General features: G+C 40.8%; 2 protein-coding genes across 3 annotated transcripts; both read left to right on the top strand.

The window, feature by feature from the left end:
- Positions 1-5,305: 5,305 nt before the first annotated feature.
- Positions 5,306-7,299, top strand: LOC121902339 (small integral membrane protein 32-like). Its single transcript, XM_042419602.1, has 2 exons — positions 5,306-5,748; positions 6,192-7,299. The coding sequence occupies exon 2, from the start codon at positions 6,226-6,228 to the stop codon at positions 6,562-6,564; it is 339 nt and encodes a 112-aa protein (XP_042275536.1). The 5' UTR covers positions 5,306-5,748; positions 6,192-6,225; the 3' UTR covers positions 6,565-7,299.
- Positions 7,300-9,022: 1,723 nt separating this feature from the next.
- LOC121901413 (protein diaphanous homolog 1-like) lies at positions 9,023-112,459 on the top strand. Of its 2 annotated transcripts, XM_042418186.1 has the most exons (28): positions 9,023-10,039; positions 35,654-35,680; positions 36,518-36,682; positions 37,333-37,434; positions 38,730-38,860; positions 39,026-39,109; positions 39,205-39,268; positions 39,762-39,901; positions 40,249-40,354; positions 40,586-40,696; positions 40,955-41,073; positions 43,656-43,772; positions 46,966-47,081; positions 49,307-49,371; positions 51,150-51,329; positions 53,214-53,756; positions 55,868-55,982; positions 56,138-56,146; positions 92,831-92,929; positions 93,107-93,201; positions 93,691-93,792; positions 94,185-94,424; positions 95,142-95,271; positions 95,522-95,646; positions 95,817-95,981; positions 96,483-96,615; positions 100,917-101,006; positions 111,575-112,459. In XM_042418186.1, exons 1-28 carry the CDS (start codon positions 9,941-9,943, stop codon positions 111,760-111,762), a joined length of 3,660 nt encoding a protein of 1,219 aa, XP_042274120.1. In that variant the 5' UTR covers positions 9,023-9,940; the 3' UTR covers positions 111,763-112,459. The 2 variants fall into 2 exon arrangements, with proteins under 2 accessions (XP_042274120.1, XP_042274121.1); XM_042418187.1 differs by lacking the exon at positions 35,654-35,680.
- Positions 112,460-115,100: the final 2,641 nt, after the last annotated feature.

The raw sequence follows: 115,100 nt of genomic DNA, 5'->3' as shown, positions 1-115,100 counted from the left end.
GCATTACAGCCATTGAGTCATAATTGTCATCTTCATCATCCTTAACATCATCTTCACTTCAGCAGTATTTGGCTCACTGCAAGTATCACTATCATCTTCCATCATTTTTACTTTTTAATCTTTATCTCTCTATCACTGGCAGCAGTGCAGTAACTACTACAATATTTCCTGGATAAAAAAAAAATCTCCCATTCACTCTCTGCAAGAGAAGTGAGTCTGAAAAGAGAATGAGTGAGACATAGAGAGGAAGTTATGTTTATAACAATCCCAGCGCTGCTGCTCGTAATATACAGCAACATTTCCCCTCAGTGTATTTATGTTCCTACAACATAGTTTCCCTTTTATGGGCTAGCCATAGCTGTTGCGGGACCATTCATCTTCTGACTCACTTTGCCTTTCTTTCTCTTTGTTCTGCTTCGTGTTGGGTTTGGTTTTTACCTTGACCCTCTCTCACTCACCCATCCTCCTATATTTTGTTTGTGTGTGTCTTCTTCTTTTTTTTAATCTTGGCATTAATTTTCTTCTCTGACACTTTCAGTGTGTCTCTGTCCCCTTTTGATATTAATCTCTCTTTTTTGGGGCATGTTTTATCTGTCTGTTTCCTCTTTCTGTCATTCTCTGGTATGTAACTGAGTAATTATCTGTTTCTGTCTGTTTGTCGCACCTTTCTCTCCTCATCCTGACTCATTTTACAGTAATGCAGCAGAACTTCACACTAAACACACACACATACACACACACACTAATGCTGGAGTCACAGATTCTGGCTTTTAGGGGACATTGCTTCTGTTATTTCCCACTTGATCTCTCTGGTTCCCTCCTCCTCCTCCTCCTCCTTTCCCTCCCTCACTACCCATCTCTTCTTCCACACACCTCCTCCTCCCCTCCCTCTTTCCACCTTCTCCATCCTTTCGCATGCCTACTGGACTGAAGACCCTCCCTGCACACAGACATTCACCTGGGGCACTCCGCTCCCCTCATTCCTAAAACCTTCTTCACTGATCCTGAACACAATCTCCCTGAAATTATTCACATTTGAAATGCAAATGAAGAAGGAAAGAAACAGATAATCTAGCAACAGAGAAGCTAGCTGAGGCTCAGTCTCTTAGCTCCTCTCCTGTTATTTGTTTACTGTCCTCAAGATCACACTTTGAAATGCCTCACGTGGTCTCTTACTGTCTGAATCTGCTTTGTTTGCTGCTTTTACCTGATAGATGATATCAATTTTATTGTGATTTCAGTGTAGACTTTGTAAAAATTGTTTCTTTTTATTTTCCTGTCAACATACTATTATATATACAATCTGCAAGTCGAAATACATTTTGTCCTCACAAAATATAATTTGAATGACTGCTATGTGCATATTTATTGTGTAGTTTGAAATGTATCTCAATATTTTACTATCTTACTGTGTAAAGGTGTGTTTTTTCTTTTGCTCTCATGCTAGTAGTTGCAATCATATGCGTTTGTTTTAGAAGTTACATGACAGCTCCTATCCTCATTCTGACGATCAATTAGTGATTTTTTACTGTGCAAGAAAGTGAATGCCTCCCTTTTTATCCCTCCCCAAGAGGAGAAACAGCATTTGGTGTTCTGGCGAGATAATCAAGTGACTAATTGTGGAACGTCTGATTTCTGCCAATGGGGGCGTTTGATGCGCTGGGAGGGAGAAATCCTATTTTGACGACTGATTTTTCCATGGAGGTTAAAGAGGAGATGGTTAGAAGAAAATGAGCACAATCACAGAAAATGAGAGAGAGAGAGGGGACATTTGCTTGTCACATTTTTTTTTGTTTGTTTAAGATTCTTGTTGGAAGTCAGTCAGACAGAGAATGGGATCGTATTGACATAAGAGATAATGCAGTCCTAGCTGCCTCTGTAGCCATTAGTGATCATATTGTGTGGTGTGTGTGTGTGTGTGTGTGTCTGACTCTGTGTGTGTGTGTGTGTGTGTGTGTGTGTGTGTGTATGTGTGTGACTCTGTGTGTGTGTGTGTTTTCTGAGGAGGTACTGATTGGGTCATGTGTTAGCTTGTGTAAGAATTGTTTGTGTTTTGTGTGTGTATGTGTGACTGTGTGTGTTCCCTCTCTTTCTGCCTTTATGTAAGTGTGTAGCAGCGTGTGGATATGTGTGATTTATATGTATTTATGTGTCAGATGTGTCTCCCTTGCGTGTGTGTGTGCGCGCGTGTGTGTCTGTGTGCACACACTGTACGTAACAGTGCTCGCATAATCTGGCTCTCTGTCTTTTGTGTGCTTTAGTCTTGAGAGTCTGTCTGGGAGTATCAGCGTTATCAGATGCAGCGCGCGTGTTTTGTATGTGTGCGTTTGTGTGTGTGTGTGTGTGTCTGTCTTAGTAGGCAAGAGGGGATGGTATTATTGTCTAGAAATGCTGATCATTACTGATTTTGGAGCTTTGGTAACATTGTTTTAACGAGCCAGCCTGCCAGTGGAAGCAGTGGAGGCAGTGAATAGCAGCGATAGATAGACTATACAGACTGTATTTTTGGGTGGCTGTTGGACTCCTGCCTGTGCGGCGAATGACTCCACTACATTGTGGATACAGTTCATGCTGAGGAAAGCAACAAACAATATCACTCTTTCATGAAACAAAAATAAACAAAACTCAGTAGACTCAAGCAATTTCGTCTCAAAGGCATTAGCTGTAACGGCTGAGGAAAACACTGCTCTGAGTGCAGATTACCACCGCTTAGTGTTGTTTACTTCACCCTCATTTGACATGGCATAATTTGAGGTGACTGAAAATGAATGATGTAAAACAGGGGCAGAAGGCTTTGAGGAGAGATTTTCTAAATGTTGATCATTTCCCTATTGGAAATAATGGAAAATAAGAGTAATAAAATAACAATCCCTGAGCAAGACCCAATTCTCCAGTTAGCTGACAGCGCAGAGGAGTGTGTATCATTGTGTTTCCCTCAGCGTGTGTGTGTGTGTGTGTGTATGTAAATGAAAGACAGAGTGAGTGGTGTGGCTGGTGTGTGTAGGCTACACATACATAATCCCTGTTGACTTTCATGGTTCGCCATTTGCTTTGGTTATGTCTCATCAGCAGGAGCATTAAGCTTCTTTTAAGCCCTTCTCTCTCTTTTTTCCCTCCCTGTAAAACAACATTATTAAACTTAGAAAAAGAATTTCAAAAACCTGTTCTTGTTTATCTTCATTTTGAGCTCTCAGTGCTTCATGGATGAGTTGTCTTTCTCCCCCTTTTTTTTATGGATTAGAAGGATTAAGAGACAGAAAGAGAGGGAGTAAGGGGAAGAGAAGGAGGGAGGGAAAATATATGAAGAGAAGTGAGAGAAACAGACCACACAACACAGAAATGGAAGAGAGACATGAGAGACTTAGAAAGGTAAAGATGACTCGAAAGTTGTGTTTCTGTCTATGTGTGTGTATGAAAAACATATGAACAAACATATAGAAGGAAAGAGGTCATTGTTTTGTGTGACATGATGCCTGACAGGGGTCTTTGATTGGTTGAGGCCCTTAACGAAGGCTGTAGTGGTGAAGAATTACAATTCACCGCTCCTAATCAAAATTCCATTGTCGTGGGTTACAGCTAATGAGCTAAGCCTGATAACTGGCACAATTAGTCACAGAGCAAAGGCATCACTCAACATATATGTCATGGTATATCACAATCTCTCTCACTCCCTTTCTTAACGACATCACCTGATTGTGACGGGCAAGTTAGGTCTGTTACTGACCTCAAAGTGGAGTTTTGCAAATATTGATAACACTGATTACTGCTTGAAGGCATCCACACAGATTCTGGCAAAATAGGTCAGGTTTCCTTTGTGTGCCTTTGGATTTGCCTTTGCATCCGTCTTGCATGTGTGTACTTGTGTTTATGTGTGTGAATGTATGATGGGGATGAGGATAGTAACGTGCCTGTAGCGATGCAGGGAGAGAGTTCCACATCCAAAAAGCAATAATGAACAGTAATCTCCTTAGCCGTCACAATTACTGCTGCCCCTCCACATAGGTAAACAATGCTTTGGGCTGTTTTTACATTTCCCATGCGACATGTTCATTCCACCAAACTCTGGTCCACTATAATCCTCTTTGTTGTTGAATACAGAGTTGATGCGGGACACCAGGACATTGCTATTTATATGTTATTTCTAGGCTAGTTTGCTTATTATTATAACTTATTATTGTCTGTGTTTGGCATCAAAATCCGTTTCCCAATTTGGGGAAGGTTTACAGTATTTTTAGCTGCAATGTGTGTATGTGTGTGTGTGTGTGTGTGTGCCCCTCTGTCCTTGCTCTATGCCTGCCAGCCATTCTGTTGTGACAGAACAGGTGCAGATGAATATGAAACAGATCGGCAGAGCTTTAAGGGTCTGGCCCTTTGTATGTATGCTCATGTATGAAGCATCATGTAAGAGCAGTCTGGCTTCCAAACTCCAACTTTAGCACCTTCTTTTTAGTGTCGAGCAGGGATGTCAAATCTATTTCACAGAGAGCAAACACGGTTATGTTCTAACCACACAGGCCAGGACATGTCATTTATATACAAGAGCAGTTTTGTTGCTCTTTAATCTGAAGTCTTAAGTAAATGGACAGAGAGTAGTGCTCTAATATCCAACACTTTATTAAGTCAGACATTTCGACTACCATGTAAACCTTTTCTAAAACTGAATCACCCGATCAAGATCTTACACACACTCACCAATCTCACACCCTTTCCTGTTCTCTCATCACCCCAGTGTGAGACATTCCCCACACTGGCCCAGAAATGGCTCTGATTCAACTTTCTCTCGTCATTTTATATTATATGATGAGATAGATAGATAGCTAGATAGACAGACAGACAGACAGACAGACAGACAGACAGATAGACAGACAGATAGATAGATAGATAGATAGATAGATAGATAGATAGATAGGACTTGCTCTTGTGACTTTCTCTCAGAGACATATCTCTGTCCGGTGACGTCCCTCCAGCGCCCTCCTTCCTCTCTCCTGATCTGCAACTCTCTCTCCCTCTTTTTCTCTCTCTCTCCTTCATTCGCTCTGTCATACACACGCAACCCAGGGCAAGGATGGGAAGCTGTTTGCGACCCAGTGTGCTGCTGTTTTTTGTCCTCTATTAATCCCACCTGTCATTTTATTTTAGTCATACTGGATTGATAATCCCGTGAGGGCAGGCCGTCGGCTGCATCTATTTGACACGTACCGACCTTTTACTGGATAAAAGCACCAGTAAAGAGCTGGAAAAACTGGGGATCCGGCGTGACCTTCCTCTGCGCCCTGTACGCACAAGTAAAGGCGATCCTGTTTTGCTGCGCACCACCACGCACACGAGGACGTGTGCGCAATGATCGCCGTTGAACTTCACCACCTATGCCAAACCCTAGAGTCATTTGGATATCGCTACAGTAGCCGACCATAACGCAGTATGTGCTTAACCACACGCGTGGCAGGATGATTTGGGATTAAACACCAACAAGTGGAAATTGGTTCTCTGTTCCTTCACTGGGGCTCTGATCAGTACTGACACATGGATTTGGTCAGATCGGCTTAATGTGGTGAGGGGCATTCGGTTGATATCCCACCCAGCGACATATGGACTGTGGGCGCAGAATTGAAGCTATCGACCCGCCGCTTCGCCACAGCGCGTCCTCGGTGGGGCTGGAGCGGACAGAGACGGGGACACTGAGGAATGCGGAGCCGGGATTTAGTCTTTGCCAGCTCACCTGCGGAACTCTTCGCAGCGCACACCAAAGTAAGAAATCCCCTTAACTACAACCATGTGTCTTGGGTTCGTTTAACATTGCTGTGAGATTCCACAAAGAGCAATATCACAAGGTCCCATGATATTTCTAGGAATCTGTTTGGACTTACAGTGACTCCAGCCTACTTTTTTCATTAACACATATGGCATAACTGTGACATGATACACTATGTGCATATATTGTAGATTTTCTGTGGAGTTTATCAGTGACCTTGTCAGACATAAAAGGCATAACTCAAATTTTAATAGTCTATTCCTATCCTAAAAGGCTGTTTCTAATGTCACACAGAAATAGCTGTTTCTTTTTTGTCAGTGTTGCTGAAGCAGAAATAGGACATCCATAATGATAAAGCTTGTAGCTATATCCTATCTTTAGTGTGGAACACATGTTAAGAAGGCTACATAACCCTCTCCGTCTCTTTTCATCCTTCCAGCCGACCCACGTAGCCGGTGAGCCCGCGGGGCGCCATGCTCAGACAGATCCTCCTCAACTCCACCGACACCCCGGACTTCGACTTGGTGCTCATGGCCCAGTCGTCCACGCACGCCCCCGCCTCCTTGAACGCCTCCCACGGCGGCTCGGTGAGCGTGGCCGCACTCCTGAGACCCACCACGGGGCGGGGGGGAGGGCTCCGCGATGGAGAGTTCCACAAACCGGACCTGATCACCTACATAGTCATGTGCCTGCTGCTGTTCCTGATGGTGCTGTTCATTGTATTCTTCATCAACTGTCAGCTCCGGAACTCTTTCTTCGCCTCCATGCCATATGACAGGTCGCTGAGAGAGGCCCGGACATCCTACAAGTAGGCGAGAACCCTGGGACTCTGGGTCTTTACTGAGACTCTGGTGGGGGTTAAGAACTCACTGACCCCTGAACTTCTGCTGCACGTACTGTACACATGAAGTTGTTGCCTTTATCATGTCTCTTGGACACATTGGCCTAAATAGGCCATCCAACAACAAGACCTTACATGGCTGGTCAGGGCCTAAATTATGCCAAAAGTTCTTTCACTTTCAGCCCCCATCCCAAAAAAAACAGCACTTCAGACCATGGGGTGCAATTTGAGAAGATGAGAGGTGTGTGGGGGGCCTACTGCGGATGGGAAGATAACAGTAGAGGATGTGAAACTCCTGATCAAATTAGTGACTCATACATTTTCTGGTAATTAAAGAACAAAATGTAAAACCATCCATCATTTCCCATCAATCCTGGCAGTGCACTTTGGAAAAAAAATCTTAATTCCTTACAGTGTACTCCCAAGCTTTATTAACGCAGCTAGTTGCTTACAAATTTGCCCTGGCACCTGGGGGTTTATGTCCAGATTCATAGTTTTCATTTCACACTGGCCTTGACAAGACGAATCTGTTTTTTTTCTTTTTCTGTGGAAACGTGACTTATGTCAACGTAGAAAGGGTCTACGGTGGTTTGTATATAAAATATTTTGTATAACTGTAACTTAACTGTATGTCTTGTGAAATGATGCAATCAACACACAAATTTCCACCCTTTTGTCCATTGTAAAATGATAATTAAATGGCAGACTGCAGGCCTCACATAAAGATATTCAAATACTCTGAAGTTGAAGTCTTTCCATCTATCCACCTGTTTATGAATGGCGATGCTGAAGATGGTGCTGATGCAGCTGCTGATGTGAGGGACCAACTGTTAATCACGTAATACGTCGGTATGGGGCGTTTTTACGAGTGCTATAGGGCTGCCAGCGTTATCGTGCACTTTCACTTTTAATTAACCTTTCCTCTGCAATTTATAGCACCAATATCCGGGAGAGTGAAGACTTGAGGCTGAAGTATATGACGAGTCGTGAGCGATAAACCAAACTGTTGTCGGTTTCAGTGCCACCGGTGATGCGCAAATCCTCTCCAATCTTGTTGTTGGAAAACATCTCTCACATACCACGACAGACAGATGAGCCTATCTCTGTAATCCTGCGCCTTTATGTGTGTGTGTGTGTGTGTGTGTGTGTGTGTGTGTGTGTGTGTGTGTGTGTGTGTGTGTGTGTGTGCGTGTGTGTGTGTGTGAGGTTTGAGGTTTGAGTATGTCTGAGAAGTAAGAGAAACACTACATCCGTGTTGGATAATCTCGAAATCACTCAAGCCACAGGTGGAGTCACTGAATTCCAGTGAACATTCATCCAGTGCTTCACTGACATGATCATAGCACAGTGATTGTTGTCTGTGGTGCGCAATTAAAATATGTGGGCCTACCGGATTTGAGAGACACTGAAATAAGACGTTGCAAGCTGAGGACAGAACACCACATCTGCCTGGGGTGTTGGACTTCTAATGACCGACCAGCTAAATGCTGTTATTTGGAAGACATTCAATAGGCTGTGGGCTTTCTCGATTCAATCATTTGCTGCCATTGACTTGTAGCCTATAATTTAATGTCATTTTTCTACAACTCTGTCAGCCAGTGCCAATTGCATTTTTCAATGCACAGACATAGAGATATAGAACAACATAAAGTACATCCCAGTTGCTCCCTATTAAACATCGGTACAATTATTTTGCTTGTTAGGCTGGATTAACTCTGGTGACACCGTCGCGCCTGCTGTTTATATTTTAATCGCTTGGTGGAGCCCTAAGTCTGATTGTTTGCACAGTATGATCACAGTACTAACTGACAAAGTGCCTGTGCGCCAAATATGTTGAAATATCACCTTTTAAAACCACAAAAACGACTGCACAGAACAGAGACGGAACTAAAGTAGGATCTTTGCATTGTAATAAGGAGAGGAGGGTTACTAGAGGCGACCTACAGCCTAATAGTCATTGCAACACACAGTCTCCGTTTCATTTATGTTAAAGTAGATTGCTTGTGCAGTATCTAGGTGTGTGCAACCTTATATTTCTCAGAAGGGGTTTCTAGTCAGACTTTAAACACGTCAAAGAGTCACTGAGACTCAAATGTTTGTTGGATTTTTGTAATATGGTTATAGGCTATTGTCAGCAGAAAAACAGCAGTGGTGAATAATAGGAGAGACCACACTACAGTAGTCTTTAGTAACAGCCTGTACATTCTCTCATAGGTCACTTGTAACGAACCCCCCCCTACCGACTGTCACACTTGAGTTAGTGAACAGCATTACCCGCTTGAAATCTGAATTGTGGTCTTTGGGTGGATTTTATAGTCTAGATCATGACACAATTATGACACACTGCGTTTTTACATCATTTGTGTAGTTCTAAACACACTGTGATGCCATGGAAACAGTCCATGGTAACAATCTTGGTCAAAACTTTCTTTCCTTTCCTGCATTTGGATAGTTCCCATAACATGAGTAAGCAGTTAAACTAGCCCTCATTTCACTAGGGACCTCTGACTCTCCGTCACGCTGCTCTGACCATGACTGCACCCTCAGCTCTGTGCAGTAAGGGTAGATTTCTCTGTTAAATCCTCTCAGGTGTAGCCGCAGAGCGCAGGCTCCTCCCCAGCCAGCTCTGACCAGACTGTCAGAAGAACAGGAAGACACCTCCTCTAGCTAAAGACGGTAGTCGCTCCCCCGGCTGTCAGTCAGGGGTTAAAAAGTTAACTAAACTTGTAGCAGATATGGAAACTAATTTGAAAGACACAGTCGAGTCAAGTTATCCGTAACACCAACTCGTCGTCCGTGTTGTAGTCGCCGAAACAACTTGTGGAAGTGGGGAGAGTTTTTTTTTTTGTCCCCAGTGAGACTCTACCTACTGTAGCCAGGCGAGCTAGCCTAGCTAACGCTAACGTTAGCTACCGTTTACTTTCGGGACTTAAAATTTCCTTTGGTTAAAGCTTCGGTTTGTGTTATATGTGGATACTCATCTACACTGGTGATTAAAGTCCTCGTTTGTATTTTATAGACGCATCACGTTGGTTTATCTACTTTTTGCCCCGAGGACTTGTGGCTCTGCTTTGAATTTCCCTCCTTCAGTAATACAGACATAGCGAGGGGCTCGTTCGGTGTGGTTGGCTTCCTACCAAATCATTAGCAACCTTGTGCTAATTGTGGCTAGTTAGCCAGGACATTAGCCTAGGCCCAAAGGGGAATTACAGTTGCCTTTTTCCTTAGTAAAGAAACAACGTCAGAGGAAACTCTTGCTTTGTGATTTACGCTTGAGTTCAGGGAGATTACCCGCCTCGCCGTTTTATGTTGACACTCAGTTCAAGGGAACGGATTAACTAATAAATATGGATCCACACACGGGAAATTCTGCCTCAGCTCCTGGCCCCAAGAAGGACAAGAAATCAAAGAAGAATTATGAGGAAGGAGATGGGAAAAAGAAATTTGTGAGTATCCAGCTGGTTCAACTTTCTGCATTGTCGAGATCTGTTTGGCAAACTTACAGTGGCCTCATAAAATGTTGCACCAAACTTCACTGATAGTTACATTTTCTTCTCATCTTTCAAGTGAAGTTACAAAGCAAGTAGACAGCATACCTATAATTCCTTTCACCCTTTAAAGCTGGTCACCAGCTGTCAGAAGAGCTGTTACCCTGTAGCATTCTTGATTCAGGTCAAGGGAAGTGTCAACATAAAAGGAAGTAGGTGTCTCTCCAACACTGATGACTTGTACTGTGCAATAAACCTTCAGTTGTTCAGTCCTGACAAATTGCAACACTTAAACACATGACTCAGAGATCTTATTCTTTTTAAACATTTTTAAACACCATTTGAAAAGCTATAAAGACAATTTAACACTTACGACTTAAACCAAGTCATGATTGTGTTATTCTTATTTAGGTGTGGCAGTTTTTGAATGTTCTCGAGCAGACTTAATTATGATGATATGATGAGGTGTCTAAATGGCTGTGTCAGCATGTGTCATTCAGTGTGGTTTCTAGATGAGAGCAGAGAAGTAGCCACCAATCACCAGTAGTGATGCTTGTCACCAGGCAAGGCATACTGTCGCGTAACTTTACCCCTCGGCCATGTCTAACAACAGGTGAAAACTGATATTGTACACACTGAGAAAAGGTAACCATAGAGGATACTACAGAAGACACATCTGGTCTCCGTGTTAATAATTCCACCACACACACATGCGCACACACACACATTCAATTTTAACTTTAAGAGCGTTTTCAGACTCTTTATGGTCTCACTCAGAAGCCCCCTTGTTTAAACCACAAGATGCTTTATATCCTGCTGGCAGCAATTAACAGTTTCATACGTCACATACAGAATGGTTTGTTCAGGCTTTTTGTTGAGAACTTTTTCATGTAAATAGTGCCACCTGGGCTTGAGCCCAACAGCAAGTTTGCCAAGCAGTAGGGATGGAAGCCTGAATTTGTTTTTGTTAGTGGTGTGGTGTTGATTTAGAAGAACTAGTGCACTGGTACAAACGGTTAGTCAATACTAGCATGTGTAATACTTTTTGAGTAGTTAAAAGCTGTCCTTACTGTACTTGAAATGTATACACTCTTTTTAGCCTTTGAAAACGATTTTTATTTTTAAAGACTAGATGGAGAAATAGGTGAAAATAAAGAACTTCTCGTGATGAATGGGGTAATGCTTCAGTGTTGTTAATGTGCACACAAGCACAAGATTTGGTAGTGGCATAAGTAAACATGAGTCATAGACAGAAACCAATTGTGCAATGTCCTGAGATAACTCTGCCTGTCTGTGTTTGAGTGTGAGTCTGCCTGATAGTGTGAGTGCATGTCTGTGTGTGTTAGGCTAGAGTGCCCACCTTTTTAGACTGAGGTGTATCCTTGACTTCAACACACGCTAACTCTGAAACGTCAACCCGTCCTGGCAGAATTTTTATTATGCAACACACACACACACACACACACATTAGCTATGCCACTGTCAGAGTTCAGACGGAGGCTAAAGGGTGTACGATCATGTGTGGTGTACTTGATCTACAGTGTAGAGTGTCAGTGACACAGCTTCACTTTATCTATGACTTCATCACTTTCCTCTCTGGCCTCTCCTCAGACACGCTAGTGATCATAACTTGATGCGATATGAATGACTTAGTGACGTGTGTGTGGTGTCTTCAGTCAGCTTGGTATTTGGTATTCCAAGCCAGAATCATCCATGTATGAATGCCTCTCCATTGTGTCGTCTACGACTGAATGAAGCAGTGTGGGTGGGTTATCCAGCGTTAGTCATTGTCACTTTTTCTAGACACTGGCACAGTTTTTGGATGAATCTATGATTGGATGGATTAATTCTTTTTATACAGTATGTTGATGGAATAATGCCACTGACTGACTTCAACTGGGTTTAGGGATTAAGACAAATATGTTTTATTTATGTTCTTTAATAATAATTTAATTACAATTTATTTATAATTACATTCTGCCCCATCATGTTTATTGCAGCTCTATCCCACAATAAAATGCTGTACTGGGCTGTGTTGTTTTTGTTTTACTGTATCAGTGCCCACACTGGCTGGTGTTTGGTGTATGTAACCTGTAGTTATGTCTCACAAGAATGCTTAACATGACTCACTGTGGTTTCAGGTACCCCTGTAGCTGAGCATGATCCAAGTATTTTGTTTGAAGCCAAAATCTGGTCATTTTCAGCTTTTCTCTCTGATGCAGGGTTCTTCAGGCCCGTAGAGACACAAAAGATCAGCATCTACGAGTGCTGTTGACATAAACAGGTTGGCTCAACCCAGCAGCCAGGCTCAGTGTGGATTAGCCAGGGATCACTGCCTTGGACAGTTGTTTGGGATACAAGGTGAATTTGTAGATCACAGATTCTGGCTGGGACATCTTGTTGAGTTTGGCAGGTTATCAATTTTTTTTTAGGTGGAACAGTTTTTTTGAATATCCTCAAGTAGAAGTTGACTTTTTCTGGCACTGATAAGGAATAGTAGTTATCAAGGAGACTGAACTTGAGCATGTTGTTCTGGGGCCCCTGGGACATCCCTGCATTTCTGTCAGAGCTTTATTGGTAATTCACTCGTTATTGGCATTTCATATTGTCAGTTCAATGAATTTGATATTACCTTGAGTTGGATTTTTAGCTGGAATTATAAAACTTTCTTTTCAGAGACTGAAAACTGTGTCAGTGGATGGCTTGCAATAACATAAAATTGCACTCTAAGTGGAGAGACTAGGCAATTCTGATAATTTAAAAAATGCTAATTATCATCACACAGTGTGTGACTTATAACTTCAAGCAATAAAACTAACATGCAGACACACTACACTTTTTCCAGGAATTTGAACAAGACCAACCTGCTGTAGTTGATGCTGAACAGGCAGCCCTTGAGCAAGTGTCTTAGTGGTACATATTTTCTCTGTTGTTGAATATTGACAGTTGGAAAATGTGCTGACTTGCTCATGCATGCAATCTTAACCCACCAGTCTGATTGCTTCTGTTGTCTTAATAGATAATAATATTTATGACATTAATAATTTTTATATTATATATACATACAACAAGAAAATGTATGGAAATAAAAAATAGATGCAGTGGGAGTTACTTTGCAACCGAGTTGGAGCACATTGAATTTAAGTTTTGATTTTTTCTGAGGCACCCAGAGATTCCCAGCTCTATGGTCTTGATACAGAATACATCGTGATATATGCCTATATTGATAATTTGTCCCACCCTTAAACAAAAGTAGTACATTCATGTTGAAGGGAAGCCACAATACACTCAAGCACTGTTTACAAAAGCAACCAAAATAGCCTATTCAATTATGGGGCAGTTGTTTTCCTCTGAGTCTGCTGATTTGTGTTGGGATAAGTGTTGAACACAGATGAACATGTTGGTGTTCATCGTTGAAGATCTGATTAATGGCGATGATAAGTGCACCTTCCTTCAAGCATAAAACCTTGCGCTGCATGTGCAGTAGTGCACCGACTTCCTGGGGGAACCACCTCAGCGAACGCTTAATTTAAGATAACGCCATGATTTAAGCCAGTCACGACGCATTCTGACTTGAATAATGTGAATCAAGTAGAGTAGTTGCCCTTTTTCTATTTACGCATGTCTGTGTTGTTCCCCCAACACACACACTTAGGTACATAGACACAGTTTCCTGTTCTCTACATCTCAGGGGAAGAAGAGCATACTGTGAGGCGGAGAATGGGATGACTGAGTACCAGCGTGAAACTGGAGTGGTTAATGGACTGCTAGTGGCAGGGGCCTCTTGGCTCAGAGTGAACAGGAGTATTTTAGAGAGCAAGGCTGAGCAAGGGAAAAACAAGTGAACCATCAATGAGCGCGGACTGAGGAAGGCAGTGAGAGAGAGAGTGAGAGAGAGTGTGTGACAGAAAGCAAAAGAGAGAGTGGGAAAGAAGCCAGCAAAGAGAAATGCAGATAAGGAGATTAAAGAAAGCAGAAAATGCGCATGAGTGGGGGTGCAGTCAGCAATAATAACAAGTTATAGGTGATGTGATGGGTATGGAAAGCTTAAATTACTGAGTTGATTCTAAAAACAGCTACTCTTGTTTTTGTAGCAGCAGTTAAAGGGTAAATCTGTGCAGAAAACTTCTGCAGCATGGCCCCGTGTGGTCGAAACTTCCACGGATGTTGGCACCTGTGGTCACATCCAGTCTGTGATTTAATAGCAGGTGTTGCTTATAAGTTGACAAAAATAAAACTCCTGTTGAGACATCATTGAGATGTGGCCAGAAGTGCGACATGAGTGAAAATTTCAACCCACAATGAGCAGTTCTGCCTTTTGTGATTCAATGTGTATTTAACCTGTAAATTGTTAACTTAATGAGATGTATGATAGGTTAATGTGAAGAGACTTTCTTTTTAGATGCTTGTCGTTCATCCTCTAGTTAGACTAATGTCCTGCTCAGACACCATAATTAGATGGGATTAAGACACTTGTTGGAATAATCCTCTATGGGTGGGCATAATGATTAACGTGCATAGTGGTCTCTGTTTGGTCAGTCCTTACTGTACTCTACAGATCGGAAAGGAGCAGCTGTTGGCTCAGCCGAGGGCTGTGTTTGGTTTGCTCTGAAGCCTGTTCTGACTGGATGTGAGTTGTGTAATAAATGTGCCGGTGACCAATTTGTTGAGGCAGGCACACAGAGGAATGCAGAGTCACTACACTGAAATACCATACTCAGAGTGGAATCTCACCCTCATATGGCTGGTTGTTAAGTAGTTTCAAGTACCTGATGAGCCGTCTCATGGATGGGTAGTCAGTGGGAACATATAATAGCGGTTGTCCTAGCATGTTGCTTCAGGCAAAAAAGGTTTTCATACTACCAGTAATTATCCCTCCACCTCTGTTAACACCAACAGGGAATTTCTGGGAAAACTGTAATAAAATACAACTTTAAATGACATAACACTTAGGGATGGGTGTTGAGAACCAGTCTTAAATTGATACTGGTTTCTGATTGGTCAGAACTGTATTACTGATAGCTCCAGCAGCATTCAGCACTGCCTTCGGTATTTGAAGGTTATTCATTCATTCGTTTAATGTTCAGCTTTTTTGTTTGCCTACTGTTAAAATTAACTTTTCCCCATGTCAAGCCGTCTGCAAATGATGATGCACTCATGAGTGTTGCAAGACCACGTTCCTGTTGTGTTTACATTACCTGGACTGTAGTTACAATGGGCAGGTTAAAATTCTCTGAAGAAGGGGATAATTGTAACAAAGCGAAACCCCCCCCCAATAGAACAATATGTCATGTATTTGCAGTGTTTTGAATTTTCTGAGCAAAACAGCTTTCCCTCTAGTCAGTCCAGTCCCCCTGGCCAGAGTTAGCGAGTGACTCCAGAGTTCAGATTAAAACAGATAAAGAGTACATTGAGCACTGGTGCACCTAGTTATAAATTTGAATCCCATTAAATTAAGGAAGAGTATTGATAAGAGTAATGCTAAGTATCGATACAATAAGCAGTACCAGTATTGGTAAAATTATATTGATACCCAACCCTAGTCAGACTGCTGGAGCATTTTATTAGCTTTGCTGAATGTTGGAATCCATTTTTATGAAAATTGTGAATTTTCTCCCCCATTTCTTACATTAGACTCGCACAACGGAGCTAATATTTCATGGCAACTGTGAATTAGAATATTGCTGAGACCCAGAACCCCTCCCTATACATATAGACAATGTCAGGTATTTAATTCTACCAAATATTCCCATGTCCTTATTTTATCTATAAACCTTTTTTAAAGGAAATTCCAGAAAATGCATTATATTACAATATATACAGTACCAGTCAAACATTTGGACAGACCTTCCCATTCCCTTGAATGAGAAAGTGTGTTCAAACGTTTGACTGGTGCTGTATGTGGACATATAATAGGGTAAAATTACATACTGTGATGGAAGACTTTACACATTTTGCCCACTCTTATTAACTATAGTACTTCCTTCTGTAGGCAGTAGTACTGACTGCCTGTCCAAACCACTGTGTAAGCATTCTGCATGCTTACACAGTGCCGTTTTTTCCTACTAACATACTGTCACGTAGTAAGCTAACTGATCAGACATGTTATATTTAGGCTGCTGTGCAAATGCTGCAAATCTTATAGTGACAGGGCTTGACATTGGACAGTGGCAGGATGATCAGTGTGAGTGTTGAAGAGGGGGTTAGAGTTATGTCAGTCATCAGCTTATTAATACTCTGAAGAAAAATGCAGTGTCACAGCTCTCCCTTGTCCTTGTCACACGGTGCAGCTGACTATTCTTGTATTCCTTATGTGTCTTTTGTGCACAAAGTCATGTCTTCCGGTCTGTGTTTGTGTAGATGCTGCCGTGCATGTGTTGTATAGTGTGATGCAGACAGGCTGTAGAGGAAACACAGCATTCTGCTTCTCTGCATTTCATTCTTTGTCATGCTTATTTCCTCTTCCTCTGAGAAGCACTTTCAACAAATGCCTGTTTGCATATGTTGCTCGGAGCTATTGAATATTTACCAGCAGTCAATTTTACCCGCCCAAATGTTTGTCGAAGGCCTTCGCGAGGTGTGAAGTCTGTCAGCAGGCTAGTCCAGACAGTGTTGTTTCACTTGTTTTGCTCACTCTCATGTCTTACTCAAAACGAACTGTCACCTTTCTGCATTTCTGTAAATGTAAATTCATGACAGACTCAAATTTGTAGCTCCACTTTTCAACAATGTTTGTATATTATTTAGGGAAAATATATAAAACTATAAACTTCAAACTACTCTGTATTGATGAGTGAATCTTTATTTCTCACATGCTCATTTTGTCAGCTGTTAAATCTTACTTCTCCTTCTTGCTTTTTGTAGTTGCGTGTGTGTGAATGCATGCACACTCATACAGATATGTCAGTGTTTTCACCCTGTTATATTATTTCTCAAATTCTGAGGGCTGTGACAGGAAGTTGTGCAAAAATAGCGAACAGGATGCTTCCTTATTCTTCCCCATTATTGCTTACCCCTTATCTCCCTCCTTCCCTCCTTTCAATCCATTGTGCTAGGAGGCACCAGTGGGATAGTAAATATGTTTATACACAAATACACCCTCTCTCAGGAATTTGGAGGCCTGCATAATGTTAAAGCATAGAGCAGGGTTTTATCATTAGAGCCTAATGGACAGGTTTGAAACATTCCAGAGACTAGAGAGGGCGAACACAGACTAACTGTATTATTCTGAGTAATCACGATATTGTTTCTGTTGTTGGTTTTTCAAATGTAATTTTTCAATACTTGAAGCACCATAAATTAAATTCCATTAACCTCCAATGTAATGGGGTAGTGGAAATCAGAAACCTCAGGTGGCTAACCCAAAACCCTGTCAAATTAAACAGAAACCATGGCGGTGGTCATCTGTGGAGTGAGACCCATGTGACCCTTTTTTTTTTTTTTTTTTTTTTAGATTTGTGAGCTTATTCCTGAGTCTGACTCACTCTAAACTCGGGCTTACACTAATGATTATTTAGGTCACTGAAATAATTCTAAAAAACGTCCATCAAAAGTTTATTATTAGATTTGACAAAGAAAATCAGCTTTCCTCATATTTGAGAAGCTGGGACTTGTGACTTCTTGATAATGAATAATGACTGAAACAATTGATTATCAAAATAGTTACAGATTAATTTGTTTGACTAATTGTTTCAGTTTTTTTCACTTTTTCCACAATATCAAATGGTATTGTGTTCATTCACTTGAGACAGTCACCAATGTCGCAATTTCTACAAGAAGTATAGAGGTCAAGCTAGATATTTCCCTATAAGTAGATGTGTGATGATGTTATATCTGATAATGTTTTTAAAGGTATAATGTATAAGAATTGGTCAGAATTTTAGTTTAAAACATTCCCAAATTAACTAAAATTGTCAACAGAATGTGAAGAAATAACAGATTTGATGTTATGTCAAAGACCTACATGTATTGTGTTGCAGAGATATCTATTGAAGTTCTCATGCTAACCAGCTAGGCCCGGCCCCGTCTGGCCCTCTGTCGTACAGAGGCGATAGTGAGTCATTGTAGTGTCCAGTCTGCCTTCAGTCCAACGTGGGAGGAAGAAGATGTAGTGCTGCCCTGAGCTCTGGTACTAATGGCGAAGTCAGGCTGAATGCTGTTGAAATTTTTGCTGTAGGACTGTTAATATGTCACTTTATTAAGTTTTAATATTTTTTGAGGCGAGAAAGTAAACATGTCGGCTCCCAATATTTGGTCAGTTCATCCAAATAATGCCTCTTTGGAAAGTTGCGCTGATGTTGTCGGAGCAGCCGGCTGCTGCTGCAGATTCTGACTGGGGAGACATCAGCTGGTCATGTCAGCTCATCCGACGAACTGCACTGGCTCATGCAAGCTATGTGAAAATTTGGCATCATAGTACATTGTAGTGATCTTGATTGATATTGAAATATCATATCAATAAATTAGGTCTCTACTGGATTACTGTGTCGTAAAATGGCATGCAATTAATGAAAAAATGATGCTGTGTGGTGGAAAAAGTGTTTTACCATTAGTGAGTTCTGTGACATTTTATGATTTACACCTAGCCTAAGGTCATGTGTGTAACTATTTAGTTGTTATTTAGAGTCATGTTGTAACTTATCTCTGTGGTGCAACGGCTTTCTGATCTGTGCAGCTCGTTTGTAATTTACTGCTGGCTTTAATGTCTCAGTAGCATTTTTATATCTTGACAATGCCATAGCACAGATTCACTGTAAACAGTAAGCTTTACACTATATTCAGTGAGTGATAGTAGGGGTGTGATGGCATGTGGCAAGGTGTGTGTGTGTGTGTGTGTGTGTGTGTGTGTGAAATGCTGCCCTGTATTTGTTTGGATCAGGTGGCCCATTTTTACACATTAAAACCTTAAAAAGACATGCAGTTACATTGATCACTGTCTCACCTTTACCACATGTGAATAGTGGTGCGTATGATTACTTGCACTCTGTCTTTGTAACAACAGTTCTGTTGCAAGCAGTCAGCTGGGTAGACAGACCTTTAGACTGATCCTCATAGATAAGAATGCTTTTGACTGTTTGTTACCTATGTTGTCTATGGGGGGGTTTAGTTAGGATTATAGCTCAGCCCTCCTTTGTGACTCTCCCCAGTTCCCCCCTGACAGATTACAGCTAATCTCAGACTGCTCTGTGTATCTCAACACCATGACTGTAAACAGCACGGGCCTACCTGCCACTCTCACAAGTGTGTGGAGGATTGAGGTCTATGCCTATTACTCTGAGCGGAGCAAGACGTTAAGACAGTCAAGGATGTGGAAGCAATTTAGCTGCTTGACACACATGCGCACCCTGCCGTGTCTTGGCGAGGAGTATAGGAAACTAAGCATATCCTGAAATCTATCATTACGTCAAATAATAATCACAAAGGCTTTAGTACCCATGCACAGTCACAAACAAGTGGAGCGAACATGGGGCTGTGTTAGACCACAGGCAATATCGTCTACTATTTAATATGGATAAATCTCAAATATATTTTAGTGATGTTTCAGTTTCTCTTTTTAACAGAGCTTTGCTGCTTTGTACAGTTTTTTCATGAACACATTTTAATATTTTAGTGCACATTCATCCATAACACTTCATGACTGACTGGTCTACTGCCAGAATTGGCTTGGATAGATTAACTTGGCCAAATATCACTGTCATTTTGACAGAATACAGGATTTTCCATGGATCAGCATTCAGTAACAGGTATGGATGGGGGAAGTGTAGGAAATGTAAAACATTTTTGGGGGGCAACTTTTGTCCTCACTGTCTAAAAAAAACTGGGGCATTTACAACATTTTGGGGCACTTTTAAAAAATAGTAATTAGTGCATAAAGTTTCTGTTTTTAATGTGAAATGAGCCCAGATTAAAATGCACACAGTAATCACCACCTTTTGTAACCACAACCACCTCAGTAAACACCGTCTCATTTGTAATAATTGTCTACATTTTCTAACTACAATAATAAGCACATGAAAAGCAAAACAGTGCAAGCCTCTTCCCTTTCAACAACTAGGATTTTATTTAGGAAGAACCTTCAGTATAATCCATTAGATGACAGTATAAGATGATAATCAGGAGATCGTCTCAATATTTAATGGGCTCAATCTAATTAGAAAAGTTCTGGTTGGGGGGATAATGTCATATTCAGGTCTCCTACAAGTCAAAACCAGTTTGACTTCAATGATTTCATCATTGTGAGTCTAATGTGTTGCATGCCACAGCCTCAGGTGTTTAACAGAATTACAGACTAGTAGCTACAGGTACGAGTGTAATATTCCTTATTTATTGATGTAGTTCTGGAAATAACTTCAGTTGAACTCTTTAGCATGTTTTATTTCATCCCCAAAGGTATCCCTGCTGATGTTTTGAGCATGGATGAAATCATTCATCAATCATCAATCATCATAGACTCAACTATCCAGCACTGCATCATTGGTTAGTAGACTGAAAAAATACATTCTAGATTTGGGACTAAAAAGCTTACTTCACTTAGTGCATTGAGCTCAGCAACGTAAGTCAATGGTACTAATCACCCCACCAGTCAGCAAGACCCACATGTAAGCTGTCACATAAACGTTATCAAGCCAACTCGCTAACACTAATGTTAGCTAACGCGCCAGACCAAACACATTTTAAAGTCTCTAGCATTAGTGCTAATGTTACTTACTATAAGCAAATCGATGATGCTTGCTTGTTTGATGACGATGAGCTGAATGCTCTTTAACCTGTTTGCTTCCTTTAACAAAGTCGTGATTAGCTTCTAGCTGTCCAAGGCTGTGTTTGAGTGGGTGAACCCTGCACGCCTTACAGTAGAGGAGAGTTGACTTATACACCTCTTCAACAACAAGCCAGTCTATTTTACATTTTCCAATTGTAGAAGTGGCAACTTTCTTTGCTGTCTTATTTGCTGGGGGTGGTGTTGGTGACAGCCCAGGATTTGGGATGCTTTCTCTGGTAACAGTAGGAGCTTTTTTAATGAGGTACCGGTCCATCGCAGCAGCCAACTTCACTGCAGGTGCAGGATTGCCTGTCATCTGCCAGGTATCGTAACAGCAGCATAGTGTGAACAACAGCACTGTTTGTGTGAATGTGTGTTTGACACTGAAATGTAAATTAAATTAATTGAATGAAAATAAAATGATGGCTTAATGTAGGATTAGGATATTGGCCTAAACTGGATATATAAAATTATTTTTTTTCGAAATCTTGGGGTCAATTTTTGCCTCTTAATCACAGTTTTAGGGGCATTATGAGATTTCTTGGGGCATTTTTGCCCTTACCCCCCGTTAATTTCCAAAGGTGGATGGAGGCTGAGACACCATTGGTATGTGAATCTGTCACCTGCACTGATGATATACTGTAGTTCAAAGTTTCACTATAAACAATAGTTCACTTAAGTACATCTTGAGAATATACTGACAACAAAGCTATTGGAAATTCAAAATAAGAGTAGAAAACACCAATGAATGAGAATAACATTTGGATACTCTTGGTGTCCATTTTGAATCTTTAAGTGTCCTGTTTGTATATTTGCTCAGAGTGTCTATGAAAACACTGTACAGACAAAGTCGATGGAATTAATGCTGTGGAAAGCATATGGAAAATGGAAATGAGCCACTGTAATGTAAGTCTAGGTAGTTATTTTGTTTTGACCCCCCTTTTTTTACCCAGTCTTTGTTCGACAGTCCACATCCCTGGTTGTTATTTGAATATTGGCTTGTATTAACCTTAATTAGTCATTCTCATCAGCATGGGATTAAGGGGTTTTAACTTCTGCTTGAGCAGATAGTGAAGAAGTGAAGGTGTGTGTATGTATGTGTGTGTGTGTGTGTCTGTTACAGTGGACTGAGTATCTGAGGGTGAGGTAGGTGAGATAGAGCAAATTGGAGGTACAAGTTTGAGGTTTGTATACAGTGTCTAAACTTGTGTGTGTGTGAGGGATGTGGCTACATACTGTGCTGGTGGATGCTTGGCTCTGCTTTTGTTTAGACAGTGTGGTAAGTGGAGGAGTTTAATTGTGTCTTGTGGCAGTTTCATCACGTCTACCTCTTTTGGCATTAGTCGTTATTCAAATGACTCTGAAGGCCTTACATTCTACCACCAGAGTTTCTTTTTATCTGTACTGAAATGACTGTTAGAAGGGCGAAGTAGACTGAGGTTATGAAATGTGCAGTCATGAAACAAATCAGCCTGCAAAGGTGAAGTCTGTTTCGAGGCGTTGCAGCATTGGGCTAGGTGACAGCACTGGCAGTGAACCAGTGGAAAACTTTATTAGTGCAAAGCAGAAATTGTACTGGCAGGGAACATAAAACTGGCCCCAAGTACCACAAATTAAAAGGAGACCTAAAGAATAAGGCACCCAGTGTAATCCTGATATCTTAAACTTTTTGCATCTTGTGTTGACATTTCAGGAGATGTATACATGTTGCACTCTGGTGTTGCAGTTATGGCAAGACAATGCCTGCAAAGTGCTTTTGACTGTCATGATTGTCTATGAATCAAAAAAAATGGCCAATGGAATATGATTTGTGAATATGAAATGCGGAGTTATTTAGTAAATGATATCTGAGATTTGGCAGTGTTGACTCCTGGCTTGATGCCACTTGTGAATGCCACAGATAACACGGCCTATTTCAAGTTTCTTTGTTGTTGGTGATGATGGGTGGCTCTGTGTAAAGACCAGTTTGTGGTTGTTGCATTCATCCAAGCAAGCTGTAAGTATTGACAAAGCTTTAGGGAGCTGCTAGTAAAACGAATGTTGATATTGCATGGAGATGAAGGTGAGAGTTGGGAGTTGACTGTTACATTTTAGTGCTTCTTTTGTTTTGTTTTTTTCGTTGTTGTCTGACCCATATAAACATAGACCCTCCCCCTATTTTCCCTCTCTCACTTACTGAGGGCAGAATTGAATTGTGTTCTATTAGTGTTGGTGACTCAGATCCACTTCCTTTAAATATCCCCTACTGCTTCTGTGAAACCCTTCATCAAATCCCACTCCTCTCCAAATTATAGACTTAGTCTTAGTCTTGTGTTGTTTAATGTGCCCTCTCCCCATTGTTTTCTACTCACAGCTTTGTGTCGTTGTTGGTGTGTGACGTTTTCATCTTTGCGTGTTGTTATGTTTGTGCTCGTGTGTTTATTTATTTGTTTGCCTGTCTCCTTGGTTTTGCCCTCCCACAAGCACTCATTCCAGGGTGAGTGCTATTACCTAAAAGTTATCAGGATTTATTATATTATTGGACAATTATATCTGTATATCACAATATATACTGTGATGGAAGTAAAATTTCTGTTCATTTTCTTCATATACAACATTTTGTGACCAGTAGATGAATCACTTCCAAGGCTTGCATTGGCATAAAAACCCATCAGTACAAAACTTAGGGAAGATTTCGAGATCTTTTAGTCAACCAACCAAAAATTTTGCTCTTTGATTAAAAAAAAAACACATAAGGTACAAGACTGCAGCTATCACTGCTGCAAGAACCATCTAGTCAGTCAAGTAAGATATTACACTTTTTAGAAAATAATGAGTTAGTTGCAGCCCTAGTTGACAGGTTCAGAACCTGTTGCCATGCAGTGCACGGAAAATGACTCCACATCCTGTCTGTTGTCATGGTAATGGTTGTTAAGGGAACAACTAATTAAGAACAGTCTGTTTAATAACAAAATGGGTGATAGGCAGGGGAATGCAACCCAATATATATTTTATTTTTCTAGGCCTCTTAAAACATATTTTGTGATGCTCCATATGGAATAACACACTATGTAAATGTCTGTTACAGTGCCTCAAGTGAGATATGCTGGAGAACTCCCAGTGATGTGTTGATGTGTTTTGGAAGTAGTTTTTCAGGTTGGAGTCTGGCTACATGACAGAAAGATCACTTGCATACAATGCAGTTGGACAGCTCGTAGAGTTTAAGCAAAACTTGCTCTCACTGTGTGCATTGCCACACACACAGTGTGTTTTCTAGAAATGTGTTGGTTTGTGGCCGGTTGAGGGAAGGGAAGGGGGGCAGCATGTTTGGGGTGTGGAAGGTTAGGTTATTTATCTTATAGCTGACACACAAACTTTGTACTCAGATCTAGAAAAAAACAACTATTTGTATGGTTTTGCTTGCAGCCAATCACTGCAAGCGTTATTCAATTTAATGTGACGTGTGATTAGCCCACTACCGCAGCAGCTACTACCTATACAGTCTGTGATGATGATACTTCATTGGACAGTTTTTTATGTGTTATTTAATAAATATTTGTGCAAAAATCATTTTGGCCATTTTACACAACTCAATGCTTCCATTCACATGATGTGTATTGAATGAGCCTTTCCAAATACTTAACTTCAATTAAAAAAAAAAAAAAAAAAAAAAGCCACCAGAATAATTTGAAATATGCTATAAAATTGACTTTTTTTGTCACATTGTGGTTTTAACTAATAATTGATAAAGTTTGATTAAGATTAATTTCCACATTTGAAATATTTGTGCCATGCTGTGATGTGAGCCAGTGATGTGTGTGTGTGTGTGTAAAATGCAAATGTATTTTCATAAGTACACACATGACATTGTGAAAAGTTTTGCATAACTGGTTTGATGTTTTGGAGGTTTGAGGTTTGCCCACATCGCTTGCTTGCAGGTTGCTTCACAATTTGATCTCTTTATTAGTGCTTTTAATTACTGAATGTATTAAACATCAATTAATTAATAAATTATAACCATTTCCAAGGCCCTTGAAATCCTTTTTATAGGACACAGTGGGAATGCATACAATTAGGTCATTCAACACCACGCCATGGCTACAGCATGCTATATAGAGCTAGTGGAAAAAGGGTATAATGTACTTGTAGGAGGACAGCTGTCTAAATAGCAGAGAATTAGTTTGTGGAACCAAGACGTGATGTATTTAGGTCAATCAGCTGTTATAAAAAGAAATTTTCACTAAGGGCACAACAGCCAGTTTGGGACTTGCATTAATTAACTGAATGTTATTCATTTGACATTTTATTGATGTTTGAATATTAAGATTTGTTCTGTCAGAATCAGAAGATGATGGGGAAGCGTACAAAGGGACAGACAAGGCAACAGTGGCCTCCCTTGTTTTAAATGGGGGTGGTTGGCTTTTGTTTCTCCATTAATGACAGTAAAGCAAGGACAAGGAGCAGTCATGCAGCAAACATGCCCCACTTGGACGAGCATAGAATCGTAATGTCTCTCACACAGTCAGTCAGTGTACTCAAATGCACCTTGAGTCAGTTGGTCAATGAGGTGTATAGTTACAATAAAAAGTACAGCTTAGAGATCTGATGTGAAAGAATTGGAAATTGGAGTACAATTTGACATGGGGAAGTGAGTGGAGACTCTGATCTGTGAGAGTCTGTCCTCAGCCTTGATAAAAATAATTTGTTTACTGTTTTTGGACTGTTTATTTTTGCCTCTTTCTTTTGCTCTCTCTTGCTCTTTTTGCCTGTGTTTGTGTTTCTTTTTGTCCCAGTTTGGTTTGATCATTAGGAGTTCAACGTAACCTAGCATGTGCCAACATGCAGGGTTCCTCCGAAACAGTGACTTCATTACCATACACTGTTCTCTTGGCTCAAATGAGCAGTTGTGATACGACTTTTCAGGATCTCATAACCTTTTGAGCTTGAAGATGTCAGTAAAACAAGGCTTTTCAGCTTAGGGCAAAGTTAGCTCTAAAGAATGTGAGGGAGAGTTTTAACTTGGGACACTGTTAATCAGACATCTTTTTGTGTTACGTCAGGGTTGTTGGTAATTTCCTGCTTAGGCTGTATGAATAGAAAACTTTTCAGTTGTGTCTGGGTGTGCCTGTACAAACGCTGCTTCCCCTTCTGTTATATCAGTACACTTAGCAAGTAGCCATGGAAACACTGTAAGCAATAACTTGGCGTGGTCAAGATGAGACACACACACACACACACACACACACTGTACCAACTTCACACTGCACCAACACACCCTTCTCACTCATAGATATTCCCCTTCCCCACCCAACTCTCTTTCCCAGGCCTATCCACATAGTATTAATATCCAGAACTATTACAACCCTAATACCATATTTTGCTCATTACAAATAACAGAACATAAATATGAGTGCAGTAACTTTACTCTCTCTCTCTCTGTTTTCTCTCTATTTCTATAAATAGCCCATGCAGTCATAAGACCATGCTTTATACAATTAATATGCGGGACAAAAGGTTTTACGTTTGGTGAGAGCCTACATATATCACAAGTGTGTGAATAGAAAGAGTGACACAATACACCACAAAGGTCAAAGGCTGATCCCTGGCTAGGACAAGTCATTTCTTTCATTACTGGACAATGAATGTTTATGTTTGAGGGTACATAATTAGGAACAAGTGAACCTACTGGCAAGTTTGAGACACAGTCAAAATCATCCAAATCTGTTGCACTAATAGACCGGGCTTGACACAAATTCTTGCCTGGCAATTACTGATAAGTGAATCATGTTGACAAAACAAAAATTAATTATTCATTCACTTGATTCATTTTAACACCGTTGATTGCTAAGTCATTCTGTCAGTGCTTCATTACTTCGCTGATAGTGTACCATCCAGTGGCTTTAATCCCAGTTTGTTAAAAAAAATGTGAATGCCCCCCAACTCTATTATTGATCGGCATCATGGCAGATCTCTTGTTCATGCCATTGCTGTATAGGCCTATATGATTCATAGAAAGCTGTTGTCTGCTGGATATATTTAGAACTAAAACAAACTTTTCTTGCATTTTTCAGTAATATGTAAACTGAATAGTTTCATTTTGTGATAATAAATATTTAAAAAGCTGTTTGGAAACAGCAGTATTTGGATCAGCCCTAGATGGAAGATAATACAGGATATAAGATTGACATGATGCAATAATGATGGAATGATGTTTACTTAATTTATAAATGTAACCCTAAGGCAAATGGTAAGGCGGGTCACATCCTTGTCACATTTACAATATCTGTCAGAAAAATCTGATTGTTCCATATTGTGCAGCCCTGCCATCAACCTAGTGTGTCTCAGTTTTGAATGATCATCTGACAGAAATGTGGATGCTTCACTCGTTTGCTTGTCCTCACTCTGCTTTTTGCCAGTGTGTGTTTACTTAGTTTTAATTCTTGTTCTGATTTACATAATGTCTCTCACACTGAGGACCTGTAATAAAATATGTAATCACAGTTAAGTGCAGCCATGCACACATCAGCGACAGTATGTGATTGGCTTATTATATCGCTGTCACAAGCCAGATGCACAATGTCAAAAATGAACTTTTTGATTTTTTTTATCTTCCAAATTAATAAATTGCCTTTTTGTGTCAAATTTACATTGGTTTCATTACATTTCATTGACATAAAGGTAGGGTCAGTGATTCTGGAGAAAGATTGTTCAATACACTTTTTGTCAAATTTAGCGAATATCTCCTCATAGTCCGCTAGCCGTCTGTTTTATGTGTGTGAGCTGAATAAAAATCCTCTGTAAATGAGCAACAAACAAAGTGGCTCGGAGCAAGTCACTAGGGCTGTAGTCAACCAAAGAAAATCTTAGTCAACTGAAGTCGTACATAATCTTCAACTAATTGATTAGTTGCGGGGGGTTGGATGTAACGGGACAGAGTGCACAGTGAACTCCACAGTCACACATTAGTTTGGGCGAGTTCAAAGTTGTGAAAATAATGGGGGTGTTTTGAATGCACCCCAGTTTTCAAGGAATTTGTTAGTCTGTCCCTCCCGCCGCAGGAAATAATGGATTAATCCTGGAAGGCTACTGATGTAGCACTTTTCTCCTTATGAAAGTAACACGGCAATTATTCGACCAATGAGAATTGGGTCGGACGAAAGCATATCGACCAACTAATCGACCAGCAATCAGCATTTGTGGTTGTGCACAAGTAAGGGGGAAGTCATCAGAGCAGCTGTCTCTGCGAAGACATGACGGTCAACTGTCTCTAGCACTGGTTGAATGGTTGGGGAGGGCTGGTGAACTAGAGAGAGAGGTGTGTCCAATTCACACAGAAAGTGTTTTCTCACGGAAGAGATACAACTTCCATTTTATTAAATGTATCAATCCACAATGAATCCGAGACAGCCTCACGGAGACCCCCTGCGATTTTTTTACGCTCCGAGTCTGTTTCTGTTACGTATAGTGAAACATAATCTAAACAGAAAGCTGTTTAAATCATGCAAATATCCGGCTGAGCTTCTGAAGGAGCATGAAGGGAGGGGTGTTTTTGTTTGGGTGTTTGTTCCAATATCAACAATCTTTCTCTTGAATGACTGACTCTACCTTTCAATAAAGTATTATGTTGAATACAACTTAAAGAGGAGGCCAGAACAAATTTTCCATAAAATAGCCCAATAAACATGCATTATCAAATCATGTTAGTACAGTCCGATATTTCATATATATCAATGTGGTACACGTTGTACGAAGAGATTTTATTTTTGGTATTTAAAAAAAAAAAAATTTCATAATGCCAAAATGAGCAACATCTGCTGATCCAGATTTTCATTTTGTCATTCTGTACGGCTAACAAAAACTCAGAATGCAAGATAGTTTGTTCTTTTATTATACAACTATTTTAGTAGAAACATTTGCCCACCAGCGTGGTGGATAGCCTTCCAAGATTTATTGTATTTGGTGCTTTGCAGGTGTTAATTTTGGACCCTGCAGATGCATCTGCTGATTTGTGTTCTCTTCAGCTTTGTGGTCTTGGATACAGACAGAGAGACAGAGCCCATTCCCTATCTTCCTTTATTTTTGCTGCTGCCTTCATGGCTGTGTAATTATGCTGCCTTTGTAACACTTATGAGTGTGTGTTTGTGGGTGCATTGTAAAGAGCTTTGCATAGAGGCACTGCAGGGAGTTTGTCCTTCATAGAAAATTGTGAAACAGCAATCAGTGCACCAATCTTTATTTCTTACTTTTGTAACTATCCCCTAACTTGCAACTGTAAAATTCCATTTGCAGTTTCAATTTTTGAGTACACCTTTCTAGAGACTTGTACGCATTACATTTCTTACTTTATTTTCTTCAGTTTAGCCCCAATTAAAACATCTCCTGCTATTTGTGTTTCTTGACAGCAGACAGCTGGCTAGCTAGCATTAGCTACCTGTCAGATAGACTGAATGAAAGTAGAATCTGCACATTTTTCAGTCAGTTCTTGTTGCTACACCTCTTGTAAACAGGTAACACCTCATCAACAAACACAAATCGAGCCCTCGGATCAGTTTACAGTGACTTTTTCAGTCTGTTCTGATGGATAAAGTCACTAGGCGATAGCCAGAGCCAGCTAGCCATCTGGAGTTCTCATATAGTGCAACTATTCATGTTACAGTTTATGCTACTATTGTGGCTCAAGATAGCTAATGTTGCCAGCTATTATCAATGTTACTTTTTGACTAAAAGTAACGTTTTTATTACAGAAAATATTACACCCTCCTTATAAGTAGGCCGTTACTGGCTGCCTCAGTCATGTCCACTGGACTGGACCTGCTGTGAGCCATTAAGTCAGGGAAAAAAGAAACAGAAAGGTAAAGGTTTTTGTGTGAAAAATAACAGACTGTACTTGCATTGCTGCTCTTGTTGCCGAACTGTCCATCATCTTCTTTCTCACTCACTGTTCCAACCTGGCTGGTCTCTCTCATCCTTTGTGTGTGTCTGATAAAACAGCTCCACAGATTTTACACCTGCTCTCCCCAGACATTAAATTTCAGACGCAGTTTCCTCTGCCCCAGTGGTCAGTCTGCAGTGACAAATCATTTGCCACGGCTATTTGTATGAATTTCCATTTCCTCCTCGCATATTTTGTGCTCTAAAGAGGAATCCCTTTAAATACATATTGCATGAGACCAAACATGCTATTTTCAGCAATGCTGCTTTTCTTCCATTTCACAGGTGCAAAACCTCAGTATGGTCCTTTCGTAAAAATGTACAGACACAGTTTGGCTGTTTAGCGCCAATAAAAAGGGCAGCAAATCCACAGTAAATATCCCCCTTTGTCTTGTTCTTTGGTACATGTCCATATTAAAACATGGGCACTTTGTAAAAGTGGTTTACCTTGGTGAGGTGTTAGTGGCTTGATGTTCACCCAGACTGTAGTAAGAGGGGGCCTGTCATATGCACCACTTCATCTAATCAGCCACAATGGGCTGATTAGATGAATCAGCTCATTTAGCTGACAGTCTGTGCTTGGGTAGCCTTCTGAATCATAATTAAGGAGTTTTGAGAGTTTAGTGATTGGTCAGAATTAGAGAAAAGCCTTCTGAGCTGTAGTGAAGGGGAGCTCTCATCATTGATTAATGTTTTCACTTTTCTGAAATTTTGATTTGATTGTTTGGTCTATAGAATCACAAAATAGTGATAAATGCCCGTCACAGTCTAAGGAGATGTCGTCAAGTATGCTAGAACAGTCCTGAAACGTATTTGGTTTATGATACAGTAAACAGTCAAAAAACAAACAAAACATAATCAAAAACTAATTGTCTAATTGTCAAATATGAGAAGCTGGATTGGAATTGGAGTGGATTTGATTCGTTATCAAAGTAATGTTGATTAATTTTCTGTTGTGACCATTCATTTACGGTTGGTATCATTAGGATTATATCAATACTGCTACTCTTATCGATACTCTTATGGGTACTTTTTTATCACTGTGCAAAAATAAATAAATGAACGAATTTTGAAAATGATTATAATTTATTTATATAACAAAATATTGTTTCTGGAGTAAGAACAGCAATGTTTACAGCAGCATAGTCACTGTGTTTACTAAATATCTCCCTAGGAACATGTCTGAAATCTCAGCGAAGGAAATCCCCTTTGACAGAAATAGAGATGCAGCTATCCAATACGCTGGGTTTGTGGCTTTTTATTGCCTCAGCAATCCTTTGCCTCATGTTCACTTATAAGAAAAAATGATTCTCCAAAGTTACATGCAGTTAGGTATACAGATATGAAATTTTGGAAAATAAAGTACTGTTATTTGACCTGTACTGTGTATCAGCAGATATCGGTAGAAATCTGTATCAGGAGAGAAACAGTTGAATGAGTGCATCCAGAGACATAAAACAGCCAATAACAAGGCCAATGGCAGACTGCATAATGTAATGGTAACTAAATGGTCTATTCTGCCTGAATATTTGGCCATTCAGATACCATGAGTAACATCTAACAATAAGTCAATGGAGCTTTTGTTTTTTCAGTTTTGTCTGTTGTAATGCTTAACAATGGAAGACTTCCGTTCAGAGTATTTCATACTAAATTTTGCATTCATTGCCATATTGTGATTTATTATTTTTTTTATTTTTAAAAATTCGTATTAATATTGTGGTATTGAATTCAGCCATATCGCCCAACCATATACATACCTAATACTTGGATCATTATCTGGCATTGCATTCACTTAACAGAGTACTTGGTACGCAGAGTAGTTCTACAGTTGTTTCTGAATTACTTTTATGGTTCTATTCAGACAGAGAGACAGTACTTATAGGCCCAGTTGACAATCGTGGCTCTAACACTGTACTTGAGTTTATCTATGAGTGCATACTTCTTAACTGTACTTGTGGATCGAAAAACAGAACTTAACCGTTTGTGAAATTCAAGAATGGTTTTTGTCTCTTCCTGTCCCGTCTAACTCTATCACTTTCTTACTGAGAAACTTGTATCCAGCTTCTCGTGCGATTACCCAGAATCCACTGTGCTTGTCAGCTGTGTATTTCCGTTTTGTGGGCACCACTACATTTGTGTGTGTGTGTGTTTTGTTCTGCCCTTGTGCACATGGGTTTAGGGTCTGTTCTTTAAAGTCAGCTGTGTAAACGGAAGCATCCTCATCGTAACTGCTCTCCCCATGATCAAAGGGCCTTATTTCTCTTTCTCTTTCTTCTTCCTCTCCTCCTCTCTACCTCTTATTCTCCTGCTACAGAACAATGTCCAATTGTACTAAAGGGACATCCCACCATCACTGTAGTTGTACAGATATTCCTTGACAAGGGCATAGAAAGTATTAATAACTTCACCAAGGTTGTTATAAAATTTTTACAATAAAGATTTCTAAAAATATTTCCAAACGTCTTTCAGTAGGTGTTTATTTTGCAGGGCCAGTTGCTTACATCCTACATGTGGGTTTTGGTTTAAATCCTAATTAAATTCTATTTGAAAGCAGCAGGCCTTTTGATTGATTGGGGGGAAAAAAGAAAAGGGAAAAAAAAAGCACAATTATTGGAACGAAAGCCTGCTGACTGGCAAACTCTCAGGTCCTAAAGAGCAACACATTGACAGTGTGTGCATCAGTTGTAAGGCAAATCCTAGAGAAAGATTGATAACCAATGTTTTCTTTTTGATACTACAGTATTGAGTATCTGCCACCAGTAGATAGTTGAAGCCCTGATGTCACGTCTGGGCTAGCAACTGTTCAACTAGCTTATGTAAATCTCTTTGACCATTTCATTCATCTGTCTTTCTGAATGGACAAAGTGTGCACCTGGGGTTTACGCTCAATACAGACAATTTGGCATCAACTGCAGCACTTACTTTTAGAAACCTTGGTGATTTTAACAAAGTGCAGAACAATTAGAGAACAATTACTTTGTGAACATACAGAAAACTACAGCTCATGAAAATTGAGCAGTGTGGACACTTTTGTCATTGTATCGTGGTTGCATCACTATTCATAGTAATCACCAACACTGTCTTATAAAGTTATTTTTCCCACTTTTGAGTGTAATTACAGGTGTTGAAAAAAACTGCCACACCATTCTTTGTCTTGTTGTTATTGCAGACATGTCTTAACTCATTATGGCCCCTTGACTCACCCATGGACTCACCTCTTCTGTAGAGCCGTGAAATTTAACCTGATGGTCTAGGGCTCGAGGGAAATGGTGTTCGTTAAAGACAACTAAAAACAAAAATACAAACAACGATGTTTAACCAAAACAGTTATATCAGTGTTTCCCCTAGATTTTTTTTCAGGCCTGGTGGTACGCACCAAAAAAACCCTAAAGAGACGAGGTGCACAGGATGGCATGTTCGCACAGTCGGCTTCGGTCAGGTGGCGCAGCAGGCGGTCTGCAATTTCTATTTGCATTCAAATTTTTGTTTGCTCAGTATATTAAAGACTTAAAACAAAGTGATCACAAGGAGAGGATGACTTAATAAGCTGCATTTATTGCATAAAAATAAGCTGCCCCTGTCACTTCTCCCACTTCTGGAACAGTGCCGTACAGAGGCTCCCAAACACATATGATTATTGATTTCCAAATGAATGGATATTTGGAATTGTTTTTGGCAGTAAAAAAGATATTTTTGGCCTGGTGGGGGTTCTCGTTGGCCTGGTGGCCTATCAGGCCTGTACAATTATAGGGGAAACACTGTATATAGTTATATTATATATAATAATTACTTACTTACTCCTGAATTAGACCCAGCAAATTCTGGTTTCGTTTCGGCTCTCTATACCCATCTAACTGTAGATTGTCCCTCTTTGCTATTTTATAACTTTATATTTATTAATTATTGAAGAAGCGGTGTCATGTTCTTGTCAGCGTCTTTAAAATGACTTATCTTTGCACTATAATTGTTTGAGTTTTTCATGCATTTAACATTTCAGTTGCCATAAAACTGAGTCCTAACAGTGTCCTGTCAGACAGTCTGAGCTCCTGCTTGGTATTTTTCTTGATGTGATCTTCTAGGATTCTGATGTGAGTTAGAGATATACTAGTAATTAGACTTTTTGATGTTTTGTGTTCCCCATGGAACTTTTATGGCACGTGTGAACATAATTGTAAGCTGTTCTTCTGTTGACATTGGGTTTCTTAGGGTGACATTGGTGGATGTAGCCTGACACCTAGTAGCCAGTAGTAGTAGTACATGTGCATTCACACCAGCACAGTCAACAAGAGACAAAGGGATTGTAACAATATGCGTTGGGATAGATTTTTCTGTTATTTTGCTCTCCAGCATATCAAGATACATAGATTATATGGGACATTAAAGTGCAAAACCAGCAGCCAGCCATTTTAATTTAGGGCTGAGAAACAATGAGCAAGAGAAATGTCAGGTTCACAATCACAGCCGTAAATAAATGCAGCTTTCACTAGAATTAAAAAACACAGAATGGAAGATATGGAAGGTAGATACCAAAGTCACTAAGTATATTGCTGGGCAGATGGTGTCACTTTAACTGTTGAAAATCTATCACAATGTTGGTCACAATACAGCATGAACTAATATAGGCTATGTGTGGATTAATTTGGCACAATGCTTTTGATCTTGTTTTACAAAAGCAAATTGTCTTAATTTACTACATTTTAAAAACCTACAGCTACTATTTGTATTGTTTCAACCATTAATTTTTCTTCATTCAAATTTTATTCAAAAGATATTGAAGAATCAAATCAAACTGCAGCTGTTCATAACACAGTACCTGATACATGAGATGAAAAAGCAGCAATATAGGAAGAACCTATTTTTGTGACAAATTCAAAAAGACAGCTAATGGAAAGAAAGCCGTAGAAGTGTTTATGTACCAAAACAGATTGCTGAATACCTCAAGGCTTGTGAAATATAAAGTGTAGATTTTATATACAAGCTGCGCCAAACCTAGAGAGGCTTGTGCACCTCCCTACCTGGGCTTTATCTAGTAACGAGAAGTGAAATATCTGGGAATACCACTGCATTTAGTCTGTGTTTATGTGTCCTTAAATGAGAAGACTTAAAGAAGAACTTGATCTGTGTTTGACCTTGTTAACCTTTAAGGTTACATCCTATTTGATGTCAGAGCAGTGGGTGTTTTTTTCCAGAGTAATCCTTCCTGTGTCCTTGTTGGCATGGTATACCACTTGGAGGTTCATTGTACCTTTTGCAGTCCTTTGTCATATACATGGAAAACAGCTTGCCAGACTAAAATTTGAACATTAGGAAAATTTTCAATCAAGAACAAAATGTTGATATTCCCCAACTTAAGTGATAAAATTAACTTTGAGTGAATTTGTGTCCCTTCTCCTTTGTGATATGAATCATCAAATCAACATTTTGATATTATATGTACTTCATGGACCATGCCAGGGCATGTGTTCAATTAGAGAGTGATACTACTGACAATGGGTATCCTGTGGGGACATTATCATGTGTAGCCTGACACCTAGTGGCCAATACATACAAGTGTTTATCAGATATAATGGTGCCTCTTTCCCCTCTAATAATATATTGATACTTTTCTGTCCCTCTTTTGACCACTGATGACTGTTTACTTGTTACTAATAGATCACACCTGTAATTACTGCCTTCTAGATGTCTTGCATACCTTAACTTAGAGTTTCTTTACTTAGATTTAGATGTATTAGTTCTTTATAGATGTGTATGAATGATTTGACTTGAATTACAACAACTTGAAAACAGTGATTTGTTTACAGCATGTTTCCCTCTGTCCTGCTGTAAATCTGTCCTGCTGTCTGTTTGGTTTTTCTTACCCTTCCGTGCCAATTTTCTCCTTTTCATCTGTTCATCCTATATAGACATTCAAACGGCTGATTCCTGACGAGGTAGGTTTGTTATTGCTTGCCACTGTCACCCTTGTGCTTGACTCATCCATCTGTGACTGTGGTCTTTGATAAAAACCAGCTCACCATTATCCATTTAATGTCATGTCACCGTCTGTCACAAAAACCTAACCCACCATAACACACGTTTTGTTAAGTATCTGTGTTTTGTCTTGTGCTGTGCTCACATTGAATGTGCATGCTTTGAAGATGCACACTGACAACATGAAATGCTTGGCATGTAAACTAGTGATACCTTCATGTGCCTTCAATGACAAGAGGATGCCAAAATAATACCCATTGACCGATTATTATTCATTAATCATAATGTAAGGAAGTCACTATGTCAATATGTGCCAACATTACATGTACCCTGATGTTCTTCAGTGTTTTTCATTTGACAATAAATGATATAAACACTCAGTGTAAGTATTGGCATTTTACACACAAAGAGGGAAGGATATTCCCCCATTTTTTTGTGTTAAATTTAAGTCTTATGTTCTGCACTCCAAGTTTTAACTGCATGTTGACTTTGTGTGGCAATGTTTATTGGTAGAAACGTTTGAAGCCTCGAATCCCTAATCATCTTCTCACATTGTTGAAAGGTTCCTACTGTTGTCGAAAATATAATATCCCAAAACTAAGAGAGAAATAACCTATGAGTATTTCATTATTGTTATATTATTTATCATGGGCTTTAAGACAGTAGGCCCATCTTCAGACTGTGAGTTGATTAGGGATTGCTACCTCATTTTGTGGCCTTACAGTGATGGCTATGCTTTGCAGCTTTTCTGTCCGAACTCTTTCCTCTAACCTGTGTCGTGTTGCCTGCAAATCCAGTTGGAGCGTTTCACAAGCATGAGGGCGAAAAAGGATAAGGAGAAGCCTGGTCATACGCCAGGTCAGCGCCACTCTTCAGCCGCCAGCTATGAATTCAATCCTCCGGGGGCCATGATGACTGACCATTCTGATGAATACATCCTGGAACTTTTCGAAAAGATGCTGGTGAGAAAGCGTTTGTTTATGTTGAGTGAATGAAAGACGAAGCATTTGGGCAATTCATTATCGCTCCTGAAAGTACATGGCATCCACTCAAAAATAATGAACCACTCAATGATTAAAGACATTATGTGTAGAATTACCTCAATGTTTGCAATTTACAGTGGATTTTGATTGTATAATTTAACATCATGGAAAAAATTCTTTGTATACTTCGAATGGGTATGCTTAGGTAAGAAATGTGCAGGACTACTACCCTACAGCACAAAGGACAAATCTCTTGAGAAATGCAATCTGCAATGTTTGGAATTCAATATTGGAAGTTTTTTTTAAGGAATATTGTTTCAATCCAATGAATCAGCTCAGTATCTCAGTACATGAAAACCGCCTGTGAGCATCTGTGAGCATCTACTAGCATTTCAATTGGTGTTATATCTTCCTTGCTTCCAATTTAGGAGGGACTAGTTGATTGACTAAATGTAGTTCTTTAAATATATCAATATTTGTTGTATTTTAGAATGTATTTTCTCTTTATTAATTGCTTGAGTCTACAGAATTTGTATCATGCTGTCTCTTTGTCTCAAAATGCTTTGTTTATTCCTTAACACTACTTGTTTTTTTTTCTTTTTCTCTCCCTCCCTCATGTCGTTCTCCAGGTGGATATGAACCTGAATGAGCAGAAGCAGCAGCCTCTAAGAGAGAAAGACATTTCGATCAAACGAGAGATGGTCTCCCAATACCTCCACACATCTAAAGCTGTTAGTACCAAAAGAAATGTTGCTAATACAGTGTGCTGAAATGAATTTACAGACGAGAGCCCCATTTCCACCTCGCATTAACATGTGATCTGTATCTGGATACATTGTTTGGATAACGACATTCATGACCCTCTGCATTTATGTCTAGTACTAATAAGTGCTTGTTATATTGATTCTAACCACACTGATTGGATCTCAATATGCAAATTAGCTTGGCGGGTCTGGCAGAATTGTCAACAAACAGTGTGTCCCACATCAAGGGAAGCAATGCTGTGAATGTGTGTCATTTGTTTTTTGGAAAGGGAGACTTAGAGCTATCGCTACCTCTTTTAGCTTATTCAAGGCTTACTTAGGCTAGCAGGAAGAAGTTTGATAGAGAGTTTGGTAACCTTTGAACTTGCAGAGTGGATTTTCCTCTTTAAGAAAGTGCTTACGCTGTACCGATTACATCAACACCCTGCTGAGATTCAATCACAATTCAAGCCAGGCCTCATCCAGATATGGTCGCAGTCTAATCACAATGTTTTCTTAGTGCATTTACACCTTGCATTTACATGTGTTTTTCCTCATACAAATAGTAGAATATCCAGATACAGATTGCATGTCAATGCAAGGTGTAAATCGGGTCCATGTTACCTCTACTTGTGCCTCTGCCTGTTATGTCATATTCACTTTTGAAATAAATTGAATGAAGTTAGATTTAAGAGTTGACAAGGCCAAAGAAAAAGAAAGTAATCAAATTGTAGGTTATGGTGACAATACGATCTCAGACTAATGGTTCAGACCAATTTTCAGACCAAGACCTTACCTTGAATGTCTGTGCTCAGGGATTGCCTTTGTTTGTGCAGTTGAAGTATTGCCTTACTCAAGACTGGATTATTGTATATATTATACAAATGTATTCACTACTGAAATGTTGATAAATTATCACCACCATTATCACTAACTCTTTGGTAGTCAGGTCAATAATATTTCAAAAGCAGCAGGTCTATTTTGATCAAATATGCTGATGGTGAGTAGCTCAAAAGATCCACATAACTAAGCACAGATGGTTGCTAAAACAGTCCTTTGAACTGTAGAACAAGCCCATTTAGAGAAAATCATACACACAGTACCATTTAATTCTGCAAATTAAAATTTCAAATTAGGCTTGACTGTTGCCCTTGGTGCCATGCTGTAGGGCTTTCTTGTGGAAATTACACCAATTATAACCTGTGAGATGACAAATATAAATGCAGGACACAGAGTGAATTTGTGTTTGTGTGCCCACTGTGTCCGTTTGTATTGTTCATTAGGGCCAAAACCAGAAGGAGAGCTCCAGGTCAGCCATGATGTACATCCAGGAGTTAAAGTCAGACTACCGAGACGCACAGCTGCTGAGCTGTCTGGAATCTCTTCGAGTCTCTCTCAATAACAACCCTGTCAGGTGATACACATGTGTACTTATATACAGAAACTTACAATGCCTATAATATTAAAATATAAAGCCAAATATGTGTATTCAGGAATGGCTTCAGAATAGCAATATCAAAATTTGAAAATGTAAAACAGAAAATGAACTTCATCAATCATGTGGTCTTGTCACTTCCAGTTGGGTGCAGAACTTTGGAGATGAGGGCCTGGCTCTGCTGTTGAACCTGCTTAGAAGACTACAAGAGGAGAAAGACGAGTACCCGTAAGACACTTAAACCACAGAATAGAACAATATGACAATATACATTCGAGCAATGTGTTTGTAATGTTTTTCATTGTCTGTCTTCCTCCTACTAGAATGATGGGTGTGAAATGTCAACATGAGATCATTCGCTGTCTTAAAGCCTTTATGAACAACAAGGTAAGACCCTTAAGTGTTTCATTACTTCCATCAAAATACTTCCTGTATTGGTCACAAGAGTTCTGTTTTTTTCTGGAGGGCTTTGATATTTAAGTTTTTCAGGAGGTATTGAAGTTTTTAAAATAAAATTAAAATACTTTAATAGAAGATTTCTCAGGAAGTAATAGTATGTATTTCTAAGTAATAGAACTAGTAATAGATTAATCACTAGGTCCTTTTCTGTCCTGGTTGTAGTGTGGCAAGTCCACCACTAGAGAGCAGGGTGAAGTCAGTGTGACCACCTTTACTCAGTTCAGTACATTAAATGCAGTCACATACAGCCTTTGAGAATGTTTTGAGTATTTTATCTGAACCAAGAAAGAGTCGTTCTTCTGGTGAACACTATGACTTGAATCCTGAAAGCCCTGACTTTCTCTGCTGTAGGAAAGGAACTTTAAAAGACTTAAACCTAATTTTGCTTTCTTTCTCCCTCCTTCCTCTCTCTCCCCTTTAGTACGGTCTTAAATCCATGTTGGAGTCAGAAGAGGGGATTCCTTTGCTGGTCAGAGCCATCAACCCAAGGGTGCCTCATATGATGGTGGATGCTGTCAAGCTTCTCTCTGCCATCTCCATTTTGGAGCACCCAGAGAACCTGTAAGCATTAGTGACAGGTTAACACTGTTTGGTTAAAAAAGTTGAACACACGTAACTGGCTTTGAACAGCCAACTCTTCCCCACAGTTAAATTCTGGGACACAAGTCTAATATGCAGTGTTATACCAATTTACAATCTTGAACTGCTCTAATCACATCGATTAGAAACCTGAACTTAACCTGAATGTCAGGTTTCAACTGATGGTTGAATTAAAGCAACAGAATGTACTTTTACTTTCTGTATACTATTTATTCATAACATATGTTCTATTAGTGTTTTTTTCATGTAATTATATACAACAAAATGTGATATGTAAGTGCATAACTGTCTTTATATCTTTTTTGCAGTCATGAGCGTGTTTTGGAGGCCATCACAGAGGAGGCGGAGAAACGGGACATTGAGAGGTTTCAGCCTCTTCTGACTGGCATGAACATTCACAACGTTGCTCTTAAGGTACACACACACACACAGATGAACACAAAAAATTCAACATTATAAATCCCTGTGTGTATTTTTGTTTGACAAATGACACCAGCCCAATTGCTTTCAATAGGCAATACTACTCTATGCATTCTGCAGTGTAAAAGACTAACTCAGATGATAAATACTGTGTTTTGTATTACAGTTATTATCTAACCAATTAGTCTGAATTGTGAAGCTGACTTTATGATGTATTTTTGGCAGGGTGGCTGCATGCAGCTAATTAATGCCTTGATCAGCCAAGGAGAGGAGTTGGACTTCAGGATCCATATTCGCTCTGAACTGCTAAGATTGGGACTCAGAGAGATACTGACGGTACAGAAACCACTTTCTTGATCTCTCTGTCAATGTGACTGTCCAACAATACACACGCACAACTTTATTCTTGATTCTCTCTCACTCTTGATGCCTCTGTCTTGCTGACCTGCTAACCCACTCATATGCTGTAAAAACTTTCTCTCAACTCAAAAAAATATTTGATTGTCAAACTTTTCCTGCAATTCTCCCCCTTGCCTTTTCATCCCTCTGCCTGCATCCCATCCCTCTCCCTGCATCCCATCCCTCTCCCTGCAGGAGGTGCGGAAGATAGAAAACGAGGAGCTGAGGGTGCAGCTCACTGTTTTTGATGAGCAGGCCGAAGATGACTCTGAGGACCTCAAAGCACGTCTCGATGACATCCGCATTGAGATGGAATATCCTTCCACTGGGCAAATTGTCCCTCAGTAGAAATTGCCAGGATCTACCTTTTGACCTTGAAAATAAAATGATCAGCTAGTTTGGTGAGTGACAGGAATAGACTTCGCTTTCTGTGTTTTTCATAATGAAAGAATATAGTGCTGCTTGAAAGTTTGTGAAACCTTTAGAATTGTATTTCTGCATAAATATGACCTAAAACGTGATCAGATCTTTACACAAGTCCTAAAACTTGACAAAGTGAACCAAATTAAACAAATGAGACCAAAAAAAAAACATTTTTTTCATCTTTTTCATTTATTTATTGAGGAAAATTATCCAATCTTACACATTTGTGGGAGGCAAAAGTATGTGAACCCTTGCTTTCAGTAACTGGTGTGACCCCCTTTTGCAGCAATAACTTCGACCAAACGTTTCGTGTAACTGTTTATCAGCCCTGCACATCAGCTTGGAGGAATTTTAGCCCATTCATCCTCACAGAACAGTCTCAACTCAGGGATGTTGGTGGGCTTCTTTGCATGAACTACATGCTTCAGGTCCTTCCAGAGCATTTCTTTAGGATTAAAGTCAGGACTTTGACTCTGCCATTCCAAAACATTATCTTTCTTCTGCTTTAACCATTTTTTGGTAGAACGACTTGTCGTTTAGTGTCATTGTCTTATTACATGACCCATTTTCTGTTGAGCTTCAGTTCACAGACAGATACCTTGACATTTTCCTGTAGAATTTGCTGGTATAACTCAGAACTCATAGCTCCATCAACGATTGCAAGCTGTCCTGGTTCAGAGGCAGCAAAGCAGCCCAAACCATGATACTACCACCTTGTTTCACAGATAGGATAAGGTTCTTATGCTGGAATGCGGTGTTTGCTCATCGCCAAACAGAGCACTTCTCATTCAAGCCAAAAAGTATGATTTTGGTCTCATCCATCCACAGAACATTGTTCCACTCACCTTCTGGCTTATCAACGTGGTCTTGAACAAACCGTAGACGGCAGCAATGTTCTGTTTGGAGAGAAGTGGCTTTTTTCCTTGCAACTCTGCCATACACACCATTGATGTTCAATATTCTCCTGATGATGGACTCTTCTTCTAAGGTCCTCAGAAATCTCCTTTGTTTGAGCCATGACACACTTCCACAAACCTGTGTGGTGAAGCTCAGAGTTTGACAGTGAAGACCCAGATTTCTCTTCTTTAAATAAGGCATGGCCTCCCAGACTCACACTTGATTGTCATCCCATTGATTGAAACACCCAACTCTAATTTCCCCTTCAAATGAATTGATAATCTTAGGGGTTCACATACTTTTGCCACACACAAATATCTAACATTGGATCATTTTCCTCAATAAATGAATGAACAAGTGTAAAGTTTTTGTCTCTTTTGTTTAACTGTCTCTTTATCTAATTTTAGGACTTGAGTGGAAATCTGATCATGTTTTAGGTCATATTTATGCAGAAATGGAGCAAATTCTAAAAGGTTCACAAACTTTCAAGCAGCACTGTATATATGACAGACAGATGGTATATAGAATTATATTCACATATTCCTTGCAATATAAAAATGAGTCTGTGATCTACACAAAATCAGATTGCTCCTCTCTTCCCTTGTATGATCAGCCTGACCACTGTCTTACTTAATAAGCATGATCTTGTAGGCAACATCCTGCAAGCATTAGTTACTCATCTGTAGTGCTGTAAAGCTAACAGCCAACTTCTGGTCAACTTTGTGCTCTATTGTGAGTCTGGATTATCTGATTTTATTATAAATATACATAAGAGGCAGTCCAATCAGGTACACAGCAACAATAGAAACTACTTAGTTGCTCATTTCTGTTGTTATATATATGGAAGGTTTATGCTACTGCACTTTGATGTCAGTGTGACCACTTGCTGGTCTTTGGAACAACTAGACCTGATTTGAGTGCATTTTATGCAGTTATTGTCTATCCCGATAGAACCTGCATATCTATAATGACTGACTTTAATTAGACACAGATACTGTAAAAATTTCAAGGGAAGGCTGCGAAGGACATGGTCTCATTGTATCTTGAGGGACAGGTTACGATATAAAGAAATGGAACTTTACTGCAACAATGTACCTTTTGAAAATTACTCAAGAAGGAATTTCACCAGCACCTGTACATTTTTCTTGTTGCTTTTGGCATGCAGTTACAATTTTCAACACCAGGTGTCTCCTAGGCTTCCTCACTGCAATATCTGCTGCCTGCACATCTGATAAAACACAGAGATAATGTAACACAGTAGATCAAGTAAATGTAAAAGTTTGAAGACATAAACATACTTGTCAGATAGAACTGATTTTGTGCTTATACTTTGCCAACAAAGGTTATCATATGACTGACTTTTGTCTTATTTGTATTTCACTGTAACTCTCCAGCACACAGAATTACAGTGTGTAAGTAATGTATGTAGCAAAGTTGATGCACGAATATTCAAAGTTGACAAAGTAACTTATTTTTTTATATTGATTATTGAAGATGTTGTGCACAGAGTATTTAATGTTTGTTTTGAACTCCTGTCTTTATTGTGTAAATTGAGCCTTAACTGGTTTTGCTTCAATGATGTGAGGGAGGTGTTTGAGATCCTAGCCAACACAGCCAAGGACTCCAAGGCTGAAGGCTACTTCCTGTCGCTGATGCAGCACCTCTTGCTGATTCGTAATGATTATATGGCCAGGTAATGCACACTCACATATACACACTCATACATGTCAACACTCTCTCACTAATACTCCTGCACACACACGAGGACCCACATTTACATATTATAGCTGAATTGTGGATATAATCTTGTTTGTAAGAGACTAGATACTGTATCATAAGGTATTTATTTATTACTGCTGTTCTATCGTTGTGATACATTTGTTTCTTAAATTGGGCAGACACTGTATGGATTAAGTCAGATTTTAACACTGAATTGGTCGCCCCTGACTGATTTTAGAATTGGGATTTTAGAATTTGACGTGCAGTTAAAGCGGCCGCTGTCAAAAGATCAGTTATGTGTTGAGCTTGTTAATGAAATTGAAGAGGTATTTTATATGTTGTGCTGTGATATTAAATTGAACTTTTCAGCAGAACGGACAGATCATATTCTCTGCACCTTGCAGTCTCCTGCAACTACATATTTATTTATTTATTTTTAAGTAATGCTGCCTTTCTCTCTTTTTGTCAGCATTACTGAGGACCCGGTCGTCTTGTTTGAATAAACTCGAATAAACTATTGGAAATTTCACTGGACAAAACCGACTGGGGGTTCTGTGCTTACATTCAGTGTGAGCACCCATGTCGTGGCCAGTCAACTGATCCATATAGTGTGAGCATAGCAATCGCAGGTTCTGGCTGTGCAGAAAGGCTGATTAAAACTGTAGTGTGAGTTAACACAACGTGCAAGATTAGTAAAAATGCAGTGTCTGCCCAGATTTATAGGTAATATAAACCAAAATTAGGCAAACTGTCTCAGTTTCAAAAATGAGTGTTTAAATTAGATGAAAAATATAATAAATGCCTCTGTTTGATGATATCACTTCACACTTCAGAGGCAGGCAGATATATAATACATCACACAATAAATAATGACAGTATTTTTAGATGGACAGAGAAAAACTCCAAGTAGCAACAGTGCAAAGATGATGGAAAATATTCTAGAGTTGAAATGAAAAGGCAGAAATCCTTATTGCAAAAGGATTGCAGAAGGAGAATCACATCTCTCACTTTTCATGCACAGCACCAGTAGTTTCTCTCCAAAAGTATTGTTACAATATCAATATTGAGTTACGTCAAAAAAGTATAATTGATTTTGTCAATCGACTTGTCAATTTGATGGTCGATCATACTTACATACATCGTATCATATACATATAGGATGTGTGTAACTATCACTGGCAATTTGTTTTACAGCGCCTGCGCACTCCTATAAAATTTGCCAAAAAAACCAAGGAGAACTTAGGAAGGAGAACTTTCTTCTCTCTCTTCATTCACCCCTCTTTCACCTCAGCCCTTTTCTCCATTTGCTGTTTGTTTTCTAGAGCACCATTCCAAATCTGTGAAATTAATACATGCAAAGAAGTCCAATTCCATTTTAATAGAAATGAGCGCCATCACCTCTTATCACCAGTAATATGCTAATGTCTCTCCCTGTGTCTTCCAAAGCTCTTGGGGGTTTAGCCGTGGAAACAGCGGAGAAAGGAAGAGAGAAGGATTAAATGACAAGACAGGGATAGAATAATATTGAGGACAAGGCAAGAGTTGTCCGGCATATGTATATGCACATTTACACATACATGTCCAATTTCCTTCTCAACACAAAAGGAGGAATGCCTTGCTTAACTTAATATCACAGAGACTAGGCAAAACACACACACAAATGTGTAGGCATGCGCATTTTTGAGTTGAGTTAGTTGTGTTGTTGGTCTTGTGTTGCCTTGATGGTATCAGACAGGCAGGAAATTGTGGTTATTTTTAACACTGGGTTTGGGGAGTAAATGGTGTGGATGGAAGAGGCATGTCTGGCCCAATCAAATGGTCCCAGCTGCTCTATCCTTCCTTCTCTTCTATCCTGCTTTCTCCGTCCAGGTGATTCGGTGGAGCACAATAGAGGTGGTCTGTAATAGACTCCACAGAGAGACAGGAAGTGAGGGTGGGAGGGAGAGCTTGTAGAGTGGCAAGAAATACAGCTTGGTAATTACACAGATGAAAAGAGAAGGGAGGTGGAGGGCAAGACAATAATGAATAAGAAATTGAGACTTGAGGTAAATTGCTAGGTAGAGAGTGAGGGAGAGGTGTACAGGGAATGGAAGGGTTAGCATTTGTGTGGGAATGAATGAAAGAGTACCTGCTTCTTCTTCTTTTTTCATTCTTGTTCTTACTGCTTTTCAATCTCAAATGGAGATGGAGACCTGGTAACTTGCTAGAATACATAACTGTCAACATTCAAAACATGTGAATGGTCATACTTAGTTGTGTAAGGAATGAACATACTGTGCATGTGCATAGACTGTACAGAGATTTATAGATGACATTTAAAATATAGAATCTGTATATTTATTTTTTTTAATCAAAATGTCTACAGACATAGTCCTACACTGCTTTCTTTTTTCTACCTGAAGTCATAATTCAGTGTTTTTAGGGTTGCGAAGAGTGTAATATTTGATTTGTAGACAAATACAAATCTATCTCCTTTTAACTCAGTTTTCCAAAATTACACTAGATGTCTCTCTCGCTCCACGGATAAATCTAAGCTTTAGGGGAAAAAAAAAACAAAAAACCTTGAAGCATAGTGAAGGAGTGGAATAAGTGTTAGACAAAGGCAGAATGACTAAGAGAGACAGGAGAGGGAGGTAGACAGAATAAATAAAGTATTGAGTTTGACTCTGGCAGCATCTAATGGGTCAGGGAATAAGAGACCTTCAAAATTGAGTGTCTATGTGAAACTGGCTTGATCAGACACAGGGAGCTGGACATATACCAACACACTCTTACAAACACAGTTGCTCACAATCAATCTCTGTGACAACAAACTCAAACTGTCGTACTCGCACAGACAGCCAATCTCAGTTGCAGACAAAGTGACAAAGCATGTGCGTTCACACATTTGTCTGAACAAATGCACCTGCTTGCTCTCTGTCATTCCCATCCACTGCTCACATAATGTGCTAGATTTCTTGTTAATGCAAACTAGACTAGTGTTGTCAAACACATAAATAGATTGATAATTGTCATTGTGGACACAACATGCGAAGTTTGTTGCAGAGAGTTTATTGTTACCCTTCTTCCATCCTTCTCTTAAAATCTTCCCCTGATCTCTATCTAGTTCTTTCTCTCTGTCTTCTAATCAATCTGTCTGTAAATCTGTCGCTCCTTCCTTCCCACAGGCCTCAGTACTACAAGTTGATAGACGAGTGTATCGCTCAGATCGTGCTTCACAGGAATGGGGCAGACCCTGACTTCAAGTGCCGTAACCTCAGCTTCAACATTGAAGGCTTGATAGGTGAGTCGTGACAAAAGAACACAAAGGGACAAGTCTTCCCTTTTGTCTCTCTTACTGTAAGTGCACATGTTTACATATATTTGGGTTGCAGTGACTACCTTGGTTTGGTTGGTGGACATTTAGAGCTACGGCTATCAAATAAACTTGTATGTACACACACATGCACAGGCATGAAAGAACAAATTGTCACAAAATTCACAGAAAAAACAGTGTTGGCCAGTACTCTCTTCCCCAGTCCAATCACTGTCACAGTTTGTGTCTTGCTGCCAGTGGTGATATCCTTGTGCTATGCTATTCAATGTTAATTTGGTCATGAGTGTGTATGTGTGTGTGCAGAAACCCAGAAACACCACAGGGTGGAGCCAGAGAGGGATTGTGTATCAGTGTGGGCTGAACTGTGCTACAGGTCTTACAGTGATAGGTTGATGGTATAAAATGAACTTTATCAAGAGGATTAAAGATTTATCAAAGGCAGCAGTCCCAAGAGTCTACTTTCACAATATAGCAGGTGAGATGTATTCGTCCCCTGCCAATGTTTGATCCCCGACACAACAATAGATTGGTTAGATGGTAATTTTTCAAGCACTGGTGGTCTGCAGGCATCTCCTATGTTTAAGTTTCTGTGAGCAAGGCGCAGAATCCCTACCAGGTGTAGAAGTTCTTTACCTTTATCCTGCTTTCTGATGTCCTTGTTCACGGATGCAAGCTAATCAAGAAAGTAGTATGATGACCACTGACACATGTCATTCCCTGTCATTCTATTGAATACAAAAATGAAATGATTATATTTTAGTGGAAAGTGGTGCATACTGGTGGATTTGATGAACCTGAGTGACAGTTCTAAATGTTGACTTGAAAACACCTGTGGACTATTGTAAACTAAACCAGAGCAGAATGAAGGTGCAGGCCATGTCTCAAGAGTTCAATACTCCCCTATGGCAGGTCTCCGTTGCTCACCGCAGGAGGCTCTAATTGCACTGCTTCTAAATGCGTCCTGACACACACACAGGCTGGCTGGCCTCCTTTAAGGCTGCCAGAGTTATTATCGGTGGAAAGCAGCCCAATTCTGCCCTGCATGCATTATTTAGTGTTTTTCTTTGAACTCTGAAATTCAGCACAGTTTTTTTTCCCCCACATTCTGTCTCCCTTAGTGCTCTCTATTCGAAGTTTGTCCCATTTTGCCTCGCCACCATGACAGAAGTACGCCCCCCACCCCTCCCCTCCATTACACATCCAATAACCATGTAAACTCATACACAAATGCACACTCTGAAATTGTATGTGGGTTGGCATATTATTGTGAAGTTCTTTCATCCGGCAAAACCTTCTCTTTTCACAAAATAGATTTCTCATTTTGCTCTGCCTTATTTACTAGCTTATCTAGATATACAGAATCTTGCGTAGTTCCAACTCCTTTTATCCAATAGCCATATTTTCATCGCAACTGAAGACTCACACTTTATCTCTCCACAATCGGTATGCTTCACTTTCTATAAGTTTATGTAATATCTTCATTTTCAGTTTTAGCTATTCACAGCCCTTCTTTCTCTGCTATCTTATCTGTTTGATCCCCCTCCTGGGCATCATGATTAGCTGTCTTTGATCCAGTGACTTTGTGGCATTCATCTTCATGTTAATTAGCTCTTTTACTGCACATGCTCGGTAAGCCCTTGGGCACTGAACCACCTGTAGATCCTGCAATTATGCTGTAAAAGTACCCTGTTGGTCAGTCTCTGTCCTTCTCACCCCATCCTCCGCCAAGCAGAACCTGATAATGGATTACTCTCAGGCTGTTATATGGTCTTTCTTTTATTTTAGCACAGTCTTTTTGGGAGGAAAAAGGAAAAAAGTGGTGTATAATGTAGTCTGGAAAGAGGGGAATCAGTGTGCCCACACCTCTCATATATACACACAGCCCGACAAAGGTTTATGTATTGGCGACTTAAAATATAATGATGTTTAGAAGCAGAATGCAACAGATAGCTTCTATTGTAAAGAAATGCCTCCGCAATCGTCTCACGGATCTTGACTTTGAGAAGTGTGATAAGGGAAAAATTGGACACCGGCTCAGTGTGTGCATCTGTTTGTAAATGTATGCGTGTTCACAGAATGCGCCAGACTGAAGAGTGCAATGTCTTCACGGCTAGATGTGTGCAGATGTGTTGTCTGAAACCCTTATCTAATCCTCCATCTTTTTTTTTTCCATTCTCTTGGATTGTTCACAGACAACATGGTGGACCAGACCAAGGTGCAAACAAGCGAGGCCAAGGCCACTGAGCTGGAGAAGAAGGTGAAATACACACAAATCCATTCGCATTGAAAGTCATAAAGGCACACCTACAACAAAAGCATGCCATACACACTGCCATAGTTACATGTCTACCAAGAAGCATACAGCAATTACAAAAGGAAATCATAAATTGTAAAAGCTAATGTTTCCCCCTCACACACACAGACACGTAATGAAATTCTGTGCGACCAGTGTCTGGCTGACTTGGGATGACAAATGAGAAAAAAGGAGGAACAGAGGGTGACTAAGAGAATGAGCATACACATGTCTGACAGCCACCCGAGAGACAAATACTCTTAAAGGCTAGCAAAAAAAACACACCCAACACACACACATTCACACAAGTGGGTAAATGCCTTGATTGCAATGTGCTGCTACCCCGATGTTTCTGTCCCAGTGACAGGATAATTGCAAAGAGGGAGCTGAAACTAGCCTTCATGCAGGCACACATAAGGACACACATTCGCACATGGTCTCATATCGATTGAACGCACACACATACGCAGAAGCACACATTACACGAACACACTTGGATTCATTTTCGTTGACCACACACACACATCATAGCGCTAGTTGTGTATGATGGGGTAATTGCAGGCAGTCTCTTTGGCAGGAATTAAGGATGAGGCTGTCGGAACGTTGACAGCAAGAGTAAGGGATCTGCTGTCTGCAAATTAAACAGCCATGTGTGTCTGTGTGTTCATGTGTTCATCTGTTAAAATACTCTTATCCTGTTTGTCAAGTTTCCTAGAAGAAAAATCCTTGAAAATTTCTGAAAATGAGAACATTAAAACAGGGGATAAAATGCTTCTCTATCTCTTTTTTTTTATGGCCATGAAGTCTTTAAAATGGAAGTGAGAAGTGAGCTCATACAAGTGCACTGAAGCATCTTAACTCAATAATTGACACTAATTTGCAGTGTAAATTATACAATGAAACTGAAGGCACTAGACTGCATGAAATGGCTTTTACAGGTCTTTGAGATATAGAAACTGCTGCAATTTCAAGAGAGAGGCTAAAAGCTTGTGCACACACTTTGCTTCCATATTTCACTTGAGAATCTAGTGTTGTGGTATTTTTGGAATTGATATTTTCTATCATATTTTCAAAATTATTTTACTTCTCCTTAATCATCCCTCTGTAAGTGAATTGTTTATAAATTATTTGACCTTTGAGGACTTTGAGCTCAATCTCATTCCTGTGATAATGCCCTTTCTGAATTGTCAGCAAAACTGTATCCACTCCCAATTAATTTTACACAGCCTTTATTATATAAAGCATACTTGTTTGCTACAAAATCCTGAAAAGGTGAATCCTGTTTTTTTCTGCCAGTTTAGTCTCACATTATGGCTTTTGTCAAGCACAAAATAGAATATTTTAAGATATTTCACTAGTAATTAATTAGGTTATTATTATTCAGTAATTCATGTTTTTATATTTTATTTGTAGGCTCCTTTAAAATTAACATTTCTTTCTCATATGGTATCAGTATGATACTAACTGCAGGGATGTGTAGGGATTCTTTGATTTACCTTAATTACATTTTATTTGCAAACTCAGTCTGTGCATCCTATCAATCAGCTTAATATTCTTAACAGGAACACCACCTTTACAACAATGGAACTGTATCCGGACACTTTGGTATCTTCCATTAGGCCCTTTGAGTTTGACCACTACACAGAAATGTAAACATCACCAAAAAGTCTGCTTGGGAGTTTTTAGGATGCTCTAACTCCTAACTGTCTGTCCCTCTCTGTGCCTGTTAACATGTACATTAGCTGGATTCAGAGTTGACAGCACGCCACGAGTTGCAGGTGGAGCTGAAGAAACTGGAGAGTGACTACGAGCAGAAGCTGCAGGAGTTGAGCCAAGAAAAGGAACAGCTGGCTTCTTCTAAGCAGGAGCGAGAGAACGAGAACCAGGGACTGCAACAACAGCTAAGCACTCTGCAACAGCAGGTACACACAAACACATACCCACCTGTCTATGTGGGGTTCCAAATCTAAACAGAAACTGTTTGTACCTTTTTAGTGTATTGAAGTGTATAAAAGTGAGTTGAACCCTGTATCACACTTCCAGAAATCTTTGTGTCCAGTTGACCAGCTCAAACAATCTATATTTATTCAATCATTGCTTCATACTACAGTCAATATGAGAGAACCAAAACATAAGAACATAATCAATAAAGATTGAGTCGGATAATTTAATCAGCCTTGCTTAATGGCCTGGAAACACACATACACAACACAGAAACTTCTGCTGAAGCTGCAAGAAGTAAACTATTTTTGGGCTTAGAGAAATATAATATTGTAGAAGTCTAAACACCAAAAGTTGTCCAACATCTATGAACACCCACACAAACACAGAATCCCCCTGGCCTTAAATGATTTACCCAACTGCTAGCATGGCATGAAAGGAGGAGGGAAAAAAACTAAAAAGATATTGTGAAAAGAAGCCAAATCCTTAAGAGATAAAGAAACTCGATGAAAACATGGAAAGTGGGGGAAAGGGAGTATAAAGAGTGACTAAAGGGAGAAGAAAGAAGAAGAAAGGGAAAGGATGCAGATGGGACAAAAACATTTTTTAAGGCCAAGTTACACACATAGGGTGTGCATGTGTGTGTGTGTGCTTGTGTGTATACACACATACAGTAGGGAGGCAAAGATTAAGATTGTTTACCTGTCAGTGTCCTGCTGCCACACCAGCTGGACTCTGCCTCATAGTGACACCCAAACTCACAAACACACCAAGTGACCCAGAACAGTCTGCCTCTGTGCATGTTTGCTCAAGGTGTGTGTGTGTGTGTGTATGAGTGAGTGAGTGTCTGTCAGTTAGAGAACTATACAAGTTTCCAAAATGAGCTTCATCCAAACCGGCTGATGCCAGCAGAGTCATCTTCTCACCACGCAAAAGCCCAAACACACACAGACACACAGACACGCACATATGCACACACAGTTGTCCAAACCATCAACAGCATCAACAGCCAAGCATCAAACATGCTTCTCATACTAAGATGGCTCACTTTCTCTCTGTTTGAGGCACTGCCCATCCAAGATTTCCTCACATGTAGAGATCTCTCACTGTCCCTCTGTGTGATGCCGTGCCCAACTCTTCATCTGCTGCCTCACTAAGAAAGCTTGCCTCGGAGGCCCTTTATGTCTGTTACTGTCTTCTTTTCGGAGTTCGACGAAACCGGCGCGTTTGCTTCGCTGCATACAGACACTTTTTCACACACATACTGTACATGCAGATAATTTACACTTTAAACACATACAGTAAATACATTTCGCTATTCATGTACTTAAACTCACATATAGTATATTCCCTTCAAACCCCAATCTTAGCCCTGGATTAGTTGGCAAATTTTAATGATTTTCTCAAGAATTGTTGCCTCACTGATATAAATAGTGGAATTAGTATTTCAGCATTGAAATAAAAAAAAAATTCACACTTTTCTAATTTAGAAGTTTGTCCCACTCTTGAAAACTTTTTTATTTTGAATTCCTCTGTGGACTTAATTCCCCACTGCTATGTTTTTCTCTCTGCGTCTTGTCCTCCATTCTCTCCCCATCTTTCCCAAAATTCAATCCTTCCCAAGCTTTAATCCTCTCTCTATGTCACTCTTTCCTCCTCTTTTGTTCTGCCTTTTTTCTCTTAAATATAATCACTCTGCTGGCAATGCTATTCATTGGGAATGGTGGAAATTGCCAAATCTGTACAAAAATAATGTGAATTTGTGGAATAAACAACAAACAATATACAGTTAAGACATCATTTGATGAATTACTGCATATGGTTTGAAAATATATGTATAACAACACATTTTCCCTTCCCTGCAGATTGAAAAACTGTCTAAAGATCTGGAAGAGGCCAAGACTAAAGTTATCACAGTCACTGTTCCTGTGCCAACACCTGGTTTGGCCCCTCCACCACCTGCCCCTCCTCTCCCTGGCCAGAATGCTGGTGTGCCCCCTCCACCTCCACCTCCACCCCCACCCCTACCAGGCCATGCAGGCATGCCCGTTCCCCCACCCCCACCACCTCCTCCTTTACCAGGACATGCCGGTATTCCTCCTCCTCCTCCTCCGCCTCCTTTACCGGGACATGCCGGTATTCCTCCTCCTCCTCCTCCACCTCCTTTACCAGGCATGCCAGGACCGCCACCCCCTCCACCCTTACCAGGGATGGGACCTCCACCACCACCACCTCCGCCCGGGTTCCCGGGTATGCCTCCTCCACCGCCTGGCCCAGGCATGCCTCCACCTCCACCATTTGGCATGGGGGGCTGGGGTGCCCCTGCACCACCTCCGCTGCCTTTTGGCCTCCAGCCTAAGAAAGAATACAAGCCAGAGGTCCAGCTGAAGAGAGCCAACTGGAGCAAGGTTAGTCCTGAGATAAAAGTGTCAATATATTATCAGTATTCAAAAGAGCTATCATAGTTATCATCAGTTAGTTATGGATCAACAGATGTTTTGTTTAATTAGACCCAGGGTATCTCTAGAAATTTTGCATCTTGCTTATGAAAAAAATACTATCAATTAGAAGATGTGTTTGCTTATTTTAATTTAAGATCATAACATGTCTCAAAAAGTCTTCCTTTTAATTATGATGGGTGATTTCAAGTTGCATGAGAAATATCTCTTCACAGGATTCACTTAATTTAAATATGGTTTGGTCTTCAGTCGTGACTCAGTCTAGTCCAGCTAGCGATGTTAAGCTAAAGACAGTTAGCCAGGGGGATCAGAGAAGACATTAAGTCCTCTGTTATATCTGATAATTGCTAGAATCTGGATAATAATGTTTTTAGTGCAGAGCTGCAACGGCCAGCATAAAGGAGGAGAGTGGACTTTTAATTTGGTGTTTACAGATTTAATGGACTGTTAAAATGGATGAAAAGTAGAAAACTGTATGTTCAGAACTTCTGAGCGAGATAACGTGTGTCTCAATGGGGAGAATGAACTATAACCTGCTCTGTGAGTGCGAGAACGACCACAACAGCCTTAATATTTAACACAATGTAATTAAGATTAAAATTATAAATGAAAATGCTTTTTTTTATCTAATGTTAATGTAACAGTGAGACACAGTTCATTGCATTTGCCATTCATTTCATTACTTTATGTGACTTTACATATGATTATATGGAGATACGAAAATATCCCTATTAATATTGTCAAGTTGATTTCAAACATAAAGCTCAGCACTAATGAACATTCGTTTTGCTGTGGAAAGGGAATTAAATTTTCTCTGTCGAGGTCTTAAAAAGCATTAAATTTGATTTCAAAAAGTGTGCAGCAACTCTGAGTGAGATTCTGACCTAAAGTGACGTGCATGCACACGTGTATCTCATGACTATATGCTTCATGTTCTTCTCCTCCCTCTCATCTGTGATGGTTAAAACATCAAAACGGCCCTCTGTCTTTCTTTAGCCTAAAGCTACTGTTTAATGGCTTCAGCAGACTTCATCAGCATTTAGCTTCTCCCTCTCTCTCTCTCTCTCTCTCTCTCTCTCTCTCTCTCTCTCTCTCTCTCTCTCTCTCTCTCTCTCTCTCTCTCTCTCTCTCTCTCTCTCTCTCTCTCTCTCTCTCTCTCTCTCTCTCTCTCTCTCTCTCTCTCTCTCTCTCTCTCTCTCTCTCAGGCTGGTGAGAGTGTTTGACGAGGATGTCACAGAAATTGCTTTTTAATAAGCTGCCTTCTTTTAACTGCACCACTGAAAGATAATTAAATTGCAGCTAGAAAGGACAGTATTCTTTTGTAATTTAAATTAACTTTTTTTCTGGCTTGGTCTCATCCTCCTTTTGGCATGCTCTCCTTCTTTCTTTCTTGCCCCTTCAGCTCATCCCCATATCACATTTCCTTTCCCTACTCTCTGTCTTTTCCATCCTACGCCCCTTCCCTGAGGCTTTGTCCATAATGAAAGGCCTGATATCTGTAAATTTACTACCACTGCTTTCTCACTCGCTCTCTGTTTCACTTTTTCTCTTTCTCTTTTCTCTTGATGAGAACACTTGGAAAGTGAAGGAAAAACATACAAAGTTAATTGTGACTTGTGACCAGAATAGAGACACAGAGACAAAGGGAGGGATAGAGAGAGAGCACCCGCGTAAGAATGAAGAAAGAAGGGAGAGGGGGGGGGGGGGTAGAACCCTCTGTATTTCTTTGCATTTGTGTGTGTGGAGCTCTGACGCTCAGGCTGCTTTGTGGTTGAGACAATGTGCAAAGATTACAGAAAATTACTTGTTCCTCCTCTTCCTCTCTTCTTTGTGCCTTCCTTCCTTCCTCCATCCTCCTCTCCTCCCTATACTAACATTCCCTTGCCTCTCTCTCTGCCCATCTCATTGTTCACCAGGTGCACAGATGAACGTTTTTGGAAAGTGGAGTCGATTTGATGATATGTTTCACTAGCAGATACAATACATCATTCTCTTCTTCATTTGATCCCCCTCTGTCTCTTTTTCTCTCTTCCTCTCATTGTACACACTTTTTCTTTTAGATCGGACCTGAGGACCTCTCTGAGAACAGTTTCTGGACCAAGGCAAAAGAGGATAAATATGAGAACAATGAGCTCTTTGCCAAACTCACCTTGACCTTCTCCTCACAGACAAAGAGTGAGTGTGTGGCTTGTGTGTTTTTTACTATGTGCTGTTATCATTTGTGTTTCACAGTAATGAGCAATGTCTTTCTCTGTTTCTCACCTCTCACATATCTCCTCTCTCTCCCTGACTCCATGTCCATTTCAAACCTGTTGTTCTGCCTCCATCAGCCTCTAAAGGTAAGAATGTCACGCACACACATCCATTTAATTCTTTTTTTCACACGTCTTCTCCAGCCTTTCTCACCCTTCTCTTCCTCTGCTTGGAGGACACGCTGCACATTTACATTATTCAGCAACACTGTGTCAAAACAGCATCTCACACGAGTTCATGAATAAACCACCCACATCTGTGTATGTGTATGTGTTCATCTTCTCAATGTGCCCATGACTTGTTGTGCAGACGCAGAGTGCTCACTACTAGATGAGATGAATTAGGACTTGGGGACAGAGGGAAAGATGGACAAAGGGAGGAGTGTTTAGGGAGGTATAAGGAGAAGGTCACTGATGTCCTTTGACTAGCCACCTGCTGTCCTGGCACAAAGCGCTGACACACGGGTGTACACTCACACACGCACACCTGTCCACTCCTATCACCTTGTCCCAGTGTCACTGAGCCTTCTGCTCTAACTCCTCCATATTCATATCATAACCAGGACACCAGGAACTCACAGACAGTGTGTGTGGGTGTGTATATAATTCCATTTGACCTTCAGATTCAGTCTCAGTGCACATACACACACAGACTCTTGCTCATGTCATATACATAAACAAAAGTGTGCATGCACACACGGCTGATGCTAGCTGTTGATGTCAGTTAAATGTCAGTGTTGGCAGCTGTCCCATCTACATTCACCTGTATGGCAAGTCCTAACGTCCGCCTGTCACTCCTTAATTTGACCCCCTCCCCACCCCCTTGGCCCGTACACCCACGCCTCCCCTTTTTATTGGCCAAGACAGCCGCCTGTTCCAGTTGATGTCTAATAACCTTTTCTGAGAGCTGACTATAAAGACACCGTGGCCTTTTCATAGCCCCACACCTGTCTGTATGCCTGCTTGTGTGGATGTACTGTGTGTGTGTGTGTGTGTGTGTGTGTGTGTGTGTGTGTGTGCATGCGTGTGTGTGAGAGAGAGAGAGAGAGGCCAGCGTTTGTTGGTTTCCAGTGCGTGTTTTGAATCTGGCCAAGTTTGTTAGTTAGGAATAAAACATTCTTCGAAACAGAATTGGGATTTCACTGAGTTCTTGTTTAAGCATCTTATGTTCCTTTGTGTGCTTGTGAGTGCATGTGTGATTTAATCCACTCTCTCTTTGTGGTGTATATATGTTTGTGTGTCTGTGTCTGTGCATGCACATACAGCCCAGTAAGCAACCAGCTCTGGTGTTATACAGATTGACCTTTCACCTCTTGTCCATCCTTCTCTTGCTTAAACACACGACTCAAGGCCTAGTACATTCCTTCTGACCACCATCCTTCTCCCTATCCCTCACCTCTGGGAGCCCAGCTTCACTCGTCTTTATCCTTCTGTTCCTTTTCCTCCTCCTCTTGCGCCTCCCATTCCTCGTTACCCAGCAGAAGCAGACCGACACCACACCGAGCCACTGCTGACCCTCCCTGACCCTTCCTCCTCTTCTCCATCAGTTGCCCAGCAGCACAGCGGGGGTTGCACACATGCACACACCCACACAGACAACAGACATGCAGGGGGGGTAGTGTGCCCAGGGTAGGGTCAGGGGTGTTGACCTTCTGAGGCTTGGTGGAAGGGCAGAGAGATAACAGCGGGAGACACGCCCTCTAGCTGCACGTGGCTCTCATGGACACAGTTCGACACTTTCTCACACACACACACACACACACACACACACACACACACACACACACACACACACACACACACACACACACACACAGTACATATATTTTATCTTTTGCTCTTTATCTCTGTAGTTATTTCCACTATCTCTCTGTATAAGTGTATATCACTAGCTATGCATCTAGCTGTATCTATTCTCTCTCATTGATACCAGGATCAAGTTCAGTAGTTAAGCTCAGTCCAGTTGTTCTACATGCTCCTGTCTCTCTCCAGGAGTTAATTAAACAAATATGCTCGACAAATGGCAGAAATGATCAATAAAACCTTTATTTTTTTGATTAGTTTAGGCAGTACTACTTTTGTCATGTTCAAATGCTTTTCCAGCAGTTGGGGAGCATTTGGGAGCATTTATTAACTGACACACTATAGCCTATGTTACACTCGCTACACACACATTACGCACTGCCCTAATCCTTAAAAACAGCTACCCTACCAAGAGTTTTCCAGGCAAGGACACAGAGCTTGACTCATGTTTCAGAACAGCGCTGCACAGAGAGGCCCCCAAAAGCTATTGATTTCCGAATGAATGGATATTTAGCATTATTTTTGGCATTGACAAAAAAAAAAAAAAGATTTTTATGCTTGGTGGGGGTTCTCGTTGGCCTGGCAGCCCTCTAGGCCTGTACAATTATAGGGGAAACACTGGTAGACATCCTCATAAGCTTGGTTTCCACCACAGAAGTTATCAGACACAGAACATCTATTATCTGCAGTTTGTTTGTGTGCGTGTGTGTGATAATCAATTAGAATCTATAGTAAATCTATCATCAAGCATTTCCTTAATGTTTTCTAAATTATGTGGTGTTGATTTCATTTTTCATTTAAATTATAGTGACACATCTGATCTCATTTAGCTGTCCTTTACTTTACACACACAGATCATCTCCTTCTATTGGATAAAATAGTTAAAAATAGTTCTTCAGCTTACATGGGTACATGTTTTCAACGGTGGTTCTAAAATCAGGCAAGGATATAACAAATCCAGGTTACCATTGGAGAAAAGCTCCACCTTACTTGATTTAATTCCAGTCTAGTCTTCTGTATTTCAAGACTTTTCACCTTTCTCCTCTCAAACTACTTAACTTGCCTCACGAACAACCAGACAAGCTAAGGCAACCTTTAGTAGCACTGTGCTGCTGAACATCTTACTCAGGATGGCAATACAAAACTAAGCTGTCAACACTGGAAATAAAAAATATGCATTTTATAGTCAGTCAGTAAATGGACTTGGGTTTGGCTTATTGAGAATGCAAACTGTCAAGCTTTTCAGAAGGTGCTCTGCCTCAAGGAGCTGTCTCTTTGTGGTTCAGTCTATCCATTTGTGTGATGTTCATAAACCTTATTTTCCTGAGTGAAGCATATCAAGGTTAAAGTGGTGAGTGTCTTTGCATTACCTAATTACTACCTTTTGGAAAGTATGGTTATGGCTAACCCCTCAATGTCAGCTGCCAGTAGTAGCTTTAATTATAATATTTTGGAGGTATTTTAGTGTTGAAAAATGTGTTATAGCATATTCTTAATATGCTGAGTTTTGTTATAAAACAGCTTTTTAAAGTGGTTGAACTGATGCCCAGTCTGAGATAATAGCAATCTGTTACACTGTACATCTGTACAGCTCGATATGATATAAACCTATTTTAAGCTCCATCCAGAGCATTCAGAAGAATTTATTGAGATCCAACTTGCCAAATTTCACTGCAGTGTTTGTAGTGGAGAAATCATAGTACTATACTGCCATCTTTTTTTTCTGTCTGAATTTCTAAAAAAAGATGTGTGGAAAAGCTTGCTGTTATTTTCCCTGTTGTTGTACTTTGTGAGTGTAAGGGCTTATAATCAGAGGCCTGGTGTGACTATTTGTAATTGTAAACAGCCTCGTTGTTTAGATGAGCAAGTATTTGTGGCTGTAAAGCGGTTAGTGTAGTGTATAATGTTTCAGGCAGAAAGCTTATCTCCTCATTCTCCCTTAAGCTACTGGTTCCTAATTCCTCTCTTTGATGTGCTTGTGTCTGTTTTCTGCTTTTTAGTGTTTGTTTTCTTCTCTCTGTTGTTTAATAATAGTAATAATACTAATAATAATGATGATGGTGATGATAATGATGAAGATGATGATGGATGAACAGACATAAAAGAAATCCTTTTCATATACAGTCAAGCAATTTTTTCTAGTAATCTTTGCACAGTGCAGCAGTCACAAGGCTAGAAGGTGTACACTGCTCATCATATATGGGTATATACATTATATCCTTTTTTCACCTTTTCCAACTGTTTGATAGCAGGTGCCTTTTGAAGTTGGCACCTCAGATAGCCCAATTAGCAAAAGAATGAGAGAGCAAGAGATGGAAAAGGATGTAGGTGGATGAAAAAAAGAAGAGTGAGCAGAGGGAAAGGCTGGGCTTGGGGGAGCAGTGGTGATTAATTCGATTCGGGAGAGAAAAGGAGAGAAAAGGGCCAGGAGCATATACGATTATTAATCCTCATAATGGGAGGATCATTTTCACATCCCAATTCTCCAGCCTATACACCCTTCCCTCTTCTCTGTCTCAATCGCTGTGTTTCTGCGGTCTGTTGTAGTATGGCGACCTCATTTCTCTTTTTTAGTGGAGAATCCCAACCCAGAAGAGGCACTCTGTGATCCATCCACTGTGTATTGCTTCATAATATACCCACACATATGCAATAGCAACTTCCAGTGTCAAATTTTCATCCTATACAACGCAGACAAGTTTATTGCAGATGAATGCACGTTTGTCAGTGCAAGGGTGTCTGTATGCTGGTGTACTGTATGTGGGTGGGTGAGCTCAGCCACATTTACAAACCAATTATAATAAGCCTTTTGATCTCCCTGTGTTCTGAAGAAATCAATTTCCTTCTCTGTAGAGGTGTGTATGTGTGCAAATATGTACGTGTACTTGTGTTGCTGAGTTTCCTTTTAGGTCTATTCTCTACACTTTTTTACCTTAATGAGCCACCAATCAGCAAGAAAATGCCTACTCTGTGCTTGTGTGTGTGTGTGTGCGTGCGTGCGCGTGTGTGTGTGTGTGTGTGTGCGCGTGTGTGTGTGTGTGTGTGCGCGCACATGCATCCTTGCCTGCGGCCTCTCTAGGGTTGTAGACCAATCAGTTAAAGGGATGAGAGATGTAATATATTAACAATAAAAGACCAAGAGGCATTGGGAATTATGGTGCAGTGTTGTTGATTAGGTCATTACATCTTCTGCTAAACAGAATTCATAACATTTGGTGACTTGTTTTTTTTAACAGCACACCAAATTGTCAGACAAAGAAAAAGTTCCCTGCTAATGAAATAGCTTAAGCAAACACTTAAGCACTGTTTTTTTTAAAGTGCAGCAGACTGCATGATGATGAAATTACAGAAATGTCAGCTATGAGACTGCGATATAAATATTTTCACCATAGATTTACCCTTCAGTCAGTCACAAGTCACAGTTCTTAGATCAATGGTTGTCAAACTTTTTCACGTCAAGGACCCCTAAACTGACACAAATTAGACCACAGACCCCCATCTGATCAGATTTTTGCTTTTAGTTTTATTACAAAAAGTGTATGAAACCCATGACCAAAATAGTCATACATTCTGTCATTATGTTACTTATGGATGGAATTACAGTGAAGACAAATTATTCCCCTTTTTGCTGGGGACCCCCTGGAACTCCCTCAAGGACCCCCGGTAGTCCCCGGACCTCACTTTGAGAACCACAATCTTAGACAATACATCATGTGAGAAAATAATGCTGTTTTGTGTCTCTTCTGATTCTTTACCTGATGGCCTCACAGTAGCTGCTCCAGATTTGACAGGTCTGATAAATGACTGGCAAGTTTTTGTTCAAAATAACTACAGGTGAGAAAATGGAAGAACCTGCTTTACAGTACACTGGTTCGACCCCCCACCCCTCCCCCCACCTCTCCTCCGTCTCCTCTACCTCTTTTCCATCTCAGCTTCATAATCCTCACCACAACCCACTTCCAGAAGATGTTTGTTTTTCAACTGTTGGTTCCCTCTAGGACACAGCCAAGAAAGATTTGTGAGTTGCTGTGCGTGTGTGTTCATTTGTGTGTATGATTGTTTATAATTAGGGAGAGTTTTAGATAACAGTTTGTGGAATGTGTAGACAGTCTCCTGAGACTGTTTAAAATATGGACTAATAAAGCACTTAGATGACTAAATGAGGAATGGGCACACTTTATTAAGCCATAAGAGTGTTTGTGCGCGCTTGTGTGATTGTTCTAAATTAGTATTGGCTTTGAAAAGCTTGTGTGTAATGTGTTTAAAGTTTTCTATGAGTGTGTGCTTGTGTATGTTTGTACTTGTGTAGTCCACAGTAGCAGGCCTTGTTAATAAATCATGCAGTGTTCAGGCTGGGGCTGCAGAAAGAGAAGCAGGTTAATGCAAGGGTCACTAATGCTGTAGAAGGAGCTGGAAAAAATATCGCATTCTGTTTTCTTTCTATTCTCTCTTATTCATTCCATTTCTGGATGCAGCCATTTTTCTACTTATATCTCTAATCCCCATTTTCTCTCCACACCTTTTTGCCATCAACAAATGACCGCACGACTGGATAACTATGGGTCTGTGTACAGTGGTGACACATAAATCTATGTATACAGCATCTATAGCGACTGGCTTTTCAATATGCAGGTATAGCCTGTAAATGGAAGGTTTGATGTTTATAGGTTGTGTTTGGTGTTGTGTGTTTGTACGTACATTTAAGTGTTTATGTGTACTAGTGCTTAAGTTTAAATCCTAACTATACCTCTTAAGCCCTGAACAGTAGCGGTGCATTAGGCTGGCTTTGCTCGCTCTCTAAGCCATGGTGTGTATTCTCAGTGCGGCAATAGCAAGCGTTCTCTCATTCACCATCTCTTTATGGTTGAGGAACAGGCACAAAACGCCGCTCATTCATCAGGCCTTATCAGGTTCAAACACATCTGTGTGTGCTCACGCTGGCTCTCACTGCCAACTGCAACAGCTCACTCACATGCACAAACGGAAGCGTACACTTATGCATACACATGTAAGCGCACTCACACACACACGCACTTTTGTCCCACTCATTCTCTTCGTTCCATCCCTCCCTCCCTCCATCCCTCGTTATATCTCTCTCTCCTCTGTTTTACATGCAAATGAGCTAAGTGTACTCATGCCGGAGCATTACCGCTGTGTGTGCCTAATCTCCTTGCTGCCTTTTCTCTTTCCTGGAGATTATCCTGTTTTTAAACGGAATAGGCCTTCTTTGCTTCACTCGGCTCCTCTCCCAGCCAGCCAGTCGGTCAGCCAGCCAGCCAGCCAGCGTTCCAATCTCTCGTCCCAATACCATTACCATTTAAATGTTCCCAATGATATGACAGCTGAGCAGGGGCTGAGAGCAGCTCTGTATGTGTGCATGCGTGCGTGCGTGTGTGTGTGCATGTGTGCGCGCATGAGTGTATGTTTGTAATCTTTGTGAGTGTGTGTTTAATTGAGGGATTGGCTGATAAGCTCAAAAGCTTGTTACAGATGCTAAGTATCCTCAGTGTTCGTGATTCTGTCTCTTTTCACCCAGGCCAAGAGGGAAAAAAAATCATGAAGAGAGATGGTAGGATGTGGGGATGAAGGGATATATGTATGCACACCTACACTCCTTCCACCCACTCTTCTTTCCTGTTTTTACTCCTCTTGGTCACAGCAGCATACTCTCTTTCCTCCTCCTCTTTTTCTTATGCATGTATGCTGTGTGTGTGTGTGTGTGTGTGTGTGTGTGTGTGTGTGTGTGTGTGTGTGTGTGTGTGTGTGTGTGTGTGTGTGTGTGTCAGGTGTTCATGGTAGAGGTGCTTTAATTTTGATATTGATGGGGCTGGGGAGGAAGGAAAGTCACTCTGAGGCTGTCTCTATGGTTAGAAGGCATGTTAATCTTGAGTAAAAGGAGAGATAAGAGAGGAGAAGAAATAGTCAAAAGTGCAGTGTAGCTAAAAGTGCAGATTGACTGTGGCTGCCTGTAACTGACTAACGTTTATTTTTTTGCAGTATTAGCTACCTATCCCTGCACGCAGTGACACACACACACACACACACATATGCATGCATGCATGCACGCACAGACACATAGACACACACACACACACACAGGAGACTTAGCCCACTTTGATGTCACTGATAACACACATAAAAAAATGGAGCTGCAAAGAGCAACAACTTCAAAGATGTATTTGACGAGATAGGAGCATTAACCCCCATCTCCCTTCCTCCCTCTCCTCATCCTCTTCTCTCTCCTGATTTCCTCATCTCTCTTCTCTTATCTCTGTCTGATAAAGGGGTTCTAATGAAAAGAGACAATGAACGAGGGATGGAACTAGAAAAATGACGGCAGAGCAGCAGGAGGAGGAGGGTAAAGATAAAGCAAGATGTAAAATGAGAAGAGGAAAGATGGATGGTAGCAACAGAGGCATTTTAAAGTGTCCTTTAAAGTCCAAAGCTCCTATCTCAGTCGAATTGTTTAACAGTAGCCTTAAGCTGCTACTGATGCGTTGTTAGCTAGCTAGTGAGTTATTAGGGTGCTGTAGACTATCTTCCCCATTATGCTGATGACTCAGGCCAGGGCTTCAGGGCTCTCACAAAACCACACATATTAAAGCTATCCATTTCACCCAAGCTTTGTACACACTTACACCAACTTTCTTAAGGTATACATTATCTTGTTTATTTCCATGTTTGCGTGCATGTATGTGTCTACACGCACCTTTGCGCCTGGCCACAGTGTATGTGAGCTGCGTTTGTTGTAACCTGCCCAGCTTTTATTGCCAGTGGTGTGACTTGGCCCCTGGTCTCTAGCTGTGGAGTCTGTTTGTAATATGGATAACCCAGTGGCATTTACACCAGACACCGATGGCATTTACAAGGCCTGGTGGGCCAGGCCGTGCTCCACTTTCTGACCTTAATCTGCTACAAGTAACCATGTTATGGTGTTTGCCTGCACCAAAATTTATGTGTTAATGTGTCATGGATGTGTTGGCACAAGAAGAAGTTAGACTTTTGTTTTTTTGGGTTTTTTTTTTTACAGTTTATATGAATACAATTATGATGTGTGTATATGCTATGTGGTCAATTACAGTTGGTCTGCTCCTATGTCTTTGTGCTCATAGTTTATCCTGTTTATGTGTGTTTATTCGCATGCTGAAGCCTTTTCTCCATTACTCAGTATCTGCATGTGTCGTGTTCTGTGAGACGTGGGTTCTGCTTTGCCCTGCAGGCACCTTAATTTTTCACCATGCTGTGTGCTACACTACACTGCACTGCATGAAAGCGTACGTCTGCACCCTCTCCTGCTCTCTCTTCCTCTCCCTCTCTATTCATCTACTTCCCCCATCCCCATACTCCCCCCCCCAGCACCACCACCACCACCCACCCCTCACCACACACACACACACACGCACGCACCTAATCAAAGCAAGGAGCTCTGTAGATTAGCACTTGAGAAAACTCCCTAAAGACATTCCTTCATTTTGACCATTTTCAGGTACTCTCTTTCCTCCCCCCCTCTCCCCCCACCTCCTCCCTCCCAGCTTTGAATTTTTAACCTCCCCACTGAATAAGAGATGTGGCCATCCTCGTGGGGAAAGGAAAGTTGGAGGGAGGGCAAGGAATGAAGGAAGGGAGAAGGCGGGGGAGGCAGAAGGGAAAAGGTTGTCCCTAAACACGCTTTCACATTTATCCCCTAAAAACCCCACTCTGTATGCTCAATAATGCATGGCCATCTCTCACTCCCCATCCTTTTCCCCCTTCCACTCATTCCGCTCTTCCTTCATCTCCTTCATCTTCCACCCGTTGGTTCCCCAAGCTCTCATCACTCCACCCAGCAGATTAACTGCAGGGTGAAACTGAGACTGGCAAAGCAGGGCGATGGTAGCAGAGCATCAGGGACTAACAGTGAAAGAAAGAGAGAGAGAGAAAGCAGATGAGTAATTTGTCATTGTGTGAATGGAGTTACTACTTTAAGTATTGATCTGAGTGAGTGGGCTTTGGAGTTGTACCATTTCAGAGAGGCCGTAGAGCTTGACTGGGCCTGAAAATTGAAGTCTGACATTACCTGAACCCCTCCTCCCAAACAGTAGCTTAACTTGAACAAAGCCTGTGGAGTGACAAAAACCAGACGGGATTCTCTAATCGTTTCTGAGCAATATTTTTCACCACATTCTGAGACAAAACCAGCTCTGCTTATTCTTATTTCATTGTGGCATTAATATGAAATAGCAGTGTTAGGTACAGTATAACTCAATATGCAGTGAAAGCAAAAGTAGTCAAAAGGAGGACATGAAGTGGTTCCATTTAAATTCAAATATAGTTAAATTTACACCATGCATAACAAACTACAGTATATGAGATATACAGTACCAACAACTAATGCAAGTCACGTTTTGCGTGTGTAGTTTCTGTGTTTCGTTTTGTATGTATTGTACTTAGAAGTAATTTGTCTGCTAGAACTGTTCCACTGTAGATGTGCAGCGAGCAGAGAGAGCCTTTCACGGCTTGTTGTGCATGCACATGGCATCAGCAGCAACTCCTGTCTGTTTGTGTGAATGGAGTGGTACGCCCGAGACTTCTAAAGATCACTCCAAGAATGTTTTTTTCTAAGTCTGTTCTGGAAAGTTTTTGAAGAACCCGGAGAGTTTGTGCTTTCAAAGTTTCATGTTGATTTTTTTTTTCTCTGAAGTTTTACCTCCTTGCTGTTTTCTTTGTTTACAGCCTCAAAGAAGATAGTGGTTAAATACTGCAAGAGCAACAGCCCATAACAGCATTGCAAATAATGCCAGTAATAATAAAATAACGATAAAACAAGTATTGGCAGATCTTGAAAATTGATCTTAAACAATTAAAGTGACGTGCTCTCTGTATAAAGAGGGTTTTCTTTTAAATCAAATTGAATTTTAATAAAGCTTAAAAGTTGTTGGTAGTTAAGTTTTGAGGATATGCAGGGCTGTAGAGTGTTCTGAGTAGAGCTACACACATGCTGCTTTCTCTGTCTTCCAGGCTTTGAGGAGATGTGGGTAGCACTTGATGGAGCAATGCAGCTTTTATGGGAGAAAGCTACTAAAAACATAGTTATTTGTTGGTTCAGCAGGTTGTTTGCTAACCCAGGCAAGATAAAAGCTTGCCTCCACTATGGGGAAATGCAAATTTTTGGGAGCTGGATTCATGATATCAAGTATGCTGCTTGGTTGAAGCCAGTTGAATGAAACAAACATGAAGGCCACTGCATTGTTTACCAGAAAAAACAAAAAATTATAAAATAGTGGCAGGTTTACACCTGCACCTGTGTTCTGAGTCTGCTATAAGAGCCCTATAGTTCACAATCATTCAATATTATGGTAAAATATTCAGGTTTTAAGCTTTCTTTTCCTTTATTTTGTTTGTTTATTTAAATACTCTTAAGTGTAATTCAGCAGTAGATTACATTAATATGAAATTCTGAAACCTGCCGGTACCATTTAGAAAATAAGTGGGAGAGATTATTATCAAAGATACAGATGGACGGAGACTAATCTTGGTTCAATAGATGAGAAGACGGATGGCGTTATTGAGGGTAGAGTGAAGAAGAGAGAAGGACAGAATGAATGAGGCAAGGAGAAGGACGAATGGAGGCAAGAGTGATCTGTGTACGATTGAAGAGAGCAGTGAGGAAGGGAATGAAGGAATGAAAAATGATCAAGAGGTGAAGAGACATGAAGCAACTATAGTGATTGAGGAGATGGAGATCAAGGTGAGGCAAAATGAGTTAAGTTATTCTGAGAGCATGACAGTGAGAAAAGTGAACTGAAAGAGTTGGACGCAGAGTCCAGTTCAGGTTGGTCATAGCAATGTGCTGCATTGCTGGCTGCTCTGAGAGCTGATTATAGCTGAATTCTTTGCAGGAGAGATGACGCTGCTGCTTTTAACTAAAGGTGACTTGATCGAGATGTGTGTCCTGCATACGGTTTTCTCTGTCAGTATACAGTATGTGAGAGAACAGGCAGGATGGACAGAGACCTTTCTCTGCCTTTTAATCTTTCTCTTCTCCTCTGTGGCGTTCTTTCTCTCTCTTCCTCTCTGAGGGGCGGACCGCATCTTAATTCCTCACTCTTCTGACAATGTTTGGCTCTCCACTGAATCTCTCCACTTCCCTGTTTCTGTTCTCCAAATAGGTTATTTAGGGCTTGGTACTTAACTGTACACAGTTAGTGGTCAGTCAGTACACACACACACACACTCACACACCCACACACACTATGCCACTGGGCCTCCTTAGAGATTGTCTGCTTAATACTGCATTGCACTTAGAGGCATCAACAAGCCCCGTGGTGCTCCACTGAGGCGTAGAACGCACGAAAGCATGCTAATTCCCCCCCAACTCACTCCATCTATCCCTTTGTGACCCCCCCCTCCATCCATCTATCACACTATTTCCCCTTTCTGCCCCCCCACCCCTTTATCTTCTCTGTAGACAGAGCATGGTTTAATGAGCACAGGGAACACAAGACTATACACAGAATAACACACAGTATGTAATATGTTGCATGTTATTAATTTATACTGTGGTTCAAATGTGGCTAGGTTTACTTGAGACTTTTTTCCCAAATTGACTTGTACTTTCTGGAGGCTATGTGTCATGTGCGTACTGAAGGTGCTCAAGTTCACCTTTTTTTCTTTATTGCATGATGAGATTTCATCGGTAACCACATGAAGATAAATGCAGTTACCTGCTAACAGCTTGGTCATACTGTGCGTTTTACGGCTGTCCTGCTAGCTTCATCATTGTTAAGTCTGCTGTTGTGAAAATCCTGCAATGTGTTCTCCACTACTGTATGAATAACACTGATACAGTAACATCAAGTGGTTGCACCATTAAAGGAGCTTGTTTTTCTACAGGTTAACAGTTCTACAGTGGGTTATATGTTGCAGCAAAAATGTGGTAAAGGTTAGAGTTTAGGTTTATGACATTATCAAATAATTGGAGTATACCAGTGTGGTGATACAACTTCAAAAGTGAAGAATACCATTTTCACTGTATGTTTGTCGCATAATATCTGTTTTCTCACCCTTCTGTTCATTCTGTCAACAGTGGGAAGTGTGGGGAGAGAGGGAGTGATCTGTGACAAAGGTCCCTGTCTTAGCGTACTGTATATACAGTATGCCATGCACTCTAGGGTCAGCGCCCCCACATTTCTACACCATGTTGCAATCACCACTACATCCGCTTAGGTGTCAAACACTGTGTGTTCCCTATTTTCCAGACTGTACACATGACATTAATCACGCTGAGTCTACCTCTGGTGAAATATAGCCTTTCCAAGTCTTTCCAAAAAAAAAGAGAAAAAAAAGAAGTGAACAGAAATGAAAGCCATATTGCTATAAAACACACTCCTCAGCTCATCTACAAAGTGCAATAGAACATAAAATGAATTCATTAGTATTTGTGTCTGTGGAGCCCTCTGGTTTTATTTGAGACTGCAGTGTAATGCAGAATACATCACATGGGACAGTTTGTGTGGCAGCTTTTAAACCAGGACAAGTGTGTGTGCCAGGGGACCTGCGTCTGTTAATGTGAGTAAGCACATATCCCCCAAGAGTCCTCCCTTTAAATGTGTAAAGTAATGCTAAGAGTTCTTGCTAAGAGTTCTTGCCACTCACCACAATAATTCATAAGCATTTCAGAGTCCCTAGACCACAGGTCTTTGCACATGTGTGTACGTGTGTATGCTTGTGTTTGTGAGAGAAATTGTATGTTTGTGAGAGAGGGTAAGTGAATGAGTGAGTTTGTGTCATAGGAGACCTCAGACTCTGTCAGCTTCATTTCCCAACATCATGTAACCGAGGACAGGCCAGCCTTATGAGACCGTCAGCTGAAAAACAGCAAAGTGACATTAGACACACACACACACACACATATATACACACACACACACACACACACACACATACATATACGCTGTCATCAGGGCGAAGGGTGGAATCCTAGCCTTGTCATGCTCTGCGCCATAATCCAGTTTAGAAGGATTAATTAGGAATTAAGGAGTGTAATGTTATCGGTGCGTGATCCGTTCACATGCGCGCACACTCGTGCACATGCAGCTCTCTGTTTGAGTGTGTATGTAGGGCGAGGATTATTCAGAACTAAGAAAGAAAAGTAAAATAATTTTTATGTTTTTCTGACTTTATTACTTTTTCATTCAGTTTTTCTCTTTTCACGTCCTTCTCCCTCCTTCTCTGTCTGCCTTACTTATTACCCTCTCCTACTCTTCATCCATCCTCACAGTCTCTTTCCCTTCAACTTCCTTCCCCTCATATGTTCTAGGAACATCCATAAAATTACTTTTTCAGTCTTCTCCTCACCCTTGTTTTCTGTTTCTCCTTTCTGCTTTCTGTGCCACCATTATCCTGTCTTTTAAAGTCCTGTGTAGGCTTTCATTCAGTGCTTTCATCCTTTCAGTCTAGCTTTGTCAAAGAGAGAAAGAGTGAGAGAGATTTCTATAGCTCTGGTACTCTTTCAAGAAGGCTACGGCATTCAGGTGTGCCTCTCTGGATGTCCATTTTGTGTCTGGCTCCCCATTTTTCATAGTTTTTCTTTATTTCTCTGGTGAAGAGTGTGACTGGGGAGCCGCACTACTTACAATTGCTAGAGTCTCAGCCCCTTTGCTATACGAAGCAGCTCTGCTTTCAGACAAGACTTGAGTGGCTTACCTTTGTCCATGAGATGATGCTTTCAGTCCTCCTGCTTTTTCGCTCCTTCACCCACCTCACTGCTACACAATGATTTTAAGGATAGATTGATAGATGAAAGGCAATAAGCAGGAGGATGAAGAGGAGGGGAATGGAGATGGAGTAAAAATAGGAAAAATGTGATGAGGTTGTTTGTCTCCATGTGTTTTTCTTGGACTGTAATTTTGTGTGTGTGCTTGCCTGCCAGACGCAGTTAGGTGTGTGTTGATACTTCCTTGGGCAGATAGTAATGATATTGTTTTTATTAATGCCTGATTAAATTTCTAACATGTGGCTGCTGGAGCTCTTAGTGCTTTTATAACAGTCGGCAGCCCTCTTAACACACCAATACAAAATGCTGCGTCTCTAACGTGGATGCGATGGTGTATATCAAATCGACAGATTCTATTCATTTCCTATGGAGAGCAGGCGATGCGGCCGCGCAGTGCATGATGGATACGGCGCGGCGAGTTGATGGACCGTTCGCTGTATTTGCATAAACACGACTTAACCTCAACTTTATGCAAATTATTCCGTCCAGCACAACACATCAGGCTCACCAAACTCAGATCAAACTGTCAAACTAGGCAGTGCTGATCAAATATGAATCAAGGTTCTATTACTGCATTGCCTATTTTGTGCCTCAAATGTTTTCAGAAACATTTTAGTGTACTGTTTAGCTGTAATATGAGAGAGTTTTTGATCAGGCCGCCATTTTTTCCTGTTTGAAAATGGACGAGCCAAAACCAGGCACCACCCAACTTGCAGTACGTCACCCACCAGGTCAACCCACCAGACGGAGCGTTTAGTGGTCTGGTGCGTACAGATGCGTCCCCGCCGGAGGCAGTTTGCGTACTGCATAATTCTCCTCCTGTCAGTTTCTCCCATAATGAGCCATGAACATTCAAATCAAAACAAGCAGTAGTAAACTTTACAATAGTAAATTTTTCATCCCATGACCACTGTGCTCACCGTTGTTCATCCATCTCTCTTTTCATGCCTCTGCTTTATGCTCTTTTTTTTTTCTCGTCTCCTTTCTTCAGCTGTCTTCTACTCCCTCCTTCCACTTTACTCTCTCACTGTCTGTCGCCCTCTCTCTCTCTCTCTTGTTCCCTCTGGCACTATTGGCAACACTCTGTCTCTGTCAGGTGTGTGTGAGATAGCCTTCACACCATTGACTTGGAGGAGATGGGCTTTTGATGCCTCAGCCCGTATTCAACTCATTTCTTAACTCTTCCCTTCCCAACCAATAAGCAGATAGTCGCTGTTCCAGTCACTCCCTGTAGATTTGATTGAAAGTTATTAGACATTTAATAGATCATACTGGATGCGCTGCATGCGTTAGGCCTCTGCAAATCATGTACCATAATTTGTTGCCACCATCCATTTTCAGTGTTTGTTATGTTTGACTACTGTTTTTCTACCTTCTCTGCATCTATTTGTTTCTGTTTATTTCAGCAGGGTATTTAAACATGGTTTAGATAAGTAATCCATCAGCGTACTGAAGTTTTTATTTTTGCACAAGCTATCTTTTTGTAATAATGCTGGTGAAAAATGGCTGCAGAGTTGGCTACTATATACTAATATATTCATGACATATCAGAGGTTGTCAGAAAATCAAACCCCTGAGCCAAACAACAGGATAAGGATAATGTGAGTTAGGGCGCTTCTCCCCGGCACATAAACACATCACATTTGTAGTTTCCTGGCAGTTCTACTGATGACAATAATGTAATTTTGTCAAAGAAGAAAAACGCAGACACAATGTTCGCTGTGACTGATTCTGGACCCCAAGCAAGTTTAAAGTCTCTGCAAGTTGATTTTCATCCTGTACAGAAAACCAACAACAGAAAACCTCAGTGTACTGTCAGCTTATCAAATTCTGTTTGTGGCAAACAGTTGCATATTAACACATGCGGCTGACAGAGAGCAACACGGGCTTTTCATTGGTGTTTTTGGCCACCTGATGTGCGTATGCTCAAAATTGGCTCTCCCCTTTTTAGCCCTGGGCGTCTTATTCCAAATAGAAATACTTCGGTCTTTTTGGCTGGTCAGATGTTTGACTTTCTTCAGCCACTCATTTGCCTTAGCACCCCGCTACTTTGTGCTGACCAGGTAGCTTACAATTGGCTTGTGTGAGCTTGTTAGATGAAAGAGGAGAATCAGCGAGCACTATTAAAACACAGGGATACAAACTGATGAACCACAACAATGAACTAAAAGCTGTACAGAGATGTAGTTTGTTCATTCTCTGTGGGATCAGTACTACTAGCAACCCTTTTACATTACGAGGAATCATCTGATTCAATATTAATGTCAAAAATATCGTGCAATGAAGCTTTAACAGGTTAAAACATGTAACCCCACTTATATGGGTCTTCAGGTATCAGTTCAGGAATTACTCATTTGACATAAAGATATATTTAATTAAGATGCATTACTATTAACAAGTAGTTATTCATAAAACAAGTGGATATTCATTATGAATATTTTAACATCTGAGCTGTTTTTATGTGTTAGACCTATTATAATTTGAGGTTTAATGTTCAAAATGCATGAATTGTAACAGTGGCTATAGCTCTGTTTGGTTTAAATTTGAGATTGTGTGTCTGTTTGTGTGAGAGAAAGAGAAAAAAAAAAGAGAGAGAGAGAGTAACAAGGCCAGCTCTGCCTCCAGGCTGTTTGGCCCCAAACTCTCATCAGCCTGCTGGTGCTGAAACAGAGAACCTTCTGCCCCTTGCCACCATACACACACACACACACACACACACACACTCACACACACACTCACACACAGCACTACAAAGACATAGGCACACACAAAGAAACCTGCATGCATTCACAACACACACAATCAAAGTTTGTGACAAAATCACCTTCCCCATCTCTCGCTGTCATCCATACTTGTTTTATCAGTGCATCCCATCTCCTTTTATCCATCTCCCTAATCTGTCTATGCCTCTATCAGACACTTTCTATTCCCATATCTTGCCTCTGAGACAAGCTCTCTTTTCTAACTCCTCCACTCCCTTCATCCTTATCTTGTTTCCTCGCAGCCCCATACATCCACCAGCTTTAGGTTACTTTGAGAATGTTTCTTGTCCCCTCTCCCTCCTTTTCCATTTCTCTCTCTCTGTACACTCCACCCCCCACCCCCCTCCACCCCACATCTTTCTCCTCTCCATGTCTCCCTCTCTTCCCTCTCTTCTCAGCGGTGGTTTTAATGCATTATGAAAATGGACTGGGGCTATGAAAGCGAAACAGGACAAGTTTGGCTGTTTAATGTGACTCCTTTCACTCCTCATCTGCCTCATTGGCAGCCTGCATGTATGTGTGTGTGTGTGTGTGTGTTCATGCTGTTGTGCTTTTTGTGTGCGTATTGGTATGCATGTGCGTGCCTTTCTTTGGCTGCTTTTTTTTTTTTTTTTTTGCACAGAAAGCTCAATGTGAGTGTGTGACCAACATTGTTCATCAGCTGGTCTTCACACATGTAGTGACACGTTCCTGCTCTTTAACTGAACTTCTCTTAACGGACACATGCACACACTTTGGGCAAGCATTAAACTGCATGAATAATAGAATAGACAGGCAGACAGCGTGGAACACATGTTTCACCGAGACGTGTGTTAATGGAAAAGAGTGTTAGGGCATGGATAGAAGGATGAAGGAAGCTGGGAAGGGGTGTTTATGAGACAGAGTAAGTTCTAGCCTACAGGGTGGTGTGACCTGGATCTAAGTCCCCCCATTTCCATCTCTCTCACTCTTTTTCTCTCACATGTATCTCTATCTCTCCTTCACTCCCTACACTATTCCCACTTTGTTAATTTGTGTGAAGTTAAGCCTCTTCATCTCTGGAGAGAGAGAGATCATCCTGTGGAAAGATGGAGCTAGATTAGCTGATTGAATAGATAGAAATGAGCCGATGGTAGATGCAGATTGGGAGGAATACAACCGAAGAAAGAGTGAGGAAGAATTGTTGTGATTATTGAGGAGTATTGAGACTAAGGCCAACTGGTGACAATACAGTGATTGTTAGTCAGCTGGTATGTGGTGTTTGACTATGAGATTCAAGGTGCAGTATACGACATTAATCCCCACTAGATGTGGCACGATAGCACCAGCATCTCATACCAAAACAAATGTGCGTGTTGTATAAAGTTAGGGGTGCAGAGAAAGCTGTTGATCAAATACGAATCAGGATTCTGTTACTGCATCGCCTGTTTCTCGCCTCAAATGTTCTCAGAAACATATTTCAGTGTCCTGTTTAGCTATAATATGACACAGAGGGACTCACATGCACGAACATGCACGTGCAGCTGGACCAACTATCAGAGAGAGAGAGAGAGACAAACAGAGAGGCTCAAATCATAACCCACATAGAGGGAATGTGACTTCATTCTCTACTCAGGTTGCCATTACTCCATTATATCTTTACAAAGCAAATAGTTGTTTGCTGATATCTAGTGGGGCTGAATGTCGTATATTGCACCTTTTTAAGGTGGAGAATGTGTGGGGGCGTGATGAGGTGACTGAGCCAGCTCATACCTTAAAGTCAACGTAAAGTATTTAATAGAGTTGATGAAGCTGATTGTGTTTGAGCTAGAAGTTTAATGAACTTTTACTGTGCTACTTGAGAGAACAGTAGCATTGATTTAAAATAGCCTCAGTCTTTTCTTGTCATTTCTTTTTTTTTTTCTCCCTTCCCAGCCTCCCCCTTTGTGACTCTCTGCCACCTCCTCTCTTGCCTCCTCTCTTGCCTGCTCTCTCTCTCTCTCTCTCTCTCTCTCTCTCTCTCTCTCTCTCTCTCTCTCTCTCTCTCTCTCTCTCTCTCTCTCTCTCTCTCTCTCTCTCTCTCTCTCTCTCTCTCTCTCTCTCTCTCTCTCTCTCTCTCTGATGTAGCAGAGTGAGTGTGTGTATGTGTGGCTGGCAATGGATATTCTGAGCGCGGGCGGTGTATATGTGTGCATCAGGGTTTAATTGCGGTGTGCATAGAAACGAGTGTAATTAGCCAGCGCTCGCTTCCCTGCCGCCCGGCTAACAACCGGCATCCCCTCTGTGCTTGCTCTTTCTCTCTCTGCCTTTCTTCTTTGTCTCCCTCCCTCTCTCTCTCTTGTCTCATGCCTGTTGCCACAACGACAAGCCCCACTCCGCCATTGTTCCCTGCTGTTCTCCAAGAACAAAGGAGGAGGCTATTAGCTCCCTGAGAGAGGAGTGGCGGAAATGGAGGAGAGGGATAGAGAAAGAGAGAGAGGATTGCTGTGAGGGTGGGATGATGAGATGAGAGTGTGAAAGAGAATTGTCGAGCAAGTGAGGGATGGATGGAGACAAAGAGGTGGAATAAGAAGGGACCAAGAGTTTGAGAGATTTAAACAGAGGAGGAGGAGAAAGAAGGGAAGGAGAAGATAGAGAAAGAACACGTGAACAAGACTTTGAGAGCATTAGAGGAGAGACAGATTAGAGGAGGAGAAAGGCTTGTGGGGCAGCATAGAGAGCTCTTTTTTTCTTCCTCCAGGGACAAAAAGTGATATTGAACAAGTTATTTAATTTAATTCAGAGAAACATACTTAGCCTTTGAACAGAGTTTCATCCCATCTACCTTTTCTCTTTATAGTCTCTCTCCCTCCTTCCCTTCTCCCTCCCCTTTTAGCCTTTTCTCAGTCTATTACAACCAGAATTGGAGTCTTTGTGTGCATTTGTGTGCACAGATGCAAGTGTACACACTTTGTAGTTTTTATACACTTATCAGTTGTGTGTCCTTGTTCTCCTTGCTTGTGAGTATGTGTGTATGTGTGCACTCTGTGTGAGGGTCATTAGTAGCGAGTGTAGGCGGGTAATGCGCTGTCTGCAATGCTGGCCATCTGAATGTTAACAGATTGTAACGCAGGACAGAAAGTGAATTTGGTTTCCCGAGGAAAATGGAGCAAATTACACTTTTATAGCTCTCTGCCACTATCCTTTGCTCCCGCCATTACTCACTAGGTGTAGAGAGAGAGAGAGAGAGAGATGAGAGGAGAGAGAGAACGAGAGAACAAGTGATCGGGAAGATGGCCTTACTGAGGAGGACGGTTGAGGTGTGGTGGTGAAACTGGTTTATGGGGAAATGCGGGGACACCTTTTTAAGTAGTTGATAACCTATATTTGGTTTTGAACTTCTTAGAGAGATAAAGCCCAGGGATGAACGTCTGCTATTATCCCAGGGGAAGTTCAGATAATTGTCAAGATTTCCATCCCCTAGTTGAAATTTGCATTTCCCATTCACACATTTAATCCTTCATGTACAATCCAAATCCGTACATGTACTGGACAGTTATTATATTTGGATTAAGATATCTAGATGCTCCTCATATTTACAGTTCTTAATTTTAAATGAAAGTAGGTTTTATAATATGTCAGTGCAGTCACAAGGGAAATGTGTATGCCATGGTTCTTCTGACATTTCCATTTCTAATGGTGATGTAATGGCAAGCAATGCCACATGAATGTCTGTCATCCGAATTTATCACATAATTTGTAATGGCTTACATGAATAGAATAGCAGATTTATTCTGTATACATATCAGTGAGCATAGCCAAACCTTTGATGTTAAAGGGAGCCATTTCAGTCATGCTAGAATTAACTTCTCAACACTTACACACAAACTGATAATGTCTTTTGAGCATTTGTGGATAGAGCCTAATAAAATCTATTTAAACTATCCTCAAAATTAATTTTTTTTTACAATTACCTATTTAATTATTTTCTCTCCTCTATGTGTGAAAAGCTCCAAAATGTATTAAAGTTTATTTCTTTTTAGCAACAACTTTTAAAGGTGCCTTGTGGAGTTTCTGACCTCTCAAAGCACTATGGTTTTTTACTGAGTGAGTCTCTTAGTGATTTATTTGTCTTGTTCACGTGCATGAGGATGTACGTGGGTGATGCGATACACAGGCCCATCAATGGTTTCACACTATTCCAATCATCTACAGGTGATTGTAATGTGCCAAAAGATGCAGCAATACGCCAGCAAAGGCAGGGAAGAAGAAGACCAGTAAACACGGATGTAAACAATGCAGGATTGAAATTACTTTAAAAATTGGCTTTGTAAATGTTTTTTGCGAGGAAGAAAATTCCCTCAACACTTTTGTTAGACCTCAAGGGCACACACAATGTATTTTGGTGAGTAACACTCAATGTTAAGATTACTTTCATTAGTTCACCAGAAAACTCCACAGGGCACCTTTAACATGAAATAATAAACACAACAAAGGGCCCCTGGAATACGTAGGTTATTATAAAGACAAAAATGAATTGCAATTTCAACAGTAACCACGTGTCTGCAAAACTGAAATTGTTGATTTTAACATTCACGAAGGATCCTGAGGAAGTTGTTTTGCTGGATGGAATAAATGTAGCATTTTTGAACCTTTTTAGATACAGTAACGTTTCCGCTTGGAGCCTGGTCCAATATGCTTCTTTGTGTTTTCAAAATAGATTCTCAAGACATGTGAATGCATAGTAAAAACAGTAAAAGATAGAAAAAATGATCAAGCCAGAACTTGGCTAATTAAACTCATCTTCAAAGTAAAATATCATCATGACATTTCAGAGTTTATTTGTGACAGTTACATATGTAGTCCACCTCTTCTAATGGTGACAAATTACCGGCAAGTAATTACTAATGATGACTGACAACCATTACATGATATTGACAGCTCTTCACTGTAACAGCTTGAGCTTCATGGTCTACTAGAACAATCTGCCTCACAGCTCAAAATCCTGGAGGTCTTAATTAAGTTAAAAGCATTGATATAATATGCTAAAAAGTTTAATTGGGATGGTGTCACAATTTCACATTATTCACCACCTGTTGGTCATTTGCATTCAACTAGAGTTTGATTTTGTCCTTGAGCCAGCTTGTGGAATTTGTGTTAACTGATAAAATTTTCATCTTAAAAAGAGAAGTGTGAGCACAAACACAATCAAATGCTGTATATATGTAACCAAAAAAAAAATCTTAGTAAAACAGGTGAAAAGAAAAAGTGAACAGAAAGTATGTTTCTGTCTGACTTCTTGTTTACTGCCCTACTGCATGAGATGGCATACAGTAGTAATAGTTAATGCATGGCCAGCTCTTCTTTATGGGAATCATTATAACAGATCTTTGATCAGTCAGATTACCAGGCTGAAACTTCATGTTGTGCAGCATCCCACTGTGGTGGAATCTGTGATTTTTGCCTTTGAATATCCTTGGCTCTACCCTACTGACCTCAAGTTAACTTTAAAGAACTTTTTTAACTCATTAAAGTTTGATTTCCTTTTAAGATTCACACCGCTCATGTTCCCCATAACATAATGCATATATTATCTAATTAACTAGTGGCTTTTGCCTGGCTTTTTGACACTGTCGGATGTTTAAATTTTCAAGACTGTGACCACAGTTCAGTCACCTTCATCATAGAATTGTAAATGAGATATAAAAATATTATATTTCAGTTTAATTTTTCCAGGATTAATGGTTGGTTAATTGCCTTGCTCTTAAAACTAAACATTTTGAAATGTTATAACATAAAATAAACATAATATTGCTTTTTTGTTGTTGTCCGGTATGGACTAGTAATAAGTGTTTCCTAAAGGTACATGAACAGAGAATCTATATATATAATTAGTGTTGTTTTCACTTCTGTTTTCATCAAACTGTCCAAGAAAAAGAAATGCATTTCAGAGGCGATGTTCCCTTTAATTGGAAAATGAGTTACATCTGTGGGTCTGCTTCTTCCCCTTGTTTTCTGCTCTGTATCTCTGCTGGAAAAACACTGAAGCACTAGCTAAAGCAGACAGCTACGAAAGCATTGTGAGAGACCGTTCGGCTCCTGTCTCACCATCAAGTCATGATGAAGTAACATAGGAGGGAGAGAAAGAGATGGCGTTTGATTTGGGAATTAAAGCAGAGCTTAGCTAGAGTGAAGCAGCAGTCAAGGTTGGCTCAAGGGCAACATTTCACAGCCAGGCAGCGAATGTGTTGGTGTACAAGTACACACATTTATGCACACACGTATACACCCTCAAATGAGGATTCACCCGCCTGACCTGGCGGCTCAGTTTCCCTTCAGTGGGATATGGGGAATATCTTTCCCGGTGATGTGTTGCCTCTTAGCATCAGAAAGATTGTATTCCTTCCTCCTGAAGGGAGCAGTGATGGGGAAGTGTCTCCATCACTCCAACCCCACCTGTCTCCATCTGAATGTTTCTTTCTTCCTCTTTTCCTCTCCTCCCTCTTTCTCTCTGTCTCGCTCTCTCTCTTCCTCCATCTGCTTCCCCTCCCTGAGCTGACATTTGCTGTCAGGAAGCCGTATTATTTTGTTCTTCAGATTTCTGATTAGGATTCTCTTGCTTTGTCTTTGTCTTTGTCCCTGTCCCTATCTTTTCTTTCTCTCCTCCTCCATCTCTCCGTCTGGCCCTCCCCCACAAACAACTGAGTCCAATAATATTTCCTTTCTTGATCTTTCTCTCACTTTTTTTTTTGTTCTTTCTTTGCCACATTCAATTCAGCATAATCTAATTCAGTCTATGTCTCTCTGTCCCATCTTCCATTACACCTCTCTCATCTCTCTGTCTCACTCTTGTGTTTTTAAAGGTCAGTTTTCTATTTCTTTTTTTTTTTCTTTTGTTTCTCCCTCCATCCTTTTGTTTCTCTCCTCTCACCATAAAGTTCTTGCTGCAGTTGCTCCCAAGGACTCTGTGTCTCTGGCTTTTAATTATACTCTGTGGGCCTGTGTCCCTGTAGAAACATGCACACATGCGGATTTATGCACCCGCCCACATGGACGGGCGTGGAGCGGTAGGTAGGTTCAGCTGTGACTGTCTGGCTGTTAATTCTTAGAGATTGTATATTCATTCCTCATTGTTTCTTCAAACATTTAAGTTTCACATCAATTATTAAAAGTATATTGGAACTTTTTACTGCTCATTATTTCACTGTTGACTGTCAGGCTATGAATATGTGGATATTTTGTCCATGCTGAGGTCCACTAAAGTAGCTGGAGTTCATCATGCAACTGGACAGCAAAGGAGACAGGAGAGGGTTGTCATGGTGATAATAATCCCTTGAGGGTATATTCCCCCCCCATTTACTCTCTCTACAAGTCTGCATCCTGTCCATTCTCTGTATCTCTCTCTCTCTCTCTCTCCCTTCCTCATCACATCTTGCTGTCTTTGTCTTTACTGTCCCTTTCTTTCTCTGCCTGTGACACACCGCTCACTGTTTGTTTCTCCATCTTCATGTCTCTCTCAGGCTTTTTCCTCCTTCTCGTAATGTCTTCTTTTGTTCCCATCTTTCTTCTTGTTTCTCTTTCTCTCTCCTTCCCTCCGTCCCTGTGGTCCTCACCTCTTGTCCAGCCGTTGAGGGAGGGAGAAGCAGAGGAAGGAAAGGAATGCTAATTTTATCACCACAGCGACGGAGTGCAGGAGGAGAGAGAAAAAGGGAGAGAGAGAGAAAATGTCACTCGTTTGAGGAAATGAGATGGCGATTGCACTGTGTATGTGTGTGTGTGAGTCTCAACAGGAAAGATAAGGGTGACAGTCTGAGTGACATTTCATGTATTTTTACTCCGCTTTGCTTCACTCCCCTGCTGAGTAAATGATATATATTTATATATAGGTGTGTTTTTGTGTGCAGGGGGCAAATGCTAATGTACGTAGGTGTCTACGTGTTTTCTTATATTTCCATCCAGTGCAAGAACTGTTTTCTACCCTGTCTTTGTTTTTCAAGTCAATCATCTGTCTCTCTCACTTTTTCTTCATTCCACTGCTCTCTCTCTTCACCCCTCACTCATGTCGGAAATGTAATCACGTTCGGGGGGGCTGCGCCGAGGGGAAGAGAGGGAGCATGGTGGAAGGAAAAGAGGGGGGAAAAGAGAGTTTGAAGCAAACGTGGGGAAGAGGAAGAAAAAGGCATTTGTATGTGTACCCAATTACCACTCCAGCCAGCCCAAAGTCACCTTCGCAGAGAACGGACGCACGCGCTCTCAAAATAGCTGCTTCCATCCCACCCTCCTCTGTGTGTGTGTATGTGTGGTTACAGTGGTGATGAGGTAGACTGAATAATATCATGGCCTTCCTCTTGCCCGTCAGCTCAGCGGCTTATTATGTGTGTGTCGTCCCTGTATGTAATTGTAGCTTGGTGTGTGAGTGTGCGTGCGTGTCCTGCGTCTGATTGCACTAGCTGATTGAGTCCTAGCCCTGCAGATTTCAACCCGGGTCCTTAGCCTCTGATTAGGTGTTGTGATGTGTGTAAGAAGAAGAAAGTGTGTCTGTGTGTGTGTGTGTGTGTCTATAGAATTTGAGTCGTAGACCTTCTGATTGAAGGCAGAGTGAGGACATTTTGGCTATTTGTTAGTTTGTTCAAGAGGCAAATTTAAAATTTGATTTTATAGTTAATGTTTGAATTGGGTTTTGATTATTGTTTGAGGGTATGGAGTCTGGTCTGTCCTGTGGTGCTGATGATCAAGTTTAGCGCAGGGACCTGTAGACAATGCAGGTCCTTACAAGTGAAGCAATGCAAACGTGTGTGTGTGTCCTTGTTAACTGTGGCCTCGTTCCGCCTTGCTTCTTAATTAAGAGACCATAGGCCTCCTAGCACTGCCTGCTTTCCCACACTCCACCGGGGCAGAAAGGACAGGAACAGAAAGAGAGAGAGAGAGAGAGGTCGAATGATAGGAGAAAGAAAGAATGGACAAAAAAATGAAAAAGCTATGTGTCAAAAAGTATCGAACAGAAATAGTGATAGATTTAAAAAGGAACGGGAGGGAAAAGCAAAGAAGGATTGCTTATGAAGGAGTGAGAAGCCAGAGCTGATGAGGGAGAAAGCAATAGAAAGTGTAGACTGATAGGACATGAGGCCCATACACATTCTTCATTTCCCCTGCTGAATCGATGTCACTCATTTCCGTAGTCGTCTATACATCATGCATGCGTGTGCATGTGTGTGGTTTTCAAGCAGTAATCTGTTCCATCTTATTCTTTACTTTCCATCTGTATAGGATCTTTCGCTCCGTCGCTCCCCATCTCTCGCTATCACATCTGACTGACTCCTCTGGAATGAGCATGTGTGTGCGCGGTTGTGTGTGCATATCTGTGGTTAGATACATGCCTGTATATCCTTGTATGCCTGCTCGGCTATCTCTGCCATTCTCTCTCCCTCTCTTGTCAGTGTGTGGTGAGTGGTGAGATAGTGGGTTAAATTTTAATGGTGCTGCCATCTCTCAGTAGCTTCTGAAAGAGGGCCAATGCAGACTGACACACTCACTGAGCCGTGAGAAGAGACAAGATAGAGAGAGGAGCGATAGCTCGCTAGACATACACACACATGCTAGGTCACAAGTCCACAGCACAAACAACAGGTAGAATAAAGAAAAAAACACAGTCTTGTGTTACAATATTTGGGGAGAACTCTATTGACTTACTGTCAAACCTTTAAGGCAAATTCTGTTATATTACAACCTGTGTTTATATCTGTAGCACAACATCGCACTCACTACTGCTATTTTAGAGATTCTTGACATTTGTTTAAATAATAAAAGAAAGATCACTTCCATGTTTGCCTACAGGTTGAACGTTGACAATCTGCACATTACATTCATTTTGCAGACTCTTTCATCCAAAGATATGAGCAGAGATGAAGGTATAAGCAAAGAATCCTAAAACATTTATTATTTTCGTGACTGGGCCACTCTCACTATCAATCATTTTTAGTTACAGAAGACCCAGAAAATCTCCACCCACGTGGTGCCTCTAGGAATGCGTTGGGTGAGGACAGAGGCTGGTCGCTAGTTGGCATTATGTGTGTATGAATCTGTGAACTCAGTCACGCACACACACACACACACACGCACAGTCACTCACACAAACACGTGCCAGTCTCTGAGCCATATTGTGTTGTTCCTTGATTGTTTTCATTCGCCTAGCCTCACATAGCTGTCTGATTGGCAACACATCCCCTGATGGCTCACTAAGCACATGGTGGGATTAGGTGTGTACTTGTGTGAATGTGTGTTTTTGTTTGTGCCTTCATGTGCATGCATCTGTGTCTTTTTGTCTAGCCTAAACCACAGTCAATTCCTGAGAGAGGCCAGCAGACAGATGTTCTAGAAGAGGATTTGCACGTCTGTCTCTCTGTTTAAATATCTATTTCTCTTGTTTAGTTTATTTGGGGGTTTGGGGCTTTTTTTTCCTCTTTTGGGGATGGGGTGAACCTGATTTCCTAAACTGGAAACCCTGAAGCACCCCAGTGGATCTTTGATGAGAGAGACTTTTCCACCAGGTTCCCACGCAGAGGTGGAGGTTGCCAGATCATGGTTGTCATCCCCCTCCAGCTACTTAGTTTGACTATGATCCAGTGTTATTGATGTAGCTCAAACACCTGCAGTAGTTTTCCCAAAGCATTTGCAACAAAGAGAAAGGTTCGCATACACAAATGCAAAGAAGTGTTCACGGTGCAATATGGATTTCAGGATCTGAATACTTGTGGTTCTTTTATGATTCAAAGTACTAAATAGAATACACTAAACTCCAGTTCTGTATATGGAGGGGGGGGGCATCCTCGCCTCTCATCCTTTTCGCTCCAGTCTCTCTCCCACAATACTGCCTCCCGTCACAAATGTTCTACTTGTCTAGTTGCTCATCCCCTTTATCTCTCCTCGAGCATTGCTCTGTACATATAAGGGATATGTATGTATATATGTCCCCTTTTTTCCTCCTCTCCTCTCCTCTTCTCTTCTCTCCTCTCCTCTCCTCTCCTCACTTGGTCATGTTAACATGTTTTCTGAGAAGAAAATCCCATAGTGACAAGCAACAGAAAACAGCCCAGTCTTTTTGCCTCCAGACAGATACACTTTCTCAAGAGTCTGTATGTGTGTGTCCTGCGAGCGATGGCTGACATTAGAAACGGCAAAATTCCCTCCTCCTCTCTAAGCCCCCTCGGTATCTCAGGGCCTTGCTCAAGGGGTAATTAGACCTAGCAAAGCTGGCCCTTGTCCTCCTCTTTGCCACATATGCGTGTATGTGTATACATGTGTGTGTTTGTGCATGTGTGCCAATCTTTCCACCATGCGGTCAAGTCACAATTGCTAATCAGGCCTGCAAGCCTTGCCTGAAGAGACCAAGAAAAGGAGAAAGGAGGGGGGAGAGAACTGGGGAAGGAGGGAGCAAATGAGTGAGTGCTTTCCTTTGTCCTCATCACTGAAGCAGAGATAAAGACGAGTGAAGGGATGGATGGTTGGAGACGAGAGGACAGAAACTGAGGGATTAACAGAGGATGAGTGTGTGCTCCAGCCTTGCGATGAGCTTTTAACTGTCCTCCATGGCATGACACCGTGTAGACCTCCATTTTTCTCTGTCCTCCTTTCATCTATTTTGCTTTGCATAAGTCAGAACTGCTTGTATTCATAAAGTGCCTCTCCATCACTTACTCATGCTCTTTTTTTCCACTCTCCCTTTTACTTGCTCCTTCTTGCTCCCACTCGCTCTCTGCCTGCTATCTTTCCATGAGGTAATAATGAATATTTGAGGGCTGACAGGAGCGCAGCACCTAATCCTTTTCGCCCAGGGCAAAATATGCCTCATGGGGTGCATGTGTGTTACAGTTCATCTAACTTTTTAATTGAGATAGAAACCCAATTTATAAGTTTTCATTTCTACCTCTGTGCTCATGTAAATGAGACTTTCTGCATGGTTGTGCATATGTCATAGAATCGGTCATGATGGACAGTTCACTTGACTGAAAACGAATTCGAAGCATGAGACGAAGCACCTGACAGGATGAAGTGTCCATGAGCAACACCTGGAATCCATACTAACTCCAGAACATCTGTTTCGTTGTGATCCCACCTGTTGAAAGAAGGCAAGGTGGGGGTGCAACGAGAATGATGAAGTATCAAGTTATTAGCTGTTCTAAATGGCTACTCTTATAGGCTATATTCAAATATGAGAGGTTGTCTGACCTTCACAGATAGCTGTCTGTAAGAACACTAATGTCATCAGTCAGTCTCATACACATATACAGTGTCCACAAATGTCACCACATGCCCTCCACAGCACTAGGAACAAGGATCAGGGTTGATTGTTACCCAGCATTACGGTGAGCATGGCCAGATGTTGTAATTCACTCTCCTCCCCGTAGAGGGAGCACTGTGTGCTGTGAAGGCCAGCTCAGCGTCAAGGACATCCACTCTGTGAATAACAAACACCAAAGCACCACACAGACTACTACCAGAGTACCACAGTAAAACTACTTACATGCTCACTCCCTCAATGAGTCACTCAGTTAGTCAGTCAGACACACACACACACATACACGCAAAGACACACACATACACATAAACACATACACATATACAGCATGTCCGTGAGGTTGAACAATGAATCTTTCAGGTTTTGTGTTGTCTCCACGTACTCCATTCAGGGCTCAGGTGTTGTGAATGGCTCAAGGTCACATGCTCATCGTCTTTGTCCTTTAAACTAACTTCTCTCTATCTCTCTCCTCTTTATATGCTCTCTCATCATCTCAGTTTTCACACCTTTATTTGCTCTTGCTCCTTTTGATTTGATTTCCTTTTCTCCTTTACACTCTTTAGCTCTCCTTCACTCCCTCTATCTCTCCTCCTTGTAATTAGCTAGTGTAATTGCTGTAGTAAATCTTTTCTGCTGTCCCAAGGAGACTGGCTGATATAGGACTGATTTAATAAGCACACCATAGCAGCTCACCTCTGTGTGTGTGTGTGTGTGTGTGTGTGTGTGTGTGTGTGTGTGTGTGTGTGTGTGTGTGTGTGTGTGTGTGTGTGTGTGTGTGTGTGTGTGTGTGTGTGAGGGGGGGGGGTCTGTCTGTGTCCTCTGTTATTTGCTGTGGGGATTTATGGGCTGTTTGTGTGGTTTCAGCAAGTGCGAATCCGAGTTCAAGGTAGTGCTGTGTCGGTGTGTCGACTGTAATGCACCTTATCAGCAATGCAGCCAGCATACTCCGTGTGTGTGCGTGTGTGTGCGTGTGTGTTTGTGTATGTGTATCTCATCAGTGATGCTGTTACGTGCCGTGTGTGCGTCATCGCTGAAGACCTTCATGGCCAGAAGAGCAGAGAGAGAGGTCAGAGTGGCCCTGAGAGAACAACACTGACACACACACTGCACACACACACACTTTCCAAACCTGTGTCCCCTGTTTCTCCACCACCAAACACTCTCCCCCACTGTCACATGTAAATACACAAGCAGTATGCACTTTCTTTGAATTTTTTTTTTTTACTTTTTATCTCCCTCTCTCTCACACAGCGGTGAGTGAGACGGAGTGTGAAGGTAATAAACTGTATCCAGGTGTAGGGGTTTTGCCAGTCATACATACATCTAGTAGCAGTACACTAGTTTCACCAATGGAGGGCACTGTGACTCCACACATAAACAGTAACCTCACTGAAGGAGCCACACTTTCTGCCTCCTGTAGTCCACATTTAGATAAAATCCATGTACATTTAGTACTTTAATAAGAGTAAAAACAAACTCAATGACTTGTGTTTTTTGTGATGTATTTGTGTGGGGCTCTCATCCAAAAGTAAACAGAAGGATAGGATAATCCAAAATCAAAATACCAGTTTACAACCTGCTTTCCTTTTGAAATAAATTGTCAGACCATTTAATACATGGACTTAACTTTACAAATCAAATATAGCAGTAATTTATATGTTAAAAATTACTGATTGGACCTTTTAAAAAGGTGCAGAAGATGTCATTTTGTTTAAAGTAAAAAACAAAGAGAGTTATTTGTTGTTCATTTTAATTGAATAGATAAAATATGTATACCAGACATTAAACATGTAAATTCACATTTTGTAAGAACATTCAATTAGAAAATCATGTTTTTGATGTTCTTACTAACAGACATAAGAATGAAAATAAATGATTAAAAACTTCTCATGGAAAACAACATTTCAGAAGTTTGGTGTTCTTAAGTGTTAGTGAGAAGCAAGTCTGATGATCAGATGGTAGAGCCACACTAAATAGTTTAAATATGATTTTCTAGGTGTGATAGGTATACATATTGGATAGTTTTTTACATTTCTAAAGCAATTGTAGTGTGATAATATCTAACTTTGGTCAGTGGAGAAAATCAAAGCTGCAGTTACACTGTCAATGCACCAGGGGAGCGCAAGTGAGCTCGGTCCTAGCCCCTCCCACAAGCCCTCCCCCTGCACCCTGGTCCTCCCACATCCTGCCCCCTTCCCCCCTCCTCTCTGCCCCACCCTGCCATCTGGTCCTTTTCACACAATCACACATACACACACATACACACACACATACACACAGTCAGGAATCTTTTCTCCTCGTTTCCTTTCACAGTGAAAAACAGGATGAAGGGGCTCTTTCAGATCCGAGGTTACCGTGGAAACTCCCTTATTATTCTTCTGTCAAACACGCTTACATCTTAACACACACACACACACACACTCTTTTATATTGAAAGTGACAGAATGTTGGACATTTAAAGTTTAAAGGGACGAAAGCTACAGCTGTTGCTCTGTCTGCCATAGTTTTGGCCTTCTGTTAACTTTAGACAAAGAACTTTATGCCCCCCTCCCTTTCCCTCACTTCTTTGTTTCATTTTCCTTTAAGTACTAATATATAAGAATTCCTAAAGTAAACTTAGTAAAATCAAAAACATGAGATGTTCCACTTCCCTGAAATATATTTAGTCTCTGTTAAGTTAAAAGTTGGCAAAAGATTTGTTTGTGTCTCTGTGTGGTTCTTTCTCTTGAGCAACTTCAGCAACTTTTTTCCAAGGAGCTGCTCACCACACAGATATTGATGTTGAAACTTTAAACCCTCTCCTCCTTTCCACTTAAGACAATCTCCAGCCCTGGAATGCTGTCTGGAAAAAAAGTTAGTTTGAAGTTATATAAAGTTAATGTTATTCTTTTCTCCTATCTTGCCACCAGAGGGCCTGTGAAAAACATAGTGGCGCCGCAGATATACAATGGAGCACATCATCTGAAAGCTTTTAGTGGGTTAAAAATAAACTGCAGCACTCCACAAGCAGGGAGTGGTGATGAGGGGATGAATAGACTGCATGAAAAGACTAGAAAAGAGAAGAGGCTATGTTTTCTGAGAGAGGGCTGAAACTCTTCTTTGAGTCTGGGCTATAGTTCAGAGTGATCAGGGATGAAAGTGTACCGTACATTTTTCTTTTTTTTCTTTTCTTTGTTTGTGTTTCTCTTTCTCTCTCTCTCTGTTCTTCCATTTTGTTCTTTTTCTTTCTTTCCATGTGTCTACTTCTCTTTTTTCCTTTTTTTTTCTCTCCAAGCCTGGCTACCCATCACCTTCTCCACCACACATTTTCTCCTTTTAAGGAATGAGGGAATGAGAGAGGAAGGGAATAAAAGAGGGGGGTGAAGGACACACTCAGGTCTGCTGACTGATAAACAGACTCCTCTTTGTGCAGATAGACACACACACACATACACACACACTTAGTTACATATTGACAGAGACCTCTGCATGACTTGGCTCCTCATGACTCTGTGTACCCCCTTCTTTGCCTCCTCTCCCCCCTCTATCTCTCTGCTTTTTCCTTTCCACTTAATTAAAAACAGGAGTCAGAAATGGAAGAATTTAGTTTTTCTTTCATGACACACACACATGCGTTTGTGCACGCACACACACACACAGACACAGACATACCCCCCTTTTTTTCATCATCTCTCAGTGCCAAGCAGCTGTTGGGGAGGCTAAAGACGAGGGGGAGGTGTTTCAGGAAAAGAGGAGTGTGTGTGTGTGTGTGTGTGTGTGTGTGTGTGTGTGTGTGTGTGTGTGTGTTAGTAGGGGTGGTAGTGATTTGTTTTCAGAAAAGGGGCCTTCTTTGTGTGATGGTATAAGAAAAAGGCAGCTGGGGCGATAAAACATGTGGATTTTAAGATGTCAGCACTCCACAAGTGTGTTCATACGTGCTTGCTTGTGTGTTTGTGTGTGCGTGTCTAGTCACACATGTGTGTTCTGACTCTGTCATCTCCTCTCCTCCCCCACAATGACTAAGTGCAACATGGTGCAGTGCTCCATAGCCATCACTAGAGGTGCCATCGGCTCATAAATGAAATGTGCTTATGGCTGAAAACCACAAAGCAGCCATTTTACAATCTGCAAACCAGACCCCATTTTATGAATCAGCCATGATGACAACATAGCTAAGCCTGATTTCATTGGTTAGAGCGCAGCTGGCTCTATAGCCATTATAGCACGGATGTACTCACACACACAAACACACATGCTCCCCAACCAGCTCTCCATCTCTCTGAGATTCTCACACACACACACACACACACACTGACCTACTGACACGATGCTGAGGCCTTGTCCCAGACTAACTGGATTGTAACTGCTTGAGATTATTTGCTATCCAGATTAGACGTTCATCTGTGCTGAAGCCTGTGTATTTGTAGCCTAAGTCTTTGTACAAGTCTGCAACAAGTCTGCACGTGTGTATTTGTGTGTGTGGACAGGGTTGCTGACATTATTATAATTATTATTAGACCTAATAAAGACCTTAATTTCTCTCACTGTTATTTTTAGATGTATTATTTCTCCCATTTTCTAGTCTTGAGGAAGTGCATTATTTTAGGTCATCGTCAGTCTCCCTGTTTTTTTCTTTGTCATAAGATGTTTACTGGTGGGTGCTAGTCATTTCCTCTGGGTTTCTTTGTAACCTTTCAGCTGTGACTTGCTGTGTTTATGTATTTGTGTGAGGATATTTATGTTTTTTCCTCTTAGCTGTCCTCATGGATTTTCCCGCTGTGTGTGTGTAATGATTGACTTCCTGCTTTGGTTTCCTGCTCTCAGCAGGGACTAGCTGCAGTGTTGGACACACAATGGTATTATTGATTCATGGTAGTGATACACAGCTGATAATACACAGATAATATGGAAACTGTAAAATTATACCACTCTAACATATCATATGGCCACAAAGTTTGAGACAAACTTGACATAAGTGATAGTTGAATCAATGAGTGGACTTTCATAAGGGGGGGAACTGAGGCAGATATTGGGTGAAACAATGGGACTTATTGAGGCCTCAGTCCACTGACTGACTGGCTGTTTTGTGTGTATGTGTGTTCTAACTGAATGGCTAAATGCAGAGATGAGGAGCTCATTAAGAGGCCTGGACTAGTTAACAGACTGTACGAATGATTGGCCTCTCTCATCCTGACAAAGCACTGTTTGACTGAACATATGGAGGGATGGACAGATGGATAATTTGTAACACTGTAGTGGCTATCTCTCTGTGTGTGTGTGTGTGTGTGTGTGTGTGTGTGTGTGTGTGTGTGTGTGTGTGTGTGTGTGTGTGTGTGTGTGTGTGTGTGTGTGTGTTTGTGTGTGTGTGTTTGTGTGTGTGTGTTCTCTGCGGAGAGTACTGACAGTGTTGCTGTTTGAATGAGACTTTTCAGAATAAGAATGAGATTTGCCACTGATCAACAAACTGTAGTTTGATGTGGACAAATTGTGAAGGATGATAGTAAAATGAATGCCAAGAAGTGAAAAACTAAGGTCTCATATATGATATAGAGGGCTGGGTTTAGGTATATAGATATTTAAGTATATAGTTGTCCTCATATTTTATTTATCTAAAATAGATAGCAGATATTAGGTAAGTTTAAGAGTGTAAATATGTCTGTCCCAACTATATCTAGTGATTATTTTTCGGTGTATATACATACACACATAGTCTGCCTGTTGAATGCTGAATGCTGCTCAATTTTAGCCTCTGATGTCATTATATGAGATCATCACCAGGCAGTGGAAACAGGTGGGCTGCTCGGCACACTGAGGTTGACTTCGATTTGTATTGTTTGTCTGTGTGACACTCATACTTTACATGCTGTACGAGGACACTTGCTGGCTGTTATCCAGACAGTGATTCTTGTTTCCTGTAACTCTCTGGTCTTAACAAAGATAAGACAAGGACAAGGCCACAGAGGGACAAACAAAACAGTCTAACAGAGTGAGTTAGGCAAAATCTAAGAAAAAAGAAGACTGTAAAAATAGCAAGCAGTAGACACGCTCCAGAATTCATCAAACTTTAAGTTATGAAGAAAATACTAAGGGATGAGAAGTGTCTGATGCCCATACTGGGTGACAGTAATAGTGGTTTTGAAATTGAGACATCCAAGATTTGTTCTAATACCTGTTGCATTGTTATTGATATTACCACTAAGACTGCCACTAACAATAATTTTAATTATCAATTAATATTCATGATTAACTATTTTGTCCATGAAAATGACCTCAAATTACCTCAGCCCAAAACAGTGCTTCAAAATTGCTCATTTTGTCTGACTTATAGTTGATTTACTTTAATTTATGATGATGTGAGAAGAGGAGCTGTAAATAGCAAATGTTTACAAAATATGACCAAACATTCAATTATCAGTTTTGCCTTTGACAAATTAGCCGTTGATCGACTTATATCAGCACTAACAGACATGCATTATTTGTGCTGCATGTCCAGATGAAAAGGAAATTGAGTATGAGCAGTCAGATAATATTGAGTGAAACATGTGAACAACTGTGACATCCAGTTCTGTGCTGACCTTAAATCTAATGTGCTTTGGTACAGTGGGCTGTTATGTGGTCAAACCCATGTGCTTGTTCATCTTTCAGTCCTAATTCTCATCCAGGGCACATTCCCCCCCCACATACTGACACATCCTTACAGTCACAATCCTGACCTTGTCAGGACATGTTAATGTGAAGTGCTTCTGTCAAGTGTGAGTGTGTCATAGAATGTATTGTATCTACATGTGTGTAAGCTAACTGCAAAACTTAAATGCCTTACAGCTAACAAATGTCCAACCATATTTACCAGGCTCACACACTCGAGGGGCATCTTTTCCCCAGTGTTACAGCCATTTCATGGTAGTTCCATCCCACCCAAGGCCATGGATACAATAATACTAACACCTTCCTGACACCATACAGTTGGGAGAGAGTGAAAAAAGGGAAGGCCGTGCCAAGTCTGTCAGTTTTTATAGTCATCACATAAGCCCTCTATCCATCCCTCTTATCTACTTCTCTCTCTATTAATGAACCCACTGCTGTCCTTTTATTCAGCAGTATTTCTGTCCATATCCTGCTGTGGGCATATTACATTAAAGAAGTTACCAGGAAATGAAAGTTCTAACAAAGTGTCCTCTTTTTTTTCTGTCCTTCTCTAAATATGGCCACCATCCTCTCCATTTCTCTATCCACCTCATCAGCCAAAAAGGAGCAGGAGGGTGGAGACGAAAAGAAGCAGACACAGAAGAAGAAGGTGAAGGAGTTGAAGATTCTTGACGCCAAGTGTTCACAGAACCTTTGTAAGTCCGCTGGCAGATGACCATTTGTTTGAACGTCTCAAACCCAAACCAGTCTCATTGCTTTTTCCTCTAGTGAACTCCCTCATTGAAATGCCAACAATTATGCATATTCAGCCAAGTCCTGATTGGATTTGAATGAGTTGATGTTTGACCAAAGTTGTGTCTTTGCTTATACAGCTATTTTCCTGGGATCTTTCCGTATCCCTTATGAAGATATCAAGAACGCCATCCTGGAGGTTAATGAGAAGATCCTCACAGAGTCCATGGTTCAGGTAAAGAGCCCAAGTATTGGTGTATAATGTTCTGTGTTTGCATCTATTCGTGTACTAAATGACAATGATGTGAACAGTTTGTTTCCTTTTTATATTTCTTTGTTGTGCCTTTCAGAGTAGATATGTTTAGTTTGTATATAGCTGTTCAAATCATAGAGTGAAATATAATGAATAGTGTAACTAGTGAGCTTATAGTATTCTCCTGTGACAGCAAGCATCGGCCTCATTGATGTGTCCTTCAGCAAGACATTGAATCTCTACCTGCTTCAAGGTTGCTGCTCATTAGCTTAACCTTCTCATTGATTGTCCTTCACAGTGGGATAAACTAAAAAAATATTTTTCTTTCAAGGGTCAATGAATCTCTGTATTTGTATTTTGTGTAGACCCATGTCTTGCTGAAAAAGAAAGTTTGTGACACATGTAAGTCACACAAACAAGTGTCACCACATCCTTTTTAGTTATGTATATATTGCTCTTATTGCCATGTAGAACCTGGTCAAACAACTACCAGCACCAGAACAGCTGAGTGTCCTGGGAGAGATGAAGGATGAATATGATGACTTGGCTGAGTCCGAGCAGTTTGGAGTAGTGGTGAGGACACACGAACACACACACACAAATGAAAACACACAGAAAACAAATAATTTCTTTTTTGTAAAAATGATATAGTTTGAATTTGCAGCTGACTTGAAAATGACAAGCAACTAACATAGCAGGGAAATCAGTTTAATAGCAAACAAGGCATAGAAAACGCTGAAATACTGAGATAGTCATACCGTCGTCAGTATATTAGACACAGGAAATCTTCACACTGTTAAACACAGGCTGCTTTGTTCAACTGTGGAAGATGTGAGTAATGGATGAAATCCCCTTCACTCACTCACACATACACACATAATCACGTACACACACACACAATCTATGTGGCAACGAACATACTAGGAATAGGTCTCAAAACCCCCCACCCTCTTTTCTCTCTCCAGATGTCCAGTGTGAAGCGACTGATGCCACGGCTTGAGGCAATACTGTTCAAGCTGCAGTTTGAGGAACAGCTGAACAACATCAAGCCAGATGTGGTGTCTGTGACAGCAGCCTGTGAGGAGCTCAGGAATAGCCAGACCTTCTCCAAGCTGCTGGAGATCATCCTCCTTGTCGGCAACTTTATGAATTCTGGCTCCCGCAATGGCAAAGCATTCGGCTTCTCCATATCATACCTGTGCAAGGTAAAATAAAAGTGTAGAGATGCTAAACACACACTATGAAAACCGGATGACTTGCATTTGAAAGGCCTTTGACCTTACATACGTTGTTCTTCCACAAGGTTAACACGTTGAGTAAAAGATGCAAATGCTGACTCTCATAACAGCTTTCACTTTGGCTTTACTTATTTTATATTCTGAATTATATTTGGATCTCATAATCAGCTGATATAAACAAAGACTGTGATCCTTTGGCCACTATAATACCCTTATTATACATCTGAGTGATGAGATGAGAGTGGTCTACATAAAAATGTATGTACTGTATATAGACAGACAATATGCAAAGGTTTTCCCCTTATGTCTTTTCAAAATTGCCCATAGTGCTGTATTATATATAACACAGATATCAACATGTACAGATGGCCCCATAATTCCTTCATGAGCACAGCTATGCCACACCAAATAGCTTATCCTGGTACTATTTTAGGATTTCCCCTGGATCCTCACAAGGTTACTGTGGCACCAAGATATGGGAGTTGAGTAGAGTTGTAATGAGCTAAGTTCTCAAAGATGGAATCAAGCTGATTTAATATACATTTCATTTTTGTTATGTAGTATTTATTCTATCTGCCAACAGAAATGTGCAAAAAACTGGCAGCACATACAGACATTCTGTAATATATCTGATTGATTGCCTTTTCGGTGTACCCTGTTTAAACTAACCCTTCTTCCAATCAGCTGCGGGACACCAAATCAGCTGATCTGAAGCAGACACTGCTCCACTTCCTTGCTGATTTGTGCCAGGAGGAGTATCCTGATGTCATGAACTTTCCAGAGGAGCTCATCCACGTGGAAAAGGCCAGCAGAGGTACTTGGGACATCTAACTGACCTTTATACATTCCTGTTCCCACTTATCATCCATTACAATCCCTGTTGATACAGTGTGTTCCTACTGTTTCAGCTGGTGGCACTGCATACCCATCCTCTAGTGTCCTTTCCTCAGCTTCTTTTTCATTCAAAGCACCACTTTTGTCATATGGAAAAAATGCAACAATCAATCATAAGCCATGTATGTAGGTGCTCTTCATCATTAATGTTTCCCTTATGTCTCCTGCAGTTTCTGCAGAGACACTTCAGAAGAACATAGAACTGATGGGTCGTCAGATCAAGGGCCTGGAGAAAGATCTAGAAACCTTTCCTCCTGCACAAAGTGACAAGGACCAGTTTGTGGAGAAGATGTCCATATCCTCTTAATTCAATGATGTATTTAATATAATTGTTTCAGCAGTTACCCAAAAGAGTTTGCTTACATAAAAATTCAGTCCATTGATTTTTGTCATGATAAATTAGAATTGTTATCTTGTAAAAGCATAGAGATATTGGTTCTGTGTTCCTTAACCCCATGTCTTTACAGTTTTGTGGGCACCGCCCATGAGCAGTATGAGAAGCTGGATTTGATGCATAAGAATATGGAGAAGCAATATACTGACCTGGGAGAGTACTTTGTCTTTGACCCGAAAAAACTCTCTGTAGAGGAGGTCTTTGGGGACCTCAACACATTTAAGAACATGTTCCAGGTGTGTATGTGTGTTTGAGCATGTGAACATACAAATCCAACACCTGATTTATTTCAAAAGTAGGCTGGTGTCTTCAGTCTTTTCTGACCACCCTCGAACTAAATTCTTACACATACTGCACAAAGACATACACACAGGAGTAGAGGGAAAAGGTAGATGAAAGAGGGGGAGATGAAAGACAAATGTCAAACCAGTAGGAGAAAGAGGACACTGTGCACCTGTTCGTATTGACATAATATTGAATGAGAGCGACTCAAATATATTGTCAGTTTATACATCAACTGTGAATGTGCTGTTTGGGAGGGCCCCGCAGAAGGTAACTTGTTTTACCAGCTGTTGTAGATAACCGCCATCCACTGGTTTTGAAGTTTTGTTTACATACACAGATACCCATCAGATTCATCATACATCTGTCTTGTTGAATTTTGAAATTTAACCTTTATTTGCTTACACACAGTCTGAAATGTTCTCTTTCTATCGCCTCCCCTCTCCCTCCACCAGCAAGCAGTGAAGGAAAATCAGAAGAGGAAGGAGGCAGAAGAGAAGATCAAGAGGGCCAAGCTGGCAAGGGAAAAGGCAGAGAAGGAGAAGGAGGAGAAACTCAAGAGGAGCCAGCTCCTTGACATCAACGCAGGTCACAATTGCTGGATCATAACTGTTTACCTGCATGTGATTGAACGAGAGAGAAACACACTCCACATCTCTGTTTGTATTTCCCTCAGATTCCAGTTGGGGGCAGTCAGAGTCCACACTTCTGTAGAGTGTGTGTGTGTGTGTGTGTGTGTGTGTGTGTGTGGGGGTCTGTGGGTCGGTGTGTGTGTGTGTGTGTGTGTGTGTGTGTGTGTGTGTGAGAAAGAAAACCCCATCAGCATTTCTAGACCATACTTAATCTAATGTTGATGACCTGTGTTTTGAAGCAAGCAAGTAACAATGAAGCTCCTCAGAAAGTGAAGACAAGGAGACTGTTCTTCTCCTCCGGTGAATGAGGGATTTGCGTCCATAAGAGGACTGATAAGAAGCCAAAATCTCTTTATCACCAAAAAAAAATCACACGCTTCCTATGAAATGCTATTATACTTATAAAGATGCTGGCAGCATATTGTCCTGTATTACACACACACACACACACACATATTCTGACACTCATCCCTGTATACACAGAGTTAACACTCTGCATTGCAGACACATTTATGCACTGGCACTTTTCCCCCCTTCCCTCAGACTATGACCTAGTTTCAGTACATTCCTTTTCACTCTGGCTCCAGTCGGGTTCTCCTGGGACTCCACAGTTCCACAGTCGAAATTTGCTACAGCGTCAGTACACTCTGTGTGTGTATGAATGTTTGTGTGTTAAAACATTACTGTCTTCTACTTGTGAATGTTTCTGTCTTGCTTTTCCTGTGTGTCGGAGAAATGTTGTGCTGGCCAAAGTGTGTCTGCACTGTGTGTGTGTGTAAGAATGTGTATCTGTGTGTCTGTTTTGTGAACCTCTTTTATAAAAAGTCTCTCTGGCCTTTTCTCCAAGTGCTCCATGTTCCAGCTGGCTTCTCCTCTCCTCTCTTTCTTGCTTTTGTTCCATCTCTCCCTTCTTTTTTTCCTATCCCTCCCCCTGTGTCTGTCGTTCATTTAAAGGCCATTTAAACACACAGTAAGCACTCAGAGGCTCCACTTGGAATATTTTGTCTCTGTGTTTAAAGCATTGAGCAGAAGTTTTGTGGTAGAAAGTAAGTTAGTCAAATTTCATGTTCAGCCTCTAGAGGCATGCATGAATGGAACATAATAGTGCTTCAAAGATGAGTGTGTGTGTATGTGCATTAGTTCGCTAGAGATCATTTACATACAGGTGGCATATTTGACTACCCCTGTAGCCCAGAGTTATTCAACACCCCCTATTTAAATTCAACCCCACACAAATCCAGCATACACACACCTTGTCTTTGTTCTGTATTTGTTTACTCATTCTGAATTACTATTACACAGTGGATGTTTTCACCAGTGACTCTTTTGCACATCAGTGACTCATTTGCATGTTCACATCCTTCTTTTTTTCTTCTTTCTTTCCATCTCCCACCAGTCTGTTCGCATACCATATCTCATGAGTTCACTGAATGTTCCTCTCTTTCACCTTCTGTCTCTCTGTAAACATGATATCCCAGTTGTTGGTTTAACCCTGGAAGGTCAGTGAGTGTTTGCTGTTTATGGCCTTGTCATTCCTATGTGAGTCAGGCAGACAGACAGCCACTCATTCAGTGGAGCCTCACATTGCACATGTGCTAAGCATGTGATAGTAGTTATTGTAAATAACTGATTCTTCTCAGATTCTTTTGTAGTACATATTTCATTTTTTGATAAACTTAATATTGAATCAGTGCTTACTCAAGTTGTTTGGCTCTCATGAAACATAGAACTGCAGAGTTTGATGTACCAGCCTGGCAGAGTGTTTAGGTGCCACACCCATAGGTCCACATTCCCAAGTTAGGTCTTTGCTGTCATTTGATTTGATAAATACTGTCTACTACCTCAATAACGAATCCATCCTTGGCTGTCATACACCCATCTTTGGACATATGCCAGACTACTTGGGAACTGACTGTTCCTTATTTCCACAGCTAGGTGTCAGTACTGTCTGTAAAAGATGGTGTGAGGCTGTGTATTTTTTTTTTATGTGACAAAGGGTGTGTGCATGTGTGGTTTACACTCCCACACAGATGCTGGTATGGGAACTGCCACTAGGAGTGCTCGAGCTCCACACAGAGAGAGCAAGTGAGTGAGTAGTGTGGGGGAGGGTAAGGTAAAGAGGAGAGTAGGGCAGCAGATGCTCTCTTGGAGATTAGACTGTGTTGTTGTCTCTTAAAGGAGGGGGAGAGGAGAAAGGCACAGAGTGAGAGAGGGGATGAGATGGGATAAGCCTGGGTAGCCTGATGTCTCACCCCAGGCGACTGTGAAAGAGGGTCACAATCAGGAAATCATTGGGAAAATGGAAATTCTTTCTCTAATCCACTTCAACACAGTCTTTCTTTCTCATATTGTATTATTTATCTCTGTTTTTCTTTTGGTATTTGTCACTCCTCTTTTCTCTGTAATTTTTTCCATCATCTGTTATTTGTTATTGTGTGAACATCCATTAGGGGTGCTATTGCTCCACACAAGATGCTGCCCTCACTCTGTTTGTGTGTGTGTGTGTGTGTGTGTGTGTGTGATTGTGTGCCAGATAGCATGTCAGATCAGAGAGATCCAGAGACACCTTTAAGAGCTCATGATCCAATGCTATTACACTAATTAATCCGTCTTATGTTCTTACTTGCTGCAGGCAATACCTCGCTTAGCGTGTCATGTACTGTAGGTGTGTGTGTGTGTGTGTGTGAGAGCACGTCTGTGCTACTCCTAATCCATGTGGTTGTTGCACTGAGTCGGACTATGGCCACCACTGTTTTTAGGTCATTTCAGCATTGACTTTATATTGATTGTCACTAACACTATTAACCACAGGCCTATTCCAACAACAAAAAAAACATTACCAAGAACACATGATTATGAACAAGAGATTGGACAAAATTAGCCCTGTTACTAATTGCAATCAAACCAAACATTGTAAGTCTTCCCTCTTATGAAAGAAGACTCCTTTATGGCTACATCAAGTAGTTTTTCTCAATGCCACACATAGAGACAGAGTATAGAGCTGTATCTATAATGCCATAGAGTGCACTGGCCCTAGGACTTTCTAGTTTTAGTTCACTGGGTCAACAATGAGCCTGTTTCATACACAGCCAGGTCATTGTTTGGTACCACTTCTGCCTCCAGTGCATATTCACAAATAGGTTTGTGTCTCTGTGTGGTTTAAACCAACCATGTGATTAGTGTAAGTGGAAATGTGCCAGATGTGTTTCCCCGGAAGGAGAAAATAATGGCCTACATCATTTTGTGCAGTTCCAAGACATGGACATCGAGGGGTGTATGTGAGCTACGGAAGGCTTGGGGAGTGTAAGAGAGACTTTCTCTGACGTGACAGGCGAGACCACAGACCATCTGCTACATGGCTTACTGCAGGATTAAATATTGTGTGCTTGTATGTGTGTGTATGTGTGTGTGTTTGAGCAGAGCTATGTTTATGTTTGGGGGTTGGGAGGTGACGACATAAACCTTTAACCCGCAACCCCACTGCCCCCTTTTACAGACCCCCCCCACTCTATTCAGGTTCAAATAGAAATAATTAAAACCATCTGCCTGAGCGCTGGGCTGTGCCACTGAATCCTGCCCCCAAAACAATCATGACAACGCTCACATACTTTCAGACACTGCCTCCCCTCCCAGTTTGGCCCCCCTTGTCTGATTTAAGGCCACTATATGTAGATACAGATATAAACAAACACACAAACAATGAGACCACCCACTGCAAACTGTACCTGTAGAAATACAAAGATACAAGGGTCATTTCTAGCCAATACTCTTTTTTTTAACTATAAGCCACAATTACTCTTTCATTCTGTGGTATTTTTATGTTTTGTTTATATGGATATGGTTTGGCATCAATGGGTGTGTCTTTCCAATAAGGGTGTGTTTGTGTGTTATCGCCTTTAAAGTGCAGTCTGTATCCTCTAGCAGGGACAGAAGCAGATCTAGGTCACTGCTTATCTGGGTTAATGTAGCTAATTTGCCATTATGGCCACGTGGCTGGTAAATAACTCTCCTGCCCACGTGTGTGTCGGCGTGTCTGAGAGAAACAGCGATAGGTAGATGGCTCTGCAAACCCCCAATTACTCCCCTGGTGTTGGGAAAGAAAATGACTGTATTTCAGGGTTGTATTGATTTGAAATATCAAAAAAGTGGAGTGTTGTGTGTGACATAAATAAAAGCTTAAATGTGACTCCACATGTTGATTTAATTTGGTATTTGTTGATTCCCTGCTGATATCATGTTTTGACATTGTGTTTACAGAGGGTGATGAAACTGGTATCATGGATGGCCTCTTGGAGGCACTGCAGTCCGGCGCTGCTTTCAGGAGGAAGAGAGGACCACGGCAAGCAGGTACTCATGCACAAGCAGGACAGTAAATCTTCACAAAACATGCAGATGTTTCAGAGTGTCATGTCCTTCTTGATTTACAGATTTCTCTTTCCTTTCACACACATTCATGGTATGCATGCTATACTGAAGCACATGTGGCATATGAAACGCATTTATTCCATCTCCATCTTTCTTTCCGCCTTTGACAAAACACAACAACAGATTTGTTTGTGTTCTCCTGTCTCTGTCCCATCTGTTGCCTGGCTCAGAGTCTGTGGGTTGTGGTAGTATTCTTTGGCAATGGTTACAGGTGGCAAAGCCAGCTCCACCAATGCCTGGCACAACAACAAAAGAAGAGGCTGCCAAGGGTGGGTGTGGGCAGTAAGATACTTAAGAGATGAGCAACTGGTGAGGGTGCAGTTGTGGAGTAGGAAAATACAAGAGGAATATAAATGTCGAACTATGGAGGATAAACCAGAGTGTGGGTAGAAAGTCCGAGGAAGTGGATAAGACAGTGGACAAACACATGATTCATCAGCTGACTAAAGCTTGGAGAAAATAAGTTTCATTTCAAAACACTGTAGATTATTTTAGGAAAATTTTATTTGAGTAACACCGATCATTAATTTCGACTTTTCTCATATACTGGTACCTTATTTTGGAAATGTAACTGTCAAGAGGGCTGTGTTCTGATTATGTAAAGTTTCTCATTAAAGTCCTTAACGCAAATCACATGTTCCACATGGTTTCAGTTTTAGGTGTAATTTACCCTGAATGTGTTGTACATGAAATGATAAAGTCTTAAAACCTGTAGTGTGAAAATACTACTTTTCCTTTCATCTTGTAATGAAAAATGGGACACTGTTTTTCTCATTACCAGGCCAGCCACAAGTCTATGTCCTGTGTGTTTCCTGTATGTGAGGACATACTGCTGTGCACCTGTATTGATTTTCATTGAGGCCATGTTGTTCAGTCTGTAAGCTCACAGAGGCAGACCAGTAATCTGGTTAGCGACTCACTGTAATGCCTGTCCCACAGCCCAATCTAGTTACACTCACTTATTGGAAACTAAAGTATCTTTCTCCTCTATGTTCTGTTTTTTAAACTCTAATATGCAGCAAGTTTCGTGGATAATATGAGGTAGTAAGCCCATGCAAATGAGAGGCATTGTGAGCAGTCAGGATAGTAACTTTGTAACATGATTCCTAGTGTTAGGGAATTCATATGTAACCATGTGAGTGGGAAAATGTCCAGTGTCCATTAACTGAGAGAGAGAGAAAGAGCAATCGACTCTGTGTGTGTATGTGTGTGTGGGTTGAGTATTCACACATAAGAGAGGTTGGGGAAGAACGTGTGCAACCCAATCCTTCCCTCAATAGAAGCCAGATGTGAAGCAGTGCTCCAGAGTGGAATAGCTCAGAGTCAGAGGGTAGAATTCTCTCTGTCTTTCTGTCTCTAACTTTTTGTTTCTCTTTCTTGCTGTCTTTAACCTTTTATTTCTCTTTCTTTTGGCCTATCTTACCTCCTTATTTTTCTCTTTATTGCTAAATGCATTTACATAGCCTTTTATCTGTAATTGTGCATAGTAGTAAAAGGGGTTGTGACAAGTGGTCCTCAGTTGTCCACTAAGTCACACTGAGACATACTCCAAGAGCAGTAAACACTCTTTAATGACAAACAGCTCAGGCTCATCACCACTAAACTGGCGGAGGCAACAGTAAGAAGGGGAAATATAAGGAGAGGAGGGAGTGGGGAAGGAGCAATGTCTTGAGAAAGAATGGGGCCCACTTGAGGGTTCAGTCAGTCACCCATAGTACGATTTGGCCACCTCACACTCTTAACAGGAAATACCTGAACATGTGTGTGAGAGAAAGGGAGAGAAAGTATTCTTCACTGTGCTCACATCTCTGTGGTAGGAAAGAGAAGGAAAATATAAGTGGCTGTATATATATATCACATCTCTACACAGTGCCTCCTCCCTGTCTGCTCTCTTTGCCCATCTTGTCATTTCTGTTTTCTTTTGCCCATGTTCAGAGTTTTCCATGCTCATTGAGGAGGGTGTGAAGCCTTACTGTGGTTTTTTTGGCAATATCAGCTTTGTCGGGAGTTTTTATTTTCTACACTGATGTTTAAGGGCTGTTCCTTTCAAGTGATCCACATTGCTTCTTACAGCACAGGAAGGACCTTAAGTCCTTCACCTACACAATAGCAGTGTGTCTTTATGTTTGGCTTTGTGAATGTGTTTGTGCACGCACATTTGGTTGGTTAGTTGAGTCAGAGATCTTAATTTAGTAAAAAGGAGGAGGCACATCCTGACTCCTGCTCAACTGATGTATGTCTGGCACTACTGGGGCCACAGGCCGCCTCCATCAGCAGGCTTAAAACACTCCTATCAAGCTCATATATGAATTGAGTGTATTTTTAGTGTTTACTCCATAATGATTCTGTAAAACTTGCTGCACATAGGGCAAAAAAGTGGATAAAGAAATTTGAAAATAAAATTCAGGCCTAATTTATTCTGTACCTGGTATATAATATCATAGTCCAATATCCAGGAAACAGTTTTATTTCAGTTTTAATTAATTTTCTTGGGAAAAAAGGTTAAAAAAAAAAATGGGACTTTATGATGGAAAAGATTGTGTCTAAATAGAGGTCTTGCACCACAATATAACTGGACTCAATTCACTTGACTGTACAGATTTTGGTGTGTTATGCTAGTGGCAGCTAATGTAGCCTCCAGCAGAGATGAGGAGCAGGCTACAGAGGTTTGGAAACCTCACTTCTTTCTAACTTTCTAACTTTTTATCCGGTGGGAAAATCTTGCTGCCTTAACATTGAGCTTAAAAGCCAAGTCAATTATATTTATAAAGCCCAAAGACATAATGTACAAAAAGCACTTTTAATCAGAAAAACAAAACAAGAGTAGTAGTACAGAGAAGAAGGATGGAGAAGGCTAACATGGAGCTTGTGTAATCAACATTGTATGTTAGGTTGACTTACAGCGTAAACAATATTTTTTTTCACATTTGGATTAACTTGGTTTACTGTTCTTTGAGGGTATAGTATAACTCACCAGCAGTGGTGTATTGCTGGGGACGCAAGGACATGCAGTGGTGCAATTTGGACACACGACACATTCAATATTAATAAACTTTGAATAAACAATGAATAGCACTCTGTGCAGCAGTGGGATGGGGCATGTCATCAGCACAGCCAGAGATCAGAAATGTACAGCGAGTCAGAAAAGTATTTTCACATGGCGGGCTTGGACACGCGACATATTTAAAGGCTTTTAATATCATTCTGTAGGTTCACATTAGTGTTCCATATGTATTCAAATCCAAAAATTCAAATTTTGGTCGAAGTATGTATGTTTTAGCGTCAAAATGCTATTTTCCCAAGCCCTTCTAAAAACTTTTTCGCATGTGACCTGATGTAGGTTTCTGCAAGATGACATTGCTACATATAAACTGATATAAACCCCCCTAGTCCGTCTAGCATGCAGCCACAAAGACGGACCGAGCATTCACTGTTGTTGCTGCTCTGCTAAACATGCTAACAGACACACACAGACGGAGCAGGGCAGAATCCAGTGTGACTCGCAGGTGTTTATTTGTCCTTAAGCTCCAGCTCTGCTTCCGGCTATCTCCTGCACTCAGCAGCTGTGTGTCCCTCCGCTCCATCCGGTGCATTTATAAACAGTAAAAAGTAAAAAGAGCAGAGCGTTGACGTGGTGACCATCCTCCGCTGCTGGAGTGTAGCTTTTCTCTGAATCTGGAAATTAATTTGAATTAGTGTTAGTGGATATTCTTACTCAGGATAAAATTTGATGATTTGGAAATTGCACAGGGAAATGGCTAAATGATGTGAATGGCTTACATGATGTGCGTAATGGTCAAATAATGAAAAAACTGAGTGTGAATGTTAAACCCTCAAGTCCTTGCATGTGCTGTTTTTACCAAAAATTATTTATGATTCTGATTTTTTTGTACTCCATAATAATAAAAGCATGAGCACAGCCAGCAATCAGAGCTGTACAGCGAGTCAAAGAAAAGTTTTTTTTCATAGCGCGCTCTAAAAAGAGAAAAGTAGACAGCGAAAACAGAGCTTTTAATCAAGAATGTACAGACTCTTAGGCTACTTCCCACGGGCAGTTCAAAACCAGTATGTGAGAAAAGATTCACTATTACTGTACTTAACATCTGTGTTTAACTTGACAATGTTAGTTTCTTTCATGTTGTTGGTGTATATATAGTTCTTCTTACAATGTAAATGTATTCATCAAGCTGCTGCAGCATGTAACATCTAATCAGATCAACTACTCTATACACCCAGGCACCCAGACGTTGTTTCATCACATTACCATCCATATATGTAATGTCTCAAGAGCGTGAATTCAGCTTGGTCAACACTGGAAGATTGTTAAAGAAATTATATAGCATGTTTGATAACAAACAACTTGTCTGAGATGAGGTCATTCTAACCCCCTCAAAGCAAGACAGGGGCTGAAAACTCACTTTGCCTAAAGGCCAGTGTATAAAGTATGAAGTTTGTATATTTTTCTTGACTTACTGTGTTGTCAAACATGGTGATAACAGGTGAACAAAGAAGACTGATAAACATGAAAAACGAGTTATCAAGCTGCAGGGCAAGCTTAGCTGTACACATCAGATTCTGTTGTAAATACATTGACATTTTAAGCCTTTCTGTGACATTCTTTGAGCACTGCCCTTACAAGATAGCATGTTGTGACAACATACTATATACACCTACCCACAATGCAACACAAAACAGGTATAGGCAAACGTGAAAACAAATTTGATGAGTGAAAATAGACTCCAGTGGAGATTTACAATGCTGTTTGTGACAGAAACAGTTATTTGTTTACTGAGTATGTCATAATCTCGCATTTCATCACACATTAATACATTAATTGTCTTTAAAAAACACATAAATGCTAACAATGCACATATTTATCACATCAGGGGTCTATTCATTTTTTAATCCACGTTCTCAAACATTTAAATGTTTTATTAGCTCAGATAATGTTCCTTGACTACCTGACAACTGGAAGTATATTGTATCTAGCAATAAGTTGTTTTATATAAATATACTAATCAAAGAGTGGCTTATTCTATGTAGTTTAACCCTATCAAATTATAAAGTGTGCTTGTGACACATCTGTTATGGTTTAAAAGTTCCTCTTAAGCTCAAGTCATGATACTAATATAATGAAAGTGATGTAAGTCAACATAGGAGGGTGTAACTAACTTGTGAATACAACTTATAAGTCACACATTTTATGGAACCCAAGTTGCTCAGAAAATTGTCAAACCTTTGGCTCAAACAGACGTCAACCCTTTTATCTGTACTCTGGTCTGTGAGCTGGCCTGTGTGACATAATTCAATGAACAAAGACGGAAAAATAATCCTGTACCATCACATGAAATGTTCAAGTGCTTTTTATGACCATCTCATGTACGGTACATATAATGGCACACACTTTCTGCCAAACACATTCTGTATTAATGCTTACGGGCCCTAAAACATCACATCACATTACATTGTGTGACATTATATTATAGTTTTAGTTCATAGTTAATTGGTGAGTTTAGAATTTTAATGGGAATTATTGGCAATTGAACCAAAAAAATCTACACTTGTAATAACAAGTATATATTCAAATATGTATTTGAAGATTGATATATTATAGTTTAGTGTGCATTATATGGTTTTGAAAGCATGGTCTTTGGGAGCTATAAGTGTGTGCCCTCGTAATATAGACGCTTATAAAAACTTATATCTCTACTACATCATACAGAAATAACAATTGTATTATTATTTTTGTCTTTGGAGCTAATTATTTCCATTGTTCATGTTCTTTATGACGTCAAGTGTCTCCCTCCCTTCCCCTCTTCTCTCTCTCTTCCCTTCACAGCTGTTTTGACTGCAAACATCACCGACTTGATTTTAAAGGCCTGCCGAGGGCCTATTGAGTGTGGTGTCATGCTCATTGTGTCACAGCAGTGTGACTGAATGGAAAGCCACGAGGCTGCGGAGGCTATATACCCCCCTCACCTTTGACCTGTACCTCAGCTCACTGTGTGTGTTTGTGCTGGTTGTATAGAACAAGCAGACTGCATGGGGTATCCTCAGCTGTCTACCCTCCCGTCTGTCTACCCCCCCCTTATACACATGCAGACAAAACACACACACACCAGATGCTCGCATGCCAATACAAAGACACAATTGGATGTTTGCATACCAATACATACACGCAAACAGGCACACTACGTTCCAGAGGACAAGACAGCCTTGCATACTTTTTCAAACACATCACGTACTGACTTTCTGCTCTAGATTGTTAGTTCAAGGTCTGTTCGTGTCCTTTTGTATAAATACAGACATGTCAGCTTGGCTACATTGCCCTAATTTGTGTGTGTAAGTGTTTAAAGCAATTTAAGGCCACTCGTGTGTAGAGGAATGGCATGTCTAAACACTCACTATAGACCCATCTGCTGGGTCACGACCCTTGCCAGAACAGCCAATGACAGTAGCAAATAGTTGACAAAGCACCAATCACAACAGAGCAACAAAGATAAAGGGGATAGCAACAATAGAGGCACACGCTGGCTCTGCAGACGGTCTGCTCTCACAAAAAAAAAGAAAGACCCCTACAAAGATCTGTGCTTTCACAGATGTTCACACACACACACAGGTGAAACAATTCAGACCAATAGGAGAATACTCATCAATCCATGCTTTACTGAAGCAGTGGTGACGTCACATGCATACTTAACATCCACTGAGACCATAAAGGAGCAGCAGATCACACACATGCACCAGCTGAGCCCATTCGCTGGCATGAAATACATTTTTCCACATCAGAGCTAACACACACAGCCACTAGCCTATAGCAGTGTTAGATGACGTCACACTTTTCCCACAGTCCTCTAGTGCAGAGCAGCAGTGTGTTACTCAGTGCAGCCTGAGGAGGGCGATATAAGTCCCTGCTTAGATGGAGACACTGATGGAGGTTCAGCCTACATCTGCAAATACACCATCCTGCCGGTCCTGACACTGTTGTCCGTGTTGTCATGTGACTGTGGCTTTGCTGCAGCTGCTGTACCGACAGTATTGTGCTCCTCATGGTGTCTCACGCTACATCTTCCCTCTTCCTTCCTTTGCTGTCATACACTCACCATCTCCATTCCTTCATCTCACCAGTCCCACCTCTCCGTCCTATAAATGTCTCTCCTAAATGCAGTATACCAGGAGCACAAAGATGGCTGTTTCCTTGTCAACCATTGGTATGATGACCTGCAGCCATATATATTTTATAATTATTAGGTTTGTAGGTGTGTACAATCTGTGGCCAGAGGAGGTGGACATTCTCTGTATCAAAGCCACTGAGTTGGTTCCTTGTTGCCTTCTTGTCTTCAGCTGCTCCACACTTGCATGCCTGTAAATTCTCTCCTCATTCATCTCCCTGTTTCATTGTTTTCCCTCCAGAAGGGCAGCACACACATACTGTACAACAAAGTGTTCTTTCCTTCATCAGGCAGTCATTATTGAGACTCCTGGAGTTTAATGTGTTACAGATGATCTTTTCACTTCACTCTTTGTGCCCCTGATTGCCCCTTAGTGTGCAAACACACTCATTCAATCTCACGGCACCAGTAAACAGACCTTTGTTGTGAGTCTCGACGTCTCATTTCCTACTGCTGCACGACCAGGCTTCATGCCAAGCACATGGGTTATTTAGTCAACATCACAGATAGTTTGTGGATACGACACACATGCTGTGAATTTCCTATGTTTGTGGTGCCACGTGTTAAAGGGGTAATCTGGAGATTTAGTGTTGCATTGTTGCCCAATCTGTTTTAAGTCAAAAGAAAACTCCCTCCAGAGCCATAGAAAACATTATAAAAAATATTTTCACAGGCTCAGTAGTACTCCTTGTGATGAGTAAACTGAACCTCTTATGTGAAATCAGTGAAGGGACCCTAAAGATAAATAGTTAAGTCACCATCTGACTGGTTAGGACATTAGTTTATTCATAGATTATTATTCATACACTTCATTTCCAATTGAAGGTTACTCAGCTGTTGGATCTGTGCCTACTGGCGCAAAACTAAACTATTCTATATTTTTTGTTTGACTAATATGTAGAGCTGCAACGATTTGATGATTAACTGACTAGTTGATCAACAGAAAATGAATCCGCAACAATCTTGGCTATCAATTGATTATTTTGAGACCTTTTTAAAGAAAAAGATCCATATTCTCTGGTTTCAGCCTCCCAGATATGCATATTTGCTGGTTTCCTTCATCTTCTACAGGTGGTAACAGATTGTCTTTGTGTTTTGGACTGTTAGTTGGACTATATGATGACGATCATCTGATGATGTCATCTTGTGATGTGTTTTTTTTTAACATTTTCTGACATTTTATTGACCAAAGGACAAATCAAGAAAATAATCAACAGATGAATGATAATTAAAATAATCTATTAGAAAATAACATCCAGTTTAAAACCATTTCAAATGAACACATTTGGAACATGAGGGGTGGTGTTGGTGGAGGGATATTTGAGTTCAGCTGAGAACCACTGATTTACTTCATGTAATAGGACATTTTAAAGTAACTTGTGCTCGATTAAACTCGTCTGTGAGGTGATGTATCTGCTGTTTGAGTCCCTGCATCTTAACTATGTTTAAATATAGAGAACATTTGCAAATCTGCTCTGAGAATTTTCCTCTCACTCTTTTAATCTGCAGGTTTCTGTCAAAATCCATCTCTTTCCCATGCCGCTTTCAACGCAACAACCCTCTGATCCTGACTCTTATCCCCATCTCTCTCTCTCTTCCTCCTCTCTGTCTTCTCTCTCAAGAGGAAGTGGAGGAGGATGAGAGCAGAGGAGCTGGGTTGACAGTCTTTGAAGAGCTTTTCTCTGCGGGTTGGATTTTTTAGGACAGGCTCGGCACAGAACACTCACATATAACAACACCCACACTTGACACACACTCTTTCTCTTGGTTTTTGGGTCATTTGCATAATTTCTAATTAGTAAGTTTATGAGTAAGGGAGAGGTTCAGAAAGGGATGGAAATAGATATGAAGTATGTGTGAGAAGACTAAGAAATAGCTGAAGTCTCCCTGAGCGTTGGTGTTTATGATGAGAAGAATCTGTGTGCCTCCTGAAGGAAAGTGTGTGAGGTGATAATTTGACACCCCAGCTGTTTGTACTGGTCTGTCCGGCTGAGGCTCACTTATAAAGAAGACAAGTCAACTGTGAACATGGTCTTAAATCTCCAAATCCTCCTTCTCCTCTTTCTCCCCAGACTCAATTGTGTCTTTGTCACAGCTAGTTCTGGAGACCTGTTTGGTAATTGTATGTGTGTGTTGTTCCTCCATGAGAACCATGTGTCATGTCTTGGGTTGTTGTTTGTGTTACCATGGTTCATCAGCATGTATGTTTCTATTGATTTGCATCGTGACTTTGCTTATTCGGCTTGAGGAGTGAAAAGTTGTGATCATAAACCAGACGCAAAACAACAGCAAACAAACACAATCTCCCACTGACCTATATAATTCAAAATGGCCGCTGGTGCACAGCTGTCCTCCCACACAAGAGAATGAAGAAGGGTAAAGGATATAGAGGGAGGGAGGGAGAGATAAAGGCAAGGCTGATGTGTGTGTGTGTGTGTGTGTGTGTGTGTGTGTGTGTGTGTGGGAGTAGAGGAAATAACATGAACAAGCAGGTAGAAGAATAGAAACAACAGCATCCTCAGGGCACAATCTGTCACACTTGCTCTGTTTCTCTGTCCGTCCCTGCGCATCTCATACGTCTCCTCACTGCATCCGCTGTTTGTCTGTGATATATTTTACTACTTATTTCTGTCATATTTTATCCTCCTCTTACTCTCTCTCTCCATATATGTTCGTCTCATTCTTTAATCGTCTCACAGCACGAATCATCGTGCTCCTCATGGTGTCTCACACTACATCTTCCCTCTTCCTTCCTTTGCTGTTATACACTCACCATCTCCATTCCTTCATCTCACCAGTCCCACCTCTCCGTCCTATAAATGTCTCTCCTAAATGCCTCTCCTTCTTTCCTCATTTTTTCCGCTGTGTCGAGATCATGTGGAGTAGGTCTAATCTGTTCAAAAGCAGTGAGTTGCTCCAGATATCGCACTAATCCACGCACATATACAGCCACACCATTAAGCTATTAGTGTGTTTGTGTGGCATGGTAATGCATGTGTGTGTGTATGTTGTAAGGACAGATAGCATCCATTTTGTGTTTTATCATCCAAAATACACGTCTGTGTCATTCTTGGAGGCACACGCTAATGAGTGTCCTGCCACACACTGCTGGTATTTGTGTGTGCAGCCCAGTAGCTGTTGTGTTAACTCATTTAACTGGTTGTCTGTATTAATTGTGATGTTGTGTGGCGTTTTTTTTTTGCATGTATGTCAGATATGTCACTTCATAGCATGCACTGACATATTTGTAATGACTCATTGAACCCAGTGGTCTCTTTATTTGTTATCTCACCCTCTGTGTTTCACTCTCTTCCCCAGCCAACCACAGACGAGCTGGTCATGCAGTGACCAACATCCTGGCCAAAGAACTTATGCAAGAAGACACGCCTTCGTCAAGCACAGTGCCCGCCAAGAAGAAAAAAGAAGAGGAGAAAGAGGAGCCTAAAGTAGAAGGGGCAGAGTCATTAGAGGAGTTACTGGACGCTGCTGCCTCTCGGGCCAATTAGGCAACCTGGGCTGAAAGTTTTTTTACGCATTAAGTCAGTGATATCCAAACACAGATCTATTTATCAGCCATGCCGGGGGCCAATATCAATCTGAGATTAGAGTCAAAAGGCAACCAATTATCTTAGTGAGAAAAGGCCTGTGTATCTCTGGCTCTTGTCTTAATGGGACCATCTTTTAGGATAGTGTTGAATGTGTCTTTTGGGAGGACACAGGGAGATGCAGAAGATGAGGGCAGGGCTTTCACCTCTGTCACAATCCCTGAATGGCCCTCATCAATCTTTGGGTCTTTGCCAATGTCATAAAATGTAATAGCTTTTCTTGAACGTGTGCACATTTCTGTTCATGTATTGTGTCTATTTCTGTTTCTGTGTTATTTCTACATCACTTGATTCACTTATCATTCATCAAAGGGCATCTTGGACTATTCCAAAGACTTACTCAGGAGGGAGCCACCCTTTTTTTTGCGGTTATTTACAAATTTAGACTGGGAATGTCTGGAATTTGGCACATCCTGCAGTTTCTGAATAGAGTTTTCTCTGGATGTTCCAGGCCAAGACCACCTTGCGCTTTTTCACATTTGTTTTTACCTATAAAACATATTGCTTTGTAATTGTCTGACATATTGTACATTGCTGTTTGTAAATTCTAATCATTTTTCTGTATTATTCAAAAAAAGTGCCAACCATTAGAAAACAAGTCTTGTCATTTCACTCCCAGGTTTTGTGCAGTCATAGTTTGCACTGGGCTTTTGTTAGGACTAGTCCAACAACTTGTCAACAACACTTATCACCGGGGTTTATGTTTCAGTGTGGTTTTTTTGTTTTGTTTTGTTTTGACTAAGAAGGGATTTAGTTCACAGGTGTGCTTGCATGTGGTAAATTTAACATAAAAATGGGGTTTCACATGTCTAAGCTGTGTTGCCACGTTTGCTCACAACAGTTTTATGAAGAAAACCTGCTTATTCAATAAACATGAACATTCCCATAATCCGAAGTGGAAAGTAGAGCAAGATAGGAGGAAGAGGGAAGTTCTTCCACAGAGTCAAACCTAGCCTTAGCAGTTTACATGCCTGTGTGTTTTTGTGTATGTGAATGTCTGTGTGTGTGAAGTAAGCTGTCTATATTTAGTTTTATGTGCACAATTGAGTTTCTGCATATGTGTGCGTGTGTTAGTGCATGCAGTTTTGAGTGCGTGTGCTGCCATCTGTAATTACTGTATGGTACCGACCATGCTGTCATAAATGCTAGGTTTCATAAACAGCTCTGTGGTCTTTCTGCTGAGGATATTGCACACTGGAAAAATGCCCAAAAACTGCTGAGACAAGTATGTGTGTTTGTTCAGTTGTCTGTCTGAGTGTGTGTCTATGTGTGTGTGTGTGTGTGTGTGTGTGTGTGTGTGTGTGTGTGTGTGTTGTTCATCCACTTCCCCTCCCACTGAACTGCAACAGTAGTTGCTGAATGTCTGGCCTTTGTATTCAGTAGCCATCAGCATACATGTTGCCATGATGTGGTGGTGTAATACCTGTCAGGAATTCTGAGAGGTGATGTCAGCTGCTCCATGCAAAACTTATTCCTATGCAAACACAAAACTGTAATGTGCCCTCCAGCCCTGATACCCAGCCAGCCTCAGGATGTAAAAACCACTGGGTAGACCTCTTTATTAACCCGCTGATTCAAGATTACTGCTTCATATTGCTGTTGATCGCAAAAATCCTCACAGCTCCAAAAGTTCAATAGGTCAGGAATCCAAAACTATTTTTTTCTCAGCAACACCAGCATTTATATGACACATTGCATAAAAAGTTGAACATCTTCGGACATGGAGGAAGTGGCACTTATGTAAATTAAAAGGGCATCATGGAAGAAATAAGGTTGTTCAAGTACAGAACGTGTGGAAAACCCTGCTGGTTCATTTTTATCCAGTAACACTGAGAATGACAATAAGGTGCGAAGCCCCATAGATTGTTTGCCTGCTCTTAAGCACAAAATACTTTGTAACTGTATTTAAACCAGAAACACAACGTTTTTTTTCTGTCTGCAAGATTCTGCCCGTCACATAGGTGGACAGTAACAGGTCATTATGTGTACCAACATTAAAAAGAGGAAGATTTAGAAAATGAAAAGGATATCAGAACATCACTGGAATATAAAACGGTTTCTAAATTGAGTCATTCCATTTGTTCAATTTGTTTTTCTTTTTTTAAGAGATTGTTTTTCTATGTGAATTTTTACGGTTGATTATTTTAACATATTTGAATGGAGACACCTTTTTTTTCCAGAGATTGCTCTATGTATACAGAATAATGCACATGGTAATTCTGTTTGCTACACAGAACTATTAAAAATGTCTTAAGTAATATAACGATGTGATTGGGTCATTCTTTGATCATGTCAAATTTGAAGTAACACGCTCAAATTGTACATGTCTTCTGTCAGAGTAAGAGTAGTTTCCAGCTCAGTTGTATTCCTGTATTTTTGCCAAAGTTGGTTCCTTTTGTAGCATGTTTCTCCAGTACTTCTCTCTCTCTCTCTCTGACCCCTCCTTCCTCATGTAAACACATTTAGCAGTAAGAACACCAAATAGTCACTGCACTCTTTGAAACTATAAGTTTATTGCCAGAATATAGCAGAGGAATGAATAAACAGTACAATGAGTTATTTTCACAGATACATTCCAGGATTTTCTGTGGCTTCGGGGTTTCCAGAGACATTTTCCAACATTGATTGCCAGTGTTTGACATGATCCCTCTTTAGGACCACTAACTTGTGTGTGTGTGTGTAAGTAAAGGGGAGAGAGACAAAGAACAGTTGATGCTTTATGCTGTTTTTGTTACAAGTGTCCCCTGTTTCCCTATCTGTCACTAACATCTTGTCACCTCCTTCTCTTTTACCCTAATATCTGTTTCTCTACAATAGGGCTGAGCATTATATTGATATCGTAATATCGTGATATGGCATAAGTGTTGTCTTTTCCTAGTTTTAAAGGCTACATTACAGTAAAGTGATGTAATTTTCTGAACTTACCAGACTGTTCTAGCTTTCTATTATTTGCCTTTACCCACTTAGTCATTATGTCCACATTACTGATGATTATTTATCAAAAATCTCATTGTGTAAATATTTTGCGAAAGCATCAGTAGTCATCCCTACAAACTAGGATAGAAATGATCCAAAAACACCAAAGCAGAAGAGAGGTACAGAGGTATTGAGATTTGTTTTGTACCTTTGGAGTGCCTCTATGCCAGTTTGGATGTTGTTTTGTCTTCACCAGAGCACTCAATCCACTCTCAGGAAAGCACACCTGTCTTGCATCTGACAATTACTATCATCAGCCTTCA

Source organism: Thunnus maccoyii, chromosome 8 (assembly GCF_910596095.1).
Source record: "Thunnus maccoyii chromosome 8, fThuMac1.1, whole genome shotgun sequence".
Lineage (NCBI taxonomy): Eukaryota > Metazoa > Chordata > Actinopteri > Scombriformes > Scombridae > Thunnus > Thunnus maccoyii.
Note: the sequence above shows the minus strand (reverse complement) of the source record. Positions and strands in the feature narration are given on the sequence as shown.

Excerpts from the sequence above, each read along its gene's own strand:
- LOC121902339 (XM_042419602.1), top strand. The coding sequence starts at position 6,226 with ATGCTCAGACAGATCCTCCTCAACTCCACCGACACCCCGGACTTCGAC.
- LOC121901413 (XM_042418186.1), top strand. The coding sequence starts at position 9,941 with ATGGATCCACACACGGGAAATTCTGCCTCAGCTCCTGGCCCCAAGAAG. Across the intron at positions 40,355-40,585 it reads TTCACAACGTTGCTCTTAAG|GGTGGCTGCATGCAGCTAAT; the intron begins GTACACACACAC and ends TATTTTTGGCAG. Across the intron at positions 53,757-55,867 it reads AGAGAGCCAACTGGAGCAAG|ATCGGACCTGAGGACCTCTC; the intron begins GTTAGTCCTGAG and ends TTTTTCTTTTAG.